Here is a 121,896-nt window from a genome sequence, read left to right as displayed (position 1 = left end):
CACTACTTATAACATTTGATTCAAATGAGGAGTACTGAAAAATTCCCTTGTATTAAAGAGAAACATAAAGAATATTTAACCTATGCTTTAAAATTAAACAGCCAAATTAAAAACTATTTAAATGAAAGGTAATACATTAAATAAAATACACATCAGCACTAACAACAAATAAATTTCTGAATATGTAGCAAGGATAGAATCAAAGTTATATGACACAAATTGTAAGAAATTCATAATTGATTGAAATGATATAGGTGGGCCAACATACATTTTAAAGAGTAAAACTAAAGCTATTTCATAAATAATTCTATAAGGTATTAGTTCCATATATGACAAACAATAGTCATTTTTACACATCAGCTATTTTCTAATTTTTATACACTATTTTATATTCATTCCCCTTTTTTTTTCAAATTTAGAACTTATACCATATATCTTAATGTACTTTAAATGCAGTAATACAGTTATTTTAAATTCACTGATTTTCTTTTGTGTTGCTTTAGAGAAAAACTCCTCTGGCTATATCATGTCTTCTCTCTTTTTACTAATCACATTTCCAATTTATTGATCTTTAGGATTGTTATGTCAAGCAAGTTTGATTTTAAAATCTCAATAATCACAAATGAAACTAAATTAAATAAACTGAAGGGAGTGGGAAGCAACTAAGGAAAAGTAAAAAAACCTTAGAAAAAGACAGTAATGATGGAGGTTAACAACAATATTCTAATGTAAGAACCAAAGAAGATTCTAAGCAATAAAAGCCAAAAACAGGAAGTAAAACTTTAAGACCAGATAAAATCATGTATCAGATCAGGTTCTTTACTAAATTAATAATTAGGTAATAATTTGCTATTCTTTTGCAGTCAGAAATTACCTTTCCCACCCCCCCTCCAGTAGATAAATACATAATGTCTATATACTGAGATTCACAGTTTCTGGATTTATTTTTCCACCACTTAAACTGTGGATCATTGCTATCATATGAGAGTGTTTGTTCAATTCCTCTTGCTGAAGTTTCACTTGTGACTCTTTCTCTTCCAAACGGCCTTCTAATTGGGACTTTTGAACCTCTAGGGAGGAAGCCTAAGAAATTGGGGGTGGGGGGAAGAGGAAAACAAACAACTTTGCATTTGTCTCTTCACAGATATTTTAAGATGTTCTTATTTTTCATTTGTAAGACAACATTTCAAAAGATTAGTTTAAGGTAAGTAATCATTAAACAATACAAAATAAGTTAGGAAGACGCATTCAATTTGTCTCTTTAAATCAAGGCTAGCAACTGAAATTTTGCAGAAAATACTACATTTTACTATTTAGAATTACTATTAAAATAACCACATTAAAGCAAAACCAGGAAATCTGTAAATGTGGCACGGAATTTCATGCCTCTTCTGTCACTTATGCTCTTAGTTGTTCAGTCTTTTAACTGTGGTCTTTTCTCATCTTCCTGACAGTGGGTGGACACTCATAGCTTCCACAGCAAGCAACCGCGACAATGCAGAGGAGTAATGGGCTTAGATTCAGAACATATAAGTCCACTATTCCACTGAGCTCTGTGACTGTCCTTGAGCCAAAAACTTAACCCAACACTCGGTTTTGTTTGTGGGATGAAAATAATTATTAAATTATATACTAATATATTTGTCAAAGTGAGGAGCATTAAGACAAATGTCTCAGAGTCCTTTGCAAATCATAAAGTTCTGAACAAGCGTGAACTACTATTATTATTACCATCTCTATAATCAGAGAGGAGGCGATATGCCTATTTACAGCTTACCTGTATGTGACACAAAGAACTGGGAACCCTTTTCTGTATTCCTTTCCCATTTAACGGCAGTAAGTGCCGGCAAACAGTATATATTTAATAAATGTTTTATTATTTTCCGAAATACAGGTTTTCACATTGTGAGAGAGTCCTCACAACAAACAATTGTCTCTCACTTTGAGATCCTATTATCTTCAAAACAAAATTACACTAAAGAAACAGAATATTAATTTATCCAAATTCACCTTTTTCACAAAGAAAGACTTTTTCATTTTACTGCAAATGAGAACTCAACAGATTCTTACCTTAATGCTCAATTCTTTTCTTATATGTTCAGATCTGCTTACTTCTTTTCTAAGGATATCAATGGTTTCTTCCTTATCTTCCCTTTCTTTTTGTAAGATTTTAATTTTTTCTTCTTGGACTTTTGTTTTTTGTTGCAAGTCTTAAAACAAACAAACAGTCAGCTATACTGACTTACCCTGAAAAGCTTTCGTAGCTATTATGTCTTAAGAGCAAAAGAAAGACAACTAGAAAGACAAAGAAATAACTTGCTGGAAATAAAAGTTTTACAGTATTTGATGAATTAAAAACACCAAGTAACTCTTGCCCTGTACCAGAAAAATGTGAAATCTCCATGTCTTTCCCACTTCCTCTGTTCTAAAGATAAAATACAGTAACAAGGGAAAGGACAATCCTCAAAGCTTACAGGTTAGAAGAGAAAGGGAGAGAGAAAACTATGAAAAATTATATAGGTAAATGATGTCTGTGCTCTAAGGCAAGTGAGTTAGAACAAAAATGTTTTTGTGGAACACTTCAGAGCTATCATTAAGAAACTAGTAACTAAAAGTTACCTAGCACTGCCACCTGCTGTTATGCTCCTTTAAAATGTTTTATTTTTAAAAAGGCAATAATTTCCTATAACTCCCAGTTTTTAAAACCAATTTAACTAAATTGCTTTTTGAAATGTTATGGCAAGAAAAGGAGAGCTGTTTGGGATGTCATTTAAGGTGTTAAAAAAATGAGAGAAGTAGAAACTAATGAAAAAACAAAATAAAAACCCATGTTTTGATTAACACAAGATAATGTTACCATATAAACAATTGGTTAAATAAAAAGCTACTTACTTGCTAGTTTACATTCTCTGTCTACTAGCTGGTTCTGTACTTCTTTTCTCTGTTCTTCTCTTTCTATTAATTGGGCAACAGTTCTGAAGTTACGAAAAACAAAACAGAAGAAAACATCAGTGAACCATTATCATTTCTTTTTCTCCTCAAGTATTTTAAGAGAAAGTTCCTAAGAATAGTAGTTACCCTAAAGTAAGTTAAAATTCTATTAATTTATTTGTAATAAACAATGTTCTATATAAAGAGAATCAGTTTTTAAAAATTCCAAAAAAATTAAAAGAACCAAACATTTTACTTTTCATTTTGTTGCTTGAGTGACTCATTCAACTTTTTCACTGTCTCAATTTGTTTCTTCAGAGACTCACATGTGATCTGCAACTCTTTATTCTTCTTTTCAGCAGTTTCATTCCTGAAGACAAGGAGATGAGTAATATTTTTATGGAAGAAAACAAAATGAAGAAAAGAAACTCAATGTTTTCTTTATTTTTTCTTCCAACCAAATTATATACACTGCAGGTGAGAGGACTGTTACAAACAAGCAGGACATAAATAGAGTTAGATTAACTCTAAAAGACAATGAAGACATGTTTTGCCTGACTGAGGTGATAAAAATTACTATGAAATGGCAATGTGTGGGCCATTAACCTCACATTTATAAATATAGAGTTCTATTTTATAGACAATACTGTATTACATAATTTCCTGTAAAATAACATACAGCTATCTTTATAGTGAGGTCCAGAAACTGACACAATTTCTGTAAAAGACTGTCATCATTAGCCTGTTAAGCATACTATATGTTGAATTATAAATATCAAATTAATGAATAAGTAGTTGAGGGTTCTAAATTTCTCTTGCCTCTTTAAAGCTCTGCATCTAATAGTCTTGCTTATTTTACTTGCAAGATAAACACAGAAAAGAGTGATACTGTGACATTCAACTAAAGTGTGAAAAGTTGACATAATTGGAACCACTTTTTAAATAGAGCTAAGGCAGCCATTCCAGAGGAATCACCATGCATGGCTTACTCCTCAAACCTATGGAATGTTTGAACTGGGAAAAATGATGTTGGGACTGGGCAAAACGAACACTGTATTTCAAAGAATTGTTTGCAATCTGGACGGTTTGGCTCAGTGGTTGAGTGCTGACCCATGAACCAGGTGGTCATGGTTCGTTCAATTATTGGTCAGGGCATGTGCCCAGGTTTCAGGCTCGACCCCCAGTAGGGGGCATGCAGGAGGCAGCTGATTGAAGTTTCTCTCTCATCATGGATGTTTCTATCTCTCTCTTCCCCCTTCCTCTTTCTGAAATCAATAAAAACATTTAAGGGAAAAAAAAGAACTGTTTGCAAAGCTAACAAAAAAGCAGACATCCTGACTACCAAACTGAAAATTAAAGCTGTTCTTTAGAGTTAGCATCACCATGTACAGCCAAACAATAACTTAGCTAATTTGCACCTATAGAAAGTCCTTCCTTTTATTTATGTAATTATTTTCCTTCCCTTTCTTGTAAAAACCTCTTCCCTTCACTCACTAATTTGAACATTATTTGGGTTTCTGCCTGAATCAATGCCTCCCAAAGAGCTATTTTTTGTGATCTCAAATAAACACTTGCTGCCTCTCACTTTGGCCTTTTCTTTTTAGGTTAACATAATCATAAAATGTCCTTTCGCTTTGCAAAGTACTAAGATAAACAAACTGGCTCATTAGCCAAATTTGGCCAGCAGAAGTGTTTTATCTGTCCTACACAGAGTTTATAAAATCTAAATTGGAATTCCCTAATATTACATATGAGTTTTCCCCAGCCAGCTTCATTTACTTGTTACCCACCTGGCTGCTCAAGGCAAGAGTTTTACTTCCTGGCTCTTCAATCACTATCTCGAACATCAGCAGGTACTAGAAACCACTATTTTTCTTGGACCACTAACTTACTTTCTCTTATACCCTGACTTAACACTAATAATTCACTTTATCAGGGCTGCCTAAATCAGACTTTGGAAAAAGTTGTCACTGGAGGAAAATATCCTGTTTTAGGTCACCTTGTCATCACACATTTTCCAGATGTTATACATTTTCCACCCTTCATTTTTATTGACAGGCAAATAAGCACATGGACCTTGCCAAAGTTAACCATTTTCTATATCTCTTTATTAACAGCATAAAACACTAAAAAATTTTCAAACCTTAACCAATCACGAAATATATATTAAAACAAGGAACAAGTTAACCAGTGTTTTTATTTTTACTGTTTGGTGGAAAATACGTAATTGTCCCTGGACTTCCTTATAATTCAAAAGTTTTAAGACTGGCCTAAAAGATCAGAAAGTTTTACAAGGGAGGAAAAAACAATCAATCTTATACTTTGTTAGTGGGTGTATAAATTGGTATAGCCTTTTTGGCGGGACACTTGGCAATGTATCAAAAACTTAAAAGCACACACCCTTTAACCCAGCAATTCACTTTTAAGAATTTATTGTACAAATATAGTCGCATATAACTAAACTGAATTCAGTAGCATTAAGGATAAATACTGACTAAAAATGTAAAAATCAGTTAAACACTAACACCCAAATTTCCATTCTATTGGGCTGAATGACATGAAAGTGTTAATATTCAACCACTTTTGATCTACAGAAATGACCACTTTATGGTTAAACCTAATATAAACCGTGACAACTAAGGTCATTCAACAATTACTTATGGTGTGTCTAATTTGTACCAAACACTGTTCTAGGCCTTAGGGATTTCTCAGTAAACAAAACAGACAAAACTTGTCCTTGCCCTGCTAACATCCCAGGTAACTGATGAACAAATGAAAAGAAATAGAGTCAAATTGGAAAGAAATAAAGAGGCCTTCTGTTTCCAACTTTAATACTGAGTTTCAGTAAGCAATACTTCATTTCACTGTAACTAAGTTTCTTGCTAACTACTTGCCTTATGGTATTATCAGAATATATAAAAATGCTTACAAAAGGATTTTAGGACCACAGAAAAGAAGTGCTGTGTGTTCATTATAGGTTCTAACCCTTAAACAGAAACATTTATTAATTTACCTCTGAAGAAGTTCCATGTAGGATTTTGTCAATACTTCATGTTCTTCAGCCACAGACTGTAACTTCCTATTATGTTGAAAGAGATGCTCTATATCACTCTGGGCTCTTTCTGATTCAGCCTGCTGTGACTTCAGCAATGCACCAAGCTCTTCATTTTTTCTCTCAACTTCTCTCAACATACCAGCAAGTGTCCGTGCCTAAAAGAAAATGGAATTTTCCAATATCATTTTTTAATACTCTCAGTTTTTACAATTTAAAAGATTTACCAAATACCTAATAGGCTAGCATCTACTGGGTTATATAAAAATTTATTAGTCATATATACTTATTACTTAATTACTTCTAATAAATATGACACTACTATAGTTTTTTATTTAATAGATTACACTGACAAAACAATCTCGGAATGGCCAGATTCATGAAAATGAACACAATTATAATAACATGAAAGCAGCTGTACATGCAGTACTCAATTAAAAGGATACAGTCCCTGGGGCTAGCTGTAAACACTAAGTCAGAGTCTGCACACCTGTTTTCCCATTTCAGGCAAAAATTAAGAAAAAGATCTTAACCATATAACAGATGCATAAGCGAACATTTAAGATTAAGCTAGCATAATCAGCGAACAAAACCTAGATTCAATATGAAAGTAATTGTGATAAAAAACATTAAAGAAAAAAACATCAAAGTAGCAGGAAAATAACTAGACTAAGAAGTTTACATTCCTCGTCTTTTGTCGAAAAAATACTACTTATTTTGAAATACCAGATGAAAACCTAAGCTATTCTCCGCTTCAGGACAGAGTCTATAAAGCAGTAAATACCCAATTGTTTAGTGTTATTTTTGCAAAAAGCCTTTTCAGTAAAATGAGTAAAAAATTAAATTCCCCAATAAAATTCACGCCATGTCCAACAGGCAGGATATAAAATATGCTATGAGAAGGGAGAGAAAAAATGATTTTAATATCACTAATTTTCTTTATTGGAATTTATGAAAAACTCAACATACCATCATCAGTCAAGCCAAATGAATCCATGTTAAAATAAGGAAAAAAGGAAAAATATGGCTATATATATTTCTATTTTTTAGAATACCTTTACTTGGAGAAGATTTAAAAGGTATGGTACTTATCACTGATTTTAATGCCTCTTTCAAAAGTCAGAGAATTTTATTATAATTACAAATAATATCAAGTTGTCTAGATCCCATTTGTATCTACTGGGATATTCATATTACTGCACTAAGTTCTCATTCATAACGCATACATTATGTACATACACATACATAGCACAACACCAAACTTTCCCAGCCCCTACTGTGTGCCAAGTACTGTGCTGGGGCCGTTTAGATACAGAAACAGTCTCTGACATCAAGGGTGTGGGTGAGGTCATACAATTTTCACATGGTGTGAGAAGTGTTATAAAGAGGGAAGCCCAGGGTAGATGTATAGAGGAAGAAGACCAGAGTAGCTTCCTGGGAAATGGAGACATTTAAACTAAAATCTGAAGGAATACGAAGAGCTAGAGAGGAAACGGTGCTGCAGACATGGAAGAGCAAGTACAAGGTCAGGGAAACCTAAGACTGTCAAGCTCCAGAAACAGCAAAGTAATCTAATATGGTTGACTGCAGAGAATGCACAGAAATGCAAGGAGATGTGGAATGAAAAGTAGTTATAATCCTAGCATGCCAAACTAAGGAATTTAAGTGATCTCTGAGCCGAAGGTAAGCCACTAAAGGATGCTCAGCACAGGAGTGACAGGATCAGATTATGGCCTCATGGATCACTGGGGGGAAGAAGGGATGGTAGAACCAAGTACAAAAGAAAGATGACTTGGCTGTATATAGTAGATGGCTGAGAAGAGGGCACTACACTGAAGACAGGAAGCATAATTAGAGACTTTGCTGTGATTCATATGAGAAATGAAAAATTTTGACTTGCAGCAAATAGTGGCAAGAAGAGAGACAAAAGACAGAAAAAAGTAATGCTTAGGTAAAATCTACTGGATTTGGTAAATGACTAACTGCAGAAGGTAAACTGTGATTTCCATTTTTGTTTGGAGAAATCTAAGAACACTAGAGGAATGAATATCTAAGAAAGAATACATTTTTAAAAAGGGAGGGTGATGACCTCAGTATTGGTTATGCTGAGTTTACAGTATTTGTTATATATTTAAATAGAGCTGTATGAGAAGTCATTCAGTACTTAGGAAGAAGGGCTCCGAGTATAAATTTGGGAGCATTAATATGGTAATGACTGAAACCATGTTCCATCTAAAAGGGGGAAAGGATAAATACCAAGAAGTGGAACTGCTGGGTCACATGGTTGTTCTACTTTCAAGTTTTTAAGGAATTACCATACTGTTTTTGACAGTGGCTGCACCAACTTACACTCCCACCAATAGTACAAGAGGGTTCCCTTTCCCCCACATCCTTGATAACCCTTGTTATTTGTTGACTTTTTTGATAACAGCCATTCTGACATGTGTGAGGTGGTATCTCATGGTAGTTTTGATTTGCATTACTTTGCATTGTGACAGATGGTTACTTCATTTAGTGTGGTGATCACATCATAAGGTATACAAACATTAAATCACGATATTATCCATCTGAAACGAATATTATATTGTATGCCAACTATACTTAAATTTTAAAAATGGGGGGGAGAGCTTAGAACATGATCCTGGGAAAACCCAGTATTTAGGGTTGAATGGAGAGAAAAGCTCATAAAGAATACAGAAAACAAAATAAACAAACAAAACAGAAGCAAACTCGTGGATACAGAGAACAAACTGATGATTGCCAGATGGGAGGGGGTTTGAAGGCATGGGTGAAAAAGGGGAAAGGGATTAAGTGCAAATTGCCAGCTATAAAAATAGTCAAAGGAATATAAAGCATAATACAGATAATATAGTTAATAATATAATAACTATGTATGCTGTCAGATGGATACAAGCCTTATCAGAGTGATCACTTCATAGGGTACATAAATGTCCAATCACTATGTTGGACACCTGAAACTAATATAATATTGGATGTCAACTGTAATTAAAAAATAAATTTTACTGGACCCTACAGGACACCTACTACACAAAGCCACTCTACAAATTCCAGGAGACATAGCAGCTCTACCTAATACATAGAAACAAACACCTGGAAGCAGCCAAAATGTGGAGGCAAAAAAACATGTCACAAAGGAAAGAAGAAATCTCTAGAAGAGGAACTAAATGAAATAGATCCAAGCAAGCTAACAGATACAGAGTTCAGAATTTTGTTTATAAGGTTGTTTAAGCATACTATTAAGGAAATAACTGAGAAAATCGATAACATAATAAAGTACCAATTTGAAATGAAGGCTACACGAACTGAAATGAAGAATAATTTACAGGGACTCAACAGTAGAGTAGAGGACACTGAGAATCAAATCAGCAATTTGGAACATGAAGAAACAAAAAACATCCAACCAGAAGAGCAAAAAGAAAAAAGAATCCAGAAATATGAAGATAGTATAAGGAGCCTCTGGGACAATTTCAAGAGGCCCAACATTCGTATTATTGGGGTGCCAGAAGGGGAAGAAAGAGACCAAGAAATTGAAAACCTACTTGAAAAAATAGTTACAGAAAACTTCCCCTACCTGGGGAAAGAAATAGACTTACAAGTCCAGGAAGCACAGAGAGTCCCAAACAAGAGGAACCCAAAGAGGCCCACAGCAAAACACATCATTATTAAAATGCCAAAGGTTAAAGACAAAGAGAGAATCTTAAAAGCAACAAGAGAAAAGCAGTTAGGTACCTACAAGGGAGCTCCCATAAGACTGTCAGCTGATTTCTCAATAGAAACCTTGCAGGCCAGAAGGGAGTGGCAAAAAATATTCAAAGTGATGAAAAACAGGGAACTACAACCAAGATTGCTCTACCCAGCAAAGCTATCATTTAGAATTGAGGGTCAGATAGAGCTTCACAGATAAAAAGCTAAAGGAGTTCATCACCACCAGACCAGCACTACAGGAAAAGTTGAAGGGTCTTCTTTAAGAAGAAGCTAATGAACAAAAGAATCTGATGAACTAAATAGATCCAGAGATATTGATGCATGCAATAGACGATCATACTTCAGAGGAAAGAGGGAAGGGGAGTGGAGGGTGGGAAGAGATTAACCAAATAAGTTATATGCATATATGCATAATCCATGGACACAGTCAATAACAGGGTAAAGGCCTGGGGAGGGGGTGGGAGTGAAGTGGAGGGAGTCAATTGGGGGGAAAAATGGGACACCTGTAATATTCTCAACGATAAAGATTTTAAAAAATTTAAGTAAGTAAATAAAAATAAAAATTTTAAGAAAATATCCATTAGGGTAGAAAGGAAATCAGAAGATAACAGTGAAATCAAAATTAAAGGGAAGGGGTCTCAAGACAGAGGGAGTAGTGTAAAATGCTGAGGACAATTTACTTCAACCAGAGCAACAAAGATACAACTTTGTACATATTTTACTTCATTTATTTTTCTACTAATTAGATGTATCTTTACATTGTACAGACCTCTGACTCGGCTTGAGTTCTTTGACAGCGATATTGAGCAATCAATCTATCAGCCTGTGCGAGAGCTAGAGCTTTTGCTTCCAAGAGATCTTGTAGCCTGCTTTCTTTGGACTATAAAAACAAAACAAAAATACACTGCATTAATCTTCATCATTAACTGGAAAAGATTTAGTAAGGCTTAATTGTTACACATAGTTAAAATAAGCTTGTACTCACAGCTAATGTAGACAGTTTCATCTCATATACATCCATTATGTCAGATAGTCTCACATCATTAATCTGATCCTTCACCTAAGTTTTAATACAATTGGGTCAAAAAATCAGAAAATTCTAACATCCGACAAAATAAAGAAATGCCTACTAAAAAACTAAATCATTAAAACTTAATAAATAACAAGTAAAAAAAATAATGAATGTCATATCAGGTGATTCACAAACATTTCACTAATCTGGCTATTGTATAAGAATATGCGGATAAAATTTGGAATGCTTGCGGTAATTTAAAATATATTTTTTAATCTGAGAATGTGGGGAGGGTGGGCTGGCAGGGTAATAGTAGGGATATATGATAGCTGTGTTAAAATATAGGAATTTTATGGCTGATTTTTTTCTTATTTCCAAACTTTCCATAATATTGTTACTTTTTATATTAAAAGATTTCAACAATCAAATCTGCATCTAATGTTGTTTAAATAAATGTTATAATTGGGGCTGATATTCACTGGTATGTAGTGAGCAGAATCCCATTTATAATGGCTGTTTATCACTCACCACCACTCCAGACTGAAGTTTCTCTATTAAGTCCTCAATGTTCAATCCAGGAACTCTCTCTTTCAAAAGTGGAGGAGTTGAACATTTTAATGATGTTGGAAAACTGTGATTTAATGATTGCACAGGCATTCTTCTGGGCATATGTTCTGTTTCCTGTTGTCTATAGGCATTGTTTGCTGCTATACTTTCTCCAAGTCTGAATGAGAATCAAAATGAGTAAGAAATAATTACATAAAAACAGAACAAAAGGCAGAGTTAGTACAGAATTGGAGAATCTTTTAGAATGGGTCTTTTTGGGAATATAAATCTTTGAATATTTTTGAAATAACCTTGGAGTCTATGATGAAGAGGGATTTAGGGAAATATCTAAATATGCTAGAGGAAACTCTTTTCTACTTACAACCCTTTATAATAACTATTCCGCCTCCGGTTTCGAGGCACTAGAACTAGTTTGTGACTATGAATTTGTATGTAAAAATTAAGTACAACATTATTGGTTGTAGTAAGAACATCTTTACCATGGGCAACATCACCTGGCCTTTATCTATGTTCTTCACCCTTTCCCTTTTTCCCTCAGTATGTGTTCCCACAAACCCAACTTCCATTCTGCCCCTTCCATTTATCCTGTCTCAGGGCCTTTGTACAAGCTGTTTCTTTACCTAGAACACTTTTCCTATGAGATCTGCATAACTGATGACTCCTTATCATCAGTTCTCAATTCAAATTCCCTTCCTCAAAGAGGTCCCACTACTCATAATGATGTGCACATTATAAATGGGAATCTGAAATAGTTTCCACAGAGAAAAGTATACAATACAAATAAGACAGGGACAACTAAGACACAGTGAAATGGTGGGAATGCGTGACATGCAGAGACAGAAGATGAACTCCCACTTTCAATGACTCTGAAGTATAGGGGGTTTTGCTTCATGTCAGATTACCACAGCTCAAGCAAGCAGGCCACCAACATTTCTATCCTGACTTGAGACGCTCCCCTTTGTCCATTTATTTCTTTAAAAATATTTATTATAAAATAAAGGGAATTTTGATTGATTTCTAGGTCTTGTTTTCCATAGTTCTTTCTCTCTGAATTTATGACTATTTAAATTCATTCTGAAAAATAAGTTTGCTAAGTCAGTTAATAGAAACAGCAGAGGTTAGCAAACTTTTCCTTAAAGGACAAGGTAGTAAGTATTTCAGGCACGAGGGTCTATATAGTCTCTGTTACAACTTCCCAACACTGACATCGTATCATGAAAATAGACACAAACTATACAGACAGTACGAAAATGAATGGATGTGGCCCTATCCCAATAAAACTTTATTTACAAAAACAGGTTCCTGTCTGCTGGCTATAGTCTGCTGACCCCTGGCATGTAGAAATGTCTTACCTACTTATCACTGCTTCAGTTTACTCAAACTACTTTAGCAAATACATTTATACAAAGCACTTCAACTTTTTAAAGTATAACACTACTAGAAATTTTGTCAACCATTTAGTTTATAGACAGCTCTGAAATACTAAAATTTTTTCAAACACAATTGCAAATATTCTCTTAATGTTTGAAATTAATGAGTATAGTGGATAATTTTGCCTGGTCATTATCTATTCCACTTTCTGATAAAAGCACAGAATTTTTCTCTGGGAATTCTCTCATCCCCCATCTCGCACACCCCCCAACTCCCAACCTCCAGTCCATGTAGTTCTCATAGCTAACCCCTTGGCATTTGACCCAGATCTTGGCAAGGAGGGGGCCTTGGCAAATGACCCAGATCTGGTCAATGACAGTGCTGCTTAGACTTATTTAAACAGTTGGGAAGGAAAAGCTCTTTCTAGAGAGGAACTAAATTGGGAGGATGTAAGCTTAGTCCAGGAGTTACTAGACAGAGAGGAACAGTACATGGTTAACATATTCAACCATCTGGATCTAGCTTTTCCCTGAGTATACACCTGGTCTTTTCTGTTGGAATCAATTTCTTTTTAATTACTTGAAAAATTACTATTACAATGAAGTCTTCAGTTCACCAATTTTCTCATCTGTCTATATTGAGGCCTACTAAAGAAACACAGCAGGATATTCCAGCACTACAAGAGGTACATTGAAAATGATTACAACTCACACTAAAGCAGGAAAATCTGGCAGTGGAGCAGCTTCCAATAATATTCTCAGTCCAGACTGTACTTGTTCTCTATTATCTGACGTTAAAGCAAAGGCCAAGGGAGTTATCAGGCGTGGATCCTAAGCAAATCAGGAACCAGAAAACAAGAGGCAGAAAGAATAAGTAATGTCAAGTGAGTAAACAGATCTAAATCATAAAATAATTCTAGGCAAATTCTAAAAGTGTTTCTATTTGATGTTTGAATGTATTTATTAGTTTTTACTTTGTTCTAATAGTCTTAGCAATCAATATTAACACTAGCTTTAAAAATCTGGCGAAGATTTTGGATGTTTTTGACTGTGCCTATGAAAATCATGTCTTAAATATTTTGATGAAATAATATATCAACTGACAAATGTTTTGAGTTATTGTTTTATTTTTCTAGCTACCACTTAAAAGAAAAACTGGCTAAAAGAAAAAATAGCTAATCACTTCCAAATTAAGTAAAAAGTTAAATTAACGCAATAAAAAATAAAATTCAAATTAACTCAATAAAATTTTTTAATTTAGTGACTAAAACAATTATACTTAAAGTCTAAGTCCTTCATGTCAGTAAATACTTTATATTAGTACTGTAAACCCCAAATCACCTATTTTGAAAATATCTCCTAAGAATTCACATAAAATCAATTTGACTCCATTTTTAAGCTGAGTAAAAATTGAGAACATTAGAACATGAATCCTTTATGACTACAACATTTTACTACATTGAGTTCTTCTAGATACTCAAGTATAATCTAATGCCACAGAACCATAAGAGCCATCCTTTTCTTCATAACCCACATGGTAAGCCACCATAACTCCCCCCATGGAGGATCATAATTTGCATCTTATAGTCAGGAACCCAGAGCCCAGAGAAGTGAAATAACTGGCTCAAGTCTGCAGTGACTAATAAGTGGTGGAATCAATATTGGAACCCCCGCCTCTTAAGCATTATGCTCTCAAAGTGTATAAGTGGCGCAAGGCTAAGGTTTCAGTTTTGGTTTCTACTGTGCCTAGAGAGACACAAGAACCATCTTTGTTAAGTTATTATAGTAACTTAATTCACATATTTTTGTTAAGTATCTGTCATAAACCAGGTTTTATAGATATCAAGGTAAACATCTAGAGCTCTTATTCAGCTACTATCATCGAAACTTGTGAAGTAGCTATTTTCTGCACACCTTCTCTAATCCTATCATTCACAATCAAGTCCTTTTCTTTCAAATGTCTCCCTAGCCCCTTAATACCCTACCTCATCAACTCCAACTAAAAACAAAAACCCAAAACAAATACCACTCCCCTCATTACCACTATGCCAATAAAAATGAAGAAAACTGAAGATACAAAAAAGAGAGGAAGCGTCACTTTCATGAATACTCTGTACAGTAGAACCAGGAGCACTTAAGTTCAGTTTCTGCGAAACTGTAAAGTAACTGTGTAGTGAAAATATTATAGCTATTTAAGAAAATTAACAACCTTAAACTTTCTTCTGAATGCTAACTCTATGAAAATCATCTTCCAAAAATTAAGAATTTTAAAACAGAAACATATATTAGGAAGTATTTACATATGAATAAACTTCAGTTATTTGAAGAGTTTGAACTCACCTGAAGGATTTTGTAGAAGCTTACTTCCATACCAGGAACCAAATGTTTAAGTTTGTTCATCAAATCAAGAGTTTTCAAAATTACATCAGCGGCAAGTTTGCTTTAATAGAAGTCATATCTAAATTAGTTAACTCAAAAGTTACTTAGAGCTTATTTCTGTCCATAATTCCAAAGGAAATGAAAAACCAACATCTTTGTTTTTAAATCTCAAGAAGATACAGTATTGTTTCTGAGAAGTAAAAAATCATTGAAAAGAAAAAAATATCACAGACACCAACATCCTTTTAACCTAAGACCCAAAGAGAACAAATCAGCATTAAGTTTAGACGGCATTTCTTCTTCTATTCTTAAATACCACCATGCTTCAACTTTCTGCTTCAAATTACTAGCAGCATTGGTAACATGACCCACTTAATTCTTAGCTTTGTCACTGAAATGTCAACAATAGAGGGCAACATGAGGCAATAAAAAATATTTACTGAATGAATCATCCTAAACTGTATGCTCAGCCATGTGCTTAAAAGGGAGTAGAAAAAGGTAAAAAGATAACCCTTGTTACTGCAGAGTGCAATTCTGACAATTATGATATTTATGAAAATTGGAACAAATCATAGTGTCTAGCATTTAGCAGGTCCTCAATAAATAATTGTTGGATGGAATTAATTCACGTGGAATGAGGGGAATAAAATAATCTCGTTACTGTGTCACCTTTAACCATAAGTCTTAACACACTAGGGTAGAAGGGTTGTCTGTGTTATCAGGAAACCTCCAGGAGTGACTGATTTCCTTATAACAAAAGCTATCCATTTTTTCATGCTTTCCCACTGAAACATATAAAATTAAATAAACATAAAAATAATTACTAAGGTAATGTCAAAAAGGACCCCCAGAAAAGAAATGTTCAGGAATATAAAAGACCCTTAGATAATCACAGTAAATTAAAACATGACAAAACAAACCCTACCGATAAAAAACAGATCACAGATGTTAACATCTTTCTTCAGAAACATGTGATCTATGAATTGAATTTTCTAAAAATTCACTATGAAAACATTCTCTGCTACACCTTTAGTTAATAGAACATACCCCAAAGATGAGCCCCCAAAAGAGATGAGAATCACTTCATCTTTTGATGTTTATTAAGTTTGGCCTCACCATTTTGCAATTTGGATTTCATATACTTACCACAATTCAGAATCAGCTACCTTTGTTCCAAACCCCAGATCAATCTTGCCATATGTAAACTGTTGTTCTATCAGAGTGGTACATTTGATAGTAGTCAAAATTTTAGCAACATGCACTTTTAGAGTATCATCTCCACATAGAGGTAACTTTGGTTAAGGAACATGAACAAAAAATTTTCAAAAAGCCTTACATTTGTATAGCACTTTACAGCATTTAGGATGATTTCATGCAAATTATCTCACTGAAATTTGGTATAATTATTGTTACATTAGCTCAATGACAGATTAGGAAACAAGAGTTCAGAGCATTTAGGTGGCTAGAGATGAGACTGACACCAACAGTTTCTGACTTAAAGGTAAAAGAGAAAGAATCTGTTTCTCTACTAGATGTTAGTTTTTTGCTAGCAGGTTATCACAACGGTTCAGTAAGTATTTGTTGAACTAAAGGAAGTTATTTTCTCATACTTTATATATTGTAAGTTATTTTGAATACTTATAATTTAAAAAGGGTCGTTTTCCCCTGGCTGGGTAGCTCAGTTGGTTGTCCTGATACACCAAGGTTTTGGGTTTGATTCCCTGTCAGGGCACATAAAAGAACCAATCAATGAATGCATAAATAAGTGTAAAAACAAATTGATGTTTCTCTCTCTCTTAAAAATTGATTAATTGATTGATTAAAAGAGTCAAATTTGGTATCAAATTTGAGAGAAGGCCTGAATATATTATAGATATCATTAACGTCAAGCAAAGTACTCATGTGTCTCTACAGCGATGATTTCTCAATTTTAGCTGTATGTCAGAATCACCTGGGTAGTTTAAATAAATAATCCTAAACTCCTCTCCAAAGTATTCATGTGTCTCTACAGCAATTTCTCAATTTTAGCTGTATGTCAGAATCACCTGGGTAGTTTAAATAAATAATCCTAAACTCCTCTCCCCTAGCCTTTAACTCCAGTTAAATAAGAATCTCTAGAAGTAAGGTTCTGGTGTCAGTATTTTTTAAATGTCCTCCTGATGATTCTAATAAATAGGCAAGGTTGAGAATCACTGTTGTAAAGGAAGAAGAAAATTAAGAAGCAGCAGCTCAGAGAGAAGAGTAAAGAAATACAGAGTTTGCTCTAAGGCAGGACAAAGTTGAGCAAATTCTTCCTGCTCTTAGATACAAAGAAACCTAACTAGGCAAATGTAAGAGATCTGGCTCAGATATAATGGCTCCTTGCTGGTTTTTTAAAAAAGGATTAAAGCATTAATGAAATATTTAAAAACTGAGATTTGGACTTTTTGGAGGGTTAGAATCAGCTGATCTTAAAAAAAAAAAAAGTTAGCAAGGAAAGACCTAAGGAAATCAGTATATATAAGTTAAACAGTGACACTAACTGTACTCAAGGTTTTTCTTGAAATGAATTAATTTGTCTTCATAATATTTGTCTGTTTTATTACCAAGTGTGATGTCACCTTTATTAAAAACATATATGCTTTAATTTTTAAAATACAACTAAATATTACTGAGCTAAAATAATAACACCTTTACCAACATTTATTATTATGATATACTCCATCAAAGATGGCACCACAAATCATCCAGGGGCAACAATTAACATCAGAAGTAACAGGGCAGTTAATTTAGAATTTAGCTCCTAATCTAAAATTATAATAATATCTAAATCAAATTTAAAAAGCATTTCTAAAAATGTTCTTTAGCTTAAAAGTTTTGCACAAAACTAAGAAAAAAAAATCTGAATAACTTTTATAGAAATTCTTCATTGAGAATTAGTTCTGTAGTTTAAACTTCAGTTCAATAATTGTGAATAGATACAAGCATGAGAAGTTACAAAATTACAACTAAAGATAAAAGTGCAGGAAATACAATGCTGGGGAAAAAGTGAGTGGTTATTCAGTTTCCATGTTTATAATAGTAAAGGATATTTAATAAAACTTCAATGCCTTTGACCATCCTTTCACATTTTTTTCTTATTAAAGCCTCATCCAGATTTTGCTCTGTGAACTGAAGCTGATCAAGAACTGTAGGCAGCAGAAGGGTCACAAAACGGTCAGCTAAGGAACTGTTAGCAGTATCTATGACATCCTGGAACATAACCACCACCAATAATTAAAAACAAAACAAAACAAAAGATGCAATACAGAATGCAGAAATAATCATGGAGCTGTAATACTTTCTTTAAATGTTTTATAATTACTTTAATAGTTCATTGACCTGTATCTTCTATTAAAAATCTACCTTTTAGCCCAGCCAGTGTGGCTCAGTGGTTGAGCATCAACCTATGAACCAGGAGGTCAAGGTTCGATTCCCAGTCAAGGCACATGCCAGGGTTGCCAGCTCAATCCCCAATAGGGGGCATGCAGGAGGCAGCTGATCAATAACTCTCTTATCACTGATGTTTCTATCTCTCCCTCCCTCTCACTTAAATCAATAAAAACATATTTTTAAAAAAAAAATCTACCTTTTATCCAGTGTTGAGGGCTATGATGACTTCTTTCTCACACAGAACAATAAGGTTTTGGGATAATCAACTGCAAACAAGACGTTTTTATTTATTTATTTAATTTTTATTTTATTTATTTATTTTTAAATATATCTTTATTGATTTCAGGGAGAGAAAAGGAGAGGGAGAGAGAGTTGAAACATCAATGATGAGAGAGTCATTGATTGGCTGCCTCCTGCACGCCAATCGGGCATGTGCCCTGACCAGGAACCAAACCCCAATCACCTGGATCCTAGGTCAACGCTCAACCGCTGAGCCACTCCCGGACAGGCAACAGGACGTTTTTAAATAGACTATATTTGTGACTTAAAAACTATTTTAAATTAAAAGTGTATACTAAAGACAAGTATCCTGAATTTGCTAAATGTAATTACAACAATTATATAGGCACTAGTTTTAATGCTTTACAACCACAAGTAATTCCCATGAAGAATCTCAAAGGGCTTTTGAAACACTAAAACTGATTGTTAACAGTCAAGACTAACTTAAAACACAACAACCTGTGCATAATTCCTAACAAATATATTTACTCATTCATACACATTTCTGTTTATGCATAGGACTCAGTAAGAAGAGGGGAAGAATTCTAGAAAGATACTGAATATAGGCAGAATAGGTAAAAACAGGGAGAACAGTAGAGAATACAAAATGACCCTGATGGTAGAATCTGTTAGAATGTAATGGCCTCTATGGCAAGAATTTTTGTCTGTATCCTAATGATAGGGGAAGGGCATGTAATAGGAATAAAACCACAGTTGTTTAATGATGATTCACCTTACTGACTCTGGGAAACTGGAGGATGTGCTGAAAGAAGAAAAACAGGGCTATAAAAAGACAAGACACCTCAGAGCCTGGATATGGGTCTATTACCAAGGATAGGACACACTGTGACTTGGTTGTTGTGCCTGGACCCTCCCCCCCCCGGGAGTTTCCCTCAGGAATGCTGACCATTCTCCGGTCCCAGGAACGGGCTGAGCTGTTTTTAACATCAAAAATTAACTACCTTGTTATTAGACTTCAAGATCCTGGAAGGAGACACACAGACCACAGGCCCTGCAGCCTTATCCTGCCCCCCTTTCCCCTTGCCCGCAGCCCTTCTTCTTTAGCCCTATATAATCAGCCAGCTAGCCGGAGGTGTTAGAGCAGAATTTTCAGGATGACCTGCTGCTCTCTCCATACTGCCGGCATTATTAGAATAAACGTTCATATATGATTCAACCTTGTCTCTGCTTAACTTGGCTCAAGTGGTGACAGGTGGCCTTGGACCCGTTTTGTGTCTGATTTCACTAGTGTCTAGAAGTGTGGGGCATGCTTCATGCCATTTCACTGACTGAATCCAATGTCCCTGTTAATCCACTCAAGAGAGCAGACCATACCTACTGAGATAGACAGAATGTGATTACTTCAAAAAATAGTCATACAACAACAAACATACAAACCATAAGCCTTTACTAATTACACTGACAGGAGTATATATATATATATGCTATTCAGTGAAAAAAAGGAAACACTAATATTTGTGACTCTGCCAAAGAAAAGAAATTCAGTAACTGAATGGTAGGGAGCCTAGTAATGAAGAAGTTTTCCTAAAGTGTGTGAACTGGAAGTCTATTGTGAACATATCTGAAAACAAACTATTCATTGAGAATCATAAAAGTGAGAAAGTCAAATTATCAAATATTACCTCAAATATTTCCTTGAACAACTCCAAGGCTAAAATAGAACAGTTTTCTGATCCATCCAAGGGTTGGCTTGACCAACGAAGTAGAGCTACAGTAGGTTCTACACATTTAGAACGGCTTCCCAGAATGGTGTTGCCAGATGGAGATTGTTCAAATATCATCTGAGTGAGGACATGGCGCAGCTGGGTCACTGAACAGAAGGCAAGAAGTAATTCTAAAACCTGTGCAATACAAAGTCTTCATTAAATGTCAATTCCATTAGACTTTAATGCACAAAGCAACCAAATTATAAAGCTGAAAGTGACATACATTTTTTTAAGAAAATACAATAAAAATTAGGGGCAGCTTCCAATTTTTCTTTCAGTATTATTTTTCAAAATGAGTAACAGGTCCACACAGTTACGAAGAAATCTGTTAATGCTGGTAACTCCTGATTGACAGGACTATGAGAGCCAAAGAAGGAAGGGCAACTTCAAGTAATGTTTACATGCCTTCTACAGTACTTAATTTTTTAAAGTACATATATATTTTATGTACTTTTATTTTTAATTTTAAAAATAAAATTAGTGATTAGCACTTGCTCTCATGCTAAGATTCAAGAATTGCTATAAAGCATACTACATACTTTAGGATAATATTTAAAAGTGGCATCCCAAAAAGCTTTAAAACCTTAAGAATGGCTATTTCCAACCCATGTTTGCATGTCAGCATTATGCTGCTTAGCTCCCCTATTCTACCTCATTTCCTCTTTACTTCATAGTTGGGCCTTATCCCATTACATAACATCCCACATCAACCTGTTTATTAACTGTTAAGTTAAATTCTACCTTATTTCATATACCACCGACCTATCTTTAAAAATTTTTTTTTGTATCTCTCTGCCTATCACCTATTTCCTACGTTTGTCTGTTTCTTGTAAATGACATATAATTGGGATTTGTGTTTAATCAACTTGATAGTACCTAATTTTAATACAATTCAGCCCATTAGCATTTACTATGAAACAAATGATAACAATCTTTGATTTGTTTTCTTTTAAACATAAATTGTAGTACTTGTTTTTGAGTAGGTAATACATTTTCTTGAGTCAAAAGTATGTACCAGTCTGACCTCTAGTTACACTCCCAGGGGCAAGGAATGTTACTAGTTTCTTGTTTATCTTACAAGAAAATACTTTCTCAAGTTCACTTACTCTGTAAGTATAACATACAGAGAGGTAAACAAGTGAATCGCTACTGTAAAGCTAGATGGTTTTCCCAAAGTGAACTCACCTGTGTAACTAGCAACCAGATCAAGAAAGAAAATTCTACCAGAACCCCAGAACCCACTTGTTTCCCCTCCTAAGGCCATGTGGAACCACTCCTCCACATCCAATTTCTGACACATAGATTAATTTTATCTTAGCTATCCTTGGATCTTTGTATTACTACATAAATGTTTCAATCACTTTACCAGTTTATATTAAACGATCACATGGAACTTTATACAGGGCTGGGCAAAAGTAGGTTTACAGTTATTCATATGGAAAATACAATAATCAATAAATAATAATACAAGAATAAACTGTGTTTTATGTACTCACAACTGTAAACCTACCTTTGCCCCACCCTGTATATAAAATGGAATCTCATAGTGTATACTCTTATGTCTAGCTTCTTTAGCTTAGCATTATGTGAGATTCATCCATATGTTGCATGCAGTTTCATTTCACACACGTTCACTGCTTTAGAGTGCAGTCATGCACCACATAATGACATTTCAGTCAATGACAGCCCACATATATAATGATGGTCCCGTAAGATTATAATGGAGCTGAAAAATTCCCATCACTTAGTGTCATCTTAATGCCAGAGAGCAACTACTCATGTGTTTGTGGTGCCACTGGTATAAACAAACTTACTGCACTGCCAGTCATATAAAAGTATAGCCATACAGTTATTTTCAGTGCATAATACTTAATACTAGTCAACGACTGTGTTACTGCTTTATGTATTTACTATGCTATACTTTTTAATCATTTTATTTTTTTAAATATATCTTTATTGATTTCAGAGAGATGGAGAGGGGGAGAGAGAGAGAGATAAAAACATCAATGATGAGAGTCAGTGATAGGCTAGCCTCCTGCACGCCCCTGCTGGGGATCAAGTCTGCAACCCGGTCATGTGCCCTGACCGGGAATCGAACCCCCAATCGCCTGGATCCTAGGTCGACGCTCAACTGCTGAGCCATGCCCGGCCGGGCTTTAATCATTTTAGAATGTACTCTACTTATAAAAAACCAGTTTGCTGTAAAACAGTATGCTGTTATGCCAGTAGCACCTTCAAAGATCTCATGTTTATTGCATCTTGATTGCAGCATTTCCCCTTGTGCTTGATTTAATCTCATGTTTTATTAATTTAGTGTAGGTGTGCAGTGTTTATAGTCTACAGTAGGGTACAGTAATGTTCTAGGCCTTCACATTCACCACTCACTCACTCACCCAGGGCAAGTGCCTTATATACCACACCATTTTTAAATCTTTTATACTGTATTTTTACTGTACCTTTTCAATATTTAGATGCATAAATACCACTGTGTTACAACTGCCTACAGTATGCAGTACAGTAACATGCTGTACAGGCTTGTAGCCTAGGAGCAACAGACTATACCATATAGCCTAGGTGTGTATTAGGCTATACCACCCAGGTTTGTGTAACTACATTTATGATGTTCATACAAAGTTTCACTTCTCAGAATGTATCCCTGTTGTTAAGCGATGTATGACTGTATTCCAGTGTATAAATATACTATAGTTTATCTGCCCATTCCACTGTTGATGGCATTTGAGTTTCTAATTCTTGGCTACCATGAGCAGTACTGCTATGTTTAGCATATGTCTTCTGGTGAACATACATACTCAGTTCTTTGGGGTAAATACTTAAGAGTTGAATGGTTGGATCCTGGTGTATGCATGTGTACAATGTTAGTAGTTATCAGCATGAAAGGAGTGTCAGGTTGAGAACCAAAGTTTTGCTTAACAACCGAGGTTTGACTGTAGATAATACCAGTTTTCATAAGTGGTTGTACCAATTTTCAGCCCATGCATACTGGGACACAGGAATTCTTTCCATTCTCATCTATGCTTGATCTTATCTCTATTTTTAAACTTAACCATCTGCCATCTGGTGGGTATGCCGTGGTATTGCATCACCATTTAAATCTGCATTTCCCTGAATATTAATCAAGTTGAATAACTATTTCATATTTATTGACCAATTCAAATTTTCTTTGTTTAGGTTAGCTATTGGGTTCAGTGTTTATTCTGACATATATGTACAAGTTTTTAAATAATATATTTTAGATAAGACTCTTTTTTTAAATATATGTATTATAGATAACTTTCCCCATGCTGTGAGTTTCCTTTTCACTCTTATTGGTGGACTTTACATGACCAGAAACTCTTAATTTTAATGTAGTTCTAATTATCAACTTTTTTTCTGTATAGTTGGTGGGTTTTTTTCCTTGTCTAAGAAAATCCTCATCTATTCCAAGGCTATAAAGATATTCTGCTAAGTGTTTCTTCTAAAAGTTCATAGTTCACTGTTTTACCTTTCACATCTAAATCTACAAATTTTCTGGAACTGATTTTCTCACTTGGTGTGAGATAGAGGTCAAAATTCAGTTTCTTCCCATAGATATTCAACTAACTCAGTGGCATTTAGTGAAATTACCATACTTTTAAGACTACACTGTTTCAATATGATCCATAAACTATGGGCTTGGTTTTGGACTGTACTCTGTTCCATTCTTTTAATTACTGTCGTTTCATATTAAATCTTGATATCTGGTAGTATTATAAGTCCTCCAATTTTGTCCATTTTTTTCAGGATAGCCATGGATATTTTTGGACCTTTGCATAATGATACAAAGTTTATAATCAGCTTCCCAACTTCCAAATACACCAAAATAAAACAAATACAGAAACAAAAAACACTAAAACCAGCTGTAATTTTGATTAACCTACTATTGTAAACTCTTGCTATCTATGAATTTGGTATATACATGTTTATTTAGGTGTTTTATTTCTCTCAATATTTCATAATTTCAGAGTAGAGGCTTTGTACATGTTTTGTTGGATTTATCCCCTAAAAGCATTTGACATATTTATTTATTTATATATTTTTAAAAACATATCTTTATTGATTTCAGAGAGAGGAAAGGAGGGGGAGAGAGAGAGATAGAAACATCAATGATGAGTCATTGATGGAGCCCGCAATCCGGGCATGTGCCCTGACCGGGAACCGAACCCTGATCTCCTGGATCCTAGGTCGATGCTCAACCGCTGAGCCACGCCCGGCCAGGAGCATTTGACATTTTTAAAAATCAGTAAATGATATTATTTTTAAAATTTCATTTTCTATTTGTTTAACATTTTCTGCATGTATTTTAGTGAACTTATGGACATGTCTCTCACGCCTATGTAGCTAGGAGTGGAAATGCTATTTCACATGGTATACACATGCTCAGTAGGCACCGTGAAACAGTTTTCCAAAGGGACTACTGTACCAGTGTATAAAGATTTGAGGAGGGTTCTAGAGTACCAGCAGTGTCCTGTTTCCTGATCTAGACACTGCTTGTATGTCTATGTTTAGTTTGTAAAAATCGAGAGAACTGTGCACTTTGATTTTTCCTCACTTTACAGTTTTTAAAAAGTGTAAAACAAATAGTCATGTTTTCACATACCTTTGAAGAAGAATCAGGATCCTTTCCATTAAGAAGACCTAATACTTGACTAAGACATGAAGAAAAGTGTTCATACCTAGGTTGGAAATAAAAATATACATCAAGTGAATAGTACTGTAATAACTATATAGGGTGCCAGGCGGGTAATGGAAATACTGAGGGAACACTTTGTAAGGTATATTGTTGTCTAACCACTATGCTGTACACCTGAAACTAATACAAAATTTTAAAAAAATACATCAAATAAGATTATAAAATTGATACATAAAAATATTTATGTACAAAACATTTAATTATATTTTCTTCTATTTATTATGAGCTTCTAATATAAAATAGTCTTCGTAAAGTTTATACTTAAAACTTGAAACACATTCTACCATTATGATATACATAAATTGGCTCTGTCACTTATAAGACAGTGAAAAAATGATCCATGTAGCAATAAATAAATCATTGAAACTTTCTATACCTCAATAGCCATTTTTTAAAGGTTGTAAAATTCAAAGAACACTAATATACTAATAAATTAGACAAGCTACTTATTTATAAAGCCTTTATACTTTCCAGGCATTAAATTAGGTTCTGCAGATATAGAGGTAAGGAGAAGGGCCCTGTGTTAAACAACTCTAAGAGTACTAGTGGTACCACATTACATTCTACGTGATTGGTATATCCTAGATTTGGGAGAATAGTGCCCTGTCAGAGAACTCAATAGTCTAAGAATGGAAGCAAAAAGACAAAAAATAGTAATATAGTAATGTAATGTAACACATGCTATAGTGGAAATGTATAAAGTGCTATGAAACAGGATGGGTATCAAACCTAGACTTGGTGGAAATAGGCCTGACCAGGTGAAGCTTCCCAGAGTTTAGTCTTAAAGAATAAAAAGGAGTCAAATACAACGGAAAGAGTCTTCTGGCCTTCTAGACGAAGCGCTTTAGAGGAACCAGCACATAAATACATTTCTAGCGAGGGGTAGTTCTATTTTCTGAAATGATTATACAGAAGAAAGGAAATGTGAAGAAATAAGGCTGATTGATTGGCAGGGACCATATTTTGAAGGGCTATAATAAGAATGTGGATATTCACCATGAATACAATGGCAGATCACCGACTTGAAAAAGGACATAAGGTTGGAGAAAAAGATGGAAGTTGGACATATGTATAAATCACAGGAGTCACCTGAATGGTAGGCACTGAAGAGATAGGAGAAACTGCTGAAGATACTACAGAATGAGACTTAATGCATAGAATGGGATATGTTTATGAACAGAACAGGAGGACACTAAGTAAAAATTGGAATAAACATAGGTAACTTTGCCTAGAACATATCTGAGGAAACTCCAATTATATGGAATTCAGAGGGGTTTTTTCTGTGAAACAAAGATTAAGAACATGGACATCTTCTAAGTGAAAAGTGGTAAGAAGAAAGTAGCAAATATTTAAAGGAGCCACTGTAGAAAATGTGAGAGAAAGCTGACTGGGAATAAATATAAGGGGTGCTGCCCAGATAAAGTTAGAGATCATGAGTATGTGGCATACATATTCATAAGGTGTGATTTTTCTCAAGCTTTAATTAGGAACACAGGTATTAAGTTAGACTTTGGAACAGGAATGTTTTGCTAAATGATAGAGCAGGTAAATAAGAGGTCAACATAATTTTCTTTCCAGAGGGGACTCTGGGGTCTAGGCTAGACAGAAAACAGATAAACGTAATTAAGAGATATATAGAAGTAATTAAGCAACCACTTACTAATGTTAAATCAGATTATCTCTCTGTCCTCCTAAAGAGGTATACTCAAAATAATTTTTCTGTTTACTCTGAAGCTGTTAAATAAGCACTTTGGGTGGTCAGAATAGGTATTATATGAGAATATATTGGGAATATTCTTAGAAGAGATAAAGAGAGGGCAGGTAAAGGGAGGGCACTTTGGAAGACAGTTCTCTTACCTACTGATGCTTAAGAGAAAGAAAAATAAAATGCCAATGTGAATGCTGTTTGATATTACAAAGTACCAGTTAACCATATGAGTAGTGGTCAACTTGCCCTAGTGCTTAGCTTTTGTTTTTTTAACTTCTAGATTCTGTGTTCTTTAAAGATTAGGAACTACGTACATCTTTGTGTAACTTCTAGATTCTATATTCCTTAAAGTGTAGGAACTGCCTTCCTGTTCCTGTCTCTGCTAACACTGACTCCTCCCCCATGCTTGAACACAGTAGGGCTCAATAAACATTTTCTTATTTCTGAATGATTCGTTATCTTAACTTTTTGAAGCAATTTCAACAATTGTCTAACTTAGGACCACAAAGCAGCTTAGACATTGGGGAAATTTAATTCAAGATGCAATAAGGCCATGAGCTCTTTGGGAAACAGTTGCTAATCGATCTCGAAACTTAAATAATTATATGAAATGTCAGTGAGATAGAATGAACATATAAACGTGTTCTCATTTTTATCTCATAACACAATAGAGGCATCCGCTAAAGGAAACATCCATTTTTTATACAAAAAAGAAAAAAGCACACAAAGACATACTGACATGAATGTTCCCATAATAAAGATATTCTTTCAAAAAATCATAATGTTCAAGATTTAAACTGGTTTTAAAACAGATTAATCGAGATTTGTAAATTGTGGAGAATGACAAGTTTATTCATCTAATACAAAGGCTAAAACATACACACATGCCCTCGTTATACTTTTACATTTCAGGCCAGGAAAGCAAACAGAATGGGAATAAAGCACATCAAGATGTTCTTATTTGGTCTATTGTGAACCAAGTAGAATTCAAGTTTACTAAATCTAAAAACGAAGTTTTATTTATCAGAAACATCTTGTTTTGTTTGTTGTTGTTGTTTTTTTTAAAAAAAGGTCTTAAAATTTGTTAAAGAGACCCATACCTGGTAAGATAATCAGCAATTTTAGGATTCTTCAGGAGATCCATCAATAGGTCAACTGAATACTTTCTGGTTAATGTGCCATCACCATTTATGAGAATATTAAATATTAGCTGAAAAGTCTGATGAATGTTTCGAGCATGGAATAGCTTAAAAACAAATTAAGGAAAGCATATTATACCAAAAAAAAGTTAAGTTGAAACCATCCTAAAACTTAAATAAAGAGCCTCTCTTTTAAACTACCAGAGAATATAAACTTCAGAATTATCTTCAAAAATAGTAACAAAAAGAATCATATTTACCTTTTCCCCAACCTCTTCGTTTAATGTCAAACTGGATAATATTGAAAGTGCAAACACAACTACAGTTAAACTGCTATGAGCCAAGAAGCTTATAAGAGTTCGATAAAAAGATTTCACGTTATTCTGAGGAAGAAAAAGTTAAAAATAAGTTAGAATGAAAAATTATAAGTTTTATATTTTGGTTCAGAAAGTGTATCTTGCACAGGGTAGATAAACTTTTATTAATCATCATTATCAACTTAAGACATCATTTCAAGGAGAGGGTACTTTCATATACTGCTTACAGTAGTATAGACAAGTACAATCTTAATGAAAAGCAGTGTTCGGATATGGGATTATGAATAAAAGTGTAACTTCTCAAACATTTCCATGGCTCAAAATAACCTCCACCTCCAAAATAAGACCAGAATAATCCAACACATGAATGAGATTATTTAATTTAAAATTAAATAGGTAATACTGTATATTACACAGCAGGGGAATTGTCCACAAAGCACTTTAAAGAATCAACAAACTTCCTGGATCTAATATATTTCTAATGGTGGGTCAGTTAACCTCTTTAGTGTGCCTTCACTTATCACAAGTACTGGTAGCTGATCAGAGGCATTTACTCATGAGTCTTTCTGGTAGAGCTGCCACTGATTTTGTGGAAATACAAGACTGAGGTAAATGGATTGCCAGTGATATGCATCTCTTCTATCAGCACAAAATAATTTAGCTTTCCTTGTGTTATTCAATACAACAAATAATGGGATACTAGCAGAAGAAAAATTTTTAGCACGCAATACTTGCATTAACCCCTAACATCTTAAACACCACATATGAAGGGTGCAGTACTTCAAGTTATTTGTATGTCAATTTGATTCTGCATTAACTCTGATGGGTCAGCTGCACAAGACAAGATGGATAAAATTCTCTTGAAACACAGAACCCACGACAAAACAAGAATGAAACATTTTACAAACAAACTTCTTACCAAAGTCTTTATGTGTGTTTGAACAGAAAGATTGTGTCGACAAAGATTTGCCAATAATCCTAGACAAGGCATTGTTAACTCATCTTCAGAAGACTGACTATTGTTTAAAAAAAATTAAAAAAAAAAAAGCAATAAGTTCATTTTAAATTACTGAAAATATACACATATAAATTCCTCTTTGCATACAAAAAGAAAAATCTGATTAACATGTGAAGACCATCAAGCTTTGAATAGTATTGCGCATTTATTTCATGTTTTGAAACGAAACGATCCTATTAAATTGCAGCACAGAAATATGAAAATAATTGTAAGAGTGATCACATGCTATCTGATCAGTATATTCTCCTACCAAGATTAAATATAAACATATAACTTTCAGTTTCAATCGTTTTTTTCTGCTCAAATAAAGTTATTTCAAAAATTTTTGTTATGAAAATTAAAGGTGCTTTACACCATTTGATCCTTAAAATCATCTAAGGAGTAGACAAGAATCAGTCTCAGTTTAAAAAAGATGGATAAAATTATCTAAGTAAAATTGATTACATAGCTTTATTTTAAAAATAAACCAATAGATTATTTGGTTATATGTTTGGTTGCATACTCACATATGATCTATCAGGAATGTAATTAATTCATCTATATTTGCACCAGAATGGAAAATTTTGACGTTATATGTTAACCTCTGCAGAAGTTGAATGCACTGAGAATAAAAAAATAGTAATGAATATAAACACATAAAAACATATTGCATGCTCCCCAAAATGGACTCCTGTGCATATTCTGAACACATCACCATTTCAGGAGGCAGACTTTAGAGCAAGAACTTTTCCATTTCTTAAAATGGTTCTCTTTTTTAATTTTAAATGCAAAGTAGTTAGACTACTAAGAACCTTGGGATTCATCTCCTGACTCACATATTCTTACACATCCTAACTCAAGCAGAGCATCTTTCCATCAACCTGGTTTACTTAATCATCTTAAACTTATATGTAGGTTGAAACATATATATTCCATCAATTTTTATATACATTTTTTCACATTCATCATCTTTAAAATTTCATGTCAGTTTAATTGGCAACACTTTTCTTTCTTACAACTGCATTTTAGGTTCAATAATGGGTATAAGAGCTTTGAGTCTATGCTAAATAAGACCAAATCTATAGCTACAATTTTTGTAGACTGTTTCCTCAACAAATTGAGACTATATGCCAACTCAAATTACAATTTTAATGCGAATAACATTTATCTCAAAATGCTGACATTTGTGTTTACAATCTGTCAAAGAAGTTATAATGTAGATTTGTTTTCTTTAGTAATAGTGCAAGATATGAATAAGCTTCCCTTCTTCACAACTTTTAAATAGTAGTACATGTGTGATCAACCTGTTCTTAAATTTATTAATGGCAAGAATGTGCCTAATCTACAGTATTATGCTGACATATACGCTATAAGTTAGTTTCTAATAGATACTATCAATTTTGATCTGAAATTAAGGAAGAACAAGTACTAAATGAAAAGTACAGTGCAGTGTGTATACCTGCAAAAACACTGAATCACTGTGGCAAGTGCTGCTCCGACATACCACTCCTGCCAGCACATTATTCAGGTTATATGTATTCTGAAGATAGTCTCTGGTTTCACTGTCTACAGCTGTAAATTAAAATAAAAGGCACAAAACATCAATTTTACATATATCTTTATGCTGAAAGAAATAATTTTAATTTCCCTATTAAATTTGCCATTATATAAAAACATCAAATATGGTATGGCTAATTTACAAATACTTTCCAATTCAGCAGTTTAGTCAAGAAATTACATGAGCTGGAAAAGAGAAGGGAGTGTGCGCTTTTCCTTTTTTGCCAATAAACAAATGATTTCTCAATGTGGGCTAAATCTCAAGTAAAAAATTTGCTTTACATATTTATACAAATTTTACTGTTAAAAATCATTTCAATTTTTCTGTAATCTAAAACTACTCTAAAAATGAAGTCTATTAACTAAAAAATAAATAAAAATTTAAAAAGCAAATATAAAGATCATTTTAATATATTTCAACATTGAAAATGACTGCCATTCTCATACATATGGTTGGTGGATGTTAGAATTAGCATAGCCTTTTTGGACAGCAACTAAGTAATGACTATCAAACTGAACAATGTCCTGAAAATTCTCCTGGGAATTTATTCAACAAATACGCAGTAATATTTGAATAAAAATATTCATGCACTATTGATTCTAACAGCAAAAACTCAAGAAAAGAACATACATGAGTACACATCCTTAGTGGAGTCACTGAATAAATTATATTACTCTACAATGTGGTACAAGGCAGCTATTAAAAAGATTGCACTATAGAAAGATATCTAAGACATAACAAGTATAAAAGAAAACAAGTGGTGCTCTGCAACACCATTTTCGTTAAAAATAACCAAAATTATTTGTTAATTTTTATCTAAAATTATTTGTTATAGCATAAAAAAAAAATCTGGAAAGACACATATCAAACAATTAAGAAAGCTCTCCAATATTTTTCCCAAAGTGGAAATGATGAGGAGGGTGGTGGTGATGAATAAAGACTCATTTTATTTTACTCTCTATACTATGCTGTCTAATTTGGTAGAGACTAAGCCACATGTGGCTATTTAAATATAGATTAATTAAAGATTAGGTTCCTTAGTCTAGTATTCACACTTCAAATGGTCAATAGTCCTATGTGGCTTGTGGCTACTATATTGGATAACAGATACAGAACATTTTCATCAAGAAAGTTCTATTGAACATGCTGTACGTCAATCCTTCTGGATCACTGGGATTTTGTTTTCAATAATAAGCACATGTTAATTTTATAATCATACACAAAAGTATCTCACCACACCCCCAAATACAAATCAAGAAAAAAGGTAACTATTAAATGAAAATTTAAAAACTAAAGCTTAAAGTAGGAAAAAATAGAAAAAGCAACACCATTTTAACCCTTAGCTCTAAGTGTAGTCTATCAAAAAAGGACAATTGTTTTTTATCATTAGCAGTGATTTTTCCAAGCAGCGTATTTAATATTGGCATTATGTGGATGTAGTTTTGGTTTTTTTTTAATTCAAAAGTAGGTCAGCATTTCTGAAGGTGCATTATCTGTAGACCACTGAACCTTTGATATGTTTGAGATTCTTTGTTCCAAAAATTTTTAAGAAAGCATGCATACAATATTCCCCTTTCAAGATATCCACAAAGCAAAAGTATTCTGTAAGGTCCTGCAATGAAGAAATCTTTTGAATATGAATCATTCTCCTAAAGATTCTATAACAAAATCTGCCCTTTAAAAATTGTTAAATTCATACATCATCTATAAAACGAAAAATGGAAATTAAATTACCTAACTGAGATAGCAAACTGATGATACTGAAGATCAGTGGTGCACTTATGTTTGGGTCTTCAAGTAGCTCTACAAGGCAACTCAAGCATTCACTTGGTAATATCTGATTTGATGTAAATAATCGTGTAAGCTTCTGTCCAGAAATTACCTACAAAATAGTAATTAAAATGTGTTAGTTAAAAATTGGTGCCCTGCTGGTGTGGCTCAGTTGGTTGGTCATCGTATGTCCTGTGCACCAAAAGGTTGCTGGTTCTATTCCTGGTTAGGGTTGTAGCCGATTGATGTTTGTCTCTCTCCCTCCCTCTTTCTCTAAAATTCAATGTAAAAAAATTTGTTTTTTTAATTGGCAGTTTTTATCTCTTTTCCATTTCAAATAAAAACTAAGTTCTTCCAAAGTGCCATTGCCAGTCTCCCAATTCCGAAAATTCATACATGCTGTTATTTCTGCCTGGAAGATTAATTACCTATCCCATCTCTCACTGGCTAATGTAATCATTGGGGTCTCAGCTTTAATTTGTTTCTTCCAGAAGCTTTTTCTAACCCTCTTCCACCAACTACATTAGGTTTGCCTATTACACTATCCTATAGTACATTATACTTTTATTTCATAAACTGGCAAACTTTTGATCACCTAGCAATATATATATCCTCCCTACCGACTAACAATACTTATCTTCCCTACTACACTGAACACTCATGAAGGCATCAACTACAAATCAATACTCTACTACCGATATATTGAATAAACGAATTCCAGTACATTTATTCCACCTACTTTAAGGGAGACAATGGAAAGTGAAAAGTAGCTAAATTCAGAGGCTTACCTATGTGATTAAGTAGGTGATTATTCCTTTTCCCTCCCCCAAACAGTAGCTGAGCCCAGAGATTAGAGATTTCAAAAGAGGAAGTTTAAAAAAATTTTTAAGTAGCCAGGTCAGGCATAAACAAATTTTATTTTTGGTTATTCCACTTTTTTTTTAAATCCTCACCTGAGGATATATATATATTTTTTCCACTGCTTTTCTCAGAGAGAGTGGAAAGGAGAGAGGGAGAGAGAGAAACATTGATCTGAGAGAGACACATTGATTGGTTGCCTCCTGCACACACCCCAACCAGGGCAGGGGACTGAGCCTGCAACTGAGGTACATGCCCTTGGCCGAAATCGAACCCCGGACCCTTCAGTCCGCGGGCTGACAATCTAACCACTGAGCCAAACTGGCTAGGGCTATTCCATTTTTTACTCCTTTTTTATAACCCTATAAACCACACTCGCCCTACCTCCTCGAAAAGGTAAAGCTGGGACTGAAGACCCCAAACAGTTGTTAGACAGCCATGTATTTTGAAAATGCTTTCTGAATGTTATTTATTAATAAACATACCTTTTCTATGAAAAAGGAAAACCAGTTAGTTACTTTAGAGTTAGAGTAAATCTGTTCTAAACATTTTTGTTTTTAAAAGATGAAGTCTAAGAAAGCTGTTTTAGCATTCCTCTAATCTTTCCTTTCTGTGTCCCTTTATTCCCTTACCCAGATGACAGTTTTTCTTCTAAAGCTTTGCTGATAAGGGAGCTTCAGGGTATCTTTTCCCAAGGATTATGTGTTTCAACATTAAAGTAAAAACCTGAAATACTGAAAAATGTTCCAAAGGTGAAATGATAGAAGATACTTTGTGATAAGGAACCTTCTGAGCATTGTCCTTTTGCCTACATACAAAGCTAGCCCTCTACATGAAGACATTTTCTGCTTTAAATACAATTTCCTTCAGGACTGGAACTGTATTTAAATAACATAATACTCTAACAAGTAATAATTACTTATTACAATATAAAATTTATTTTTTATTTTTTTATTTTTTAAAAAATATATCTTTATCGATTTCAGAGAGAGGAAAGGAGAGGGATAGAGAGAGATAGAAACACCAATGATGAGAGAGTCATTGATTGGCTGCCTCCTGCATGCCCCCGACTGGGGGATCAAGCCCGAAACCGGGGCATGTGCCCTGACCGGGAATCAAACCCTGATCACCTGGATCCTAGGTCGATGCTCAACCGCTGAGCCATCCCCGGTCGGGCTACAATGTAAAATTTAAAAGTCATTTTACAAATTTTCTTCTTTCCTCATACACACTGAGTGTTTTATGTAAATAGAATTTATTTTAGGAATAACTAATACTTTAGCACATACTCTGGCCTAGGCATTGCCCTAGGTACATCATGTATGTTAATTCTTTTCATATTCATAATAATCTGCAAGGTAGGTGCCAACTGTATTGTAGATGAGTAAACTGAAGCACACACTATAGTAGCATAACTGGGATTCACTGTTCCTAATCAATGCTCATAATCATTACATAAGATTAGTGCCATGAAAGCCCATAAAGATTGAGACCAGTTCAGCTCTGCCAATAATAAGAAAAATTCAAAGCTCAGTTTCTGCATGGGACTATAAAGAAAAATTAGCAGAAGTGCAGCAGGATAGCAGAATGAATAGTTAATATCCTTTCACAGAATAACCATCTCTCTTTGTATCCTCCATGTTGCTCAAAGATATCCACCATTATTATAATCACCAAAATGGTTAAAACTTTTAAATCTGAAACACCAAAGATTAGTATGGATGAATGACAGCAAATTTTATATATTGCTGGTTGAGGGTAAAATGGTGTAACTTCTGAAAAACTGCTTGGCAGTTTCAACTAAAACTGAACATAAACTGTAAGACCTAACAATTCCACTTCTAGGTATATAAGAGAAATTAGTGCATACATCCACAAAAAAAATGTATGAAAATACTTATAACAGATTTATTAAAACTCTACCCAGAACTGGAAACCCAAATGCCCATCAACAGAATACAAATAAACTGGTGAATGTATAAAATGAAATTCTACACTAATCAAAGAGTAAAATGTGCAGCATGAATGAATTTCAGAGATTACTTTGAGTGAAAGAAACCAGATACAAAAGTATGTATTGTATAAGTCCACTTATCTGAACTTCGTGAGAAGGAACAATTGAAAAAAACCTTATAGGGAGCTAGAAACATCCAATATTATCATATAGATGGTACCTACTTGAATATACACGTTAAAAAAAACTATCAAGCTCTTTCTTTAGTTAAGATTATTGCAGGTTATGCACTGAATGTATGTTATCTCTCTAAATGGTAGATTTTTCAGTAAACCCCTTGAAAGTTTGGAACACAGTACCAAGTTGTTAAGCCTCAAATTTCTTTGAAGTCTCCTTCAATTCACCGTAACACGGTGTTCAGATTCACAACATACCTGTTTATTCTGAAAGACAGGTAACGTTTCAAATTAATATTTAAAATAATTCCTTTATCTTAAAAATAAAACTAATAGCCTTGCTTATGCTGTGGCTTGAGGGTCCACTAGCACACTGCTGTATTCTAATTGAGAAGTAAAGCATTAGCATGTAACAGCTAACACCATCATTATTAGGTTTGCAGAAATTTGTTGAGGTAATGAATGAAAAAAAAATGTACTTAGGAGATGGGCACCTTAAGTAGTAAGAAGGAGCACCAGTGAAGCCGGAGAAAACAAAAGCACATTTAACGCACTCCAGTTTCACGAAGAACTAATGTTGGTGTACCACTCACCATCGTCTTCTCTGCGCTGTAGTTTGCTATCTTTGGTAATTTAACCTTTTATCACATGGTTAATATAACAGAATATATTTTAAAATTATGTTCAATTCTATATTAATAGAAGCTGCGACAGAGAATTAAAATAAGATTTGATTGAGCTTAATTGTGTTTTATTAGACGGAGGTCAATGTTAGTTGGCATTCCATGAATGCATAACAAATGACAGCCGATTAAGAGCAAAAAAACCTCTAACACAGACTAAGTAGACACAAATCAGTGGTAACAAAACAAAACAAAAATGAAAGCAATTCAGTATTTTAGGACTGAAAAACAGCATTAGGATTAAAAACAAGTTTTAATCATCACTCCCCACCACTGCCACTCCCGAGGATCGCTGTATACTGTCAGCGCTGTTACGATGGAAAAAAACAAAATAAAAAGCCAGGGAAAAGATACAGGTTTACGTTTTCTCCTCTACCAGCCCCAAGCACAGCCCCAATGCCCAACCTGTCGCCCCTCCCTTCCGGTTCCTAGGACTTTCCGCGGCCCCTCCTCCCCTCCGGCTGCAGCGCCCGAGGGAGCGCGGAGGGCCCAGGGGCGGGGCAGGGGGCGGTGGGACTTCTAGGCTGACACTCGCCTCCTTCACCGACGCGAAAAGACAGCCGGGGGAGGGGGGAGCTGCCCTCCCGGCCCTAAATGGGCCGCTCCACCCCGGCTGCACCGTGCACTCAAAACTACTACAGGGAAGCCCGTCTCGCCCTCCCCGCGGGAGCCCCTCACCTCCAAGTGCCGCAAAAGCTGGGCAGCGTTCGCCTCCGACTTAACGGCTTTATACTGACTGATGGTGAGCAGCAAGGACTTCAAGCAGGCAGTGGAGTCCATCGGGACCCGCCACAGGACCGCCCGAGGGCCACCACCAGCCGGCCAGTTCGGGCCTCCAGCTTTCGCCGCGCTCTTTTTTTGATTTTTCGGCCCCACCCCCTCGCTTCCAGAGTTTCCGGTTCCGGTCTAGCTCCGGAAGTCCCTAGGACTGCTCCTAAACACGGGTGGGGTGAGGGGGTGGAGGATGGAAGGGAGGGGAGGCCTGGGCAGTGAGGTTGTGGCGCTCGAAGAATCAGGAGCTGTCCTTTCAGACCCCTTACTTAAAAAGCCGCGAGGTTTCAGCTTCGCGATCCCATAAAGACGAGAAATCTCGCGAGAGATGCGATTGCAGCTCAGTCTGTGAAGGGGCGGTTAGGCGTGAGGGGTCCCGGTTCCTCCGTGCGCCGTGTTTTGGTTTGCTCCCTGGGCCTTCACGCTGGATGGCCTGTTTTTTCTTTGTGCATCAGCCTATTCCTGAGACATGGTCGCGTCCCCCTAGTCTAGACACGGTGAGGAGTTCTGAGGAGGAGAAACTTGGGCTCTAGATTTTGAGGCGGCCTGGGAGGGGTCTCTTTTTAAAATCTCTCGTATGTGCATCCCTTCCGCGCAGGACTGTTTGTTTCTCCGAGTAAACCTATGGCCCTTGGGATGCAGTTAAGTTAGTCTCGTACCTTTACGATGGTCGTCAGACTTACCTGAGAAAGCGACCTGCGAGTGACTCCTGGGCTCTGTATTGCTCCGGGAGCGTTCTCACTAGCGTCAGTTTTTGTAAGTGAAGATGTCTGTTTTACCTGGCATGATTCCTTGTTTTAGAAATCTCGTCTATGGAAGTAGTACCGTCGTTGGCGGGTTTTGATCGGAGGTAATTAATATGCATGCGTATATAATGAAATAAGTTAAATAGCGGGTGCTGGAGCTTTTGCTTAATAGATGCTAATATTGAATAAAGTTTTAAAAATCAGTTTGGAGAAAATTGTAAGAATGGGGTACATATCCTTTTAATTAAACTATTTGTCAGAAATAATGTTTTCTCAATTCAAAGAAAAAAATTTTTTTTACATCAGTACATTCTAAAAGCAGGGTTTTTATATTGATACAATTTAAAATTAAATCTGAAAGCTTAAATAATCTAGCCAATTGATACATACATGTAAAAATCACTGGGTAATTAATCTATGCATTCTGCAAATAATTATTCAGTGTAATATGGGCGAGACGTGGCCAGCCAAGGGTCAGAGATAATGAAGTATCCCCTGCTGGGAAGGGACTGTCTAATAAGGGAAACATCCTAAATGTACCTATGTAATTCACCACGTAAATTAGAGGCACCATGCAGTTATGTTAGAGTCAGGCTGTCTGCTTACAAATCCTAGCTCTACCTTTTACTTAGTGAGCATAGGCAGATCCTCACTGCTTCAGTCTCTAAACAGGGTAAAATCTGGCCAAGAATAATACCTGTTTCATAAGATCGTTCATTCAATAAAAAATTGGAGCCTACAGTGTGCTAGGCACTAGATTCAGTGAATAAAATAAGAATCCTACTGTAAGTAAAACAATTCTACCATTACATTCTGGTAGAGAAAAGAAAAACAATAAATAATAAACACAATAAGTTAAGGAAAGTGAAATGGAGAAAATAAAACAATTATTCCTCTAACAGACCGAGAAGGGAAATGGGACATCAGGATAAAGAAAGCAGCATTCGAGGAAATACTTCAAGGAAACATACTCTCCAGTCAAAAAGATTTCTAGATAGAATAGCAAGGGCAGAGGCCCTGAAGTGGGAGCCTGACAGGTGTGTCCGGAACAGCAAGGAAGCCGCTGCAGCTGGAGTAGATAGAGTGGTAGAGATGAGGTCATGTCAGGTCGTGCAGACAGTTGCCTGGCATAATTATGTTGTCAACAAGTGCTCGTTACATCTTAGTTCCTTGGCAAATGCAGTGATAACAGTTTGGTAGTGTTAGATTTCACTAGTAATGACAAGTGTGTCATCATCATGCCCAGGGTGGGGAACATCCGGCCGGTGGCCTTATATGGCCCGCTAAATCATTCGTCCCTGCCAAGGCAACTGCAGGCAAGACTCGAAATTCAATAAATCTAGGAGCTTTTTTCCTAGCTAATATTTAAGTTGATAATTTTATATGGCCTGAGAATGATGTTATAAATATCCAAATGGCCCTTGACAGAAAAAAGTTCCCCGACCCCTGATCATGCCCTTCCCTATTTTATAGAACCAACAGGAAGGGTCAGAGCTGCTTGCTGTGCCATCTTTGTTTGAAATCTTGCATTTTAACTTAAGCAGTTACACGAATTTTGCATTGCTTCCATAAAGAATTCATTTTAATATAAAATAACATTTTCTCAAAAAAATCACCAAAAATTGATATTGTAAGTTTAGTAGGGTGTACCATGATGATAGCTGTGAGAAGCCCTAACATCTTTAGTCAGAGGTACTTGCATATCCTAATATGAGAAACATAGAGCCATATTTTAAGCCCCCAAAAGGGGCGGGGGGGGGGAGGAACGGGAGATGAAGCTGGGTGCAGATGACTGAGGACCTTATTAGCTTTGAACTTGAACTCCATCCAGAATTCAGTGGTGACCTCTGGTTTTTAAGCTGGGACCTGATGATCTAGTTAGGTTTGTATTTTAGATTGATTACTGTGGCAGCTGGATGGGCTATGATTTTGATGAGGGTAAGGCTGCAAGTAGGGAGAATATATAATTTGCTGGAGTCTTTCCAAAGGATAACCAAGATAATTAAAGTGGAGATAGCAAAGAGGTGACAAATTTGAGAACTATTTATGAGGTGAAATAGGCAGGATTTAATGACTAATTTCAGTTGTGAAGAGCAAGAAAAGAGATAAAACTAGAAGGGATTCCAAGTTTCTTAGTTTGGGTGGTTAAGAAGATACAGATACTGCTGAGTAGTTAATAGAAAGTATTCAGGTTGTATTTTATGCTCAATGAAATGTTACGTAGTTTATCATATAATCTTATACCATTCTCATTAAGTTTATTCCTGGTTATTATATAATTTTTGTTACTGTGAGTGGATTTTCTTTTTCTCCTATAAATTTTTAATTTGTCACTGTCACTATAAAAACATACTGATTTTTGGTATATCTTTTATTTAGCCTACTAACTAAAATCTCATTAATTCTAATAGTTTTGCTTACTCTCTTAGACTTTCTAGCTATATATATAAAATCTGCAAATAATAATTTCATCCCTTTCAATATTTGTTGTTTTAACTTATTTCAATAGTTTAATATCCAAAATATGGAATAATCATGGTGATACTGAACATCTGTGTCTTAATATTTAATTGAATGGAAATGACACAGTATTTTAATACAGTATAATTTGTGCTATTAGAGTGTGATAAATATTTTTTTAAATGTTTAGGAGATTGCCCTTTATACCTTTTTAAAAGATTTGCCAAAATGTCTGCTAAAAAATTATCAGATGTTTACACTTATATATCTTATTTTCCTCTTTAAAATGATAATGCAGTGGGTTATGTTGCTTTTGTTCTTGGGATAAAAATAGCTTACTGAGCTTTTGCATGTGCCAAGCTCTGTTCTTAAGAACTTGATACTTCATAACAGCTCCATGCTTTAGGTGCTTATGTTGTCCATTTTACAGATGAAAAAACTAAGAGAAAGGTGTAATAATTTGCCATCACACAGGTAAAAACCTTCTATTTGCTATGCTGCAAATATTTTATTCAGGATTTTATATCTATGTTCATGAGAATTAAAAATAATTTTTCCTTTATTCTCTCTTGGAATTTGGGTTATATGTTACTTTTGGAAAATGAATTGGAAGCTTTTCTCTGTTTTTTTTTCTGTGCTGTAGAATAATGAATCACATAAGAGTCATCTGATCTTTGTGGATTGTATACAACTGGCCAATAAAATTCAGCTTGATAGCTTATTTAGTGATAGATCTTTAGAATACATTTATATTTCTAATAGGGTTATCTGTTTCATATTTTTCTGTTTTTTCTTGAGTTGATTTTGGAAATACTATAAATTTTTTGAGCATAGTAACTATTTATCTAGATTTTAAAAATTGTTGATATAAAGTTGCATCAGTATTCCAATAATTCTCATTATCTCTTCCTGGTAGTTTTAAATTTCCTTTTTCATCCTATCTCATTTTTCAGTTGGGCTTGCCAGCCATTAGTCTATTTTATTCAGCATTTCAATAACCAACTTTGGTTTTATTCTTGTTTTTCCCCTCCCAAAATCACTAGTTTTACTTTTTATTAATTCCATCCATATACATACACTTTCCTTTATTTGCTCTTTTTATAGTTTTTTTTTTTTTAAGTTGAAGGCTTAGTATATTTCCATACTATGTGGTTTTTTTTTTTAATAAAGTGCATTTATTTTATGCCAAAAAAAATTTTAAAGACACTAGCTAAAGTAAACATCTGCATTTTATCAGTCAGGTAAATATATTTTTTAAATGCTAATATACATTCAGTTATCAAATATTTACTGAGTACTAGTTCTTTTCAGAGAGCTTAGAGTCTGTTTTGGAAATAGACCAGAGTAAGTGCTATTAAGAGAAGTAGAATATTCTATGGGAACACATGATATTTTCTTAGGGCAAAATATTAAGTATCCAATTTCTTCATTTTTTTAAGGATTGGCATAAAATCCCTGTTCTCTGTAAATTTTTATTGCTCTCTTTTTTAATGTTTGGCATAGGTATTTTCCCTAATTTATAGTTCTGGAAACACATTTAAGGGAGTTAAACAAAAGCTGCTTAGGATCTTACAACCTAAGTTTAGGGTTGTGTAGCTCCTTTATTTCTTTTGGAAAGACTTAAAAATATATATATCTTCAATACTGAATAGGAAAATGGAAATTTTTAATGACTCTTGATTAGGGTTTAAGTCATATTAGATGAGTCAGACTGAATGACAATATTAATTACATTTTTGAGAGAAGTACAGAGTTTGTAGAATCCTGAATGTTGTAACATGGGAATTATACTAGAGGTATGAACACAGGGCTAATTGTTAATTCATTCATCCACTACATATTTAATGAATGTTAAGTGGTAGGTACATTTCTATGTTTTGGAAATACAGCAGTAAGTCAAATAGACAAAAAATTTCTACCCAAGTAGAGCTTTTATTTTAATGGGGGATATAAACAAGACATATAAAATATATGAATATTAGTAGTAAGTGCTGTGGAGGAAAAAAAGGGAAGAGGGATGGAAACTATCTGTCAGGGTGGGATGTTGTAGTTAGTGTGGAGTGTTAATCAGTATTTGCTGTATAACAAATCACCTCAAAACTCAATGATTAAAACCATGAGCAATTATTTCTTGCTCACAGGTCTGTGGGTTAACTGTCGTTAGTCTGATTGAGGCCTGACTTGGCTGGGTTACTCTGCTGAAGCTATTTTCTGGGGAAGGGGAGATATCTAGAGCTCAGTTTCAGTTATGTTGAGATGTCTGCTAGATGTTGAATGGGTTGTTGAATATATTATTTGTAGTTAAGGGAGAGGTCAAGGCTGGCGATGAAAATTTAAAACCTTTAGACCAAATGATATAGGGCGAGTATGGATAGAAAAGATTGAACCAAAGTACTTAAGTACTTAGAGGTTTAAGAGATGGGGAAGAATCAGCAAAGAACACTGAAAAGTAGCTGCCGGAGACAAAGGCCCTTTCTTGACCCGCAGTTGTCTGCAGGGATCAGTCTTGTAGAATCTGGGCTTCTCTTGAGGTTGGCAAAGAAGGCAGTCTTAATATATACACAAGCTCACCCTTTCTTTTTACTTTCAGAGGCCTTGCGGTGTGCAGAAGGATGGGAGGCTTCATTCTTTAAATCAGTATTGAGTGTTTAAGTGTGCCAGGTGTTCTAGGCACTAGGGATATAACAGAGGAATTAAAATTTTTTCCTGACTTTGTAGGGCTTGCATTCTAGTGGGGACATGAGGCCAAATCTAAAACTAGGAGATTATTCAGTAGGTTTAAACACTAGGTGGAATAGTAGTTCCATTGGCCCTGGTTCCAAAGACTCAAGGCAAAGAAATTCAGTGGTAGAACTGGCAGAGGTCTAGGAGTGGGGTCATTTGGATACCATGTCCTCACTATGGCTAAAACAATTCAAATACTAACATTAAATTGATTTTATCCTTTATGCAGGTCTAGAAAACAAAGTCTGTACCATTAATGTCACCTTTCATTTTTCAGAAATGTCATCTTCATCACAAAACCAGAAAATCTGTATAAACCAGAAACATTCTCCCTTTACAGTTCTTCCTGTTTCCTTTTCCAACTGTCAAGTATTAAAATTCAGCTAATCTATAAAAGATTTGCCAAACCATAAAGTAAACATTCTCACTTTTCAAACTATGCCTGATTATTTTCCCCCTATACATTTCACAGAATTCAACTCTAGGTTAATGAGTACAACGTTTGGATATTTTTTGATAAATCTCTTTCCCCATTGCTACACACATTTTCACATCTAATTTCATATCCCAGAATCAGAAGGTTGCCATTTTGTTTAAACACAGGTACTATCCATTGTTTCTGAATCCAATTTTGTAGATAGTAAATATGAAAGTGACATACTTTTAAGTTAAGGTACAGTAATCATTTTTAATCATAACTGATATATATTGAAGGCCTACTTTGTGCAGACCTTCTCATTTTTAGATTTCTGGTCTTTCAGAAAATAGGCATCAAGTTCATGGAACAGTTAGATACTTATTTCTTGAATTAAAATGTGAAGCTGTTTTCTAAGACAGTGGGGCCCAAAGTGGAGTGTGCACATCTCAAGATACATGAAATTGTCTCTCAGGGTGTGGGGACAAATATTAGAACTTTTATTTTTATTTATTTTAATCTCATTCTTTTTAATATTATAGTTGTAATTGAATATAATTCATAAATGAATTTCTATTCATATATTTTAAATGTATTCTCAGGTTTACTGCTTTAGAGATAATGTGACCAAATAATTGGAGACTTCCCCCAAATCTTTAACTTTGACAGAGTATTTATTTATTTAAAATATGTTTTTATTTATTTCAGAGGAAGGAAGAGGGAGGGAAAGGGAGAGAGAGAGAGAAACATCAATGATGAGAGAGAGTCATTGATCCGTTGCCTCCTGCACGCTCCCTACTAGGGATTGAGCCCACAGCCCAAGCATGTGCCCTGACCGGAAATTGAACTATGACCTCGTGGTTCATAGGTCGACACTAAACCACCACGCAGGCTGGGCTTGACAGACTATTTAGACAAGCATTATTATTCATTTCATTACCAAATATAGTATCTGGCATTGTTCTGAATCGTTTTGTTGAACAAATAAATTCTCTTAGCAAAAACTAGTATGAATAGTGTACCATGAAATAGTAAGATGGCATGATTATTTTTACAATATCATTTACTGATCAGTGCAGTCATGTAAATAGTGTTATTTCTGTGTGTTTGCCTGTGTGATTATTATCTAATTCAGTTCCTAATTGTACAGTAAGCTTATAGTGGGAAGAATATGCAATTTGTGGTTGGTGAAACTTGGGCATGAATTTCTGCTCTGATTGATTTATTAGCTATGTGAACTTTCTAAGCTTCAGTTTCTTAATTTTTAAAATGGAACACAGTAATGTTTATCTTTCAAAGTTGTGTAAGATCAGATGTGTACTCAGTGTGCTTAGATGCATAGCCCAGCATATAGGAACTGTTGAAAATTAACCTTATTTTCAATGAAACCAAGTTAATGCACCTCATTAATTTTATATGAATATAAACTATAATTAAAAGCTCGACCTACCTAAACACTACTTACAAACATATGTCTTTCTGAGATAATGAGGGGCAGTACTTTTCTCACATGGGTGGGTCAAGTTGGATTTGGGAAGTGTAGGCTTTGTTGACTGGCGGTGATGGAGTCAAGTACATACTGTGTCCTCCATTCCCTGCTTGATGATCATCTCTACACGTGCCATGTCTCAACATCCTGTCATGTTTGCTTTTGTCTAACAGCCGTAATGACAACATATTTTTTAAGTTGCTGAAAATATTTCACTTTTGGAGAATTTGCTTAGGGGTGACATATGCTCCTTCCAACAGTTCCTAGCTACATTTCTGAACAGTGTAGTTTTGGCAGTGCTACCTGTAATTAACCTGAAACTGATGGGTAGTTTGATATATGGATAGTATTATTTAGGTAAATCCTGACCTGTCATTGCAATTTTAGGTACATTTCAGATATTCAACACAAATTAATATGCATTCTTTGGGTTTGCCTGTGCAAGTGCAGAAATAATTGACTGAATAGATCTGAAAGAATTAAAAATCTGCTTCTGACAAGGTGCTAATTTTGGCAAGGATGTTTCCTGTTTTGGCAAATTTATAAGGAAGGGGCAGTGGGTATACATTGCAAGGTTTCTGCTTCCTGGTATAAGTTGCCAGGTAGTGTTAACAATGATCTTTGTTAAATGGCAAGAGCTGAAGTATCCTCTCATATTTTTTTTAACCTTGAAGTGACTACTATTCATCTGTGGTCAAAACATCTCACATCAACTTTCAGGAGTTTTTTTTGGAATTATTTTGGTAAAAATCTAACAGAAGTAATAACTAATGGTGTCAGAGTTTGTGTTATTAACAGATCCATGAACTTCTTGAGTACATTTAACTCATTGCTGACCTAGAAAGTCCAGCTTTAAAAATAGCTATCAAAATTTTACCAAGTTGCAGATTCAAGGTTGTTAATTGCAGCATTGTTTGTAATAGCCAAAAAAAAAAGAAGAAAGAAAAAAAAAAGACAAAGCTGATATATCAGTAGTGGTCAGAGAAAATGATATACTTACACAATGGCATATCATGCAATTTAAAGAATATGACTGATGTATATGTGCTCATACAAAAAATACAAAGTGCTGAATGTGCAAACTCACCTGCTATCTGTGCCGTGTGGGATATATTTGAAAAAATAGTAGTTTTGCCTCAATTCTTAAATGTCATTATTACCATTCCTTTCTGTACAATAGCATTTCTCCATCATGTAGAGAATTGGAAGAAAGGTGAACTAATTTTGCTGCAAACTTAAACAAAAGTAAATGATGATCTGGTGGTGGTGATTAGGAACATATATAGTGCCTACTATGTGCCAGGTACTTTTCTATTACGTTTTAAATACCTAATTTTCATGACAACCCTATGGTATAATCTTCAGGTTCATGGGTTGATGCTCAGCTGCTGAGCCACATTGGGCCGGGCCTACCAGGTATAATCTGAATCCCATTTTTCAGATGAGGAAACTGGGGCACGGCGGTGTTAATTAATTTACACAAGATTGCACAGCTAGTGTGCATCAAAGCAGGCTTATATGCACTTGCAAACTGATCCCAGTGTTCCTGTGCTCCTAACTACCAGCGTTATGCAACCTCTCTACTTATTTTTAGCATTGATGGAAATCTAAATGAGATACTTTATGTCATTTCTCTTTCTTGTAGACAGGTGGTTTATTGTTTGTGTTTATACATGCTACACAATATCAGGATGGTCTTATTTTTCTTCCTCAGAACAATCTGTTATATGTTTACTTAATTAACCTTTCCATTTTAACTCATTTATTTAGTTAGGTGGTTCTCAACTGGGAGCAATTTTGTCCCCCAGGGGACATTTTGCAATGTTTAGAGACATTTTTGGTTGCCACAATGCAGCTGAGAAGTGGGAGAGAGTTGCCATCTACTGAGTAGAGGCCAGGAAGGCTGCTAAACATTTAAAAAATGTGTAGGAAAGCCCTGGCTGCTATGGCTCAGTTAGTTGGAGCATCATCTCACCAAAAGGTAGCAGGTTTGATTTCCAGTCAGGGCACATACCCAGGTTACAGGTTTTATCCCTGGTTGGGGTACACTTGAGGCAAATGATGAATGTTTCTCTCTTTCTCTCTCTTTCTCCTTCCCTCCTTCTGTCTAAAATCAATAAAGAAATAAATAAAAATGTATTTTTTTATACACTTCCCATAGCACATAACTATCCAGCCCAAAATGTCAGTAGTGCCAAGAGAAACTCCAGTTTTAGTGAGCATAAGAAAAGTTCTCAATAACTGAACTACTGTCCTGCAAAATAGCAAGTATATTATTTTGTTTTCATTTATTTTCCTTTTTTTCTTTGTTCTTTTTTACATTAATATCAACTTTCCTACTTGGCAATGTGTGATCTGTAAGTGCCAGAACTGTCCAGGGTAGCAAATTCATGGGACATCCTCCCATACATTGAAATGTAAACTTGTTGGCCAATCAGAGCCTGTAAATTGTTCAGGTGGATTTAAAAACAATGTGCTTATATACAATTTAGGGAGGTGATAAGAGTCCTCAAGGTACATGTTTGAATGAATAATTAAAAGTTATAAACAAGAGCTGTGCCTACTTTGATGTGAATAAGCACAGCTTTAAAACTGGGGAAAATAGCCCTGCCCAGTGTGGCTTAGTGGTTATAGCAACAACTGCACCCAAAGGGTCGCAGGTTTGATTCCTGGTCAAGGCCATGTACCTGGGTTGAGGGTGCATTCCTGGCCCCCAGTTGGGGTGTGTGGGGAAGGCATCAAGTCGATGTTGCTCTCATATTGATGTTTCTGTCTCCCTCTCCCTCTCTTACACTCCCACCCTCCCTTCCACTCTCTCTGAAAAAGCAATGGGAAAAATATCCTCAGGTGAGGAGTAACAACAACAAAAAAATGGGGAAAAATAGCTCTTTACAAAAAAAAGTTTATTATAATTTCAGTAGATAAGAGGGAAAGTGGGAGCTGGGAATTTAGAAAGAGTAGTAAAAAAGGTATTTTACTGTTATCAAGATATAGATGGTAAGACCTTATTTTTCAAACAGCCTGCAAAAAAAATCATTTTGGTTGGTGGATAAAGATGTATTGTAAATTGACACTGAACTTCAGCTTGCCTTCTGTTTGACCAGCCAGAATCTGAACAGGTTTCAGAAGAGCCATTCCTCAGTTCCAGGAAAGCAGTCAGTTTTTAGTTTCCTGCTGATAGGATAAGTCTGTTGAAACGAATATACCAGGGGAAACCAGATTCCCCTTTCTCCCATGTTAACCCTGAGTTTAAAGGTTTCCTTCAGCATCTAGACTGGTAAGAACCTTTGGATTATTTTAGAAGCACAGTGGTAATGTTGCAGGCTGGCTACTTCCTTTCTGTTGCTAGGCACTGAGGCCTTCCTTCCCGACAGAGGCTGTGAAGTGCTACTGCTGCTGCTATTGCTGGTAGGGTTTGCCACACATCTGCTCAGCTCCAGGGAAATGATGGGATTGATGGTCTGTCCTGGAAAACCTTTCATCACAGAGATTCATCTCAGGTTGTATTTTTAAGCAGGCTGAAAAAGAAAGCCATTAGCCTTTTTAAACTCTTAATTCAGATCCAAATATTTTCTGATTGATTAATTTTACACCCTTTTATTTTTCAAGCTAAACACTGAATAGCTTAGTGGAGGCCTTCCATCCTCTCTGCCTTGTTGCCAGAGGGTTTGCTTGCCTTCTGTTTAGCCTCCCTGCTGTCTGTTCAAACAGCTACTGACTAAAGGGAAGCTTGTCAGAGGGGGAGGTGTTGATGTCCAGGGAGGTTATAGAAACCATAAAAGAAAAACAGTTTGATTACAATCCTAAAATTCTCAAAGCGATGTCCTTTTCTATACAGCTGTTTAAACAGATGAAGCAGATATGATGTAGTGTGAAAGAATAACAAGGCTTATCCAGCCTGTCTCTGCTTCCTTATTAGCTTTAGGTTCTTTCACTGGGATTTGGATAGAATGTAACTTTAAATAGGCTTATGACTTTGCTTACTCAGGTTTTAAAATAAGAATACAACTAAAATAAAATAATTTTCCTAGGAGAACTAGATTCTGTATAGGTAATACTGACAGCAAGAGGTGTTTTGTTAGGGATGGGCAAGAAACTAACAGGTGTTAGAAAGCTCGGTTTTAAATGAGGAAATTTAGAAGTCAGCATGTGTGTGAATCTTTATTAAATTATCTTTGTCTCAGTACTTTCTGTGTAACTTAGAGCTGGTGTGAGTCAAATACAGAATATAGGTAGTATTATAATCAGGGATACTTGTTTTGCAGATGATCCCTTCAGGACTTCTTTTAGCCTTTAGACCAGGAACTTGTCCCCTCCCTGTTAAGCTCATGAGTGACAGGATACTCAGACCTCAAGGCTTAGGAGGGTTCAGGTTCTGCAGTTCCTTCTTCCTCTCTTTGTGTTGCTGTCTTTTTCTGGCTTTGGGGGAGACTGGACATCATATAAAACAATGTTTCTTTGAGTAAATACAATCTGAATTCTTAATAGGTGACTTAAAAATGATCTTGTGGAATATATCTTCTTGATTTGGGAATTACCTATGCTGAATTGTCTTTTAATAATGGGCCTCCAAAACTCTCCCAGTCTAATTTATGGGTGTGTATTAAATATACTTTTAGAGAAACTAGCTACCGAATTACTGAGATAAATAAGCAGTCCAGAGGCAAAAAATGAGAAACTGTACCTGGTATGGTGCTTGGTAGCAAGCCCAAGGCACTCTAGGTCTGTTTCATTTATGCTGTTGCTGCCATATTCTTTTCTTTTTCCTCATCATTTCCTACTTTGCCCCAGGCACTGAGAAATAGTTTTACATGTGTTTGCTCTGTCAGTTCCTGGGCTTATGTACAGTGAGATCAGAAAGGCAAGTCAGCCTAGCAGAAGGCAATGGAGTCTGGAGGCTTGAACTCTTAGTAAAAGAAATCATATGGGACTAAATTGAGAAGAGTTGGTCTAGGGATATTACATAGAGAGGTATATAAATAAATAGATATACTAATGTACTATTCTATACTGTTCCCCTTTTTGTTTTCATTTGTTGCTTCAATATTCTTTTTTCTTTCAGGAAACATCCCTAACATGCATTGATATTTGAACCAGAGAGTATGCAGGAGTTGTTTATATCCCACCTTTCTTAATTTATGAAGATATACTATCATACAGCTTTGGGAAAATGTGGCTACATGTTATTTTTAGACTAAAAGAAAATAAAACAATTAGTGCTATCAAGATTGTATTAAACAGGAACTTTTATACCTATTGGAAATAAATTAGTACAAACCTTTTCCGAAGCCATTTAGCAATACACAGCTTTAAATATTTGTGTCTTTTGACCTAGGAATTCTACTGAGATTTTATTGTAAGGATATCATAAATATAGAGAAGACCTTATGGACAGTGGAGTTTATCAAAATACTATTTATGATAAAACAATGAGAAACAATCTAAATGTCCAACCATATGGAAATGGTCAAAAAAATCCCAATCAACTAGTTGTGTAGCCGTTGAGAATGATTACTAGAAGTATAAAATGGAGGAACAGGCTGTTGATACAGTGGTCAATGGCGAAAAGGCCGGTGTAGAGCATTGTCTATTCAGTATGGTTACAAATTGGTAAAATACATGTACACTTGGAAAAAATGAAGTATATTAAAATGTAAAAGTGATTTATTTTTGGATGATGAAACTGTGATTTTTGTTTTATCTCACAGCAGTTTCAAAATTTTCTTTAATGATCATGTACTACTTATATACTAGGGAGAAGGAGTGCAATCCTCCTACTTTTCCACTAAAAATACCACTTTCCTTACAGCTTTAAACAGCAGTAGTAAAAGTCAGTCTGCAAGCATTGGAATAAGACTTCTGTAAAAGAACACTGTGCATCATGGATTCTCTACCAGAAGAATTTTTTGTGAGGTGAGCGATGGATTTACAAAAGCCAACTGCATTTGTTGTATTCCAAAGACACAACATTTGTCTCTTACATGTAACCTTGGGAAGCTAGTGTTAATGAGATACCTTTGTTTTTCAGGACAGTTTAGCAGCTTTGATTAGTGGGGGATGTACACTGGGTAAAATCTAATTTTAGAAAATTTCTCTAAGAACCACACCCTGGTTGAAGAGCCAAGAATTGAAAAATTCTTGTCATAGAAATATGTCACAGCTTGTCATATTTGGGCATTTTCAATAAAACTATTTTATTTATCATTTAACAAGCACTTACATAGATTTATTCTTTGCCAGGCATTATTTTAAATGCTTTTACAAATGTTAACTTACATAAATCTTATAACAACTCTCTGAGGTGGATGCTATTATTATTCTCATTTTATAGTTGGTAACCTAACCTTAACACAGAAGACTGACTCTACTGAGTGGTTCACCTGGGTAAAGGCCAAAAGTCCATTATCTCCTCTAGTCAGGCAAGGTTAGCTTGCCTATACCTCTCCCATATAATGCTAAACAACAGATTAGTTTGGAGGTCTCCTTCCTACCTTTAACTGTCTCATATAATAAGCAATGTGATCTATTAATTTATTTTACAAGCATTTACTGACCTTCTTGGTGCTTAGGGAATGAAGACTAAACAAAATGTGTGAACTTAGAATTATAATGTAGTAAGAAGATATATAAAAGTTATGTTTAAGCAAAATGCATACATAGTGATATATTACAGATGCTGAGGCTATATATAGAGAGAGAATGAGAAAGGAACAATAATTATTGTCTAGGGTCGAATGGGTTTTCACAATGCCCTGAATAAACCTTTCTTTTTTTTAAAATAGGGATCCTCCTGTGGAGGCGCAAACTAAGGAGGAAACTGAGAATAAAGTAGAAAAACCAACTGGTCAACTGGTAAGAGAAGATTTAATTTTCATTAACTGTTAGTTAATTAATAATGACTAATTATGTAGAGAATGTAATGCTAAATCTAGTTAGTTTAATTATTTTAAAATTTTAGGGTAAGTTCACTTTCGTGTCTTAATAAGTAAAATTATGGTCATAATTAAACCTTTCTTTGATAATTGATTCTGTGTCTCAAAGTTACCATTCTATGCACCAATCCTCACTGTAAGTTAAAATTAATAGATAATTGAGTTGACTTGCTCAGAAACATCCTACAGTCAGTTTTAAGAAATCTCTTACTTTTAAAAGCAAAATTCAAACAAAATGAAAACTATATACATACAAAGAAAACACACACACGCACACACAGAATTTTATTTAGTAGGAGATTCACTGAGTCGTTTCTGAAGTTAATTCTCTTCCCTATTTTTATCATCTTTACTGTTAGAATGTCCAATATGCTATGAATGAAAATATACATTAACATAAGACTTTTATTGCCAATGATAATATGCTTCATGGTTGATTAAATATGAATATCACATAGGTTTATATTTAATGAAGTCTGGGTTCAACAGGTTTTATATAATGATTGGTATCCACTTAATAAAGTTTGTAAAAGTTATTCAGTAACTTATGAAGAAAATATATATAAACATAAAATAACCATAGTATTTACTTGCATGAGGTTATCACCGTAAGTAATTTTGCAGAGTAAACACAATATGTGCAAATGTACATAGGGATGCACAGTTGAACCAGGGGGACTAGATACAGAAAAGACATTTCAAGATCCAGATTTGGGAGTAAAGAAGGCAAGGGAGGTGGAAACTTTGACTTGAATTTGATTTAGATGCTATGTCAATTTTGCAAAAATGGATTGAGCATCAAATAGTTTGACAACTTGAAAAAAATTAAAATTGTATTTATAATAAGATATATTTAACAAGCATAATGCTTACAGTCTTTCCTGTTGAAACAAAAAAACTATCTCATGATCTTGTGTGTGTATAAATTTGGTAATTACTGTTAGATGATTCTGTGGTAACTTTTGATGGCAGAATTGACCTTTAGTTTGAAATATATGCTCTACTGATAATGGTCATTCTTTATAAGAGCTTGTCTCGTTACTTTATGGAAGTCCTTTTTTTTTAACTTTTTAAAAAATTTTAAACCTACAGAAAAGTTGCAAGAATTATACAACATACACTTAGATACCCTCTATTGGGATTTAGAAAATTTTTAAGATTTTCCTACATTTTTGGATATAATTTTCATATAATGAAGTGCTATCAAATATAAGGTATATTTGTTGGGTATTGTTGGAGATGGAGGAATCTTAATTTAAGACTCAAACCCAGAAGTGGAGAGTAGGCAGATAGTTCTGCAATGGACTTTATTGGTTCCTAGTTACAGTCAAAGTCACCCCACACCAGGGCATTTTCAGGGACTCCAGCCCTGTATGGCCTCTGCAGTAAGAAGCTGTTCTGCTATGCAGAGGTCAGCAGCAACATACTCATATTCCTAGAGTTTCAGCAGGGTACAGAAGCTGTGGTATCTTGTTAAGGTTTGAAGGAAGGCCATCATCCATCTGTTCCAGGCCCTTCATCCATTTATGTTGCCCACCCATTCCTCACAACTAATGTAAAAACCACTCTTAGAAATAGTTTTCATATTATTATGTAGAATATTCTATGTAACATTTTAAACTTAGCATTTTTTATGCTTTAAATGGAGCAATTCCATGCATGCTGTATATTTCTCAAGAGCAACTATTTTTTAAGGGCTAACTCATACTTAAACCTAAAATTGTAAATTGTTCATGTTTCCTGTTCCACCACCCTATCAAAAAAGATGTAATTATTCTTTTTGAATTTCTACTTTGTTTATAAATTTCAAATGAATTTATAATGATATTCCCAATACTAAAGCTTCTTGAGTTTTGGTCTTAAACTTCCTGCAATGTTGTAAGTTCCTTGAGAGCAGAAGAATGTCTTAATCTTCTATTTGGGTTTTCTGTAGCCTGTCACAGTGATCTACATATAGTATGTAAAAGCACTTTGCTCTTTTTTGTTTTTTAATTCTTTGACTGGCTTTAATATTAGCCAAATATAATTGTGTAAATTTTTAATAATGTCTTCTAGGATAAACAGGAAAAGGACACACCTACTGATCTTGTCCCTGTTAACATACTATTAGAAGTGAAGAAGTTATTGAGTGCAATTAATAATCTACCAAAAGGTGTGGTCCCTCACATTAAGAAGTTTGTACAAGAAGATTTTTCTTTCCAAACAATGCAGGTAAGATCATAATTTGTTCTTTGGGGCAGAAGTGTAGCCCTCTGTATGTAACTAAGAAAACACTTTATGTTCCTTTACTCTCATGTTGCTACCACACTGACAGTACTTCCCACATTAGATGTGTGGGTTTATTCCCACACTGATCAATTCTCCAAGGCTAGCTGGGTGTCCTACAAGTCAGTTCAATTCTGACACCATCTATCAGGAGTTAGCATCAGATCCCGTAGGTTTTAAGGGTCCAGTACCACAAGACTGCCCCCACTTCAGATGTCATTCACCAGTCCTATGTTGTCCCTGGTACTTCTGACCAACTGGCTATAAATTTGGGTTTTTACAACCCCTTCTTGGTTGTAATGATTTGCTAGAACAGCCCACAGAAGTTGGGGAAACACTTGCATTTACTATTTTATTGCATAATATAGTTCATGATAAAGGATACAGATGAAAGGATACAGAGCATGTTCTCTGACTATTGTACAATTAATTTAGAAATCAATAACAGATAAACTAGAAAGCATTTTTCCTAACTTAACATATATACCTCTAACCTAGGTAATCTGTGGTTCAAATAAGAAATCACAATGAAAATTACATAAATTTTTTAACTGAATAAAAAATATATATCAAAACTGTGTTATTAAATAAAAGCTGTGCTTCCAGCAGTATTTATAGCTTGAAATGCATATATTCGAAAACGAAGCAAGGTTGAATACCAATCATCTAAATAAAAAGTTCAAGAGGTTAATGGAAGAACAGCAAATTAAAAATGAAGTCTAATGAAGGAAGTAATAAAAATAGTTAAAACTAATAAAGCACGTAATAGAGAAGGTCAGTAAAGCAAAAACTTGTTCTTTTGAAAAGACCAATAAAATTGATAAATGCCTGGTAGGAATGTTCAAAGAAAAAGAAGGCAAAAAAACCCAAATCATGAATGTGAACATAAAAACATTAATACAAATTCCACAGTTATCTAAAAGATGATAGAAAATTCTGCTATTTGCAGTGGCTTCCTAGATTGGTTTAGAGCAACCTTCCTTTGAGAAGAACTAGAAACACTAGACAAAATATTTCTTAGTAATGCTTATTTGTGCTTTTCTGGAAGATCACTTAATTCAATTAGGGACTGGGGTGATTTCAAGCTTTACTTCTGTTCCATAAAGAAGGATCTATTCATGGTTTACCCTTTGTAGCAGATACTTCCAGTGCCCTGCCCATACCCCTTGACTTTTATAGTTTCAGTATGCTCTGGACAATTTCCAGTTTTCAGTATCTGCATCTCTCTGCCTCAGACCTTTTTTTTTCTTTTTTTGGAACTACAAAAGGCTATACTCTCATAGCAGTTCTGAAGTCCCAAGAAATTAATACTCTCCCTTTACTCTAGAAAGCACCCAATAAGCCTTGGGAGTTGTTATATAAATATCCCAGTTCCCTTTCTCCTTGCGTTGGTTAATACTGAGGTTTGTATTTTTATTGTTTCTCAGTTTAACACCAGTTTCCCACTGTGGGTAACTGGTTTAATAACACATCCATTAATTTAAGCCTGCTTTCCCTTCCCTGTATCAGTTCTCCATTCCCCTACCATTGTTCTCTGCATGTCCCAAATAAACTATGTGCATTCAAATCCTTGTGTTAGGGTCTGTTCCCAATTGGAATAAAAATAAACACTCTTAGGGTGTATTTCTTCAGGGTCCCAACCAAAAGAGTGAGGTGTTTACCAGGGCCCTTCTTCCTTGATAGATCATGAAGTCTCAATTTTTCCCCTAGTTTTGCAGGTTTGCTGAAAGCTCTGCCTAGTACCTCGGCCTCTCAGCCACAACTGAATACAAAGGTTGCCTTAAGGATAAAAGTGACTCCAAAAGTCAGTCTCACATTTCTGGACCTTCCTCCTCTCTTGCATGTTGGCCCCAGAGATTTTCAGTGCCTTGGTAGTTTTCCATTGCTTTCAAACAAGTGGTTATGTTTTGTCCAGCTTTTTTAGTTGTCATGGAGAGAATTTATCTGAAATTATCTAGACTCTTTGGCAGATGTAGAACTTCAGTGTTAGATTTTATATGCCTTTTCAAATTCAAGATTCATTGTTGAGTAAGTGGTTGGATCTATGAGTCTGGAATTCAGGTGATAGTTCTGAGCTGGAAATATAAATTTGGAAACTATCAGTGTGTAGACACTGTTTAAAAACATGACAGTGAATTACTTTATCCAGGGAATGTGTATAGATGGAGAAGAGGTTTATTAAATTGAGTGCTAGGGAGACTTGACATAAAGCATCGAGTTAGCTAGGAGAAAAACAGGAAAGTATTGTATACTAGAAACCAAGTTAAAAAAATGTAGATTCAACTTTCCAGACAGATAATACATCATTAAACAGATAATATAATTTAAGCCAACACTTGTTGGGCATAAGGCATTGGGGAATGGACACAAATATAAGACACAGTCCTTCCTTTCATTTAATCCATGTAAATATCAAACTATGCTACATAATAAGTCATATATTAGCTTGGTTCCAATCAGATCGCAGTGTAAGATGGCTTATCCTGGTGTTGGTATTAAAGCCAGCATTCCTGCTTACCACAGGTTCAGAAATGGAAAGGAGATTTTAGTTATGCTAGAGAAACGAAGGTATGAGAATGAAGTGGGATTACCACTTTCCTCCAAAGTAAGAGTGGATGTTGCCAATCCCTTGGCAGGCATAGGAATACGTTTTTGTGTTTTGAGGAAATAGTTGCAAAGATTTGCCAGACTACTTAAAAACAAACAATTATAAGAACAGTTGTATCTGGGTTGTGTGGGTTTTTTAAAAACCATCTTTATATCTGTACTCCACATTTTTTACAATGAAAATGTATTATTTGTATAATAAGAATATGTAGATATTTATTCTAACTTCACATTTTCAACTGAATAATTTTGCATAGAGAGAAGTTGCAACTAACAGCCAGAATGGGGAGGAAATTGTTCCTGCTTTGACTTTACGTTTCTTGATAACACAACTGGAAGCAGCACTTAGGAACATTCAAGCTACTAATTATACTGTAAGTGTTTTGTTTTTGAAAGATTGAAATGATGGACTCACATAACATTTTTCAATGAGAGAATGGTTAATGCATGCTAACTTTAATGTATAGGTCAATTTCTATTTTCCTCTTCTACCTCTGGAGAACAGTACACATAAATTGATTTTCTTCCTTTGTCTTGTACTTTCTTATGACTGCACCTCTTTAATGAGCTATTCTAGTTCCCTTCCCTGCCATAAAATTGTTTATCTTAAGTAAAGAGAAACCTGAACTAATAAAAATGAACTTTCCCAATTAGAAATGGAGTCATGACAAAATCTACTCCTTCCTTTCCTCCTAATTATTATTATTATTATTTTAAATATGTCTTTATTGATTTCAGAGAGAGGAAGGGAAACAGAGAGAGAGAAAGAGAGAGAGAAACATCAGTGATGAAAGAGTTATTGATCTGCCGCCTCTGCATGCCCCCTACCGGGGATTGAGCCTGCAACCCGGGCATGTGCCCTGACAGGAATCTAACCGCCACCTCCTGGATCATAGGTTGATGCTCAACTGCTGAGCCACACCAGCTGGGCTCCCCCTAATTATTAATCAGCTCCTCTTTCTTCTGATATTTCTATATTTGTAAAAATTGGTACTGCTATTACCTGTTATTGAATAATCATGTGAGATAAAATTGATAAGATATAATTGCATGCTCAAAGTCAAATGATACCTTAGAACTACATAGAAAAATCTGAGAAAAAGAAACCTTGCGTCAAAAATTAGTACAAAATGGTAAAAGGAATAGTAAACCAATATTACAAAATGGTGAAAGGAAAAATCATTTCTTTGACTAATTTGGATCAGTAAAGTAATCTGTGTTTTAGTGTAATCTATGCAGCAGTGTAATCACTACTGCAATTAAGATAAAAGAATTGTCACATCACTACAATTTTAGTCACATGCACCTTTTGCCCTCCCCCCTCTCCCTAATCACTAATCTTTTCTCCATCTCTATAATTTGGCATAGACCATTTTTAAATGAAGTAAATATCATCATGTTTTAATTTTTCACTGAAGAAGTTACAGGCTTTATGTTTATACTGTTATAACAAAATGCACACACAGACAATAAAATACTTTGATTTAAGACAGGGGTGGGGAACGTCTGGCCCACGGGCCGTATCTGGCCCCCAAAATCATTTGGTCTGACCCTTGCCAAGGCAACCACAAGCAGGACTCAAAATTCAATAAACCTAGGAGTTTTTTTCATAGCTAATTTTTAAGTAGATAATTTTGTATGGCTCTCAAGTTCTGTTATAAATATCCAAATGGCCTTCGCAGAAAAAAGGTTCCCTAGCCCTGATTTAAGAAATTGTATTTTTTAAGCTGGATGGTAGATACTTAGTTGTTTATTGTATTATTACCTAAAGTGTTTTGATACCTGAAATATAAATGAGAGAGAGAATTTTTTGAAAGTTTTAATATAACAAATCTTGATGTCATTTGCTTTCATTTTCTTTAGTCAAACTCTCATGTTTTATTTTAGGATTATTGACTCTCTTCTTCTTCTGGGTCAAATTACCAAATACATCTAAAATGTACTCTCTATAGTTATTAGATGATTGATAATATGATAATTTTACTATTTTTAATAATTATTAAATAGACCTACGATATTTAATTAATCTTGTTAAAGTTTAAAGTAGCTTAGTCTAAATAACCAATTAAAATGTTTTCTTTTTAGGCACATCAGATTAATATTGGTTATTATTTGACATTACTATTTTTGTATGGAGTAGCACTCACTGAAAGAGGAAAGAAAGAGGTATGTAGCACTTGTTATTTGGCCATTATAAATCTTTTCACATATACTGACCTCATTTTAACAAATTAAAATGTTGTTTTTGAAATTCTCTAAAAATTGAAACCAGTGACTTTTCTTTCATATACTTATAATATAGAATAATTATGCCAGAGACTGTTTTGTAAAATTGAAAATGTTGATGAGGAAACATAATTTTATCTTATAGCCTTAGTTATTTTATTTATCCTTTAAATGCTTACCATTTGTATAAAACAGAAAATTGTTTAGCATCTTTCACTTTTATACAATACATTTTAATCAGTTTTCTAGTGTAGCTTAATCTCTCTGGTCCTAATCTTACCCCTTGTAAAATATGAGTTTTACTTCAAATTCTTTGTTTAATTTGAAGTGCAAAAGTAAAATTCTGGAAGTTAACTGGGTATTTCTAAGAGTTCTTTCGAATTTAACATTCTCTTTTTATGGTTTTTAATGATTTCTCTCTCTCTTTTTTTTGCAACCTTGATATGTCCTTTACTTTTTGTCTTCAGGAATCTCTACTCTCTGCTTGCTATTTGAAAAATTAGGAAGATTTGTGCTCCAATTAGAAAGAAAATTAGTAAGCATTATAAAGACATGCTCCCATAGTAATCAGAAAAGTTCTTGTTTTAGCTAGTAGTATCTGTCAGTTTGAGAAACAAAAATTGTTGTTTTTTTAATTCTCACCCAAGGATATGTTTTTATTGATATTTAGAGAGAGACAGAGAGATTGACGTGAGAGAGAAACATTGATTGGTTGCCTCCCATACCTACCCCTTGCCCCAACGGGGGGATTGAACCCGAAACCTTTTGCTGTATGTGACCACGCTCCAACCAACTTGGCCACCAGGCCAGAGCTGCTGTTGTGATTTTAATGTTCACTTTTAAATGTTGGTCAAAGAATATCTTAAGTTATTTTGCAAATATTTTAAGCATACATGATCACATACAGAGGTGCTAGGATTAGAGATGTGAATAAATGACCAAAAGACTGGATCAATATTAAAATTTCCCTAACTTCTCTAGTTTGGGAAATACTTGTTTATTGTAAAAGAAAAAAGAATGTCTTTACATCAGCCAAACTTAGATTTATGTTCCTACAGGATTATATAGAAGCTGAGAATAAGTTTCTAGTGATGAAGATGGTGATCCAAGAAAATGAAATTTGTGAAAATTTTATGTCTTTAGCTTATTTTGGACGTGGTTTGCTTCGATGTGCTCAAAAGAGGTAAGGATTTTAATTAATAGTTAGATCTTCCCTGTCAGCTTTCTGCATTGCAAAATGGGAATAAAGTTTGCACAGTATACCAGGTATAATGACATTTGTGCTGGACTGATTTTTTTCTTCACCTGTTTTTACAGATAATAATTTCTGTAATGCACTTGAGAATATTATCAAACTTGACAGGTCATGACAATAAGAGGCAATATAGCATAGACATTGGAATATGGACTTTGAAGTCTGACAGACCTGGGTTCAAATACATTTTCTACCACCTACCTAATCTTTGATCCAAGGAATCTTAATGTTGCTAAGCCTTATCTTTTTTTATTTATTTATAAAATGAAACTAACAATAATGCCCACCTCATAAGGATGTTGTAGGTGATTAACATAATGCCCAGGACACAGAAATGCTATTCTTAATAAATAAATGATGGTTGTAGTTATTATCACACTTGGAATAGGTGTTTAAGGTATAAATGAACTCATAAAACATCAAAACGGTTCAAATGCTGAGTTTGGGAAGTGTTGTGTATTATCTATTTAGTGAAACTGTACAGGGTAACCAATATGGACTAGCAGTCCATTCCCTATATGGAGCTCTTTGGCCATTTGTAACATCATTCATTCATTTTATTTGCTAAGCATTTATCATATTCTAGGGACTGTGCTAGATTTGGGGATTCAATTATTTACAAATAGATAGTTCCTGTTCCCATATAACTGATACTATTATAGATATTAATCAAATAAGTTATGCAAAATAATTATGAAATGTGATAAAGAACTATGAAGGAAAATACAGTGAACAATAAAAGACTTCTGGAGCCCCAGTCTGGTTCTGGGAATCAGAAGTCTCTCTGAGGAAATAATGTTTGCTTAAGATCTGAAGGGTGAATTAGACAGTTTACTTGTGCAAATCCTTATGAAGGATTACTGCTTGGCCCAGCCATTGGACACCCTAAAAGCATAACTATCTGGTAGTTCCCTGATTCTTTGCTTTATCTTCTATCCTTTGGCATGCTTGCTTTTTACTAAGGTATCCAGAAGATTTCCCACTTCCTGTTCACTAGTATGATGTTATCAATACTAGTCAACTGTGTAATGTTTTGCAGAATGTCAGAATGATCAAAATCCCTATAGTCTGTATTGTGGAGAGAATTAACATAGCTCTGAGACAGGACAACGAATGTGTACTTCTGTCCTTCCCTCAGATATGTGAACTACTTTTATTCTCTTTACTTATGGACATTGGAGAGAATTCATTTTCCATATTATTGACAATAGAAAGCCCAGTCATATGGCATTATTTACTTTAATAAACGACCTATAGAGAACAACCACCACTGAGCTGCCCTTCCCACTCTGTATTTCTTACTGTATTAGTGGATGGAGTGTCATCTAGGTCTTTCCGGGGGATATTGTCTAGTGGTGGGCTCTGGTCTTATGCACTAAGTCTTTCTAACATCCTTATCTCTCTGAGCTTTCTTTTAATACTTAGCGAAGAAATTTTCAGCATTTCCACTTCAGTTACTATAGGCCATTGTTATGTCCAAGCTTCATATAACCTTCTTAGCAGCATGTTAGGAATGGTTTCAGGTATCCTTGCTAGGAAATTAAATCTTGACTTATGGAAGAGTTGTCCCATGTCTATACACATGTCCCTGTTCAGCTATATATTTGTCCACTGGTTCAGCACTCTTAAGATTCACTCCCACACGTGTTCCTGCCAGTACAGACTAGTCAAGTTCTGCAATTCTTAGATGAGGAAACTTTTCCTTCCTGGGCAGGGGCTCTGTTTTCCCATTTGGACTTTGCTTTTACCCGATCCTAGATATATTAATCTGTAGGCAATGAGTAGAGATAGGGAGGATCTTAAGAAGGAAGGCGTCATCTTTTGAGACATGTACCCCAGGTGATATTTTTGTGGGGTCCCTAAGTAAAGGAAATCTGCTCTCCTCTAGCAAGGAAGAGGTCTTTGCCAGCCAGAGGGTTCAGAGGAATTGAGGGATTCACTGTTTTTAAGCATAATCACCCAAATGTCCCCATTCCAGATCTCAGAGTCTACTTGTTTCCTGGCAGATCCCCAGTTTTCACAGATGGTCCTGTTTAGGCTCTGCTTTTGGTCTTTACTGTTGTTCTACCCTCATGGTTAAATACTGGGCCTCATTTTCAGCATAGTTTGTCCTTATGTTTAGGGTTGATCGGGATTCTTTATATGTTACCATAGAGGCCTTTTATCTTGAGTTAGTAGTAGTCCTGTCAAGGTTATGTATTTCATCTCTTTTATGGTTTGTTACACCTTGTGATTAAATCTGGGACTGATTTTTAACACAGATTATCTTTATGGCTACAGAAGATGAGGGTCTCTTTTAATGCTGCCATAAAGGCCTCTGTCTTTCACAGTGTGTCCTGAGTCAATAGTTGGCTGACCTGTGCCTGTCATTCTCTTTCTTCAAGGCTTCCAAGACAGTAAACAAAAGCCAGTCAACTCTACAATCCCTTTAATTACCATGGTCCCCATACTGTTCAAGTGAGCTACTACATAATCTATTGTCTCCCCTTCCACCTGTTTTTCATCCCAATCTACCACAGGTGAGAGTCCTAGTATTTGTATTTCTATAGCATGCCAGAGGTTATCACTACCCTACTTATCACACAAAAAATAAATATTAATAATGAGTTACTTGTCTTATTTGTAAACTAGTTACAAAATTACATTCAAACTAACCTTATTTAAAATGCCTTGCAGATATAATGGAGGACTGCTAGAATTTCATAAAAGCTTACAAGAAATAGGAGATACAAATGATCATTGGTTTGACATAGAGCCTATGGAAGATGAAGATTTACCTACAACTTTTAAAGTAAGCAACTATTTAAGAATAACGTTTTATTTCTGCCTAATCAGAATCATCTTTGATAAAGTGCAGGTTATCTTAACTATGTCATATTCTATACCAAGCACATTCTTTAATTGGAAATTAGTTTTTTATGTAAGAAACAACCTTGATTTCATTACGTAGTACGGAATGTGAGTATGATTGAACAAATAGAGAGAAGTGAGGAGGCTGTGTTAGCATTTCTAAATAACAAGACTAAAAGCTTTATTAGTCCAGTTCTTCACAGGGCTGGAGCTAAATGCAATAGTTAACTTATTTTTTTCAAATTATACATACAATTATTTTGTTGTTGATTTAAATTTTAAAAGTACTAAATGCTTCAGAAAACTTGAAAAATGTAAAAATGCCTGAAGGTAAAACTAAAATTTGTTCGTATTTCTTTAAATGGAAAAACCATTGTTAGTATTTTCATTTATCTCTTTCCAGATAGTCATCCTGCTATGAATAGTTTATCCTAAACATTTCAGTTTTTCACTATTATGTAAAGTGATCTTTGTGTATTTTTTATAGTTTTCTTAGGATAAATTTCTAAAAGTGGAATTGTGAACCCAGTGTTCACACACTTGTAAAGTTGCTATATCTTTATATTTTCTCTCAGAAAGTTTGTACCAGTTTATATTCTTAAGACAGAGTATGAGAGTTTCCATATTTCCACATCCTCTGCGTATTCTTTACTTTTTGGATAATTTTTATCTATTTGATAAATCACATTGGTCACTTTTTAATTTGTTTAATATGAACATTAACCACCGGTTTCTCTTGGTTAGTGTTGGAATGACATACCTCTTTCCAAACTTTTACTTTAAACCTTTTTGGATCCTTATATTTTAGCTGACTTCAAGGCCAAATGAATTCCTCAAAATAAAAAGAGTTTCATTAAATACAAAATTCAATTTTCCAGGAAGCTATAACAACTCAAAATTTGTAAGATAGCTTCAAAATAGATGGGACAAAAACAGATAGAACTGAAAAGAGAATTTAAAAACTCCCAATCACAATAACGTATTTTAACATACCTATCTCAGTAATCAATAGAATAAACATACAAGTTTTGGCATTTGTCAGGATAACCAATATGCCTTTTAACTTTCACTTAAAGTAATATAATTTTATACATTTGAAAAAAATTGAACTTCTGTACTTATCTACTGAAACTTTACTTGGTCTTGGTTGTTTTTGTAACTCTGAACATTGGAAGCATATTTCTGTACCCTACTTCTGCTCATTAAGACAGTGAGTGCCATAGTGCACCACTGCAGTAGTCCCATTGCCAACATGGTGTCTTGGGGGCCAGTTCTGGCAAAGACGCTCCTGGCTTCTAATGATTTCTTATCTCTCTGTATATAGGTATCAGAGCAGGTAATTCTTGATAGGAACATGCCACTCTAAGTTCTTCTATAAGTTAGGATGGTGAGGTATAGTTTCAAATAGAGACTTTTTTCTTTCTCCATGCTCATATTCAGTAAGAAATCCAGTATTTCTATTTTAGCACCTTCCTGTCTGTTGTTTACTTTGAATGAGGAAAATACATTCTACTATTTTTTTAAAAAAAAACACAGACTGTGTCTTCATAAAGGTATGTTACTTAAATTACTTAAAATTATGTATGGTAAGTGATATATATTGGAAATGATATAGTCTCTTATTATTACTAATTCATGAGATTTATTTTTATTTTTAAAATCTAGGATCTTCTCAATAATTTTATCAAGACAACTGAAACTAATATAATGAAGCAGACCATTTGCAGCTATCTAGATTGTGAACGATCTTGTGAAGCTGACATTTTAAGGAACACCAATTATAAGGTACCATAAATTAAATTTAGATAGAAATTATTTAATTATGCTTCAAAATAGTGTTTAAAAGAGTACTTAGTTTAATTACAGCGGTAATGGAGTTGAGAAGCTGTTTGAGTGTCTCTGAGAACTTAGAGTCATAATGAGCTGCAATTGTTTGTGCTCTGTGAGCCAATAAAAGAATGAATTGGTTTTGCTCAGGTTTTTGTAATATTCACACGTCTCTGAAGTTACGGTACTCCTGCTACCATGCAGTGCAAATTATCTAAAGTAGTCTGTATAGATAGAAGTGGTATTTTCTGTTCATTTATTTAAAATTTATTTTACTAAGGAAAAAGGTGGTCATTCTTCAAGAATTATGTTACTATGAAGGTGATCGTTCTCTCTGCTGTGGGCCTTGGGGAGAAAAAGCATAACTAGCCTTGACTTGAAGAAATTCAACAATCAAAGTACTTTAAGTCTAGTTCTCAGGGGTCTGTCAGAATAAGACTAGGAAATCACAAGATAAAATGAGATGTGATTATCAGTGCAAATCTGACACCACTTCTATAAGATAACAGAAATCTCTGTTGAAAGCCATGGACTCTGGAATGAAGTATGTAGTAGGGAGGGCTGCCTGAAAAAACATGTTTGTGAGAATTATAGCGGGGAAGGTTTTTATGTGTCTTTGTTTCTGTAAAAAGGAAAACTCAGAAAGACTGAAAGAATATATTTTATATTTGGATTTTTACAAATAAAGATGGTTATTAAAATGGAAAAAAAGGAAAGGCATGATGTGTATAGCAAATGGGGTATGTGGGGAGGAGGGGAAGGCCAGGACCTTATTCAGTAGGGTAAGTTAGGAATTAGGAAGGTGGGCCTGGTGAAGTACAATGCTTACGGTGGAGCAAGGTGAGTTTTGGTTTAGGTGACAAGGTGATATGCTTTGGGTTTCCCAGGGAGGCATTAGGGTTCTAATCGCATGGATAGCATGTAGCAGCAGGAAGTCCTGGTCACAAAATTTAGAGTTTTGTCATCCAAGCAGTCTACCTCTTTAAAGGAAGCATAGCTATAGTTTCAAGGAAGGACACACCGGGAAGGGCGAGAAACTTGTAAAGTTAAGGTGGTATTTTCTTTGTGTACATGAATTCCTATTTCCATGTCAACAGCTTACTTTCATTCTTTTCCAGGGATTTTTCCAATTAATGTGCAGTAAAAGCTGCTGTGTTTATTTTCATAAAATTTGTTGGAAAAAGTTCAAGAATTTAAAATATCCAGGTGAAAATGATCAGGTATTTTGTTTTTCCATCAAAGCTTGACTACAACATTTCTTCCTCTACCCTTCTCTCTTTCCCCCTCACATTTCTTCCTGTTCACATCCTTCCTCCTCTATTTTTCTTATTCCATTTTTTCCCGTATTTTCTCTGATGCTTTTCTCCTTACTATTCCTTGTTCATCATCACCATTTATTAAACAGATTTTTGTAGAGGATACTCTGCTTGTTGCTTTACTAAGTGATATCAGCTTGTTCCTTTCCCTATAGAAGTTTAACTCTTAAGAATAGAACTATTGTTGCATATATTTACATAAAAGACATAGAATCAAAGAATAGAATTGCTTAATAAACAGACAGTTATACAATTTTAAGGATCATTTCTATTTTAAGGATAGAGAACAATGATCAATTTTATAGTCTTCAAAAATCTATTTGTGATTATGTATATTTATGTATATTTAGTCATATAAGTAAATTGAACTCTTTGCCACTAAAATTAAAATAAAAGTATAAAGCCCAATTCTATATTAATTACTCTTTGCTGATCTGATGACTCTGATATTTAGTTCCAGAGTGTTTACATTGTGTGCACAGAAAAGCACAATAAAGCAGTTGTGGTATAGAAAGAGCATTGTATATGGAGTTGGGAGATCTGAGTTCAAGTCCAGACTGAGCCACTTATAGTTTTGTGGGGGGTTTTTTGTTTGTTTTTTACATTAGGCTGGTAATTTAACTGCTTTGAGACTCATTTTTCTAAGCCATAAAGTGAGAATAGTAATACCTACTTTATAAGGTTGTTGTGAGGATTAACAGATAAAACATGAACTTGGATTGTTTTACACTGTAAAAGTTATTGTACAATAAAGCATTATTACTCATTTGTTTAAGCAGCATGTTTTTACTTTCTTTGATTGTTAGGGCAATGATTATTGCTCAGCTTTAGAAAGAGAATTAAAAGAAAACTAAGTAATTTAACAAGAGGAAATAAGGTCAGAACCAGAGAAAGCCTCAACATTTTTATTCTTTCCTTTTCCCTGGAATCCATATAGCTAATAGAAATTCAGTATTCCTTTATATGCTTACCTAACTAGTACATTTTACTTGAAGTTGCTTTCCCTCTGCATAGTGACTATATCTTAAGTAGTGATATAGCTACTTGAAGATTTTGTACTAGAAATTATGAGAAAAAGGACAATCATGCATTTTAAATAGGAAAGTCATTTGATACATGAGATGGACTGTTTTTGAACAGCAGACTCTCAAATGTTTATTCACATCTTTTGTTTTATCATCTAGAGAGAAATACCTGCTTCTAACTTTATTTAAATATAATTAGATTTGCACATCAGTAATATTTTCTTTTTTATTGTCTGTAATGTTTTTCGTTTTGATAATTCTTTTTTTTTCTATTGATAACTTTAGAGCTTTAGTGGGAAAAAATGTTTGAAGGAAGGATGTACAGGTGACATGGTAAGGATGCTACAATGTGATGTACCTGGAATTGTTAAAATTTTGGTGAGTATCTTTTTTTTTTTTTTTTTTTTTTTGCTTTCTTTCATTGGAATGTTGTTTTCAATTTCAACACATTTGGGAGTCATAATAGTGTTTTAGCCATATTCTCTTTGATGGTGACTAAATTCTGTGACCTCTATGTATTGCTTTGATTTCTCCAAAGTAGAATTTAAATGGTCCTGAAGAATAAGAAAAAATTTAAAAATAAAGACACACACACACACAAGAGACACAGACAAGCCAAGGATGATAATCTAATCTGTGCCACCTAAGGTTAAAAATACTTTAGACTTACTGACCCTCTTTTAGTCTGTAAGCATCTTCCTATGAAAATATCTGTAGAAATCACATATAGTACCTGTTACATAAAATGTGCTCAAATGGTATTCATTTTATTTTTTACATTAATGAAATGCATGTTGAATTTTCAGTTTATAAGTAAACAGATCAAAATTATGAATAGAAATACATATTTCTTTCTTTATCTTTAGCTATGCTCTTTTTGTATTTCAGATTTGGCATTTAAATCCTTTCACGATGTAAAGTAGAATTTCTTTAAAAATCGGCTCTAGTTTATTGTTTGATTAGGGTTGTTTATGGCTCACCTTGTTACTTCTGTTTTGTTTATATTTGCTACAGCTTCATTCTCATTGTCTTTTTTCAAATGTTAAGGCTAACTAGTGACATTAAAGAATTTTGAAAATTGAACTACTTTAGGGCTATTTTTTTCCATCACTTGCAGTTTGAAGTTGTGAGAAAGGATGAATATATAACCATTGAAAATTTAGGAGCAAGGTAAGTCTGAAATAAAATACTTTGTTTTTTCTGAGCATGTATATGTTTTTCAGTTGCTTCTTTCTTCTGTTTCTGTGACTTGTTAGAGCTCCATTAAATTTAAAGGTAATATTGTGTGAAAAAATTATATTTAACTGACATTATTTCCCCGCTCTCTCCCTACTTTGTAGACATTTAAATTCTAAAGCAGGAAAGGAGAAATTATGTGAACACTTTTTCCTTAAGTATGAAAATAACCTTTTCTGAAATAAATTAATTGGTTGTTACAATATAAAAACTTTCTCCTAGCTTTCAAAACTCATTTAGGCCTCTCAGCGTGTGTGACAATTAGAATCGTCCTGTTGCTTAGATGAGAAAACTGTATTGCAGAGGAATATAAGCTAGGAATTCATAGAGATGTAGAATGTTGCCATTGAAATTAGAAATTTCAATATAAAAAGTTCTTCTAACACACTGTTTCTCTTTTCTTTGGTTTATACTGTTAATGTCTACCATTTTTCAGTCTACCAGGGACATAGCATTGATATCTAAGGTATTAGTTTTCCCTTATAAGCTAATGAAACCCAAATTTTTTTATCTCTATCATAGATCTCACCCTTAAAATGTAGGTCAATCTACCTGCACACTGAAGAAACCTACACTTCTATGTTTCAAAAAGATCTGTAGTTCAGCATGCCAACAACTGGACTTGCAATCATTCTTCCCAACACTGCTCTGTAATATTTTTTAAGTCCAATCAATTCAACTTCTTAAATATATTATAAATGCCTCCTCACTTCCACTAAACTATTTCTCCTCACTTCCACTAAACTATTTCTCACTTGGAATTCTGAAACACCTTCTAAACTGGTCTCTCTTACCTTTCTTCATTCTGTTGTTTCTATAGCCATAAGGGCACTTTTCTAAAATGAAAATTGAAATATATCACTTTTCTGCTTGAAAATCTTTCAGAGGCTTCTCATTGCTCTTAATTAAGTTCAGATTCCTTAGCTTGGCTCTTCAGTCACTTTGGCCCCTGCTGACCTCACTGGTATCATCTCTTGTCATCCTTTTCTTACTGTATGTACACCAACTATATTGGGCTCCTTTTAGTTCTTGATTGTGCCATCCATTTTACCTGTAAGCCTTGCCTAGAATACTCTACTCCTTTGGCTTTACCTGTTTAAAGCTTCTGGGAAGCCTTATTTACATTAGATTAGGTGTTTCTGTCATGTATTCCCTCTACTGTTGCCATTACAACATTTACTAAGTTTTAATACACTTTCTTGGCTCTCTTCTTCATTTAATTGTAACCTCCACAAGGGCATGAACTTTATCTTGTTTACTGCTATAATCCCACAACATAGCATAATGCCTAGCATATAGCATGTATCCAATAAGTACAGGACAGATGTAGAGATTCTGAATTCCATTCTTTTACAATGGGTATGTTACTTTTGTTTTGACAGGCAGTTAACTTGGTTGGATATGAACTGTGAACTCTTTTTCTTGGGTGATGGTTCTAGTCTCAATTCAGATCTTTTGCCTTTAGCTGAGCTGCTTTGAGTTTATTCTACACATGTGGAGTTGATCAGTCAGTCAGAGATGTGGCTATAAATAATTTGTGGTCTCTTCTCTGACTCTTTCCCCTCTGGAATTCCCCCACTCTCTTCAGCAGCCATGATTCTGTGGCTTCAGTTTTCTGGTTCCTTTGGCCAAGGAGACCTTTGTTTACCACCAGGCTCCTTAGCCCCAGGCTAAAAGCTCTAACACTGGTGAATTTACAAACTTATTTTATATAATCCTTTCCTCTGAGCAAGTACCCCACCATCAGAGTTGGTCTGTTCGTTCCACACTTCACTGTCAGGGAGTTGCCTTTTGTAATTTGCCTAGGTATTGCAATTGTTTTCTGGGGGAGATTCCTCTGATAACTAACTGGATCTTATTACCAAAAGTGGAGGAGCTACTTCATAGGGTTTTATGAACAAATGGCAAAATGTTTGGTCATTTTTTATACTTTAAAATGCATTATTGTTATTAAAGCAAATATTTTGTCCCATTCAGTAGGTTGCCATTGCATTTTGTTGATTGTTTCCTTTGCTCTGCAGAAACTTTTAAATTTGATGTAGTTCCACTTGTTTTTCCTTTTGTTGCTTGTGCTTTTGGTGTCAAATCCAAAAAATTGTTGCCAGTCCAATGTCAAGGCAATGTTGCTTTTTTCTTGCTGCTTTCAAAGTTCTATGTTTGCCAATTTAATTATAATGTTTCTCTTTTTTTCTCATTGTAGTCCTTTTGGGATTCAACCCACTTGCAGCCCTTTGAGCCTCATAAATTTGAATGTTTATTTCTTACCCCAAGTTTGGTAAAGGGCTATTATTTTTTTAAATAAACTTTCTGTCCCTTTCTCTTTCTCTTCTTCTGGGATTTCTGTATACATTGTTTCTCTTGTTATCCCATAAGTTCCCTAAGTTTTCTTAACTCTTTCATTCTCTGTTCTTTCTTTCTTCTCTGACTAGGTAATTTCAGATGATTTGCCTTTGAGTTTACTGATTCTTTCTTCTCCTTGATTGAATCTGTTGTTGAAGCTCTATTGAATTCTTCATTCATTGTTTCTTCAGCTCTAGGATTTCTGGGTGTGTTGTTTTTAATGGTTTCTATTTCTTTCTTGAACTTCTAATTTTGTTCGTGCATTGTTTACCTAATTTCATTTGGTCGTCTGTGTGCTCTTATAAATCACTGAAGTTCTTTAAGAGGATTATTCTGAATTCTTTGTCAGATAGTTCAGATCTCCATTTCTTTATGGTCACTTACTGGAGGATTATTACTTTTGGTAATGTCATGTTATCTGATTATTCATGGTTTTGTATCAATGTGTAGGTGTCTGCACATTCGAGTATATGGTCACCTCTTGCAGACTTTGTTTTGGCAGGGAAAGACCTTCACCAGTCACCTCAGCTTGGGGGGTACAGGATGAGTCAGCTGGTAATGTCTAAAGGCAGGTGGAGCTTCCTATTGTGTTCTCTAGTTACGTGAAGCCAAAGTTGGGAGTGGGGTGCTGTTGGCTGGGCTTCATGGTTGGGTGGGGCTTGTGGCTGGGCCGCATGTTCAAGGGGGACTGCTAGGTGGGCTCCCTGGCCAGGTGGGGCTGGTGGCTATTTTCTGCAGTCAGGTAGGGTCACTAGCTATGCTCTGCAATCATCTCTGGTCAGGCAGGTTCACAAGTTTTTAATCTTGGCAGGGCGTTGTTACCAGTTGGATCCTGTGATTGGGCAGGGCTATGCTCTGCAGTTGCTTCTGGTCGGGTGGGGCCTCAGGCTGTGCTCCCTGACCAGATGGTACCACTAGCTCTACTTCACATTCAGATGAGGCCACAGGCCAGGTTTCATGGTCAGATGAGGTCTGAGGTGGTGCTCTGAGATCAGGTAGGGCTGCAAGCTGTGCCCTGAAGTTGGGCAAGGCTGCAGGCTGGGCTTTATGATCAAGTAAGCTGTTGACTGTCCTCTGCTGTTAGTTGATGTTGCTGGCTTGGGTTGGTTCTTGGTAAATTTGAGCTCTTGAAGACATGGACAAGGGTGAAATCTAGCTGAAAAAGAGCTTAGAGGAGCCTTACTAGAATTTTAGTTCAGGAGAGAATCTTTATCACTGGATTCAGTTTTCTAATATATTTAATGGATTTCTGTTCTGTGTTCCTATGGGAAATTGATTCATAGTTTTCTTTTTGTACTGTCTTTGTCTGGATTTGGTATCTGTGTTATGGCAACATTTACTTAGTGTTTAATCCATTTAATAAATTTTGATACTTTTCCCTAACTTTTTTTCTAATTATTTGTATTGCTGTTATGCCAGTTTCTTTCTCTCTTTTTAAAATCACTTATCATTTAAATGAATTGAATTTTCTTAGAATAATTATTGGTAAGAAGATTGTGTGGTGGAGGATGACCTGGGAGGAGTTTCCATTTTGCTTGTTTTTTCACAATGCAAAGATTTCTTTTTTTCTGCTACTACACAGTCCTTTTGCAAATAAGGTAGTCGTGTGATTTTTTTGGATATGAAATCTTGAAATTCTACTTGCCTCTTAATTCCAATGAAAATGACAATATGGAGTTGTGATTATTGGTGGGTTTTGTCTGTTCATTCATTTTTCTCCTTTGCTTTTAAGTTATTCCCAGGAGGAGGAGGAGGAAATACCCACTCCCTTAGCCGTGCTGACACCAGCAACCTTGACTGACTTTGGTATTGACTGTAACAATTTTTTTCCACTTGCAGTTATAAAAAGTTGATGTCTCTGAAAAGAACTGATACTGATATAAGACCGAAGATCAGTTTAAAATTTAGTACAAAAGGTATTATTTTTATATGCCTCCTATTGAAAAGTATGTTAAAAGTTTTTACTTACTCTGCAGGGGTGGGGAACGTCCGGCCTGCGGGCTCTATACAGCCTGCGAAATCTTTTGGTCTGGCCCTGCCAAGGCCTCACCAAAGAGAAGCAGTTCCAGCCATCACATTAGGGGTGAGTTAATTAAATGATTGACAAATATAGCAGGCTAATTTTTAAGTTGATAATTTAGTATGGCCCACAAATGATGTTATAAATATCCAAATGGCCCTTGGCAGTAAAAAGGTTCCCCACCCCCGCAGAGTATCATGCCATTAACCATGTGCTTCTTGCATTTGTCATTCATTGGGATTAGATTTACAGTAGCAAACAGTACTTAGTATGAGCTAGAATTAATGGACAGAAAGATCAGCAGGTGCTTGGGTTTCTCAGTACCTTGGTATTCTGCAGAGAAGTTTGCTAGTCTAGTGCATAGCTGTGACTTCACAATGAGATTGGGCTTCAGCAGATTCCCTACCAAACCCTACTCTCTTGTTGTATTCCCTGTTAATAGAGCAAAACGGAAGGAATGAACATTTTGGGCTCAAGACCAAGTAATCAAAAGTCAGTTACCAGCTGTCTAGGAGTGCGTGCTAGGAAATGCCAGCTGCTTAGCACTTGGATACCTTAAGGGCCCCTGGTCCCATGGAAGAATAGTCTGGTGGCAAACCTTCTTGCTAAGGGGAATGGATGTCCCTGGTCCCAGCCTTATTGGCAACCCAGAGAAACCTCCCTGGGTCATTTGCTTTGTAACCCTGCTTGCCTCCACACAGTGTATGCCAAGTACACAAAGCAAAATACTAAGTTAAAATTCTCTTGAAACACAGAATCATGAAGGATAAAATAATAAAGCTGCATTTTATGGTAAACATATTTTTATGTTAATACAACAAATATACCATTATATACCACATTCTTACCACTTTCTAAGTCATCTCAGTCTACTTCATTGGAAGTGCTACCAAACCAGAAAAATACTGAACAGTTCTATCCCTCATGCCTTATTCCATTTCATTAATGAAATACCCACTTAATGATTACTCTCTTTTTTTAGAGGGTAAGAACATGAAGTTCATTAGGTAACTGTCTCAGACTTTAATAGCTATTTACATTATTTGGAGATTTTGTTAAAAATGTTAGGAGCCAATTCAGTAGCTCTGGGGTAGGGCCTGAAAGTGTCCTTTTCTGACAGGCTCCCATATGGATGCTGATGTTGCTGGTCCATGGCCTACACTTTGTGTGGCAAGGCATTATATCACTTTATATTTCTTGATATAGTTCTGTGTTGTCTACTATGGTAGCCACTAGCCATATGTGTCTATTTAAATTAATTAAAATTAGATACAATTTTAAACTCAGTTTCTTTGTCAGACAAGCGGCCTTTTTAGTGGTCAGTGGCTAGTGGACAGTGCAAATCTAAAACATTTTCATAAGTTCTGTTGGACAGCGCTGATTCAGGTAAAATATAATTGCCTAAGTAAAGTATAATTAAACACTGGCAGTTACTATTCTTGACAGTCTTCAGAATTGAAAGCCTAATACTTTTATGCCATTTGGTTGCCAAAGCTCATTTACTTGAACTGGATGGTTGAAAGACTTCTGTGGTGATTAGTCTTTGTGATTACTTTTGCTTGGGGATGTAATATTTTATTTTGAATTTTTGACAGCTAGACAGATAGCAGCATGTGTATTGAGCGCTGGCTGTGGCAAAGCACTGTACTGTACGTCATTCTTCTGTACTAGTCCCTGTCCTACAGGAGCTAAGCATGTAATATGGGAGACCACATAGGAAAATAGCATTAATGTGGAATGTTTTGACTTCTCAAAATTCATTTTCAGATGAAATGCCTATCTTCAAACTTGATTATAATTATTTCTATCATCTGCTTCATATAATTATTATTTCTGGTACTGACATTGTCCGGCAAATATTTGATGAGGCTCTGCCACCCCCTCTTTTGAAAAAAGAGCTTCTTATTCACAAGAATGTGCTGGAACCCTACTACAACCATCTTTGGACTAATCACCCTTTGGGTGGAGCATGGCATCTGCTTTATCCCCCAAACAAGGAGCTACCACAGTCTAAACAATTTGACTTATACCTCCTGTTAGCACTCATAAAACACTTGAATGTATTCCCTGCACCCAAAAGAGGCTGGAATATGGAACCACCATCTTCTGATCTCTCTAAGTCTGCAGACATCCTGAGGCTGTGCAAATACAGGGATATCCTCCTTAGTGAGATTTTGATGAATGGTCTCACTGAGTCACAATTCAATTCAATTTGGAAAAAAGTTTCAGATACTCTTCTGCGCCTTGGGATGAAGCAAGAGGATATTGACAAAGTGAAGGAGAATCCCATTGAGAATATCTCCCTTGATTACCATCAGCTGTCCATCTACCTAGGCATACCAGTACCAGATATCATCCAGAGGATGTTATCCTGCTATCAACAAGGTACAAAATAATTACTTACTTCAGCCAGTAAACTTTCACTGTGCCAGACACAGTGCTAAGGGCAGGAGATTCAGTGAGCTCACATTCTTGGGAGAATAGACTCATCAAGAACCTAATAGGAATTATAGTGCTAGAGATGTTTCAGAATACCTTGAGAAATCCTAGCCTAAAAGAATCAAAAAAAACTTTCTGGAAAATACAGTATTTAAGGAATTCCTAAATCACATGTAAAAGTTAGCCAAGTGAAGAAGATGGAGAAGAATGTTTCAGAAGGAATCAAGAACAAAGGTATAGACACATAAAAATATAATGGAGGGAACTAAAAGTTTTGCCTTAAAGTAGATTACTAATAAATCTTAAAGAGATTAAAGTAGGGGAGCATTCATAGAGAGAATACATTCAAGAGGATTTCTCTTACCATGTTGAGGGGTTTGTATTTTCAGAAAGGAATTGCTGAAGATTTTTAAGTAGAGGAGTTTTATTCTACAAAATTAAGGATGCCTAAAACTATGAAATACTGGTACTGTGTGTTTCAAGGAAACCCTTTTAGACATCATGAGTGTGTGTTTTTCCTCCTTTTCAGCAGAATCTTGATGCTTATATGTTTGGCAGCATAATTACCCAATGGCCATGGGTAATTAAAAAAATTAGATACCATTTATACAAGTATTTAAGGTCAGCAGTGTATTGATATGGAAAAGACTTCAGACCTCCTCTCCCACATGCCATGGTAGCCTCTCAGGTGTCAACATGGAAAGCGGAGTTCAAGGCACCTCAGCATCACTGAAACCCTTGTTGTGCTATTCTGGGTGACTTTTCCTGACCCCAAGTTATTAGTCATACTATCTAGTGAGCTACTGATGACCACACTGATGCTATTTAAATGTACAACTTCCGAAGCTTCTAGTAATTATTGAACAGGTCCAGATTTTTGTCAGAGATGATGACTAGGTCCCTATCCCATTCCTTTAAGGCTCTGGGATACCATTGTGTTTCCTGCTTAACTTTTAAGAACTTTCTTTGAGCATGAAAGAAGAGAATGCCAAGTTTTATGATATAAGAAAGTCAGGCAAGGACCCCTGACTTATAAATTACAGGCTTTTTTTTTTTATACATTCACTCTGTTGTGAGAGTAAAAGTAATACTTGGGAAAGTGCTTTGGACACTAAATAAATTAAAGGCATTTCAAGAATTCTCAGTCTGAAGAGCTTATTGGTCAAGTCCCTTTAATGGAGACTTTCCTAGCATCTTATATGTCTTTCTTAGTAGTTTTTATATTTGCAGTTTTCACTCATATATCTGATTATTTGATTAATACCCATTGTCCCCACTAAGTCTCTATGAAGTTATCTTTAGTTATCTTTTTTATGTATCATTCAATCTCTAGAGCCTGATATAATATTAATGTGCAAGGAGAATGGAGGGCTGATCAGGATAATTAATATTGCTAAAAAAAGGCTCAAACTTTCAATGGAAGATTGACTTTAGACTTTATAAATCATAACAATTTGCTGCTTGGTTTAAAGTGCTTATATTCTAAAGTGCTTATTATCTATCAAGAACTATCAAAATTTTTGTTCTTTTCTTTCCTTAATCATGGGTTTATAACCTTTATGTTACAATCTAAAGATCATGCCTTGTTTAAACTGGATTCATGAGTGAAACTGATTATCTTTACAGTTAGTTATAAAAGTAGTACAGTATAAAAATCTTCTGGCTTTCCGTAGTACCAGTCATATATTTGTTGGTTGCATTTGCAATTGCACATCTAAATGTTTTCTTTATGTATCATAGGAATTGCTCTACAGTCAATAACCGGCTGTCAACGTAAGTATGTTAAAAACAAAATGCCTAAGTGACCTTTTAATTTGGGAAAGCTAAGGGATCACTATAAGAGTCTTACTTGTCAGATAAACTGTATGATAAGCTGTAATTGTTGCAGGCTTGGAAAAGCATGTGGTCACATTTCTACTGGCCCGCTGAATTTAGTTTGAGCTTTTCTACTCTGCCTTGGTCTTAGTGCCTGTGCCCCAGGGTTTACCCAAGCATAGTATTTTAACTTTTTGACACACAGGACACTTCAAGAGGCAAAAATGCCTACCTGCTTGCTCTACCTGCTCATACATGTTATTGTTTAGCTTATGTAGCTTTTATCTAGTTAGCTATCAGTTGTTAAAGCTGTATTCTTTTTGGCTAGATAGTGAGTTGCTATTTTTTTTAAATTTTTATTTTTGTGCCGTAGTGTGTGTTTTTTAATGTAATTATATTGTGCAATTAAAATTTACTTAAGAAAACAACACTATGGGTTTTGTTTGGAGTAAATTATACTTAATAACATAGTGGGTTTTGTTTGGACTATCTGTGACCAGTCAGATGAAGTTTACAAGATTTGAGATTGAATCTCTAGGGCAATATCAAGGAGCATGGTGTCAAAGAAGAGGTCACATAATAACAGGCTAGTACCCTTCCAAACTTTTGGTTATGAAAAATAATGAAAAGGGAAAAATTAGACTTTCTGTCTTTCTCTCTGTTTTAGATTTATGTCCTAAAATAATTCTACTTGAAGTGTAGTAATAGGGTCAATGTCAGGATACTCAGAAACTTAATATTTAGAGTCAACTTAAGTTCTAGAATATTAATATATAGAGTTTACGTAAGATAACAGTAAAGCCTCTTAGCATTTGGGTTCAGGCTAGTATATGCATCTGTTATGTGGTCATTGATAAATGAGCATTTTATTTTCATCTAGTATTTGAACAAAGTAAGATGTCTTCTATTTCTATTTCTGGAATGGTGTTTTGGGGGTATATATGTTTGTAATAGTGATAGAGGCTAAAATTGCGTGCATTCAAATGTTGTTATGTTTTGTCTTTAACATTTAGATATTGATGTAGAAGAGTTACAGAATGAGGAAGAACTAAGCCCGCTTCTAATGGAGTACAATATAACTGTGAACTCAAACCCTGAAATACAGTTAGCAGAGATGCATAAGGACGGGGCATCCATACCCAGTGAATCTTCCACAGAATCTATTAAAGATCTTCAGGAAGTACAAGCTCTCATTAATATTTGAATTAGAAGAACTTAATAATCAGTGCCTTTAGTTTTTTGCACTTGCTATACTTAAAGGATCCCAGACAGTCTTAGTTTATATTTATCATAGTGTTCATACAAAACTTAAATTGGAATGGTTCTTTCTCTAGTACTTTATTCCATAATGTTTCCTGCCTTAACCATTCATTTTGCCAGCATTTATTGAGTATGTATTATGTACCAGACACTATGCTAGACTTTTTGAACATGATTCTTTATTCTGATTGATGGGAGTAGATGTGAGAGGTTAATAGAAAGTAGAAGAAAGCATAGTGAGGAATAGAAAGAGAAAGGACGAAAAACCGCTATTTTAACACCATTTACACAGAGGTAGAGTTAAAATCATCCAGGTTGGAATTTCTGTATTTCTTTATAGATAAGTGATAATAGTTATTATATAGTAACCAAATCCTTCCTAGGATTAATATTTCATTTTATAGACCTAAATATGTTGACTTTTTAAAAGTACCTCCCTCCTCTGTTACTCATGCACGCATGTGTGGAAGTGAGGATTTGTGAGCTCTTTTCAGTGGCCTACTCACTGACGTTCTGTTGTTCCATTACGCATCAGTGATATTTTTTAAGAGCAGAAGACTGAGATTAAAATGAAAAATTTCCATAGAGTCTAGAAAGAAAATGTGATCTATAATACTAGAAGATAAAAGGTTTCAGTGATTAGAGAAAATTTATTTTGCAAAATAACCCATTGTGCAGTTTGCTTTCATATTAACTAAAGGATTTATTTCTTATCTGTCAGGTTAAGAGTAAACCGAAGAAAAAGAAAAAGACTAAGAATAAAAAGGTAAGAGGGTATATTAGCATTATAATAGAGGGATGTCTAATTATGAACACGTGTAATATATAGATTCACTGTTAGAACTTACAATTAATCTAAGTAGACATATAGCACAAGTGACTTAAAAATGTCAATAGCTTATTGAATATATGATTATAGAGAAGTCTATGTGTGTTAGATCCTGAATGAGTTAAACTTACAGTGTGCCTACTTTACTTCCCTAAATCATAATTTATACATTTAAATATACAAATAAGAAATAGAGCCCTAGCCAGGTTGGCTCAGTGGTGAGAGCACCAGCCTGAGGACTGAAGGGTATCAGGTTCCATTCAGATCACATACCTTGGTTGCAGGCTCGATCCCCACCCTGACAGGAGGCAGCTTATCAATGTATCTCTCTCACATTGATGTTTTTCTCTCTCTTTCCCTTCCACTCTCTTTGAAATGCAATGGAAAAAATAGCCTCAGGTGAGGATTAAAAAAAAGTAGAATTAGAATTAGTCATTTAAAAATACTGGAAATAAATGTAAACACCATTCAAAAATTCATACTTTAGTAATATTAAAAAGTCCTTTTATATGTCAGTGAATATCTAGGAATTTCTTGGGGTTTTTTAACATCCTAAGTTTTTTTCCAATTTATTTTATTAAAAGAAGTTGAGATCCTTTGAATATAAGATAATTTTATCAAGATAAAATGTGGACATTGGAATATCTAAATTTTTTTTATATCTTTTATCTAAATTTTTAAGTATAGGCCCTAAAAATACTGAAATTTTTGCATATGGTCATTTTATATAGAATAGTCCTATTCATATACTCAATTGCTGTTATTTGAAGTGCAAAGAATTGTCTACTCATAGTATAAGCAACCAGTCGTAAAAAGTCAGTCTAATTTTCTAATCAGGAGTTCTCATGAAAAATTCTAGCATATAGAAATTTGCTTGTGTTAACAGAGTGATGACAAAGCCCCTATGCATGAAATTGTGTCCTCTGTTATTTGTTTTGAAACATCTCTACCTAATGACAGTTAAAGTCCTAAAAACTTCAGGGACTCACCAGAGGAATGTGATAAAAAAGTAAAATTTGTGTAGCAAATAGAAGGTACAGTATAGATAACTTCTAACTAGTACGTATAGAGACTTTGTAGCTACTGTATATGCTCCCTGCAGTTATGAATTTAATATTTAGCTTCTAATATATTCAAATTGTAAATAACTCTTTGGTCTTAGAGTATTAATTGCTCATGTATTACCCTTCCATGAAGAGTATTAATTACTGTTACATAGTACTCTTATTCTTGCTCCTACTCCTACCCCCCACCCAGGGGAATTGAGGGTCAGGAATAGAAACGAGAGAAAAAGCAGATGGCAGAAGAATAGAAGGCCCTGTGGTGAGGCTTGGAGATAAAAAACAAAAAACAAAAACATGGCAGGAATAAATTTAGGCCTTCAAATTGGATGTCCTCTATAAAGAAGGGAAGTTGCTGAGGTGCATCTAAGAAAACAGACTGATTCATGCATTGGCATAGTTGCCATGGAAAGACTTAAAAGGAGTTTCAGAAATACTAATAAACTATAACTGGATATGTTCATTATGAAGAATAACCAAAGGTCTTCAACTCAGTTATTCAGGTACACTGGAACCAAGGCAGGAGTTCATAATTTTTAATTGTAGAATCAAACTGCCACTAGGCATTGATCAGACACTGAAATGCAAAAACTCTTTTAGTATACAGACAATAAATCAAAACAGATTTGTAAGTACATTATGGAATCTGTATGGAAAGAGATTCTGAAGTTTCTTTTAAGCAAGAGGTGGTAGAAATTAATACTGTAACTTATGTAAGAGTAATTAGTACTCTTAATGGAATGGTAATATATGAGTAATTAATACTCTTAATATGTGTTAAATGTCATTGATATTACCTTTATTTAGTATGTTGCTTTTGTAGTTTTTTTTTTAATCCTCAGCTGAGGATATTTTTTCCATTGCTTTTCAGAGAGAGTGGAAGGGGGGAGGGGGAGAGAGAGAAAGAGAGGAAGCATCAATGTGAGAGAGACACATCAATTAGTTGCTTCCCACACTCGCCCTGGCCTGGGTAGGGATCAAGCATGCAACCAAGGTACGTGCCCTTGGCCGAAATTGAACCCAAGACCCTTCAGTCTTTGGGCTGACACTCTAAACATTGAGACAAACTGGCTAGGGCTATAGTTCTATTTTAATGAACATAAAATTTAGGGCTTTTTAACATTTCCTCCCAATTGTGATTTCCGTAGCATTTCTTTTTTTTTTAAGATTTTTAATATATAAATCTGCTTTTTCATATTCTGATTTTCAGGAACTCTTGTATTTAGTATAGGGTTCTGTAAATGAGAATTCCATGTACCCTTTCTCAAGATATACAATAGGTACAAACTCAGCCTCAATACTCACTTCCAATACCCGAATGAATGATTTTCAGTTGTGTTTCATTACTCAGTAATAGATTACAAAATCCATTTAGTGGGTTACAACTAACATTTTTAAAAAGGAAATAGAATTAGTAGGAATAAAATAATTTCCAGAGTTCATCACCCATTGTTTTAGTCAGTTCAGACTTCTGTAACAAACTGTGATAGACTGGGTGGCTTAAACAACAAACGTTTCTTACACTTCTGGAGGCTGGGAAGTCCAAGATCAAGGTGCCAGCATATTTGATGTCTGGTGAGGGCCCTCTTCTTAGTTTGCATATGACTGCCTTCTTGCTCTGTCATCACATGGTGGAGAGAGAAAGAAAGAGCTAGCTCGTTGGCCTGTTTTTATAAGGGCACTAATTCCATTATGAGGACTCCACAACATCATCTTAACCTGATTACTTCCCAGTGGACCTACCTTCAGTTACCATGACATGGAGGGTCAGGGAGTCAATGCATGAATTTGAGGGAGAGGACACAAATATGCAATTCACAACACATAAAATGGGTAGGGTTTATTTCATGGAACTTATATTCTAGTTTTATAATTATGTATAAAGATGCTTGTATAAATGCATTTACATTATTAGGTAAAATATATTCCTTCTTACGGTTGTGGTCAAAAAGTTTGAGAAACTGACCTAAATGTAGTCAGATCGCTGCACTGTACTGACAGTTAATACAGATGACTAATTCTTGATGCTGTTTTTCAGAATAAGGAGTCAAACGAAGAGCAAGTGTACGTATTAGTTTATTTAATTTTTAAAGTTTTCTTAGTACTTTCAAAATGTGCTTTGCCAGTATGACACAGCCTTGCCTTGGGAAGTGTTCTCATTAGGGGGATTAAGGACAGGTCCTTATCTTAATAAGTTTTCACCATTTATAGACATGACAAAAAGTTAAATTATCCTTTACTTTGGTAGAATAGAATCTCTGGCCAGTTTTCAAGAGGGCTACTCAAGAGTTATCCAATGCTAACAGTTTAATTTGAGGACTGCTTTGGGCCCAGCATAAAATCTTTTAAAATACAGTCTAAATTTGGCTAACTACAATCTAGGACTTAACTTTACTAAATAAGACTTATTTACTAAATAAGACTTAATTTTAAAGGGCAAAATATTGTTTGTCCCAATGATCTCTTTAACAAAAGACTTTGTTTTTATTTGTTTTGGTTTAGTTTGTTTAATTTACCTGAGGTGGTTGGTTTTTTTTAATCCCAGTTGTTAACAGTGAATTTTGAATCTTTATTGGAAACCTTTTAATGTTTAAAGATCACTTATGATCTATATTGTACAGTCATTAGATTGATGACAGTGTAGAATAGGAAGGAAGTAGGGGAGATAATCCAATAAAGAGATCATTATACCCACCAAAAAGTTTAACTGAAATTAGTAGTACCTCTACAGAGCTCACTGTGAGGACATGTTATCTTCAAAATGGTAACAAGAACATACATATTTTGTTATGTTTAAAGCCATCACTTGTAGTTGATAATTCTCATTGATAATTGATATGATCTACTTGGTAAATAAATAGTTTATCATCCAAGATGAATTTTCACTTTGTCAACAAGTTGAGCCCCTAGAGCAGCGATTTTCAACTGGTGTGCCACAAGAATTTTTAAAACATGCAATACATGACTATTTAGTCAGGGACACTGACCTCTTTTCCCTTAGGTTGTCAAATAAATAAAAATGACAGCAGCCAACACAACAGTAGGCCATCTGGTGTGAATGAATCAAAGTTTTACCTATTTTTTTGTGAGACTGGCAAAAAGTATATTTTGTGTGTGCTGCAGAATTTTAGCAATTAGTTTATGTGTGCCGTGAGATGAAAAAGGTTGAAAATTGCTCCCTTAGAGCAATAGTTCTTTTGGTTTTTTGTTGTTTTTTAGGCTGTGTCTAAATGGCATAGAAAGAACTTACTAAAGAATAATATAGTGTCATCAGTAATTTTGCTCATTTTGCCTACAGTGTGGACCCAAACCTGTATGATCATCAGATCACACAGTGAGCTTTGTTTTTAAATGAGAATTTCCAAATGCACAGAAAAGTAAAGAAAATAATATATCTACATTATACATCTACCTATTGTCTTGATTCAACAATTACCACTTTTTTCACATTTGCTTTATCCTTAACATTTTGCTCTTTGTTGAAGCGTTTTTAATCCCTAAGTTTATGTAATTTTACTTCTTCTACATGTTTCAGTTTGCATCTCTTAGTAATATGAACGTTTTCCTATATTATCACAGTGCTATTAATTATTCTTAAAGTATTTAGGAATAATCTTCTGAAGCTTTAAAAAAAATACAAATTCACCTATATTTTTACAGTTGTTGGGGTGCCTGGAAAATGTAATTTGAAATTTTAAGTTTCTCAGGTAACTTTTAAAATCAATTTTGTTTGGGGACCAGTGGTATACACAAGCAGTTGATTTCATTGGACTTCCCAAAATGTTTGAGTCATTCTAGAATACCTTGGTGATACCTAAGGAGTGTTCTATAAGCATTAGATGTCACTTTAACTAGGTTTCAGTGGCCTAAAAGAGGCAATAATGCATCCTAGAGTTATCTTTTTTCTTTCTCTTCACTGATAAAATCAAGTCATTTATATCATGCTATAAGTAAAAGTACTATTTTTCATTCCTATCAGTGAGGTTAGGAAGTAATTTTATGGCTACTAAATAGTAGGCCAGCTGAAAGGGTAGTAACATGCATTTTTACCCTTTAGACATAGGTATAAAAATGGCTTAATTGCCATTGTACATGTAGTACTTTTATACTTTTTGCAGTGGTTCCTAGTGACTGAAATGCATGTTATCACTACAGTTTCTTTAAGATCCTGTTACAAACAAAGCATTTTAAAATCTACTTTATGTTGCTATTTGCAGCCTTCTATTTAAGTGTACATTGAACCTAAGTGCTAAAGTTGATTAAACCAGCCTGTCAAGAATGTTGTGATAGCCTGGCTGGGCATGGCTCAGCAGTTGAGCCTCGACCTAGGATCCAGGTGATTGGGGTTTGATTCCTGGTCAGGGCACATGCCCCGGTTGTGGGCTTGATCAATGACTCTCTCATCATTGATGTTTCTGTCTCTCTCTCTCCCTCTCCTTTCCTGTCTCTGAAATCAATAAAGATATATTTAAAAAAAAAAAAAAAGAATGTTGTGATAAAATAATATAGTAGATGTGGAAATGCTTGTCAGTATTTTTCAAAGCAATTGATATTAATAGTTACAATTTGAAAAAAGAACTTCATGCTCTTGTAGCTCTTGAAAACACTGGGATGAGCAGAATAGGTACTTTGATTGAGTGCTATTTCAAATACGCTAAAAATCATGGTGATCTTTGAGAAGTACACAGTCTGAGCACTGTCTAAACTTTTGACTATGAACCCTTCTGATGCTGAGCATGTCATGAGACCAGTGCAATATTAATTTGGAACACAGTGGCTTAAATGAAAAACTACAACTAAAAAATCGCATTGCTTATGTCACTACTGTAGCCCAAATATGGTAGAAAAGGAAGAGCAGCTGAAGAAAGAGCAAGCAAATCTACACCGAATCAGTAGATTTATGAAAGATGATGCAAGTGATATTCAAGAAGATTCTGCAGCTGAAGAAAAGTTCTATAGCCTGGATGAATTGCATATTCTGGACATGATAGAGCAGGTAAGCCTGGAGAGAGGATAGCCCTGCCTTCCTCCTTCCAGAAATAATTGTTAACCTTTGTTTGCCCCATGACTGTTTGAACAGCATGTTAGTCTAGTGGTTTATTCAGTGTTTATGAGGAGAAAGAAAAAACAGGAAGGGAAGGACAGAGAAATGAGAGAGGAAAACAGAACTTTAGGAGCTAGAAACTTCATTTTACCCCTCAAGCCATTTTCTGCCTTTAATTATTGGGCAGAGTTTATTACAACTGTATTCCTTGCAAAGGGTTTTCAGCTACTTCGGAAAAGGGGGCAAAACTGGCATAATCCCATTGGATTAAATTTCATGAGAAAAATAGTTTTGTAAAACAAAGCTACTTTTATTGTTTTTTAATTAAACCTGGTTGTTAACCGTGAAATGTTTACAAACAATATCAGTGTACAACAGTCTTTTCTTTGGTTCCCTTCTTGGTAGTAGTCATTGCTGGAAATGAGATACCTATATGTGAAGGTGCATATGAACGTGATAAGTACTCTACAGAGTACTTACTGTCACAGCACTATTGTCACAGCACTGTTGTCTGTGTCCATGCATAACCCATGGACACAAACAATAGTGTGGTGAAGGCCTGGGGGTAGGGGTGCAGGGTAGAGGGGATCAGTGGAGGAAAAGGGGGGACATTTGTAATACTTTCAACAATAAAGATAAATTAAAAAACAAAAAACATTTAGTACCTGCTTTGTCTCAAGAGCTACGCTATGACATGCACCCTGTGATCATAGTGTTTATAAATATAGTGGAGAAGTTGAACATTAAACTAAGGTATGTCATGTAATAATTTAATAAGTGCTTGAGCAATTAAGGCTCCTCCACTCCCAGTCTGTGTGACCTTGGGCAATTTTATCATCTCTAAAATGGAAGTATTCATTGCCTACCTCATGTGGTGTGTTTTTTTTTTACAGCAAAAGCATTACCCAAAAAATGCCTAAAAAATGGTAAACATGCAGATAATTTTATCCAACAGTAGTATCAATAGACAGGTAACTGTGGTATTATTTAGTGAATGCTGTAATTAAGGAGAGGCTGTGTTTGTTTATCTGAACTAATCAGAAGGGATGTCTGCATTGATACCTATAAAGCATGAATAGGTGATAGATGGCAACTTTAAATTTCCTTTAAGTAACTGAAATATTAGTGCTTTTTTAAAAGAGGAAAATAAAGCATGCATATTTCATTTGCTCAATAGGGCTCAACCAGCAAGGTATCTGCAGAATATGGAGAAACTGAGAAGGAAAAGCTTGCTCGACAACAGCAGCTTTATAAATTGCACTATCAGTGTGAAGTAAGTACTTTCGCCATTGTATCTAAGGCAAGGCAGAGGTAGTTCAAATGTTCAACTTAATGCTATCTTTTTTTAAAGAACACAATTTTTTTCTTTCAATTTTTAGTGACTTAAGCAGAATTAACTGAAATAATATTTTTCTTTGAGTAGGATTTCAAAAGACAGTTGAAAACAGTGACATTTCGGTGGCAAGAAAACCAAATGCAGATTAAAAAGAGAGACAAAATCATCGCATCTCTTAATCAACAAGTGGCTTTTGGAATCAATAAGGTTTCCAAGTAAGTACAAATCCGTTAACAGAAAATTCTGGGTTTGCTCCACAGTGAACAGTCTTTAAAAGATAATCCCTATGTAGCCACTGGGTGGCATTGTGACTGCACATTAGGAACTGCCAACCACAGGACTGCACTTAAAAACCAACTCTATTTTTGCCTTGCCAGATGAATGGAGAAATAAGCAACTGATCACTCTGTATATCAAGCTTTTCATGTATTAGATGAATAAGTGTGAAGATAATAGAATTTCATGAGAAAGATAATTAACTTTAAGATCATGATTCTAGTTTGTAAAAATGTGACCAATGATTGGCTGTTTCTTTATAGCATATGATAAATATATTCCTCAAAGACACCATGGAATCACTTGCATTCTTTTTTGTGTTGGTCCCTCAGAGAATTTGTGTTCCAAGCCCAAGAGATGGAAAATAAATCAGATTCCTGGAAACTTTTCTCACCCCTACCAATTTCATTTATCTTACAACCTTAAAGATTAAATGCCTAAGACTAAAAATTCTGACTTAATAGGGAAAAACAAGTGTCTTGTTTTACTTCTTCTAGTAATCACTGCCTCCAATAAGAATCAGTTGAAAGAATAATATAATTTGTAACAAATTATTTTAATGAACAGTAGTACCACAAGATACCAGTCATTATGAAGTCTAATTTGAAATCCTTTGCAGTTCCTAGACTGCTAATAAGAAGAATAGGCAAGTTCTAGGAAATATCTTAAAGTGAGGAGTCCAAAATACTAATTGTAAAATTGGATAAATATTTGTCAGAAATGTAGGTCTTAAATTTCCCCCCACATATCATATCCAACCTGAAGAGGTTTTTAAGAAGAACTGAATGACATAGTTCTGGCAACATAATAGCAGTTGAAAATACTTTTAGGCTTGTCCATGCTGGACTTAAGAGAGATCCTTCAAGTTCAGAAGGAGGTGAGTACCAAAGATAGCTTGGGCAAACTAAGTGCTGCAGCCACTTAAGAAGGATTCAAAACTTTGTCTTTTAGCCTGGAAGATAATGACCAATCCAGAAATGTGTTACATAATACCAGAGATCAGAAAAGTAATGCCATCCATGCAGAGGAGTTTCCTTTCTTTTACTATTTGAGGATATCCCTTCTCAACTCTTGATAGCTGACCCAGGCACCCTTATACGCTCAACACTACAAACAGATCCCGTTAGGGGATGCGTATGTCTTCACTTAATAAGCATTCAGTGTTGAATATTCACCAAATATTTATTAAGTACTAACTGTGAGAATAATTATGTAAGGCACATGTAGAGGATACCAAGACGTGTTAGACATTGACTGTGAGCTATTAGAGAGTATAGATTACCATGAGGGGATTAAAATTACATATAAAGATGGGCTTCCATTTCCACCAAGATATAGTAGCTCCATTACTTGCAAGTCCTTCATCTTACAACTAAAACACCCTCAACCTAAAACAACAAACAAACACAGGAAGACTCTGAGAGGTGGAAGAAGAAAGCAGACTGTCTAGCGACCTTTGGACTTAAGGAATGATGCATCAGTGATTTTCCTTATTGCCTCCCATATATCCTAGACAGGGCTCTGCAGAAGCTCCCAACCTACAACTGCCAATAGGCACAAGGTGAAAAAAGCTCCAAGAAAAACCTGTTCCCTTTAGCCAAAGAATCAGGAAAAGGAAAATATAATAAGTAGAAACCTCCTTAGCATTACCCACCTACTCCAGCCAAACACTAGCAGCCCCATACCACTCCTTGGAAGCACGCAGTGTGTTCTGACAAAAGCAGGTGGCAGGAATCAGGTTGCTCTGCTGGGGCAGTAGTACTGGTCAGGCAGTTGGCCTTCCACTCCCCACCAGGAGGAAGCAGATAGTGCTTCAGTTCCTCTGCCAAGATAGCATCAATGTGGTCCAGCTGCGAGCTAAACCTCTACCTCTACCCTGCATCAGTGGACTTAACGAACTGATTTGAGGTGGGACTAGTCAGTGCTAGGTTTTTATCCCTGCTCTCCCTATGGGGAGCTGAGTCTCCACCACTGGGGCTAGTTGGCACTCCCCTTTTTTCCCTCTCCTCAGTTGGTACCAGAGCTCCTACTCCACCCTACAGCAACAAAGCAGTGTGAATAAGCCGTTCTACACTTCACTTGAAGTAGGAAAAGATCAATAGCAGTAGGCTATATATGCATATTATAATACCTAGGGCAACAACAAAGAAAACTACACAAATAGAGATACTCAAAAACACTTTAAGTCAAGATGGAGTCCTAAAAAAATGTTCAAATAACCCACAAGAAGGTAAGGAAAGAAAATCAGAGGGAACAGAAAACCAATAATGAAATGGCTGACCTAATCAGTAACATATCAATAATTAGCTTAAATATAAATGGTCTAAATACACCAATTAAAAGACAGAGACTGGCAGAGTGGATTTTAAAAATAAAACAAACAACCATTGACACAATGTGGTAAAGGCCTGGGAGGGGGATGTTGAGTGTGGGATAGATGGGCTCAAAGGAAAAAAGGGGGTGCATCTATAATACTTGCAACAATAAAGATAAATTTTTTAAAAATTTAAAAAAATAAATAAATTTAAAAAGTGTGATCCAATAATACGCTATTTACAAGAAACTCACCTCAGTTTCAGTAACATAGGTAGGTTGAAAGTAAAAGGATGGTAAAAGATACTCCGCAAACATTAATAAGAAAAAGTAGGAGTGGTTATATAAAGCTATATTAATGTGATAAAATGGGCTTCAGAGCAAAGTAAACTACTGGAGACAGAGAAGGACATTACTGATGATAAAAGGATCTATCAGGAAGGCACCAAAATGAAGTCATATGTACCAGCAACAGAGCCTCAAAATACATGAAGCAAAACCTGACAGAACTGAAAGAAAGAGAAAAATGTACAATTTTAGTTGACTTCAACAACCTATTCTCAGCAATTTATAGAACTACTATACAGAAAACAAAGATAAAGAAGGCCTTTACAATACCATCCACTAACAGGATCTGATCGATACTTATAGAACAATTCACCAGATAACAGCAGAATGCTTATGCTTTCAAGTGTCCACAAGAAATACACCAAAATAGATTATATCCTGGGCCATAAAACAAACCTCAACAAATTTAAAAGAATTGAAATTATGCTGAACATAGATCACATGGAATCAAACTAGAAAACAATAATGCTAAGATAATAGGAAAATCTCCAAACACTTGGAAACTACACAACACATATCCAATTATTCCAAGGGAAATAAAAATACATTGAACTGAATTAACGTGAAAATACAATATATATCAAAATTTGTGGGACACAGCAGTCTGAGAAAAACTAACGTGCGCATTAGAAAAGAGGGAAGTCTCAAAGGAATAATATAAGCTCCTACCTCAAGAACACAGAAAAGAAAAGCAAAATAACCCAAAACAAGCAGTGGGAAATGATAAAGATTAGAAATAATGAAATCAGAAACAAAACAATAGAGAAAAATTCATGAAATAAAACTGGTATTTTGAAAAGATCAATAAAATTAACAAACGTCTAGCAAAACTGACAATAAAAGAGAAAACACAATACCACCATGAAGAATGAAACAGTGATATCTCTACATATACCGCAGGCATCAGAAAACTCTGCTGAGTGAAAAAACCCAATCCCCAAAGCTTATATACTATATGATTCCATTTCTATAACATTCTTGAAATGACAAAAATTTCCCCAAAAAATGATAAAAATGGAAAGCAGATTAGTGGTTTCAGGTTATAAGGAGGAGATGGGAGTGGAAAGGAAATGGGTGTGGCTATAAAAGGGCAAAATGAGGGATCCTTGTGATTAAACTATACAGTATCTTGAACTGTATCACTGTCAACATTGTCATTTTGCAGGATGATACCATTAGAGGATGGTGGGTAAACAGTACATGGGACCTGTCTATCATTTTTTACACCTGAATGTGAATCTATGAGTATCCCAAGAAGGTTAACTTTTTAAAAAGTACATAACTGTCAAATGGAGCTATTCTTCATAAGGATTTTGTTGTGATAAGAAAAACTTCACTGAAGATATAGTATTGAACCTATGCTAGGTAAGATGAGATGGGAGAAAAGACAAAGGGCATCTAGGCAGAAAAAAAGCATGAGCACTATGTGTTCTCATAGAAGCTTTCGAGCCTATTTTTGTTTAACTAACTTGATCATGTCCCAAGAATATGTGATAAAAATATAAATAATCTTTATTTGTAGAATGTTGATTTTTTTCATCTTAGGATGTGTGGTGGTCAGTAGGAAGCAAAAACTAAACTTTTTCCTTTGGCCTAATTCAATGCCAATCTTACAGTAAACGTTTGGTAAATATTTGTTGATGATAGTTGCAATTTTAACAAAGAAGATTTACCTAAAAGTGACATTTTGTACAAATTACAATAAACACTTAATGTTAAGAAACTGCTGTCAGTGAAGTCCGTACAATAAAATTAACAGCCAGCCAGAATAAGCTTGAGAACTTTAGATCTTCTAGAAAAGAAAATCTAATTCTACTCTATCATGGTATTCATGAGAAAGATAGAACTGAGAAGTTCTGACTGCCTGAACATATAGAGCTGGTTCATGTCCAAGCTGGATGATAAGAACGGTGCATACCTTATCCTCTCTTATTTACAAATCCAGGTCTTCTGTATTCCCTATCAGCACTGTCAACTCTTAATACCCACTCTAAACAAGAGCTTGGTAAATATTGAAATTATGGAAGCTTACAAAGGAAAGGAAGGTGTAGGTTTTAGAAATCTTACTACTTTTCAACTCTCTTTCCATTCTCCTGTATATTACAATAACAAAGTTTGTATTGCTTATTATTTACTTGAGAACATGACCTGTTTTGTATAAAAAGAGATATGTTTTCTTTTATTGCATTTTCAGTCCAATAGAACATTGTAAGTCTCTATAGCTTCTAAGAGGCTTAGAGTAAAGGTGAGTGGGTAGTCTCTGAGATCTGGTAGTGAGCAATCCAGCCAGCATTTAAAGTCACTGTTTTAAGGCATTACCATTCTAATAACTTACATTAACCAATACTCCTATGTATCTCAAGTGTCTCAGCATATTAGAAACTTAAAAAGAAATGTGCTTTTGCTATAAATCTCTTTCTACTGAAGCAAACTAACAAGGTGATTTAAAAGCTTGGTTGTGAAGAGAAATATAACAGCGCAAGGGAGGAATATAAAAAATGGTATGTGAATATATGTTAACCAAAAAGTATTACTTTGCATTTTTCTTAACAGCTTCTTGCATATTAGTTTTAAGCTAATCACTGGTTTTGTTTTCTGATTTATACAAAATTTTTATCCCACCTTCCCAAGATTAGGTCATATGAGTGATTCCCAGTTTTATAGTTTTTATTAAAATTCTTATTTGCACATAGTTTTATTACTTCTATATTTAAGGTCTGATTTCTTTCAAACCTTAAGTCTTTAACAGTTTGCATGACTTGATATATCATCTCTTTAAGGAACTTAAAGTTCTCAATCCCACCACAGGCCTAGAATATCAGAGGATACCATCTCTTGTTTTCTAGTGGGTAAACTGAAGTACAAAGAACTAAAGACATTTTTCTGAGGCATTGAGCTGGGAATACAAGATAAGATAACTCTTCTCTTTAGCTTTCTAGTTTATAACTTAGTTAAAACTAAGGGGTTAGAACTTAGTTCTTTCTTTGTGAAGTCAGTTAAATCACGCATCAGAAATAAGCAGAAGGACTAGGTATCAGCGTTTAGTTATTTTCAGGCTCAACATTTGTGTCCCAAAATGGGCATACTTAAACCTTCCTCATCTATAAGTAGAGCTGACTATATTAATGACAAATAATTTCTGACTTTTTATCACTTTCTTCTTTGCTTAGGTTACAGCGTCAGAGCCATGCTAAAGATAATGAAATCAAGAACCTTAAAGAGCAACTTTCCATGAAAAGGTACAAACAACTATTGCTTCGATTGAATGCACCCTCTCTGAAACTATGTATTCCACTCAGCATGTTCTGGCTCGGGTAGCCATGTAATTTATCATTTAAACTGGGGCACTTTGAGCCTAAAATTGAACAGTATTTGTAATTATACTGGGACAACAGGTATATACTGGAAGTGCCCTTAGGCAAATTGGGAGGTATGTTCACTTTAGCTCTGGCCCTAGAAAACTGCTGAGACAGAATAAATCAGCCAAATTATGGTCTCACAACACACTGTTGTCAGAGACTAATGCTTATTGAGTTCTTATCTCTTTACCCTAATCCATATAACTGGGTGTGACTGCTTTATGAAACTGGCTTAAATTCATAGATTTGCCTGTAAGTAATTTTTTTATAATAGCTTTTTTGAGATCTATTCGTAAAGCATAAAATTAACCCTGTCTACAATTCATTGGTTTTTAGTATATTCACAGAAGTGTACAACCATCACCACTATCTAATTTCAGAACATTTTTATCACCCTAAAAAGAAACCCTGGATTCATTAGAAGTCATTCTTCATTCTCTCTTTCCCTAGTTTCTGGCAACCATTAATCTATTTTTTATCTCTGGATTTGCCTATTCTGGACATTTATTATAAATGGAATCATTTAATGTATGGTCTCTTGTGATTAACTTCTTTCACTTAACATAATTTTTTCAAGGTTCATCTGTGGTATAGCATGTATCTATACTCATTACTTTCTGTGGGTAAATAATATCCTATTGTATTGATATACCACATTTTGTTTTATCTTTTCATCAGTTTATGGACATTTGATTTGTTTTCATTTTTGGCTATAATGAATAATGCTGTTAAACATTTGTATACAAGTGTTTATGTGGACATGTTTTTAATTCTCTTAGGTATATATGTAAGAATGCAATTGCTAAGACATGCAGTAAACTCCATTTAACTTTTTGAGGAACTACCAAACTGTTTCCCAGATCAGTTCACCATTTTACAACTTCACTGACAATGGATGAGAGTTCTGATTTCTCTACATCCTGACCTACATTTATTGTATTATCTGTCTTTATATTACCCATTGTAATGGATGTAAAATGGTACCATTGTGGTTTTCATTTGCATTTTCTAATGGTTAATTATATAGAGCATCTTTTCATGTCCTTATTGGCCATTTGTTTATCTAATTAGAGAAATATCTGTTTATATCCTTTGACCATTTTTAATATTGGTTTGTGTTTTTACTGTTGAGTTTTAATTGTTCTTTGTATGTTCTGGATGCAAGTCCCTTATCAAATATTTGCAAATATTTTCTCCATTCTGTGGGTTGTCTTTTCACTTTCTTGATGATGTCCTTTGAAGTACAAAAGTTTTTAATTTGATGAAGTCCAATTTATTTTTTTCTCTTATTGTAGGCAAATTTTCTACAATATTCACTGGTATAATAAGTCTCTTGGTTAAGATGTCTGCTTGAATATTTTATTATTTTTCCCCCCTCAAACACTCACCTCAGTGGTATTAACAATATATTGTTTTATCAAGCTTCTCGTCAATGTTTGTCAGGTACTCAAGTATCCAGATATTTCTAATAATAAAACATTGAAGATAGCTTTTGTGAAAGTTCCCTATTACCATGTTTTATTTCCAATTAATTGCTTTCATTTAAGACATTGATTTGCATGCCCTAGAGTTCTGGGGCTTAAGCTGAAATGAGATAAGGAAAAGAAAAACCTCACAGGTAGCCATTTTCCATAATGCCCTTGATAAATAATGTCCTATTGTCATTGTCCTCCCTGTTAAGCTATAGGATTTGTTTTCATTCTGAGGTGTTGACTGTAAGCACTGAGAAAACAATAAAATATTTTCATGCACGGACCTAGCTTTATGACACGGATAATAAAAACCTCTGTAGTTGCTATTGTTGGCATAAAAAAGGCTTGTAGAAACTTTATGTAAAATTTATTAACAATGAGAATACCTAACACTTATTTAGTACTTACTGTGTGCCAAACACAAAGTGCTTTGTGTATATTACCTGAATTCATTTTCACTATAGCTCTTTGAGGTAAGTGATACAATTTTCTCCATTTTTACATATGAAGAAACTAAAGTACAGAGAAATTTAGTAATTTGCCCAGGGTTTCACATTTAATAAATTGTGGAACTCAGATTCATCCTCAGACAGCATGATTTGAGAACCAAGTTTTAAATTATTACCTCTATATTGACAACTTTAAAACTTCTGTGCTCTTGATAGTAAAGGATAACAGTAAGGCTTAAGTAATGTCTTCTCTTGTTTACTTTTCAGGAAATCGTTAGCTAATCATTGAATAGCTTATCTTTCTTCCTCCTGAATAAGGTAGAAAAGTATGTTCTTGCTGCAATGTTACTGACTCTTCGATGGTCATGTATTTCAGATCTCAGTGGGAAATGGAGAAGCATAATATGGAAAGCACAATGAAAACATACTTAAGCAAACTGAACGCAGAAACTAGCAGAGCTTTAACAGCCGAGGTAAAAAAAGAGAGAGACAGAGATGGGGTCAGGGAGACAAGTTTTACTTGTGTACTAATTTCCTAAAGAATTTTAAAAAACAGACACAAAAACTGTTTTGTGAATAAAGAGAAATAAGACATTTTAGGACCAGCCCTAAAAACTCAGCTCTAACCTTTGTGCTTTTTTGACTCATTGGCATTTTGTACATGATTACTGCAGTGTTGATCATATGTTGTTTTTCTTCAGATGACTCCAAGAAATTGGTCTGCTTCAGTATGTATAGCAAATGCAGACATCTTGGGGAAACTCTCATGAAGCCAGGTCGCCAAGCCAAACTTCAAAGAATAACATTTCACTGCTACCATATCTCCCTTTGCTACTTCTTACATAGACCTTCTAAAAGCACATATACATCATACACTCCAGTGTCAAAAACCAGCTTACCTTCTGGACCCAGAAAGTTAACCAGTTTCCACTAAGTTAGCTTAGAACCCCACAGCTAGGGTCTCAAAAGAAATATATGTGTATGTAATTTTTGTTTATAGATAACTAGATAAGATTCAAGTTTTGGAGAGTTCACTAACATTAAAATCATTACAGATCTTCCCTCCTCTTTCCCAGTAAGCTCTGTTCTTTAGCAGAGTGCTCAGAAATCCAGAGGTCAACAGTCGAGGAGTGATACCTGAACCAAAAAACTTTGGAGAATAACGTGTTAGAGTTCCAGTTTTAACAACAACAAAAAGCTCAGATTACCTTAAGAGCTCAAATTTGTACTCTTTGTTTTTCACTGCTTTTAGTCAGGAAGTTTCTACTTCCATTATTAATTTTAGAAACACTTAATGCTGTCTAAGAGAATAATAAATTTTTTTCAATAATGGTGCAAAAGGGTTTCCTGCTGTGCGATTGACATTGGACTAGATGACCTACAAGGCCCATTGGACTATAGGGTCCTATATGGTCTGATTTTCTTACCCCTTCATCAGTTAGAAAACAAACAAATAGCAGGAATTTCTTTCAGTGTTCTCTACTCAGTACTACTCAATACCCAGACTGCATCTAGTATCAATTAAATTAGAATCTCTGGGACCAAGCATCACTTTTGAAAGTTGGTTTAAAAACTTTTGAGATGATTCCAGTGTATGTGCAAGTTTGAAAACTGATCTTCTAGAATGTTCACAAACCCAGTAACCACTGAATAAAAGATTAGAATTTCAGAATTGATCAAAGAGATTTCATAATGTATCATGGATGGTCAAGAAGCTCAGTTACTGTTGGAAGAGACTGAAAAATGGCTTAAAATTTACTTGAAATGGTTGAGAAAAGAATGTGTTCATTTACAAAGACACCTTCAACTTCTTTTTCTTTCCTTCAAAAACCTGCAGGTATATTTCTTACAGTGCCGTAGAGATTTTGGTTTGCTTCATCTAGAGCAGACTGAAAAGGAATGCCTCAGTCAGCTTGCCAGGGTGACTCAGATGGCGGCAAGGTAACCTTTCCCTCTTCCTTAATGTACCTTGATCTCAGAGATACTCGAAGGTGGCTCCGAGGTTGAACATAATCCGTGATATGTTTTACATATATGACATCAGAGTCTTTGGAGTAAAGAAGCCCTTGTGTGTTTAAACTTTAAAAGTCACCTAGTCGCTTTGATGCTTTTACTTTGTTGCTTCTGCTGAAGCACCAAGAAGTCTACTGAATGCATTAATAGCTGCTGGCAGTTTTCTCTTCCTCCACATTGAAATAGATCAAAAATCTCAAATAGACATGCATGAAGACCAGATATTTACAAATCAAGGTGGATTTTAAGTGGAAAACTTCTCAAATTTTTTTCTCTTCAAAGGCTTGATTTTTAAATACTTTTGGAGTATTTTGGGGGCAAATCAGTATTAACACTCCTAAAATATGTTAAAGGCAATTTCCTGCTGTGTTTTATAAATGAGTGATTTTCAAATACTGCGCAGGTTGTATGAGATTCTCCTTAAATTTATAATTTTATGTAAGTTTTATAATTAAAACTTCAAACTCAAAGAATTAAATTAGAATCTCTGGAACCAAGGCATCATCATCATTATTATTATTATCATCTTAATTCTCACCCGAGAATGTGTTTATTGATTTTAGAGAGGAAGGGAGAGAGAGAAACATCGATTGGTTGCCTTATGAGCCCCAACCGGGGATCAAACTCACAACCTAGATATGTGCCCTGACTGGGAATCAAACCTGCAACCTTTTTGGTGTACAAGACGATGCTCCAACCAACTGAATCACCTGGCCAGGGCACATCATTATTTTTTAAAATAATTTTCACTTTAATGATTATTCTTCATTTCCAAAGGATCAGAATCTCTGAGATTTAGCAAGATTGCCAAGATATACTGATGTGCATTCAAGTCAGGGAAGCACTGTTTAAGTGATCAGTCTCTTTGCTTACTAGACGGAGAAAAAATGCTCTGTAAATTAGAATATTATCAAGCCTCTTTGTATAAGATGATTCCAATGATAGCTTGTTCTGCTCTTTTAAAGCTTTTGTACTGGGTGATACTGGGCTGGGGATGTTTTAACAGCCTTTTGGAAGACTCTGAAATCTCTCTTCTGGAGACAGCAGACCCTAAACACCTCAAAGCTATTCTTACTTAAGTCATTTGGCGGGGATGTTTGTCAGAGCTGCTGTGTTTGTGCCAGTTTATGCACTGCTTAGAAGCAGCAGTCTAATTGCAGAAGAGGTACTTCTTTGTCATTTGCTCTCCCATACAGAATATCTGTTTCTAATTTGCAAAAGAGCCTGATAAGCCAACTGTGGCCTTGTCATGTCAGGGTTAATGTGAAGCTAATCTAAAATCTGCTTCCCACATGAGTATTCTCAGCATCAGATGACTAGGGCAGTTTCTTCGTTTGGCTTTCACTGCCCACTTCAGTGGAGGGATTTCTGTGCAAAAGTTTTATAATATATCCTAAAAATATATTGCCATGCTAGAAAAATAAAAATAAAAACCTTGCTGTGCTGAAGCAGAAGTTATGTTTTCTCTTGAAAAACAAACAAAAACAAAACAAAAAAACCACCTCATTGTTTCTAGTTCTTGTTTTTATTTTTAATAATAAGCCCTTCCATATAATTTTGTGCCCATTTGAGGTAATGGTTGGTGATGGAGCTAATTTTGTTGTTTTATATTATCGACATATATGCTAGAAAACATAATGGAAAATTTTGGAAACCTAATTCTTATATAAAAAGAAAGAACCTCCTCTTGCGTCTCCTTGTCTATTCCAGCAACCTAGAATCGCTTCAGTTAAAGGCTGCAGTAGACAGTTGGAATGCCATTGTGACAGATGTCAGAAACAAGATTACATTCCTCAGGGTAAGTTGTGAAGTATGTTTCGAGTCAATTGACTGAATGTTGTAGGTGGCATGTACTTAAAGAAAACATTTAACATTAAAAACAATTGCTAGAGGAATTTAAGGAAGAGCATGTTTTTCATTTCAGTTACTAAAGTTTATGCCTTTTTGAGGTTTGAGATCGATTACTTCTCCATAGTTGGTTGTAGGTAGCAACCAACTTAGTACAGTAAATGCTTAACTTAAACATTGTGCCTCACACCTAATTTTTTTTAGAATTCCAAAGCTAACTCGGCTCCAATTAGAAATAAATGTCTAACTTGGTTTTAGTAATTGTGTTTGTACAGAATTAAAAGGAAGATCAAGCAAACCCATATTAATCTTCAATCTTAACTTTTTATGTAATTATTCCATAAAGTAGAATAATAGTCTTAATTATTGGTTTAATACTATTAGGACTATGATAAAGGAAATATAAAGAAGTAACCCACTGAATTTTTATTCATTTGGGTTTGGGATATTTTTGTATTTATATCTTTTTTTTTTTTTTTTTAATATATCTTTATTGATTTCAGAGAGAGGAAAGGAGAGGGAGAGAGAGAGAGATAGAAACATCAATGATGAGAAAGTCATTGATCAAGCCCGCAACTGGGAATCGAACCCTGATCGCCTGGATCCCAGGTCGATGCTCCACCACTGAGCCACACCCGGCCAGGCTGTATTTATATCTTAAAGCTTATATATAATGTTGATTGTCTTGTGATTTCACAACACAATGACATTCAGCTGTGAAAATCTGCCTCAAAGCATTAACTACTTCTAGCTTTTTTGTTCGTGGTTTTGACTGTTTCTCTCCCTTACTCTTTCTTACTCAGTCTTTACTGATGCTTAGCATTTCTGTTGGGCTTATTCAAAGTTCTGGCCACAAACGAGCTGCTCCTTGCCCTCGCTGCTTTGGCTTAGTGATTAGAGCATCAGCCTGTGGACAGAAGGGTCTGAGAATCAATTCAGGCCAATGGCATGTACCTCGGTTGTAGGCTCTATCCCCAGCCCCAGTCAGGGTGTGAGCAGGATGCAACCAATAGATGTGTCTCTCTCACATCGATGTTTCTCTCTCTCTCCCTCCCTCCCTTCCTCCCCCTTCCACTCTCTCTGAAAAGCAGTGGAAAAAATATCCTCGATGAGGAGTAAAAAAAAAAAAAAAAAAAGAACTGCCCCTTGTCCTGTATCCTTGTTTTCGTTCAAGAACATGCTCTCTATGTGGAAGTTTCTAAATGTTTTGCTTCTTAAGACTTTCTTTTCCAGCTCTGTGGGTTGTTTACAAAATAATAGGTAAAGCAAAATGGAGACAATGCCCAAAAAAGGGGGGTTAAAAGCATATTGTTAAGCTTCAGGGATTAGAAGTCTTTTGGCAAAATCTAAGAGAACAAAACAAAGTAGAACTGAAGAAAGCTAGAGGTGTAACTTTTGAGATAGATAAAATATGTTTAATAAATATTCCCTAAAATTTCCCCCTAGGTTTCAAAATGAACATTTTGTGCAAGTAATCCATCTCTTTGTTGCAGATACTTTCCCCCCATGTTTATCAGCCAGTATATTATTTATAGCTTCTCAAATCTTTAGCTTCTATTCATTTTATGTCAGTGGCTCCTAGTTTGGGGCTGAAAATTATGGAAACACTGAAGAATTATCACAAGGATCTGTGAGTTATGTGTCTCTGTATCTTGTCAATCAACAACTTCTAAAAACACAACTATTTACATTCAGGGATAACATTCTATAAAATTGTTTTTATGTTAGAAATTGTTTTTATATTATTTCTGACAATAGAGAATCACTCTTCTATGCTGTATTATTCAAAACTCCAGTAAGTATTTTATATGCTATTTTTTTGAAGTTGATTTTGCTTTAAAATAGTTTCTCTTTTTCTACTAGACACAATACAATGAACAAATTAACAAGGTGAAGCAAGGATTTGCCTTGAGTACCTTGCCTCCAATCCAGCTTCCTCCACCACCACCCAGTCCTGAGATACTGGTAAGAAATATGACATTTTGAAAAATTCCCATCTTCATCTTGGTAAAATGGTAAGGGCTATAAAACACTGAATATGCAGTATGTTTAATATATGTTCAGAATGGAATAGGCACAAAATGTGCATATCATTTATAATTACGTCTATTTCTGCTATATCATCTTCAGTTGATATAACTAGTTGGCTGCCTCAACTGGGGACACTGACATAGGTTGTAACACTGGATTTTAGTGATGCATTTGTAAAGATGATATGTAAAGAGGTAGTATATTTTCATTCATCCTGTCACTCTCATCTGCATCATGGGAGAAAACGGGTGAATGCTCAGCATTTCCATTGCCCTCATGTTACCACCCCTAGGTGACTGAATCACTTCCACATACTACCCTAGCAGGCTGGACTTTACCCCTCCACTTGTACTTTGGACTTTCTTTTTCTTAAATTTTATCTTCTATTCTACCTTTAACAGCAAGGATACCTTACATTTATGCCCCTTCCCTGCTTGTTGATAGGGATCAATGAGTCTTAATCAGACATACTAATACCTATGCTATACTGTTTATGTTATCCTTTGGGATACATAGTACCTTAACCCAATAAACACATACAGCTTTCCAAAACACCTTTTAGGGCGAAACCATTAGATGATAATAAAAATTATCATAAAAGACCTGGGGGTAGGAAAAGAAAAATGGTATGAGATATTTAGGGGCAGATCACATTTGACATCAGCACTTCTGCTTGTTAGGAGAGTTTTGAAATGTTATTTCTACAAATAATTAGTAAATTAAAGAATTTAAAAATTATGTAAATTGTATGGATTTTCACTGTGTTTCAAAAGCAGAATCCAAAGCTTAAAGTATTATATGACATACACTCTGGACTTTAGTTTAGAATCATAGTATTGCCTCTTATATTTTGGTCACTCTGCTTTTTATAGGAGTACTGTATTATGGACATTATTATTTTTGGCTTGGAGCACCATCATACCCCATTAAAGAATGTGTTACATAGATGACAGAGTAACCCCAAAGATTCCCTGTAATTCTACAGGAAGTAACACACACTCTTGGTAGGATTTCTAGAAACCCTGTGCCTTCTGCCCATGTTAAAACTATGACTTATAGGTTGTAAACTCTCCCATGACTAAATATAAAATGGCTCCAGAGACTCAAAAGCTAGTTATAGAGTTGTTTTTCGGAGTTTCCTGGAATCAGACCAGCATAAGCTGTCTGATACCAGTGTTATTGTGTAACTGACAAACATAGGCAAACCTTGACCTCTATCTACATCCGTATTCCTTCAGAGACTGTTTTAGTTCTGTTGTAGCTACCCAGGTTTGGTCAAAGGCAAAAACCCACTGGCAGTTAGGCCCTATGGAATTCAAAGCATCCTTCTACTAACATCTGAGAGGTATAAGTGTGTCTTTTGTGCTTCCTAACAGAGTCTCTGCTGTGTGTGATCAAAGCTGACAGTGTGTTAAAGTGCAGGCGTTGGTGACCATTGAGCATTAGTGGAGTGGTTTGAATGCACAAATGTTAGAAATGTGAATATACTATTTCCTATAAATTAAACTGGTATTATACAATGGAAATACACTAGAGATCTGGGTTCAGGTCCTAACTATGAAGAACTTTGCTGGTCTTCAGAAAATGAGCTATTCTCAAATTTGGTTTTCTCATTTATATATCAGGAAATTGTACTAGGTGATTTGATCACTAAAGTCCATCAATCTCTAGATTCTAGTACCATGAGACATGGTCACCAGGTTTTAACTATATAGTAGTCTTACCTGAGAAGTCTGGAATAATGGGTACTGTTCCCAATTTAACCCAGTGTTTTTGTGTGTTTCATTATATTTTGATTTTTGTACCCTGGCTTTAATTCTCAAAGTAGTATTAAGTAATAGTTGCCCTCAAAGAGAGCAGGGCTGTTGACTTAGTACCCACCATTCATTCATTCTTTAAAAACTTTATATTATGAAAATATAAAATATGTATGAAAATAGAATAGTATAATGAACCCCTGTGAACCCAAGAATCAACTTCAACATTATCAACATTTTGTCAGTCTTGTTTAATGTCATCTCTTTTTTTCCTCCCCACTGGAATATCTTAAAGTAAACCTTACATATCATACAATATCATCCAAATATACTTTCCTATGTATTCCTAAAAGATTATTGGATATAATCATATCACCATTTTTCTATCTAAGAATTGTAAATTATTTTTAATAATACTCAGTTAAATTTTATATTACCCCAGTTGTCTCAAAAATGTTTTTTTCTTACCTAGCTTGACAATATTTCCAATTTGGTTATAATTACCCTTACTTTAAAAGCTCTAATTCTTAAAAAGCAATCAAACCATGGTTTATACTTTGCATTTAGCTGATTATTCTTTAAATTTGTAACAGCTACCTAACCTTCTCTTCTTTATTTATGTAATTTTTTGTTAAGAAACTAGGTCACTTATCCTGTTCAATTTCCCACTTTATTGATTTAACTGATTTCATCCTTCTGATATCATTTTACATGTTCTACTTTTTCCTATAAACTGATCATTAGATCAAGAGGGTTGGTGAGAATCAGGTTCAGTACTTTGGGCAAGACAGACAGTGTTTCTCCTTTAGTGATGTTAGGAATCGAATGTCAACCTCATCTATCCATTATATAGTTCCTCATTAACCTTTTACCTATTTGTTTTAGGATCATTACTTAAGAGCTATACTGATACTCAGTTTTTAATTCAACAAATAGTTGAACTCCTACTTTATGCCTGTACCTGACCTGGCACATGGTAGATGCTCAGTAAATCTGTTGTCTTCTGTGGTCCAGCATAGTTTTATATTATTCCATTTGGGAGGGTTGGGAAGGAACCTTATACTAACTCTACTCTCTCATTTTATAGATTAGTAACTTGGTATCCAAGGTTACACAGCTAGGTGGGAAAAAAGTGGGACTAGAACTCTGTTCTCTTCTAAGTTCTTTATTATATCTCACTTCCCTTTGCTATTTGAATATTTATGTATTTAACTAATTTTATGACAGCATTGTTTCTATTGTGTTTTGTAACTAGATTTTAAATCAGTCTTTCCCCCAAACATTGCTCTATAAGTTTAGATCATTGCCCATACAAATAGACGTTTTTATTTTTTACTGTTTCTATTTTAGATGCAGCAGTTCTTGGGAAGACCCCTTGTGAAAGAATCTTTCTTTAGACCCGTACTCACTGTTCCTCACATGCCTGCCGTTTGTCATGGAGTCATTTCTGCACCTGGCCAACCTAGACCCCCACTGGTACAGAGCCCTTCTTGGTGGATAGATATTAACTAGTTAGTTATCACTACAGTGGACTTCCAGAATGAATGTCTGTCTTCTCTTTGTTCATTTATATGGTAAATGATGATAATGGTGATGGTGGTGATAACTGAGTGATAATTGCATAAATAGTTTCATGTGAGGCACTGTGTTAAGGACCTTACATATATTATCTGTTTTATTAAACTTATTAGCTTAGTTTTTGGATACAAAGATAAATATATTTTTATAGTAGAGAATCCTTACAGTTACTCTTTGCTTCTAATGACAGGCAATAATGACAGGTTGATATTTTAATAGATAATTTATATTTAGCACGATTGTTGGGTAGGTTGAAAAAAGAAGTCAAATCATAACAAACTAAATTATGCTTCAAAGCTAAAGAAAAATTTATACACACATGTAATATATATAGTAGGACAGTGTTTGTCTATAAGCATATAATATAAATAGCATCACCTGGGAACATATTATACTGTAAGGTTATAAATCTTCCTACCTACAAATAGCTAGACAAGCCTTATCCAAACCTGAAGAAACACTAGTGAAATTTAAAATGAATAGAATTATTAGTCATAATCTTGGTTAAGGTAAACTTCTTTATTAAAACAAATATTTTCCCAGATTATGTTAAATATAATTAATGAAAAATTATCTAATTTTGACTTTCCCATAAGTACATCCTAGTCAGGTATTTTTTGTACCTATATAATGCTAACAGTCTCCCTTTGAAATACATAGTCTGAGGGACTCTGCTTAGTTTTGTAGAGGCTGCCTCTCTGCAAACAAATATGTTAACTAAATACCATGTCTTTTTATCACCATGATTTCACAGTGTTGCTCATGTGGTTTGCTCCTGCACCATTCTATAAGGAACTATGGTAAAATTTTATTGAAGAAACATTAAAGTACTTCAACCTTCTAATAAGGTTACTTTCTGATTGCCAGGAAAAAGCTTGATACTGAGGCAAACCCTGATTTCTGGGCAGTGTTCTCCTCTGACTTACTAGGCTCTGTATGAGTTATCCCAGTGGCTGTTAATAGTTGGTAGTTTTCATGAGTAATAACCTTATATTTGAAGATAACCTGTAGGTAAAAGATGCTATATTTATAATTATCGTAGTAATCAGATTAGCACTCCAAAAATATTCACTTACTGATATTAATTAATTAGAATCTTAATGGTTCTAATAAGGAACTACCATAAAATATGGGGAAAACTTTGTGGTTTCATGGCTCAGAGGTGTCACTACAACTTCCATACCACCTTTGTAACAGTCATGAGACTGATACACAAAACAGAAAGCAAAATTACCCTGCAATTGAATCCTGGGAAGTAATCACTATTTACAGATTGTACAGAAAAAGGTCTGTAAGTTATAAAACATACAGAAATAAACACCTTGTATATATTTCAGTACATGTTTACAATTACTGGGACTAGTACATCCCATTTTTAAAATAAGGGTAATATAAACAATTAGAAATACTGTTTTGCTAGTTAAGAAAAAACTAAAAAGGGTACGAGTATGTCAGTATTCCTCTGCTTTATTCTACCTGTTTTCTGAGATACGGAAATATGTTGGCATGGTATGTTACTTCCTAAGAGTCGAAGCTGATGGGTTATAACTCTGTGTTCCTTACAGATGACTGGCATAGCCTGGACTGTGCCGGCACCTGTGGGAGAGGCTGTGCCTCCCAGTGCAGGTCTGGGAAGTGATCCCCCCATGATGAATTGGGAGAGGATTACAGACAGACTGAAAACTGCCTTCCCACAACAGACCAGGTACCTTGGTTTATGTTTAGTGGTGAGTGCAGGTCATATTCTACAATCCATAGCCATAATTACAGCAGTGAAATATTTGAGAGAAACATCTCACACACACACAGGCAGATATCTCACACACACACACACACACATCTCTCTCTCTCTCACACACACATACACTACAGATATTTCTTTACCATGGCCTTGGTAAGGAAAAGGAAATGTATCAAGATGGGATTGTATTCAATATAAATGCTAACTAAACCTCTTCACTGAAGTTATTAGTGTTAAGTCATGAGAGAATGCATTTTTAAATTTAGTTTTGCTCATTTACTGAAAGTGCTACTAGTTGTAAACTTAGCCAATTTTAATGCCACCAGCTGCAATCATTATCTTAATAACCTATTTCCAAAGTGAATTTTAAGTTGATAGTATGCCATATAAACCCAAACATGATCAGGTTTTACTTTCCTATTTTCTTAATTTTACTGAGAGTCCTTATAGTTTCTTTATTAGGCAACACAGTTAAATGCAAGAAATAATAATTTTACTGTTCTTTTCACAATTCTGACTTTGGTAGAAAGATAATTAATTCTGTCCCTCGAGAAATGAAGTTTCTTTTATCTTTACTCTTGTATATATGGAAAAAGTATAGTTTTCACCAGTATTTTTATTTGAAGACACACTGTAATGCTTCAGTATAGATTATGGTTTTATAAACATTTTCATAGATAGTGAAAATAGAACTGTAACACATTTGTTACTATTGCACCAAAATGTGTGTGCAGGCTTTGGGTCAATGGACCATGAAAACTGAAAAGAACCTATCAATTAAAATAATGCTAGGTTTTTAAAAAAATTTGTCTTTTATTTAATCTTTGCTTTCCTGTTCTGTTTAATATTTGTTTTCTGTGTCTGAGTTTTACAAAGATAAAACTGTTACAAGTGATAGAGGAGAGAAACACCAATGGTAACATAGTTAAAAAAGAATATTTAGTCCTAGCAAGAGAGCATTGAGAGATGTGATATAAAGAGCTCAGTACATAAATAAGTAGATAACAAATTACACACAGTGAGCTTTCAAAAACAGTTAAAATATCTTTTTGAAAAGAAAATAAATACTAAACTTTATCACTCGTGAACACATTTAGTATCTTAATAAAACATTAGGGCTTTTCATTGTGGTTTAAGATAAATGCAGATAGACCTATGATCATGTTTTTAGATCAAAGATCTAAATAGTTATGTCTATATAATACATATCAGTTATAAAATAGAATTTTATATCTGTTTGGGGAGCACATCCTCAAGGCAGTAAGGAAAACCACCACTGCTCTTTCCTTTATCTATTCCAGAAAGGAGCTTACAGATTTCTTACGAAAATTGAAGGATGCTCATGGGAAGTCCTTATCTGGACTGACATTTGATGAAATTGTTTACAAGATTTCTCAATTTATTGACCCCAAGCGATCTCAGGTAAAAAAAAAACACCACAAAAAAACAAAACAAAAAACACACACCTATATCTCTCTGCCCTTAACTATAGTAATTGGCTGGTTTCTAAAATATGTATAAATTTATATAATTATTGAAGCCTGTGTTGTCACCTCCTAGACAAAGTTTTTACTGCTCAAGTATCTGGGGCATATTTCTTCATCTTCCCATTTTGGCTGCTTCACTGTATTTTTTTTTCTGTGTATTAGGTAGATCTGTTATATCTTCCAGTCTTAGTAGTATATAAGTAATATTGCCAACATTTTGTTTCAACATTATGAATCTGATGGACCTTTACCCTTTTGCTACTTCTCACTGTAGCACATTCTGTGCTATTCTGTTAGTTCTTCCTGTTCAGTATGATTTCCGTCTCTTCAGAGCCAAGGGAAATCAGTGCCGGGTGGCAGCTGTGTGTCCCCCAGCCGTACTCCACCACAGCCCAGTGCCGCCCAGCCCCCCAAACCAGCCTGGAGGCCCCTCAGTTCACAAGGCCCTGTCACGTGGGAAGGAGCCAGTAATTTGGTGAGACTGAGACTGTTGATTATAAATACATTTAAATTTGCAAGAAAGAAATGAGCTGAGTACGTCTTCTGTGTATTTTCCGTAGGATGATGAGGAAGAGGAAGAGCCTTGTGTCATCTGTCATGAGAACCTCTCTCCAGAAAACCTCTCAGTTTTGCCTTGTGCTCACAAATTCCACTCTCAGGTAAACTCATCTTTTAAATATTTTACCATTAATCAACTAAGCAAGATTCATACTGCCTTACTTGAAATAATATGCATGTATCATTGTCCAGGCTGTTTCTTGAGTTCCACTGGATATAATGCTGGACTTTTGGGTACCACACAGAAATATTTACACCTGTTTCCCCGTATCCAGCTACGGATTGCACTGTGCTTTCTCAGATCTCCATATACCCTACAGGAGAAGGGGCCAACAGTGGGACTTAAATGCTAGAGAGTAGGTGGTTCACCTGAGTAGAACTGGAAAGAATGTTGATTGACATGGCAGTTCAGTGGCAGTTTAGCAACAGTGCAGCTTCACTTTGACGTGCTATAAATAACACGTAGTGTCCTTTGTCCCCACTATTTTTCCATTAGAATGCATAAGACTTACCTTAGTAGTCTCTCCAGGCTCCAGTATTTGTGTTTGAAGATGCTCAGGCTTGAGTTTTGATGTTAGGAAAATGTGAGGCTGGCATATCTTTTGTTGGTTCTTGGCATTCATATAAATCAACTCCTGGTGTTACTGCTGTGCAAATGCTATTGATATACAATTTATGACCCAAGTCTTCTGTTACAGAGCTGTAATTTGACACCGGAAAAGATAATCTTACACAAAAAAGGCTTCTCAGAGAAGTGAACTATAGCCAGCTCGTTGAAGCCGTGTCTAAAACACCATTTCAGAGATATGTGACATGCTATAGAATTATATTTTGCATCTGCTCTGATATGAAGAGATACACACAGAATGGCTAATCCTAAAAGATCTCAAGGACACATACTTAGCCACCTGACTTTCCCATTTAAAGTTTTAAAAGTCTGATTTATTTAGAAATTAAATGTTTCACAAAACTTATTTTATTATTTGCCATTACCCATTGAATAGAAGTAAGTAATTCATCCAGGTTACTTTTTAGGGTTAGATTTAATGGGCATCATATATAGTGTCTCTTCTTAATCCTCTCTCATCTGACCTGGCTCTCCATTATTCATACAGGTAGGAAAATTTTTTGCAGAATTAGTTTTCAAGCAAATGACCTAACAGATAGTTCATAGCCAAAGAGTACCATTGTCACCAAAGAAAACACAGTCTGAAAAGTATATCCATCATCTAGGTATTGTAACTTCAAAGCTCATAAGCACTTGATACAAGGTATTGTTGACTTCTGTATGTTTAGTTATGATGTTTTCTGAATTAATCAGGACGATATGTAATAAACTAGAGAAAAAATATAGCAGCTTTCCTCAGCCCTTTTGTTAGGAAGAACTGCTAAACATCCTGAATATTGTGGTTAGGCAAAGGATCGTAGTAGAATAAATTGGCTGAAAGGTGTTCTGTTACCAGCTGTCTCTCAGCGAACTCTAGAGAAGGCACCATGATTGCAGCAGTTGGCTTGGCAATCCACTGGATAAGGCTTTAAGACCTGCTGATAGACAAGTTGGTTGACAGTCCTAATATATAGATTAATAGCTGCCTCTGCTAGGCTAAATCTGAGACTGACATGAATCTTTTTGCTCCTTTAGTGCATTAGACCTTGGTTAATGCAGCAGGGGACATGCCCAACCTGCAGGCTCCATGTTTTGCTACCAGAAGAATTTCCTGGTCACTCCAGCCGGCACTTGCCTAAGATCTGATACAGGGGTGACTATGCAAAGGAAGTTTTCAGACTCCACAATTTAGTTTTGCCTTTTGTTATGAGCTTTATAGTGTGAGTGGTATGAAGCAGTATACTCCTCAGTTTTGTGCAAAAGAAGCTAGCTAATCTCACCAAAGCTACAGCCAAAGAGGACAGGACAAATCTTCAGGACTGTGAACTGAACTGAAAGGGCTTAAAAAGGGTAGAATTTTAAAGGTTACATCATATTTTCCCTTATCTTAGTAGGTATTTCCTTCCTGCATAGATATGATAACTGTTAGCATATATCTCAGGATGTCTTTTCTTGTCATTTTTCCTCCTTATTCCACTCATGCTTTACTTTCCCCCATCATTCTACATTTTAATTTCCTGAAAAAAATTTAAGCAAGAGAACAACTGGAATAGTAAAAAGAGAAGTAGGAAAATTCCACAAATTTTAGTGTTTCTTTTAACTTTTAAAACTGCTTACAAAAATATAATTACTTAAATTTTATCTCTATCTTCCCCATTCTTTTCCGTTCTCTAAAATATGTACCCATGAAGAGATTATGAGCAACTTGAGAGTGTGGACCGTACAGTGATGTGTTGGAACTGGCTTATAATGGCTTGTGAGAGATAACTGTTATCAAAGGTTTAGGAATTTTGTGAGCCAGTTATCAAGTTGTTGGGAGCTTGAAATTTGCCGTAGTGGGAGTATTTTACCCCATAGAAATTGGCAAGTGCTATAATTAAGTGCTTCTTTTCCTCTGAAGAGCTGATAAACATTTACCAGCACACCACTGGGACCATAGCTGATCCTTCTTTATGCTCCCAATGTCTTACCCAGTAGATGTAGCATAAATATTCCCAGAATCAGAAATAAGGAAGTAGTAAGAAAAGGTGTTAATGTGTGAATTAAGTCACTTGCTCAGTTGAATAATCGAGATCTTATGTCCATTTGTTGTAAACATGATTTTTGGGCCTTAATCATTTATACTTTGTAGGATTATTGCTTTTCTGCTTTAAGTGTCTAATTTCACTTTCTGATGCTGGGGGTTGTGGGGAACTGTTTGTGTGTAGTTGCTTCTTGTGACAGTCTTGATACCCACTGGGCTAAGTTGCATATCTAAAGCTGTCACTGAGAACTTTCATTCTTAAAAGTCAAAGACCTATTTTGAAAGTAATATCGTGTAAATGCTATAAGTGCCATACATGTCTCCAGTTACAAAATTAGAAGCATTCTGTTACTGTGTAAGACAAATGTTACTTGGTTCATGTTTTTTCCATAATTAATGAAATGCAGACTGTGAGTGTATTCCCTGACTCAGCCAGTGTTCTTCTTTATATTTCAGTGTAAACGTATCTTGAAGTTACTTCAGATCTCTATTTAAATCTGTTGTTTCTGTAATGGTATGCTAAACATTTTCTTCTGTAATGAGAACAGAGTGTATGTAAAATGTAAAGGAAATATCCAAAAATGAAGGCAGTCATCTAGACACGTGAAATGCCAAAAATGTATCAGAATTGCAAAATTCAGAACAGAATGTATCAGAATTGCAAAATTCAGAACTTACAGGGCCTTTAGTAATTTTCTTGTCTGACACCTCAAGGCCATGGTAATATAGCAAATTACCTTGTAAAACAAATGTTTCTTAGCTTATGATTACAACTGCAATTTTATTTTCATGTGGGAAAGAATAAATGTTTCTTAATTGAACACCTATGTTATCTGTGTGTATCTGTTTAAATGTATCCTGAAACTGCTTAAATCTCTATTTTAAAGTCTTTTTCTGTTTAATTGTGCTTAACTTTTTCTTCTGTTATGAGATAGGAAAATATCCAAGAAGGCGGCAGTTTACAAGTCATCTAGATTTGCAAAATGCCAAGGATGTCTTGGATATTGAATGTCAGAGTTTGTAGCGTCCTTAATGATCCTCTAGTCTATCCCCTCATTTTACAGGTACATTTTGCCCAAGGTCATATGGCTACATAGTGGCTGAGGCAGTCCTAATATTTGAGGGTCCTGACACTCAGTCACATACTTTCTCTACAAACTCATGCTGCAAGATTGCATTGGTGCTGAACCTGCTATTCTTGGCTCCAAAGATGGGACCAGAGGACTTAACACCGTAGCTGATATATAGTGAGAATGTAGTAGTACATGCTCCTGAAAGTCATGTCCAATTCTGTAGATGCTGAGGGCAGTGGGAATTATAATTTAATAATAAAGACAACCGTAGTGCTCATTATACTGTAAACAGTTATAACTGTTGTTCTGTGAGTACGAAGGATCCAGAATACCATCCTGCCCAGAAGTCCAGTGAGGGAAGTGACAGTATTTACATCAGAAACACCTGTAGCCCCTCGTAGTATCATTGCAGCTTCTGTCAGACTATTTGTCTTATAAGTTTTCCTTCATATTTGTTGTCCATGTACATAACGTTTTCCAGCTTTTAGGGGACGCCTTCAGGTGTGTTTGTTACATAATTCTGAAGGGGATATTCTCCTCCTTATTTTACAGCTGGTAAAACTGAGGCTCAAGTAAAAGGGAAATAGTTTGTCCTAGGCCATAGCTACAAAGTACATTCTGGGATTTGAATGCAGACCTTAGTCCCTTCGCTAGTGTTCTCTTGCAGTACTTCAAGCTGCATCCCCATTCTGGATTGATTTTGTACACACAAAAATATAGGGGATTTTTTCCTTTTAAATACTATTCTTCAAAATAAAATGAAACATGGTAAACTTACTGATTGCTTAGGACTAGGAACATAGTACTGCGTGTAGAAAGATATTTAATAGTGGTAGGACATGGTGAGAAAAGTTTGACTGACTTTTGCATATGTGTTAGTTTGTTTGGGATGGTTCCAGTTAATGCCTGTTGTCTTGTCATTGTTAGTAGTGCTCCTTCCATTCTCAAAAGTGTCCCTGTCTGAAGAATGAATTATATCTTATGGTTAATTCCTGGGAGGTAGGCTTATTTTTTACCAGATTCAAATTTAACTAGAATCCTCTGCATTTATAAAAGTCTCCTGAAATATCTTACCACACAGCCTCTCAGGCAAGAATTCTAGGACTACAGTAGCTGAGGAATGTTCTGGATTTATAGCCGGATAAAAATAACAAATGAGTCCTGGCCAGTGTGGCTCGGTTGGAGCGTCGTCCTGTGCATCGAATGGTTGTGGAACCTGGTCAGGGTACATATGCAGGTTGTAGGTTCAATCCCTGGGGGAGGCAGCCCATCGATGTTTCTCCCCCCCTCCCCACTGGGCTTGAAATGAAACATTACTTTTCCGTGTGTCTCTAGCCTGCCAGCCCACCAGGCGGGTTTTCGGACCTGCCAGCCTCCACAGTCAGCTGAGACATAAACCAATTCCTTAAAATAAATCGCTCAGTCAATCTCCAGCTCTCTCTGTATCTCTCTACACACACACACACACACACACACACACACACACGAGAGTAATGAAAGTATATGACCATACAAAGGCTCATATGTGATGTTCATGGAAGTTTCATTTGTATTACCCCTACACTGGAAATAACCTCAAAATGTATGGGTGTTTTCCACACCAACAACCAGTTTTCCATCTCTCAGAACACCAACTGGATGTCCTACATTTCAGTTCTGACACTACCACCTGGAATCAGCACTGACCGACCTCACAGATTAAGGACTCAAACCCACAAAACTACACCAACTTCAGATGCCAATCACAAATCCCTGGCCTCCCATATTTCTGACTGACTGCCATAAATAGGGGCTTCCCATGACCCCCTCCTCAGTGTCAATAATTTGCTAGAATGGCTCACAGTACTCAAGAAAGTGTTTTTACTATTACCAGTTCATTATAAAAACAAACTCAGAAACAGCTAAATGGAAAAGGAATTGAGCAAGTGTGATGGAGAGGGCACACAACTGTCTTGCCCTCTCTGGGCTTATTACTCTCCCAGCATCTTAATGTATTTGCCAGCTTTGAAGCTCTCTGAACCTCACATTTACAGGGGTTTTATGTAGGTTCTATTATGTGGGCATGATTGATTGAATCACTGGTCATTGGCAATTAATTCAATCTCTAGTCCCTCTCTCCTCGCTGGAGATGAGGGTGGGTGAGTTGGGACTGAAACTTCCAATAGGCCTTGGTCTTTCTGGTGACTAGCCTTCAACCTGAAGCTATCTAGGGGCCAAGTCATCTCATTAGCATACCAAAGACATCACCTGGAGACTTCCAAGGGTTCTGGGACCTGTCTCTCAGGATCTGGGAACTAATACCCAGTATATATTTCTTATTATATCACAGCCTCTCAATAGGTAAATGGATAAACAATAAAAAGAACAAACATTTGATACATGCAACAATTTGGATAATCTCAAAATAAGTATGCTGATTGAAAGAAGCCAGACCAAAAAGTAGTATATATTGCATGAGTTCATTTGTATAAAACTTTAGAAAATGCAACCTTATCTACATTGACACCTGGGAGTGGGAAGGACAGGAAAAACTTATTATTAAGGAGCACAAAGAAAAATTGGGATGATGTTAATGAACATTGATTATGGTGATGTTTTCATGAGTACATACATATAACAATACTTATCAAATTGTATACATAGTTCAGTTCATTGTATGTCATTATATCTTAAGCTGTCTTTTTTAACTGAGCATTAAATTATAATATCTAATATACATTAAATTAGACATTAGGATGGTCATTCCATCCTAAAGAGTTTGCTTTAGTAAACTAGAGCAAAGACACTAAGATGAGGTCCCACCCAGGACCACCACCCAGCTGGGTAGATCTGGGCTTCTTTGGTTTTCTATCTTATCCTTAGAAAGCTTAATGTTTGGATCTTTCCCCACATTCCATTCTGATGATGCTCATAGAATGACCTTGGAAAAGGCGATCACCCTATTTCTGACTATTGATCCTGAAACTGAGCTCTCACTTTTTAAAAAATCTAATATATATCTTGGGTGGCACAGCAGGAGAGGGGCAATGGTAGCCGGAGTGGGGGCGGGGGTGGGAGTTGGGGGAGGGGGCTTAATGGAGAATGAGCTTTAGGGTGGGATGAACACCATTTACTAGCTACATAATTTTGGGTAAATCACGACCTATCTGAGCTGCAATTTTCTTCTTTTAAATATACTTAGCAAGTCTTACCTCACAGAGTTGTCTTGAAGGTATATATATAAAAGAATGAAACAATACCTGACTGAACGTGGAGCTCAATAAGGAATGCCTCTCCCCTTTCTGTGGTTGCTTGAAAGCCCTCCCCCCTTTAAGCCAGGGATTCTGCACATGCTGGTCGTCATCACGCTCTTGGGACGAGGCCGAAGCCTCAGGTGTAAACTGTAAACAAGGTTCTGAGCTAGTTGTCCTCAGGCCTGGCTACCCATTAGAACCACCTGGGGAGATTAAAACAACAAAAAACCTGATGCCCGGGGTTCTTCTCCTAGAGTTGTTTTTTTCTTGCTATTTCATTTTTTTAATGAGGTCTTTTAAAGAGCAAGAGTTTTAATTTTGATGAAAATTTCTTTATTAATTTTTTCATTTGTAATTCCTGCATTTTATATCCTTTATAAAAATCTTTGCTTGCCTCAAGATCACAAAGATGCTTTCATATATATTTTTTAATAATTTTTTAATTTTTCAATTACAGTTGACATACAGTGTTATTTCAAGTGTACAACATAATAATCAGACATTTATAAAACTTACAAATGATAAGCCTAGTACTCATCTGACACTAGCTCAGAAATAAACCCTTGCCTATCTGGACAATTAATCTATGACAAATGAGGCAAGAGTATGCAGTGGGGTAAAGACAGTCTCTTCAGTAAGTGGTGTTGGGAAAATTGGACAGATGCAAGTAAAAGAAAAGAAACTAGACCACTTTCCTACACCATATACAAGAATAAACTTAAAGTGAATTAAAGACTTAAATATAAGGCCTGAAACTATAAAACTTCTAGAAAAAAACATAGGCAGTAAACTCTGTGACATTGCTCTTAGCAATATATATATATGTCTCCTTGGGCAAGGGAAAGAAAAGAAAAAAAATAAACAAATGGGACTATATCAAATTAAAAAATTTTTTCACAGCAAAGAAAATCAACAAAATGACCTACTGAATAGGAGAAGATATTCACCAATGATATATCCGATAAGGGGTTAATATCCAAAATATATAAGAAACTCATGCAACTTAACAAAAAAATCTCTAATTAAAAAATGGATGGAGGACCTGAATAGACACTTCTCTGAAGACGACATACAGATGGCTGATAGACATATGAAAGGAGGGTCAGTGTCACTAATCATCAGAGAAATGCAAATTAAAACCACAATGAAATATCACCTCACACCTGTCAGAATGGCTATAATCAATAAATCAAAGAACAACATGTATTGCCAGATTATGAAGCAAAGGGGGCCCTTGTGCACTGTTGGTAGAATTGCAAATTGGTGCAGCCACTATGGAAAACATTATGAAGGTTTCTCAAAAAATTGAAAATAGAACTACCTTATGACCCTCTGGGTATTTATCCAAAAAAAATACAAAACACAAGTTCAAAAAGATATATGCGTCCCTATGTTCATTTCAGCATTATTTATAATTACCAAGTTATGGAAGCAACCCAAGTGTCTACCAATAGGCAAGTGGATAAAGAAGTACATATATATATATATATATGTACTTCTTATATACATGTATGTACATATATATAATGGCATACTACTCAGCCATAAAAAAGGGTGAAATCTTGCCATTTGTAAAAACATGGATGGATCGAGGGGGTGTTGTGCTAAGTGAAATAAGTCAGACAGAGAAAGACAGATACCATAGGATTTCACTTGTATGTGGAATCTAATAAACAAAACGAATGAACAATCGAAAGAGAGACAAAGATGCAGAGAACAAACTGATAGCTAGCTGCCAGATGGGAGGGAATTTCGGGGACAGGTGAGGGGATTAAGAAAGCTGAGGGATTAAGAAACACACATTGCCAGTTATAAAAACAGTCATGGGGATGTAAAGCACAGCATAGGGAATATAGTCAGTAACACAGTACTCCCAGAGGTTTTGATTTGAGTCTGTGGCACAGCTGAGCAGTGGGATATTTAAAGGCTTCCCAAGAGTTGTTAAGATGGGTTTAAGGCTGTGAAATGCTGTTCTAATGCTGCTCAAATTTTAATGTGCATTGAATCACCAGGGACCTTGTTAAAATTCAGATTCTGATTCTGCATTTTGAATAAGCTCCCAGCAGATGCTGATGCTGTTAGCCCTGGAATGACACTTTGAGTAAAAAGGCTCAACCCAGGTGAGCATTAGAATTACTCAGGGATCTTCTAAAGCTGAGGATTCCCAGGTCCTACACTGGGATGGGGTCCCAGCCCTGTGCTTTTATGTTGGGAAAATAAATCTGGCGCACTTCTCTTATTGAGAACCATGGATTTAGTCTGACCTTTTACATGTGAGAACGCTGTGTCCCCAAGAAGCTGTGTGACCTTTGTCCTGATGCAACCTCCCAAAAAGGCTCATTAGTGAATGAAACCTACTTTCAACGGGAACATTGTCTGGTGTAGGGCCCCCCAGGTGCTGATTGGAGACTGCAATCTGCAGCATGAGCAGAGCATGACGCTTTCATTAACATACAGCTCAGAACTCAGCCGAGGAGCAGCCTTTGTGATGAATGGGGGTCCCTGGTTCTACTAGAAGCATTATCACACAATATATCAGTTTTATGTCAAATGAACTGATGGTTTTATGCCTTTCTATTCAATTTGATAGGCCCCTTGTCACAGGCTTTTTAAAATATGGCTAGAGGGAATTTTTTGGTGGTGATGTCATAGTGATTTATTTATAAAACCCACTTCCTGTATCAGCCACACGTATGTAAATCAGAAACATTTCTTTCTGGGGAAAATTGTCATTGCCATCATGTGATAAATAGGTGCATATTCAATGAGCAGGCATTCATCAAGACACAGATTCGTATTCGCTTCTCTACATCCCATACGACCAAGCAATTAGCACCATGTCTAGGAAATTGTCTTGTGCGACAGGACCCTTCTAAATGGGGGACATGAAGCGACTGAGCTTGGTGCCGACTGGGCCCTCTCCGTGCTGGAGCGAGGTGGCTGGGGTCCCACCCAGAGATACCAGAGCATCAACCTGGAGGCTGGGGAGGAAGAAGAAAGGGAGCAATTTTTTTTTCCTCTCTAAGGATTAAATCTTCCAGGATTGTGACATAATATTCTTCTCAAACATGCTGCAAGATAGGAATTATTATCTCCATCTTAAAGATAAGAAAACTATCCTGGCTCAGCGGTTGGGCATCGACCGATGGCCCAGGGGATGAAGGTTCAATTCCCGGGCAGGGCGCATGCCAGGTGGGGGGGGTGCCGGAGGCGGCCAGTCAGTGACTCTTTAATCATTGATGTTTCTGTCTCTCTCCCTCCTCTTCCTCTTTCTGGAATCAATGAAGACATATTTCAAAAAACAAACAAAACTAAAGTGAAAAAACTCATCTAAAATTTGAAGCCAGGTCAATCGGACTCGAAAGGCCATGCTCCTTCTGCTACACTCCAGTGTTGGCACAGAGGGGCAGCACCCGCAGGCCAGCCAAAGAGAACAGTGTCACTGTGATAGCCGCTTTGCTGAGACCAGAGTGCTACTCTCAGTAGCTGTACCTGCCATCAGATTCCCATGCCCAGCCTTGAACCTGTAGAGTGCTGCATGGGAAGCTCGAATGCCGACACATGAAAGGTTAAACAAAACGAAACTCATAAAAACTCTCTTTCATTGATCAAATCAAATCTGTTAAATAATACTAACTGCCATGTGAATAAAACTGTAACTAAATTTAAAACTGTCCAGAAATAATTGGTAATGGAAATACAAATAAAATAAATTTGAAAGCAATATATTTTATTTTCTAAATACTTGTGAAATTGTGGGAGACTCACATTTCTCCACGAACGTCTTAAATTATTATACCTAAGAAAGAGACAGCTCATTTCAAAAAAATAATTAACTTTTTTAAAACTTTCGACGTTTATAAGTCACTTTCGCAAATATCACATGAGCCTCATGGCATTTCTGCAGTGTCGGCAGGTTATTATTTGATCCATTTTTGATGAGGACATCAAGGTTCTGAGACCCACAGACTGGGATCCCACTCTTAGAAATGGGCACACAGCCAGTAATCAGGGGACAGATCTCCACGCTCTGTATCTCATAGGTTTCCCACTGCTCAGGAAAATACCTTTCTGATTTTATTTTTTAAATTAATTTTTAATTTTTTCAATCACAGTTGACATCCAATATTGTATTAGTTTCAGGTGCACAACATAGTGATTAGACATCTATATAACTTACAAAGTGATTACCCTGATAAGTCCAGTACCCATCTGACACCACACATAGTTATTACAATATAATTGACTATATTCCCTGTGCTGCACTCTACATTCCCATGACGATTCTTACAACTGGCAATTCGTATTTCTTAATCCCTTCACCTTAGGAAATATCTTACAACCTACTCTTTTGCTTTCCCAAATCTCCCTATCAAAGCAAGAAAACATTTACTCCAATAATTATAGTAAAAAATATAGTCTTTCCCTCTTAGAGAGGTAAGAGATTTCTTCACGCAAATATTTTGGGACTTCCTATATAATTTGGTGTCCAGAATGTTACCCTCAATTGAATATTTCAAATCTCTGTTTTCCTCATTTCCTCATTTCTTTCTAAATGTAAAATCAAAGTGGGTATTCAGTAGACAGAAAAAAAAGCAGCAGAGGCTTCTGACCTCCAAATTTAGTCAGAGAAAATATGTAATGTAAACAGGATGTCCCACAGAACAAATCAGAAAGAGAGCAGAGAGATCATAGCAGACCTCTTCATGCTGGCAGAACTGGTAGGGAGCAGAGAGGATGTGGAGCTGAGAGGTCTGGTATTGGGAAGGGAGTCTGGGGCTTTCTTGATGTCATGGATGTTTGGTGGTTTTATCCTGAGGTCACTGGGTGCAGTGGAATGAGAGTGTTTCTAGTCAATTTCTTAAAGGAAGTGAGTTCAAGCTGTGCAGAGAGGAGGGGCAATAGCCTGAAGCAGCAGTGATCTAGGGAATACACGAGGAAACCCTTCAGGCAGCGGAATGGCCTGGGGCTTGGACGGCAGTGACCACATGGCATCTCTAGGTGGAGTTTTTGGTGGTACCCACATTCCAGAGGTGCTGGGAGTAACCTGGAAACCATCTCGGCGACTGGAAACCACCAGTCACTTGGGAATATGGAGAAGCTGTATGAGACACCAGGCTTCCAGGCTTCTCTTCCTGCCATTTTCAGCCAAATGGATGAGTAATGGTAATGATAATAAAACAATGTTAAACTTAAACCAGATAGCACATGAATTTTCTAACATGATTCCCATGACATATTCATGAAGTGAAATCATTACCCACTTTACAGATGAGGAAAGAAGCTTAGAAAGGTGAAGAGGCTTTCCTCAATGTCTCATACAGAGCTGGAATTTGAACCCAGGCAGTGTGCCTACAATACATTCAGCAGGCAGCTCTGAAGTTGAGGCCAGACTGGAGAAATATACAGGTACTGTTTTTCCTATGAAACCTTTCTTATCATAGGCTAGACACCTGTTAATAAGCAAATATCCATTTAATTGGCAAAGGCAAAGAAACAAGCCTTCTTACACAGAGTTGGATAATAGATATTACGAAGCATAATATTTCAGTAGATATGAACACCTGGTAGTGCTAGCTAGGTGAGGAGGCCTCAGATATGAGCTGATAATGTCTGCACTGGAATACCTGCATTCTCATTACAAGGTAAAGTCACTTCCTCGGGAGACCTTTCCCAACCTCTGGTCAAGGTTTAATCTCCTGGGGATTCTTCTCTAACACCCCGTCTACCTACATCCTAACACACATCTGATTTGTGCTTATTTTGTGTTTGCAAGCAGAACTAGCTTTGTCTGGTTCACCTGTGGTCCCTATCGGGTAACATAGGGGTGTGTGTATGGTAGCTCTAAAAAAATGTTTGTTAAATTGAAATGGAAAATAATGTCATATAATTTTGAATGACCTGGGGAAAAATTGTGTAATGATTAAGTGAAAGACAATAAATTAGAAAACTATCTGGTACTATGATTCAGTTTTTGTAAAAAATTGTTTTATATGCATGGCAACACACTAGAAATATATATTCTAAAACACAACAATGGTTTTCTTCATGGTAGATTATAGATGCTTTTCATTTTCATTTTTCTTTCTTTTGCTTGACTGTAGTTCTTTTTAAAATGATTAACATATTTTGCTTTTGTAGAAAGAAAATATCAATATTAACTATTTTTAGACTCTACAGAGTAGGACTGAGTCCACTTTAAATGTGAAGAATGACCGATGAGTAACCCATGTAGTAGTGCTCACCTGACCCCTGTTAGTGTGGGTCTCAGATAAAGAAACAGATTCAAGGGTTGGGCAGGTTGGGGGGAGGTGGAAAGGGAGATGACAGAACACAAGGAGGGAAAGAGCATCACTGAGGAAGAGGGGAATCCAATTCCTTGAACACTTAAATAATCAAGGGACAGAGTCAACCCTTCTTGATAATTCTTAATGGCTACAGAGACTATACTATTTGAATGTATCCTTAGATCATTAAATAAGTTCAGCTCAAGGCAAAGCAACGGTGACCTGCGACCTCCTGGCTTTGTTCAATACCAATAGTGTCAACTCTTTATCAAAAGAGTATGCCATTTGTAGAATGTGCTTCACATATCACATAGAAACTTGAGGTTTCTTAGCTTTCTTAATTAAAATCCTAAGACTATGGGAAATAACTTTCAAATACCACACTTTTTCCTCACATTTAGGGGTGTGCTGTTTAATCTTCACATTGGCTATAGAGGACTTTCTGGTAATGATTCTGAGCAGAGAAACATGAAAACACACACACAAAAGAAAATGGTTAGTTGTAGGTCACTAAGGCAAATGATGATTTCTTCTCATTTGCTTGCCTATAACTCCATTGTAAAAAAAAAAGTCCAAGAAGAGACAGAAGCTCTCATTTCCTCTGAAACGACAGTCACAGGGGCTGTTTTCATCAACAAATGGAAAATATTTTACAAATATTTTGAAGACTATTTTAAAAGAGAAGTAGAGTCACTGAAAGTGGAAAGATAAATCCCATTTTAATCATCACATGAGCCCTGGGACCCTGGGCCCCCAAGTTGACTTAATTGATGAGAAAATAACCAGAGCTCCTGCTAATTGAGAACCTACTA

The 121,896-nt window shown here is 35.3% G+C and overlaps 2 protein-coding genes across 19 annotated transcripts; one reads left to right on the top strand and one right to left on the bottom strand.

Moving 5' to 3' along the window:
- Window positions 1-416: 416 nt before the first annotated feature.
- On the bottom strand, window positions 417-37,403 carry CIP2A (cellular inhibitor of PP2A). 2 transcript variants are annotated; one of them, XM_081138547.1, is made up of 21 exons: window positions 37,022-37,403; window positions 32,637-32,784; window positions 30,804-30,916; window positions 29,872-29,966; window positions 29,267-29,363; window positions 28,291-28,413; window positions 27,992-28,137; window positions 25,091-25,166; window positions 20,371-20,589; window positions 18,109-18,268; window positions 16,184-16,325; window positions 14,999-15,098; window positions 13,371-13,489; window positions 11,250-11,445; window positions 10,695-10,769; window positions 10,479-10,589; window positions 5,945-6,141; window positions 3,188-3,301; window positions 2,893-2,975; window positions 2,071-2,210; window positions 417-1,083 (listed from the first exon to the last, which is right to left on the bottom strand). In XM_081138547.1, exons 1-21 carry the CDS (start codon window positions 37,121-37,123, stop codon window positions 913-915), a joined length of 2,727 nt encoding a protein of 908 aa, XP_080994673.1. In that variant the 5' UTR covers window positions 37,124-37,403; the 3' UTR covers window positions 417-912. The 2 variants fall into 2 exon arrangements, with proteins under 2 accessions (XP_080994673.1, XP_080994674.1); XM_081138548.1 differs by lacking the exons at window positions 417-1,083; window positions 2,071-2,210 and having other exon boundaries at window positions 3,258-3,301; window positions 37,022-37,357.
- On the top strand, window positions 37,280-111,312 carry DZIP3 (DAZ interacting zinc finger protein 3). Of its 17 annotated transcripts, none has more exons than XM_081138528.1 (33): window positions 37,280-37,611; window positions 37,713-37,870; window positions 50,758-50,861; window positions 51,731-51,800; window positions 53,936-54,091; window positions 57,010-57,126; window positions 58,838-58,918; window positions 60,037-60,161; window positions 62,910-63,024; window positions 64,749-64,868; window positions 66,029-66,130; window positions 67,537-67,629; window positions 68,369-68,421; window positions 72,667-72,743; window positions 75,071-75,232; window positions 77,027-77,059; window positions 78,115-78,281; window positions 79,083-79,127; window positions 82,290-82,315; window positions 85,082-85,247; window positions 86,473-86,568; window positions 86,719-86,846; window positions 92,739-92,807; window positions 95,225-95,321; window positions 96,686-96,789; window positions 98,572-98,659; window positions 100,573-100,674; window positions 103,848-103,973; window positions 105,641-105,780; window positions 107,118-107,238; window positions 107,635-107,778; window positions 107,864-107,962; window positions 109,504-111,312. In XM_081138528.1, exons 3-33 carry the CDS (start codon window positions 50,830-50,832, stop codon window positions 109,612-109,614), a joined length of 3,165 nt encoding a protein of 1,054 aa, XP_080994654.1. In that variant the 5' UTR covers window positions 37,280-37,611; window positions 37,713-37,870; window positions 50,758-50,829; the 3' UTR covers window positions 109,615-111,312. The 17 variants fall into 17 exon arrangements, with proteins under 17 accessions (XP_080994654.1, XP_080994663.1, XP_080994669.1 ...); XM_081138537.1 differs by having other exon boundaries at window positions 74,615-75,232; XM_081138543.1 differs by having other exon boundaries at window positions 37,713-37,964.
- Window positions 111,313-121,896: the final 10,584 nt, after the last annotated feature.

This window comes from Miniopterus schreibersii, assembly GCF_964146895.1.
Source record: "Miniopterus schreibersii genome assembly, chromosome: 5".
NCBI classification, from domain to species: Eukaryota; Metazoa; Chordata; class Mammalia; order Chiroptera; family Miniopteridae; genus Miniopterus; species Miniopterus schreibersii.
This window is presented reverse-complemented; position numbering and strand designations above follow the sequence as displayed.

Bases quoted from the DNA above. Each gene is read 5' to 3' on its own strand.
- CIP2A (XM_081138547.1), bottom strand. From the start codon at position 37,123: ATGGACTCCACTGCCTGCTTGAAGTCCTTGCTGCTCACCATCAGTCAG. The intron at 11,446-13,370 runs GTGAGTTGTAAT...ATTCTCATTCAG, and splicing joins CCAGATTTTCCTGCTTTAGT to ACTTGGAGAAAGTATAGCAG. The intron at 3,302-5,944 runs GTAAATTAATAA...CCTTGTCTTCAG, and splicing joins TACATGGAACTTCTTCAGAG to GAATGAAACTGCTGAAAAGA.
- DZIP3 (XM_081138537.1), top strand. From the start codon at position 50,830: ATGGATTCTCTACCAGAAGAATTTTTTGTGAG. The intron at 67,630-68,368 runs GTGAGTATCTTT...CATCACTTGCAG, and splicing joins CTGGAATTGTTAAAATTTTG to TTTGAAGTTGTGAGAAAGGA. The intron at 78,282-79,082 runs GTACAAGCTCTC...CTTATCTGTCAG, and splicing joins CTATTAAAGATCTTCAGGAA to GTTAAGAGTAAACCGAAGAA.